At 30.4% G+C, this 144179-nt stretch overlaps 15 protein-coding genes and 1 non-coding gene across 22 annotated transcripts; 10 read left to right on the forward strand and 6 right to left on the reverse strand.

Annotated features, from left to right (window-relative positions):
• Positions 1–9344: 9344 nt before the first annotated feature.
• On the forward strand, positions 9345–12955 carry LOC107923210 (transcription factor MYB92). 2 transcript variants are annotated; one of them, XM_016853429.2, is made up of 4 exons: positions 9345–9519; positions 9602–9857; positions 11237–11797; positions 12491–12955. In XM_016853429.2, the coding sequence occupies exons 2-4, from the start codon at positions 9604–9606 to the stop codon at positions 12522–12524; spliced, it is 849 nt and encodes a 282-aa protein (XP_016708918.1). In that variant the 5' UTR covers positions 9345–9519; positions 9602–9603; the 3' UTR covers positions 12525–12955. The 2 variants fall into 2 exon arrangements, with proteins under 2 accessions (XP_016708918.1, XP_016708917.1); XM_016853428.2 differs by having other exon boundaries at positions 9357–9519; positions 12487–12955.
• Positions 12956–36507: 23552 nt separating this feature from the next.
• LOC107924178 (delta(12)-fatty-acid desaturase FAD2) lies at positions 36508–41028 on the forward strand. Its single transcript, XM_016854493.2, has 2 exons — positions 36508–36707; positions 39674–41028. Exon 2 carries the CDS (start codon positions 39685–39687, stop codon positions 40837–40839), a length of 1155 nt encoding a protein of 384 aa, XP_016709982.2. The 5' UTR covers positions 36508–36707; positions 39674–39684; the 3' UTR covers positions 40840–41028.
• Positions 41029–41883: 855 nt separating this feature from the next.
• Positions 41884–44950, reverse strand: LOC107922910 (nuclear intron maturase 1, mitochondrial). The gene is made up of 2 exons (XM_016853118.2): positions 42317–44950; positions 41884–42208 (listed from the first exon to the last, which is right to left on the reverse strand). Exon 1 carries the CDS (start codon positions 44812–44814, stop codon positions 42727–42729), a length of 2088 nt encoding a protein of 695 aa, XP_016708607.2. The 5' UTR covers positions 44815–44950; the 3' UTR covers positions 41884–42208; positions 42317–42726.
• A 2050-nt stretch (positions 44951–47000) lies between these two features.
• LOC107924237 (uncharacterized) lies at positions 47001–49059 on the forward strand. Of its 2 annotated transcripts, none has more exons than XM_016854586.2 (2): positions 47001–47259; positions 47570–49059. In XM_016854586.2, the coding sequence occupies exon 2, from the start codon at positions 47679–47681 to the stop codon at positions 48939–48941; it is 1263 nt and encodes a 420-aa protein (XP_016710075.2). In that variant the 5' UTR covers positions 47001–47259; positions 47570–47678; the 3' UTR covers positions 48942–49059. The 2 variants fall into 2 exon arrangements, with proteins under 2 accessions (XP_016710075.2, XP_016710076.2); XM_016854587.2 differs by having other exon boundaries at positions 47658–49059.
• A 1715-nt stretch (positions 49060–50774) lies between these two features.
• LOC107924171 (dirigent protein 22) lies at positions 50775–51673 on the forward strand. The gene has a single exon (XM_016854484.2). It carries the CDS (start codon positions 50854–50856, stop codon positions 51442–51444), a length of 591 nt encoding a protein of 196 aa, XP_016709973.1. The 5' UTR covers positions 50775–50853; the 3' UTR covers positions 51445–51673.
• Positions 51674–54567: 2894 nt separating this feature from the next.
• On the forward strand, positions 54568–55219 carry LOC107924170 (dirigent protein 19). Its single transcript, XM_016854483.2, has one exon. It carries the CDS (start codon positions 54608–54610, stop codon positions 55193–55195), a length of 588 nt encoding a protein of 195 aa, XP_016709972.1. The 5' UTR covers positions 54568–54607; the 3' UTR covers positions 55196–55219.
• A 1371-nt stretch (positions 55220–56590) lies between these two features.
• LOC107924168 (DEAD-box ATP-dependent RNA helicase 37) lies at positions 56591–61052 on the reverse strand. Of its 4 annotated transcripts, none has more exons than XM_016854480.2 (7): positions 60800–61052; positions 59807–60566; positions 59643–59726; positions 58422–58664; positions 58095–58262; positions 57828–57941; positions 56591–57179 (listed from the first exon to the last, which is right to left on the reverse strand). In XM_016854480.2, exons 2-7 carry the CDS (start codon positions 60551–60553, stop codon positions 56697–56699), a joined length of 1839 nt encoding a protein of 612 aa, XP_016709969.1. In that variant the 5' UTR covers positions 60554–60566; positions 60800–61052; the 3' UTR covers positions 56591–56696. The 4 variants fall into 4 exon arrangements, with proteins under 4 accessions (XP_016709969.1, XP_016709967.1, XP_016709968.1 ...); XM_016854478.2 differs by having other exon boundaries at positions 57828–57959; XM_016854479.2 differs by having other exon boundaries at positions 57828–57959; positions 59807–61045.
• Positions 61053–63011: 1959 nt separating this feature from the next.
• LOC107924169 (mediator of RNA polymerase II transcription subunit 7a) lies at positions 63012–70784 on the reverse strand. Of its 2 annotated transcripts, XM_041080270.1 has the most exons (8): positions 70502–70784; positions 69955–70106; positions 69798–69867; positions 68862–69028; positions 68707–68756; positions 63865–63888; positions 63457–63541; positions 63012–63296 (listed from the first exon to the last, which is right to left on the reverse strand). In XM_041080270.1, exons 2-8 carry the CDS (start codon positions 70087–70089, stop codon positions 63228–63230), a joined length of 600 nt encoding a protein of 199 aa, XP_040936204.1. In that variant the 5' UTR covers positions 70090–70106; positions 70502–70784; the 3' UTR covers positions 63012–63227. The 2 variants fall into 2 exon arrangements, with proteins under 2 accessions (XP_040936204.1, XP_040936205.1); XM_041080271.1 differs by lacking the exon at positions 63457–63541 and having other exon boundaries at positions 70502–70660.
• Positions 70785–72002: 1218 nt separating this feature from the next.
• LOC107924167 (probable E3 ubiquitin-protein ligase BAH1-like) lies at positions 72003–76020 on the reverse strand. Its single transcript, XM_016854477.2, has 6 exons — positions 75583–76020; positions 74310–74554; positions 73969–74220; positions 73741–73878; positions 73599–73657; positions 72003–72296 (listed from the first exon to the last, which is right to left on the reverse strand). The coding sequence occupies exons 1-6, from the start codon at positions 75800–75802 to the stop codon at positions 72191–72193; spliced, it is 1020 nt and encodes a 339-aa protein (XP_016709966.1). The 5' UTR covers positions 75803–76020; the 3' UTR covers positions 72003–72190.
• A 4500-nt stretch (positions 76021–80520) lies between these two features.
• LOC107923306 (pentatricopeptide repeat-containing protein At5g06540) lies at positions 80521–82647 on the forward strand. The gene has a single exon (XM_016853511.2). The coding sequence runs from the start codon at positions 80637–80639 to the stop codon at positions 82509–82511; it is 1875 nt and encodes a 624-aa protein (XP_016709000.2). The 5' UTR covers positions 80521–80636; the 3' UTR covers positions 82512–82647.
• Positions 82648–83831: 1184 nt separating this feature from the next.
• On the forward strand, positions 83832–86863 carry LOC107923772 (uncharacterized). The gene is made up of 2 exons (XM_016853933.2): positions 83832–84127; positions 86506–86863. The coding sequence occupies exons 1-2, from the start codon at positions 83995–83997 to the stop codon at positions 86757–86759; spliced, it is 387 nt and encodes a 128-aa protein (XP_016709422.1). The 5' UTR covers positions 83832–83994; the 3' UTR covers positions 86760–86863.
• A 2479-nt stretch (positions 86864–89342) lies between these two features.
• Positions 89343–93637, forward strand: LOC107922895 (putative pentatricopeptide repeat-containing protein At5g06400, mitochondrial). Its single transcript, XM_016853101.2, has one exon. It carries the CDS (start codon positions 89485–89487, stop codon positions 92782–92784), a length of 3300 nt encoding a protein of 1099 aa, XP_016708590.2. The 5' UTR covers positions 89343–89484; the 3' UTR covers positions 92785–93637.
• A 10203-nt stretch (positions 93638–103840) lies between these two features.
• Positions 103841–107274, forward strand: LOC107924224 (uncharacterized). Its single transcript, XM_016854568.2, has 4 exons — positions 103841–104581; positions 104973–105131; positions 105223–105891; positions 105976–107274. Exons 1-4 carry the CDS (start codon positions 104246–104248, stop codon positions 107074–107076), a joined length of 2265 nt encoding a protein of 754 aa, XP_016710057.1. The 5' UTR covers positions 103841–104245; the 3' UTR covers positions 107077–107274.
• A 21091-nt stretch (positions 107275–128365) lies between these two features.
• LOC107923217 (uncharacterized protein At3g28850) lies at positions 128366–129482 on the reverse strand. Its single transcript, XM_016853433.2, has one exon. It carries the CDS (start codon positions 129445–129447, stop codon positions 128503–128505), a length of 945 nt encoding a protein of 314 aa, XP_016708922.1. The 5' UTR covers positions 129448–129482; the 3' UTR covers positions 128366–128502.
• Positions 129483–137207: 7725 nt separating this feature from the next.
• Positions 137208–137314, forward strand: LOC121210753 (small nucleolar RNA R71). The gene has a single exon (XR_005905868.1). It is a non-coding gene; the product is annotated as a small nucleolar RNA R71 (small nucleolar RNA).
• A 4078-nt stretch (positions 137315–141392) lies between these two features.
• Positions 141393–142197, reverse strand: LOC107923696 (RING-H2 finger protein ATL70). Its single transcript, XM_041080273.1, has one exon. The coding sequence runs from the start codon at positions 142096–142098 to the stop codon at positions 141586–141588; it is 513 nt and encodes a 170-aa protein (XP_040936207.1). The 5' UTR covers positions 142099–142197; the 3' UTR covers positions 141393–141585.
• Positions 142198–144179: the final 1982 nt, after the last annotated feature.

A 144179-nucleotide genomic window follows, 5' to 3' on the forward strand; every position in this document is an offset into this window, starting at 1 on the left:
CTCTCACATTTCAAGCAAATATTCAGTTCAAGCCGAATGACACTCAAATGTAGAAGTATACATGTTGTCTAGAGCCAATGGTCCACAAAGGAAAAAAAACTTATGAAATGGTACGAGAGCCATAACCCCTTCCCATGCAAAATGGAGTTTCATAACTATGCATAGATCAAACTTAAAGTATTATACTAAATTCAAGAGTAATTTTGGTTTGGTTTTGTAAGATTTTCTCAAATTTTTTTATATTAAATTTTGATTTTAATTTTTTTTTACTTGAAGAAAGATCATCAAAAGAAAAGATTAAAAAACAAGAGACATTACAGAAAAAAGGATATAAAAAAAAGCAAAAAAAATTAAATATTATTGTGACAAAAACACTAACAATGTTCATGCTATCAACTTTATTCTGATCTTATGTTTCATTTGGTATTTAAATAACATGGATTCAAATTCTATCATCCTCTTGTAGTCTCCAAATGTAATAATAAAGAAAAAAAAAGTTTTTGCTATCTAAATATTATGGGTAAATGCATAATTAATCATCAAATTTCATTAAGTTTTCATTTTAGTCATTGCAATAAAAAAATTCTCACATATAGCACATTATTAGATAGTTTTCTCGTTTTAGTCTCTCAACTTTAGTAATTTTCATTTTGGTCACTCATTGTTAATTGGGCTAACGACAATGCTACTATACACCCATTTTTTAGTCACCCAATTTTAGTAAATTTATCATTGTGGTCACTCATTTTTTTAAAAAAAATTAATTTTATTTTTTCAAAAGAAAAGAAAAGAGTTTTTATAGTGAATTGAGAAAAATCTGTATTTTACTGAGAAAAGGGTTTAGGGTTTAGTAAGTCAGTGTGAAATAAAATCTATACCCATTTCAACTTTCAAAAACTCACTTTATAACCCAATGAAAGATGTTTTCGCTATCTCCAGTTTATGGATTTGGATCAAAATTAAGCATAATTAATATTAATATATTTTTTATTTTCTCAAACTCGTTAGACCCAAAATATGAGTCTAAAATTTTATGCAAGTTTATCCATATTTGTAAATTACTAACCTAAATTCATTTTAAATTCACTCATATATTTTTTATTTTTTAAAATCACATTTATATTATTTTTAATTTAATATATTTTTTTATATATTAAAATTTTATATATAAGCAACTTAATATTTCTTTTAATATGTTTAAATTATAGTATTAAATATTATTATATATTTATGCCTCATTTGATTACTATTGTAATAATACTAGGAAGCTGCTTATTTATAAAGTATGTATTATAATAGTTCGACATAAATAAAAATGTGTTCAATACAAATTTAAAATCGAAATTAGATAGATAGGTAATAACTCTTGTAAAAAATAAGACCGCTTAATATAAGTGGAAAATTTTCCTTCTCTGTGCTACAAGAAATCGTAGGAATGGGTAAATATTATCAATTGATTTAGTTTAATACAAACTCATATAATAAAATGTGTGAAAAATAATACTCCTACCAAATGTATTTATGTATTGTAAATTACATAATATAATATATTAGAAACTTAGAAAATGGATAGAGCCAGGCCTTTAATGCTTGAGCCTAAGCTCGCCTTGCATATTAAAGCGGGCCCATTTATTTTATCTATGACCATTTTCGAGCTTAATATCTTTACTCAAACCCTCTCAAATTTCAAATAAGTTTTTAGGCTTAGGTGGATAACTCAACCCTAGATTAAATGACCCTATAGTTACCAATGTAAAAGCTCTCTCATAAATTTTGTTCAAAAAAAAAAAAGCTCTCTCATAAAGCTCAAAGGTTTAGATTTGCCCCCACTTGGTTTTTTAAATTAATAAATAAAAGTTGTTCCTAAATACGGATTGTTTTGATCAAGTTCAAATATCAATCTTTTTTAATATAATTATTTTTCATAGAAGTTGTTCTAAACAAAAGTAGTTTGTCGTGATACTTTTCTTGAAAATAGTGTTTTAAACAACGACTAATCTTGAAAAACAATTGTTGTTCATAACAATACTTATTTAAAGCAATACTTGTTTTTAATTTTAGTTGTTCTCAAATAACAGTTATATTGAATTACAATTATTCTGAACCAGAGCCCTGTTCTAAACATAGTTGTTTCGAATGTAATTATTCCTGAAAAAAATATTTTAAATAATAACTATTTTAAACAAGATTGTAGTAGTTATTCTTTTGGACACGAGCGAACGGGGAGGCATGGGCCTTATCCCCTTCCTCAAATGGGAAATTGTAGCTCCAAGTCACTCAAATTTTATAAAATCTTAAAATAATATGTGATAAAATTATAATATAATCTCTAAAAATGTTAAATTTTCAATTTAATCATTTTAAAACCCAGCCAACTAAGAAATTGATGATTGGTCTATTCCATCTAGCCCACTTGTTGGAACCTTTATGTAAAATCAAATAAATCAAAATTTTAACTTCAATACCACTTCTAACAAGGGGTAAAGCGAGAAAACTTTTTTATTTCATTTTAATTTTTAAAGAGGGTAAAAATATAATTTTATTTTTATTAATTTAAAATTTAAAAAAAAAACTTAAATAAAAATTTTCCATTTTAGGGTCCCACCCCTAGATTCCCCTTATGCTTTTAACAAAACACAATTGAAACTTCGTATAATCACTTTCTTCCTCAATTAAAGAAGATGGGTGACTAGCTTTTTTTTTTTATATCTACCTCCTTTATTAGTATACCCAATTAATTAGAAGTATAATGTGAAATTAAAGGATTTTATTTTTTTATTTAATTTGGATTATATAAATAATAAAAAAATAAAAAATAATTTTACAATTTTATAGATAATTATTTAAATTATTGCTATACTCTTTAATACAAAAAAAATAATTATTGCTAAATTAAATTTAAATAATAAAATATTAGCATATAAAATGTATACATAATTACTGACTAAATTATAAAAATATAAAAACATAAGTATACTTTTCGCTAATCAAATTTCCCTTTCTTTAATTACAACACTTCACATCCACTAATTACTTATACGGATCTTTCTTTTCTTTTCTTCAATAAATAATTATTTATTCCAATGCCAAAAATATTCATAATTTATAATTACAACATTTCACTTTCTACTAACATATTTTTCTTTCTTATTAATAATTATGTTGATGATATTTTATTTTTATTAGATTATTACATATTCATTATATGGGTGAAAAATAAAATTATATATATATATAGAAAGATAAAAAAACATCATCAAAATAATATAATTTACTCAGTAAAGTATTAGTTATTACAGATTTAAGTAGTGGCAAAGCTGGGGGACTAGCAAGATCCCGTCCCGTCCTAAAATGAAAAATTTTCTATTTAGGCAGTTTATAATTTATAAAAATTTAAATTAAAAATTGTAAAATTTTATTTTGGCCCTCTAAAATGATAAAAAATTGATTTAATCCTTTAAAAATTATAAAGATATAAACTGCTAAAATGGTGAAATTATAGTAAAAATATTTAATTTAATTCCGTCGCCCCAAAAAGTTTTCTGGCTTCGCCACTAAATTTAAGTTGATGTTCGATTGACTCGTGATATCAACTTAATGAAGGACTCAATATATTATATAAATATAAATTTTAATAAAATTAATTATATAAATTTTAACATATTCGTATATTGATATTATATATATTATTTTTCATATCATATTTTCATGTTGTGCTTTAGTTAATAATTTGAATTATATAAAACATGAGATATATTTTAGTCTATTAAAAATAATTCTTCGTTAATAATTATTTATTATAACATCAATAAATAATAAATACTTTTAACCGGTTTACCCAATTTAATAATTTTAAAAGAAAACAGAAAAAAAAAAGGAAGAAGAAGAACAATTGCGGCACCTGCTTTTAGATAATTGCAATTTTAGCTCTTGACAATTATTAATTATCTAATTTAGTTTTTTTAACCTTTTAATTGATGAAAAATTACATTATGATGTCTTCAAAAAATAATAATTCAATTTAAGCATTTTATAAAAAAGAATTTAAATTTTTACCACTTGAAATTTTATAATTTTTGTGATAGCCCCTTTAAGAAAATTTTATAACTTTATCCCAAACCTATACAATGAGGAAATTATCACTTTAGTATATGAATATGAAGTCACATCATCAAATATCAACTATGAACTATGAAGTCATACTAAAAACAGTAATACATTAAAAAGAAAAAGAAAATTTAAAATATTTTCTAAAAACATCATAAACTTCTATAAAAATATTCTAAAAACATCAAATACGTGGGTTTGAGTGCACTGAAATGTATTATTTTCTCAATTTATTAATTATAAAAGAGTAGTGATTAAAATTTATAATAAGATTACATAAAAAATCGAGTAACTAAGGCCTTCTTTAATAGACCTTTGCAAGAACTAAAAATTAATAATTTTAATGATATAATGTTTTAAACATATTTATTAATATATAATAAAAATGATAGAAATATGGCTACCAAAATCTCTTTGCACCACAAAAGATCACAAAAGCCTTATCTTATCTAAGTATAGTCTAGAAGGTTCTGTAATATCTTTATTATGTTCAAATTTCTTACCAAATTATAGAGTTAGCCTTAGAGGTAATCATGGTCTTTGACTAAGGACTTCTACTTCTAACCTTGTTTTTAGAAGGTTTTTTTCCTTTACGCTTCTAGCAACAATTGTGTTTTCAACATCACTTCAATAGTCCTTATTTTATAATTAGCTGATAATTGGGGGATTAACGATGTAATTTACTTAAAATATATTTGAAGAATAATGACCTAACAGTTTAAGATGATGTAGTTTTCTAGTTAATAGAGTTATCAAATCATAATTTTTTGAAATTAAATAACAAAATTATAAATTTAATGATATTTGAATGACCATAAATGTAATTTACTTAATATTTACTTTCTTTTTTTTTTCTCCTTATCAATTGAAGCATGTATCGATAAGAAAGTTTTCTTTTTATCTCTTAAGATATGTACTGGAACGAGTTCAGTAATAAATCTTTCGCATTCTGTAGACTCATTAAGAGAGTAGATACTGGAAACAAGTTTTAAAGCTACTTCATACTCAGGATAAAGATCGAATGGTCGACTATTAGTTAAAGTAGGAGAGACCCTTGCCTCACTTGCCTTCCGTGATCTGAATTCGATTTTTAAATAAGAGAGAAATAATTGTTGTAATCTTTGCAACAGTTAATTTAGTGACAGGTGTAAAACTTAGTCTTAAATTATTGTAATTTAATTGCTGACGTGGATAATTTTTGAATAATTTAAAAAAAAGGCTGCCTTGTTTAATAAGGGATATTTTGTCAAATTAAAAGGAAAAACTTCTATTAGATGGGGTTGAACAGTGGGTAAGTACTATTCGCTATTGCTATTGTTTCAATTCTATAATAATAAATTTAATATATTTTTTTATTAATTTAATTTTTATTTTTAGTTAAATTTGATCTTCAATTTTTTAAAAAGAGTAAGATTTGACTATCATTTTTTTTTAAAAAAATTCGATTTTGACCATTAACATTTTAAAACGAGTAAAAAAACAAATTAAAACATTAAATTTTTAAACACAGTAGCTCACATAGTAATCCAAGTGTACTTCATGCTTTTTATTTTTTCAATTTTTTATGGACTTTCAATATTTTATATTTTATATTTTTTTAAATTTTAAATTTTTAATATTTTATAATTTTTAAAATATTTGTTAACATGACATTGTTAGCATGAAATGCATATGAACTACCACGTGAGTTAACATACAAACATTGTTAAAAATTAAAAATTGTATTTATATGGATTTTTGTTAATTTAAAGTATTGATTGAAATATCTAAAAATATAAATGAAAAAAGCATTTGATAAAGAGTTAAAATTTTATTTATTTATATGCTAAGCTAAATAAACGGACATAAATAAAATTTTAATACTTATTTATTAAAAAATTATATTTAGATTTTTAATTAAATTAATTTTGAATTGGATTTTTAGTTTGAATTTTTCTGCTCTTTATAAAAGTTGAAAAAATATATGAAGTCCAAAAAGATGAAGAGAGAAATAATTGTTGTAATCTTGCTGCGGTTGGTTTAATGACACGTGTAAGGCTTAATCTTAGATAGTTGTAATTTGGTTGCTGACATGTATAATTAGTAAATTGTTTTTTTGGATAATTGTGTATAAAATACATTGATAAATATAAAGGTGAAAAAAGGTTGCCTTGATCGATTGAGTTCTAATTCGGTTGATATTGATATTATTGTTAGTATAGGAGAATATAAGTTCGAGTGCGTTGAAGCGTATTATTCTCTTTATAAAAATTAAAACAACGATTCAATTATTGAAATCATAAATAAACACAATATTCGACCGATAATTTATGAACAATTCAATTTATGTTCATTCATGAATAATATTTTGAGGTTCGTTTATTAAACAAATTGAATAAGAATAAAACTTGTTTATGCTCGTGTAATGTTCATTTAATAATTTATTTAAAACTCGTTCATTATTCGATTAGTATATATATATATTAATGAAATTATTTATTTTTGTGTGCCTATTTTCTTTATTTATAGTATAATTATTAATATTTATATTTTATACTTTATATCTAAAATTAAGATATATATATATTTATTGTTTGTTAGTTTATTGTTTATGAACTGTTAGAATTAAGTGACCCAAATTCTTATTTAAATAAAATACGATGGAAAATAAAATAAAAGTAAAATCCATATAGAACTAGACTTCTTTTATTTTATTTTAGAATAAGGTTTTTTAAACCTTATTAAACTCCATCTATTTTATATTGATTAGGATAAGGTGTTTCAATCCTACTAGAATATGGCTTTATAAGCCTATAAATAGACATAGTCTATTCCTCTTGTATTGATTCAAATTTTCGACATAGTGAATTTTCTTCTCTTCTGCCCGTGGTTTTTTCCCGAAAGGGTTTCCACGTAAAATTTGTGTGTTCTTTATTTTATTTATTTTATTTTATTTTATTTTTCACATGAACATATTTATTTAACATAAAAGAATAAATATGTACACACGTAATTTTAAATAAATGAACACAAACACGACTTTGAGATTCTTAACAAACATGAATAAACTGAGCACAAACAACCTTAAAAATAAACAAATGGACATGAACAAAAGCTTATTTTCTCACATTCGATTCATTTACAACCCCAAAAATGTTACGAATATTAAAAATTAACCTTTAAATATATTAAACATCACATTTAAAACATAACTAATATGATTTCCACTCACGCTTCAAGTTGGGTTAAGTATTTATTTTATAGAGTAAAAATTTGAAAGTTACAATTTGTTCAAAGTTCTTGTACTCTTCGTATATTTGGAATTTAATCTACATATTGTTAAAATTCATTTGTTAAAGAAAAACTCACTTGGTATCAATGTAAGAAAATAATAACATTGTAACGAAGCTAAATTTAATAAAGAATTTTAACGGTGCTAACAATTCTTAAAAAATTCTCATCACTATTTTAATTAGAATAAAGTATTTAAACTAACTAATGGCATTATAAAAATTAAGATAAATTACATCAAAATTAAAATAAATAGATTAAATCTCAAATTTGAGTAAAATATAAAAATCAAATAGAAATTTAACCATTTTTATAATCTTAAAAAAAGTAGAGGGATTGGAATTGTAATTGACCCATCATATATTCTCTAAAAAAATGTGGAATACCTTAGGCTATTGATTAAGCTTTTAACTACATTTAAATTAAAAAAAACGAAGTTGGATTCCTTATTAAAACCATCACCTCTCTAGACAGAGATACAAGAGCGATACCATTTAATGAGCAATACTTCTCTTGAACCTTTTTCTCCTTCTTTTGTCCTAATTTAATTTCCTAAACTATACTTCACATGTTAAAAGTACTTTATAGCTAATATAGTATATAAGGGTTACACAACCTCTCTTAATACGAAATCCCACTTTTGAACATATGTCGATGTTAAAAAATAGATAAATAAACACATAAAAATTTACGTGAAAAACTCTCAAATCGAAGAAAAATCGTAATTATTGTGAAAGATAAAGAGAAATCACTATATGAAACCAAAACAAATATTTAACTATACCCGTCAAACACTCTAATTTTTTTTTTTGAAAAGACAAAATACAATGCTTAATACTTGACTTTATGCAATTTTAAACCAAATACTCGAGTTCGTTATATAATCTTGGAAACAAGATTAATAACAGGGGGCTAGCAAGAGCTCCGCCCCTAAATTAGAATTTTAAAATATGACCTCCCAAAGATATAAATTATTAAAATGGAAAAATTATATTTTAACTCTCATAAAACTATACAATTTAATTCTGAGTGGCGATAAATTTTTGTAACTTTTCTTATTTTCTTTCTTCCTACATTTTCAATCTAACCTCAAATGTATTGTGCTTCATTAATAATTAATTTTATTTAAGGCTAATAGACTTTAATGCAGTGTTATTCAAAATGAAGTGGCTACAAGTGATTCAATTAACAACAGTTAAGGTAGTGAGTAATTTTCTTAGTATCAGTCAAATTACCTGCATGCAATCAATGTGTGGTATCCAATCTTAAGCAATTTGGTGAACCATATAAAACTGAACTTCGCTACAACTTTTTTTAATGTCTACTTTAATCATGTCATGCAATCTAGTGACTAGCAAGTACATCATATGCCTTACTTGGTACCATGAAACACTGTTTACGTTTTACGATTTATAAAGATTATTGTCAAAGTTCCTCTAATCAATATCATTTTAGATATTTGAATTTGAATTCTCTCCATAGAACTTAAAAAGTGTAATTTAACTCATCATTATGATGAAAAGCAACGTTCCTGTAAAAAGATAAAATTTATCATAGGGACAAAATTACTTCTTTTTTTATTATTTATACATTTTCCTTATGTTTATAACATTTTTTTTACTAGAAAATTATAAAAGTTATTTAATTTTAAATTCATTTTGAATACTATCGAATTAGATTTTAAATTATATTCTATTTGTTAACAATAAACTAACTTTTTTTAAATAATAAATATAAATTTTATTTTATTGAGATAATTTTGAAATTTACCTTAAATTTCCGATGTAATGTAAGAGCACGTAGGTTCGAGTTCGTTGAAACATATTATCTTTCTATTTATATAGGTTGATAAGGAAATATGAGTAATTCTAGACATAAAAAAAATTAACTAGCAAAATACTTGATGAATCAACCCTCACATTCTTAGGGACGACATCACATAGAAATGAAACTAAAATCTCCTCATAAAAGAAATATCAAATACCTATAAAGATTATAACCATATTAACTATAAACACTAAAAGAACACACACACACACACATCCACTATATAAAGAAGCCAGAAGCCCCCCACTTTCTCACAATTCCAGCACTTGAACTACATCCCATCATTATTCTCTTCTCCCATAATCCAATTCAAAGGTTTGAAAAGCTTTCAACAAATGTAAATGAGCAACATTTTTTGTGATGATCATATCATATGATAGCTTTTTGTGTTTTGCAGAGATGAAGGGCAATGCTAAAAAAGGCCTGAAAAAAGGGCCATGGACACCTGAGGAAGACAGGATTCTTGTAGATTACATTCAGAAACATGGTCATAGCAAATGGAAATCAGTACCAGCTTTAGCTGGTTTAAACAGGTGTGGAAAAAGTTGCAGGCTTCGATGGACTAATTATTTGAGACCTAATATTAAGAGAGGCAATTTCTCTAGTGAAGAAGAGCAACTCATCATTGATCTTCATGCACTTATGGGCAACAAGTAACCTCTCTTTACTTATTACTTTTTTGGGTCTAATTTTACTACTAGTCTCGTATTTTATGTGAGTTGTGAGTTTAGTCCCTAAGCTCCAATTCGGTTTAGTCTTTGTATTTTTAAAATTTTGAATATTTAGTTCTTCCTCAAATGTTAGTTGTTGAATTCAGTAATTTATCGGCTACCATTTGGGTAACGATTGGAATTTTAAAATTAGAAAAACACAAGGACTAAAAATGATCATATTAGAATTTAAGGATAAAATTTAAAAACCACACATAGTATAAGAAGTTAAGAACTAATATAACCTTCCCTTTTTTTACACTTATCTATCCATTATCCCTGCATGCGTGTATAAAATGGTTAATTGCACTAAACATTCTTAAATTATCTCTAAATTTTAAATTGATCTCTAAACTTTAAAATATTCTAATTTAGTCCTTAAAATTTTAGTATTGTATCTAGGGGTAAATCTAGAAATTCTTTTAGGGGTCAAATTTTAATTATAAATTTTTGAGAAGTCAGAACATAATTTTATCATTTATTAAAGGACTAGTTTTTTTCATTATTTATGAGGGGACTAAATAGAGAATATTCCATTTAGGGGCTCTTGCCTTCCCCTTTTAATGTCACACCTAATTGTATATTTAAATCCTTACAGCTACACCTATCATGTGCCAGTCAATCCAGCCCAAAGACTCACCTGAAAAGTTAGAGGATTTGAGTAAAAAAATAAACTCTTTTTCTAAATAGGTCAGGCTTCGAGTAAATTTTCTTTGGCCCAGGCCTGACTCGACCCAAATTTGCAAAAAAAAAAAGCTGTTACTTTTTTCCGTTGTTTTGTCACTGTTTTGGTGTCGTTTTGCTATTATATTGTTATTATTTTGTTTTGGATGTTGTATAACTCTTGTTTTATTATTAATTTTGGTACTATTTTAGAAGTATCTGCTTGCTAAATTGCACCTATGTTAGTTTTATTTAAGTATAAATAATTTTTCTAATTTATTTTCAATTTATTAAAAAATATTTTTTTAATGTATTTGATGTATTATATTTTTTAAATTTATTTTTATATAAAAAATTCTAATATAAACGGGCCGAACCTAAAAAAACAAACCTAAAATATTTGAGGCTTGATCCGCCCCAACCCATCATCACCTTTATTTATAATTAGCGGTCAATTTAAACCTTAAATATTATTTCAGATCTAAAAATCACTAATCAAATTATAAACACATATATATACTTATTACATCATTTTCAAAACAGTTCATGCGTATATTTGAGTTGATGTTACGTCTGACGCAAAGATACAATTAATACGATATTCATATCTTAAATATGTTATTTCTAAATGCTATATATGATTTTTTTAACATTTAAAGGTGGTCTGCAATAGCAAGACATCTCCCTGGAAGAACAGATAACGAGGTTAAAAATCTATGGAACTCACGTTTGAAGAGGAAGCTTATACAAATGGGGATCGATCCAATAACTCACGAACCATTAACTGATCCCAGGTTACACCAGTTGCTTGCCGCTGCTAGCTTTAGTAACCTCATTAACAATCCATTAGACATCATCAATGCCCTCATGTTACAATCAGATGCTGTTGCAACACTTGCTAAATCACTCCATTTGTCTCATAACATGCTTCAAGCTCTAGCTAGTACCCCAACAACAATGGCTTCTCAAGACCCAACAAAAGCTTGTTCCACTAGCAATGAATATCAATTTGGTTCTTCTTCAGAGTCACTGCCTGTTAATGTTCCAAATTTGGATACTACTCCCCAGCCTATTCCTCCAATGGCTCCTAGACCCACTATTGTTGATGATCACCATGAAACCAACAACATCACTAACCCTTCTTCAACTACCTTTCAAGAATGGGATGATTTTATGGATGGTGGTGAAGCAAGTGAACCTTATTGGAGGGATATTATAGAGTATGTATATACCTCTTTTTTTTTTTTTTCTTTGTTCTGTTTTTTGGCTTTAATGCACACCGCTTACTTTTTCTTTCAAGTGAAGTGAAGTTTTGGAAGTATCCTTGCTAGTCTAGTAGGGTTTCAAGCCTTGACCTATAGTATGGGAGGTATAGTACGAGTTTAGATCAGATTTAAATATGATATTAATACACTTTATACTTATATGAGTATAAAATTTTACCCAAACCCACTCATATTTGTAAATGATTAACTCAAATATCGTCATGCGTCTACTAGGGTTCAAACCTCTTATTTATAGCATATAGGTCATTGTAGGCTAGGTTAGGTTTAAGCATGATATTAATACATTTTATGCTTAACTAAGCTCAACACGACATACTTACTCAAGCCTGACCTATATTTTAAAATGAGTATAATTTTTTGTTTAAGCACATTTTCTGAACCTAATGTTTTTGGCCAAACACCCTTAAATTTAATTTGAAACTTTAATTTTTAACGAATAATCTAACCCATAAATAAATCTACTATTAAATTAGGTACTTCCAAGACTTCCCATAAAATATTATTAAGAGTTTAACCTATGATAATTCAAAGACTCTCCCCAAAATAGAATACCCTCAACAAAAATACATTTTGTTGGTTTATTTATTTATGATCCATAACTTCTTTCTTTTCTTGAATTGCAGCCAGGCATCATCTCAGTCATGGCCTATCTCTTAGTTAAGTGGAGCTGTGGGATTGAATAAATACATACGTATATATAAATAAATAAATAAATTGTATGTATGTATACATACATATATATATCAAGAGTTTGGTCTAATAACTTGTCGAAAACCTAGCATCATCAGTTAAGAATTGGTATCTCATTAGATGTAAATTGGAGGAACATAGGTTTAAATTTTGATTTTCATCCACGTATTATACTCAACTTAAACATCTAATCTATATATTTTAATTTTTTATAATTTGATCCTTATGCTTTAGTCGAAATCACTAATACAATTAAAAAGTTCCTTAAATCAATTGATGTGATTTTTTTTTAAAATTCAAATTTTTGTATTTCATTTGAAAAATGGAATTATGATTATCAAATAAGTATTTATGTTAATATTTCATTTAAAATAATCATCCCAACCTCATGGTTTGGAGTTTTAAAATCACATCATCAATCATAGTGATTCGGACTAAAGCATAACAATAATATATAATAGAAAGATCAAATTATAAAAAATTAAAGTAGAGAGATTAAAACCTCAATTTGAGTATAATACAGAGATAAAAATTATAATAAGTTAGTTTGTGTAATATCAACTTGGATTTATATATATTAGATTGTGGGATACTTACATGTGAGTGTAGAATATTTTGATGTAAAATTTTATGTAAGAATCGAATAAAGTGGAAAAGCTTAAGGGTTAAAACTTATAGTATTTTAGATTCAAGCCATGCTACGTTTGGGTTTTTATTTATTTTAGAGTTAATTGTACCATACGTTTTTAAATTATGACACTTTTATTCTAAACCGGTCTTTAAGCTTTAAAATATTCTAAGTACATCCCTTGATTGAGCAGGTTTTTTAAGTAATGAAAGAATATTATTAATACAACCTTGATGGTTTGAAAAATGATTAAAATGCTTTAAAGCTTAAGGATTGTAGTGTAATTAGCTGTTTATATTATAAAGGAATATAAAATACTATTCTTAGGTCAATTTTCAACTTGATTGGACTTTTTGAGGTACTTCTTTCCTTCTATCCAATTAGAGATTTAGGGAATTTGCTTGATGACAGCTAACCTTAGCCATTAATTCTTATTGATGAGTTAATTAAGAGGGTCACGGGGTTTTTTTATTATTAAAAACTCAAAATATATAAATAAAGTGGAAAATTATAAAAATATCTAGTTTTGTTTATCTTATATTACATTTTAGTCACTTATGTTTGAAATGTTACGTTTTAGTCACCTACGTTATCATTTTGTTACGAAATAGCCACTCTGACGTTAAGCTTCATTACCTCCCTAAAGGCAATCTTATGCGACAATCAAAATGGGTTTTAGATTGCCAACTTGGATGTTCAATTGGGATGATAATAGTTTTTCAGTTAAAATGGAAAAGAAAAAGGAGACAAATGGTTTTTCTTTTCCAGTTCAATGTATAATTAATTTAAAATTTTCAATTAATTAAATTTATTTAATTAAAGACCTATTCTCGTCCCAATTGGACAATCAAATTGGCATTTAAAACTCATTTGGATTGTCACGTAGGATTGCCGTTAGGGAGGTAACGAAACTTAACGACAGGTAACCACTTCGTAACAAAACAATAACGTAAAATGTAACATTCCAAACATAAGTGACTAAAAAGTAATCTGAGTCAAACAAAAATGACTATTTTTATAGTTTACCCTAAATGCAAGAATAGAAAATGATAAGGAAAGTTATTTTTAATGTGATCTGAATTTGAGTGGTAATATGAAAAAAAATGATCTAACTTGAATAATATATTTAATATTTTAAAGATAATTTTTATTTTATTTTATTTTAAAATATAATTTACAATAGAGGAAATTACATTAACAGGATTTGAACTTTAATTGTTGAGTTGTCAACAAAAGATTTTAACCACTACTCTTTTATACTATTTTTTTTATTAATCTTGTTATAGGTTTTCATCACATCTGCTCTTTTTGACATAATATCTAGAATTTCCTATAGTACATCCTCGACCCATAAATAGGAGGATAATGCGTTTCAGCGCACTCAAACCTACATCCTCCTACATTGACAACAATGTTCATGCCAATCAAGTTAAGATTCAACCGATACTTTTATACTATTTATAAATAACTTTTTTCATATATATATATGAGATTCAAATATTTTAAGATACTGAAAGATATATAATCTCTTAACAATAAATAAAAAGCTAATGTGTCATTAAAATTGCTTTAAGAAATAAATATAGATTGTGCAGGGGTGAAGCTAGAACAATTTTTTAGGGGGCCGAATGAATTTTTAATTTTTTATAGTCTATATCTTTATAATTTTTAAATGATTAAATTAAATTTTTATAATTTTAAGTGGGGCCAAAATACAATTTTACATTTACTAATTTAAAATTTTAAAAAAAATTAAGGGCATAAATAGTATTTTTCTATGTTAAGGGGGCCAGGGCCCCTGCCAGCCCCTAGAATTGCCTAAAATTACGTTAAATGTTGTGTAATTTTTAATTATTTTCTTTAATCAAGATGAAAAAAAAAAGGGAAAACAAATGCTTTTTAAGATATGTTTTCTGTTATTTTTTTTTATTTTAAAACAATATATATTTATATTATAATTTTTATACAATATAATTCTAATATAGAGGATTATATATTTATAGTTTTTATTTTATCATATAGAAATTTTTTTACGCATTCATGTATGCGAAGCATGTTTTTGTTATTTTTTTTTTGTGTTTTATTATGTTTTGCATAGTTTATTTTTGTTAGTAATTTTTTAAATTAATGGACTAATATTAGTACGATTGTACTTAAGTTTATTATGATAAAAGTATCGTGGAAGTCTCTATAATAGGAGTCAGAGTATATTTTAATCCTTTACTAAAAAATAGGTAAATTAGTCTCTATAATAACTTTCTTGTATAAATGGTATGAGAGAATGTGTACATATTTTGCGTAAATATTAATAGAATGTATAAATGTTTATATATTTTGCATAAATATTGACAGAATGTATAAATAGTATGAGTTAAAGTTGTTGAATCAAGACTAAATTGATAAAATGTATAAACTTTTATAGCTAACTTTATTATTATACCAATAAAACACATCTACAATTGATGAAAAGCTCAAGGGGCAAATGCAGAATTTTTTTTCTAGAAGGGTTGAATTTGAATTAAAAACCTTTGAGAGAGCTAAAAATGTAAAATTTCACAATTTTTCAAGGGATTAAACTATGAAATTTTCATTTTTGAAGAGGTCATAAATTAAATTTAAAATTTTAAGAGGGGTCAAAATAGAATTTTACCTAGGCGCAAAGCCAAAAAAATTTTAGGGAGGGTTGAAATTAAATTATAATTTTTACGATAGTAAAAATGCAATATTACCATTTTAATAGCCTACATCTTTATAAATTTTAAAGGATTAAATCAACATTTTATCATTTTAAAAAGGGACCAAAATATAATTTTATCTTTATTAATATAAAATTTTAAAGCTTCCATTTAGGAGTCCAGAACCCCTACATACCCCCTAATTACACCCCTGATTTTATATTAAAATAATTTAAAACTTTGCAATTTCTGAAGAAACTAAGGAGTCGATTTTTCATTTTGACAGACCAAACCCTTGTTTGCCCCCCTCTAATCTCACCCCTAGTCGTTTGACTTCTGAAATTAACGAGAAGGACCAATATATTTAATCTCGAAATAGAAAGAGATTAAAAGGGGTATTTTAATCATAAAAACGCACACAATTGGGTTGCATAAAATATCGGTACATTCCAAGATATTGCCATGAAACCAGTGGCCATGAGCTTCATCTTTGTCTGTCTGAAAATGAATAAAAGTTATCCATATATAAATGGGGAAATTATTCATTACCATCCCTTTTCAAGTAAAAGAGTTGGCCACAAAAATAGACTAAAAATGTACTGGAAAAATATTTCAAGCTTATCGAAGATGACAAAATGAAAGCCTGTGAAAACATGTGATTCTACTACTAGGAAAATTTATGGCCAAAAAATAAATTACAGACAGGTGATGGGGATTGATCTTTGTCTCCCTTTTTTAAGTGGCTTGTGTTTCCTCAATAGTACAATTCAGTATTGTTCTCGGTTGAAGTTTTGTTTCTTTACTCCAATGAGAATATGAGTACTTAAAATTGTTTGAAGAAGTGAAGAGTTCAATAGGGTGAGAGTGTCCCATCGGAAACCCATTGGGGAGACCAATTTTCAATTAAAACTAAGAAATTTTATCCAATTAATTTAGTCCATTTCTGTTTGAATGGTTTGGTCAGTATTTTTTCGGTTATAAGTTGGTTTTGTTGGTTATTTAGGTTGGTTATCCGTTTTTTCTTTAAATTTTTAAGTTGACCGATTGAAAAAACAACATAATTTAATTTCTTAATTATTTAAAATGGATCTATAATTTATAATTCATAAAATAAATATAATTTATTTAAGTTCAATAGCCTAAGTCGATTAAGACCGAACTGATAGATCTAAAGTTGGTTCAGTTACGTCGATTTTTGAGATGTAATTCGACCGAGTTGATTTTTATAAATTATAATTTATTAAATCGGTTTAATAAGAAAACTAATTGAACCTGTCGGAAAATCGAATGGTTGCCCCTAGCGCAATACATCCTCAAACTATTACTCTCATTTCAAATTGATCCTTAAATTTCAAATGATTTTAATTACATCTCCACACCTTCAAGATTATATCTATTAGGTCATTCTATTGCTCAAATCGTTAATTTAATTGTTAAATGACATGCTAAATCTTATATAACATAATTTAAAATAAAAATTTTAAGAAAAATGATTATTGTAAAAATGGGTTTTTTTAAAATCTTAATTTTAAGGTTTTCGAAGTTTTTACAACAGTTTTATTGTTTTTTATCTTCTTCTTTTTTCCAGATTTGCTTTATTTGTAGTTTTTACTCTTAAAAGTTACGTGATAACATTCTTTTTTTTTAATTTTTAATTTAAAATTTGTTATATAAGATTTTGATGCATCTTTTAACAGTTAAATTAATGACTTTAATAATAAAAGAACTTGAACTTAAATTTAATCAGTATTAAATTTGAATAGCTCGATTCAATCTCGAGCCAAACTTGAACTTATAATTTAATATTCCATTAAATTCTCGAATTTTGAGCTGAGCTGTTGCGATTAGTCGTATTCAATTCGATTACACCCTTAACTTCTACCCAACATTTTCTTATCGCTTTAATTTCAGTATGTAGTATGGTTTAATAATGATGTTGGTCCCTCTAAAGTGTCAATTTTAAAGATTTTCTTTTGGCATTTTTTTTCTTTTTCTTTATAATATTTACAATAAGTTCAAATTGATAATATAGAAAACTAACTATCGATGATTAACCAATTTATATCTATAAGCAATGGCGGAGTCTGAAATTTTTTTAGGGGCGGAATTAAATTGTATAATTTTACTATAAAAAAATATAATTTCATCATTTTAATATCTTATATCTTTGTAATTTTTAAAGGGTTAAATCAATTTTTTATCATTTTAGGGGGGCAAAGTATAATTTTACAGTTACTAATTTAAAATTTTATAATTTATAAAGGGCCTAAATTAAAATTTTACCATTTTAGGGGTTATAAACTAATTGAACGTTTAAATCTATTCTCAAATAAATTTTATATCTATCACTTTGACTACAACGACTATATATGGTATCGATTTGGATGCACTCATGTAAAAATATATTAATTTGGAAATTTTAACATATTAAAAGGACTAAAATCACAATTAACCTATTCAAAATCTTGTGTTCGTGATTTAAGGGTATCATCGTTGAGTTTGATTTGTTAGAAAAATGTCGGTGTTTACATTTTTATTTTGTAGAATACAAATGAAAGGTGAATTTATATATTATAAACAAATAATTAAATTATTATTAATAAGATAATATGAATACGATATAAATATATGTGAAATTTAAATTTAATAAAATTGAATTATTAATATATTAATATTTATATAAATATAAAACCTTGAATTTTAATTGAGATGTGATAAAAATATATAAATATTGATATGGGTTATCGAATGGGAGGAGAAGATGGTGAAGAGGACTGTCAGTTCACCTGTAATAAGTGAAGAATCGGTGCTAAGAAAGAGGTGAAATAAGAGGAAAAGAAGGGAAGAGAGAAGAAGGATGCTCTAGGGTTGTTGTCTAAAAGTTGTTAGGGGGAGGAGTTGATCCCTGATCCCTTGTGCTCTCTAGCTCATATGATAGATCATTGTTTATGCTCTAGTGCTACGTGGTGATTCATATAGTGTAACTACACAAATATCTAGGTTGATCATGTATCAATGTCGTTACTAGTTGTCATCAATGTGTACTATCTGATGTATCTATTTTTGGAATCGTATGAGACAATTATGTCCAGTGACTCTAGCAAAAACTTCATAACAAATTGTTTTTTAAGTTAACTCACCAAGGATTAATGAAGGATTATCTACATGTTGTCCTTCACAAATGGTCTCAACTCAGACCCAACCTAAGGGTCATCTAGAGGTGTGACCGTCCAATGCCCAAGACTGAAAAGGGCTCAAAATATTGTTTTTCAAAATATTTTTTTAAAACTTTTAAAGGTCAAAAAAAAGTTTACCAACTTTTAAAGGACTAAAACAAATCTAACTTTTAAGGGCCCAAAATTTTTTTTAATGTCTTTCAAGGGACCTAAAAAAATATTTCGCCAACTTTTAAAGATCTTAAAACCTCTCTTTATTATTTTACCTAAAACCTCAAAAATATAAAAAACAGACCTATCTCAACTCATCAAGGATTTGCAAAACACCACACATATATAGTATCTGACAGCTTGCCACAACTCATATATTTGATAGGGGTGTAACAATTGTATAATGGTGCAACCATGGAAATTACCAAGATTAAGCCAACGACTAGAGATCAATCATTGAAGAATTTTGTCAAGATAAAATAATGATATCACGTACAAGATTAGACTTTAATATAAATAATAATAAAAACAAATCACACAAAAAATGTTTTAAATAAACATTAATCTTTAATGTAATGCGTTTCATTTTTTTTATAAAATATTTAATTTTACTGCTATTATTATTTTTACAATTACCATAAATAAACAAACCTCTATTCAACAAGATCTTAATTTTATAAGATTCGATGAAAATATTTACATAACAGCTTACGTGGAAATGAAAACAACACATTACAAATTGAAGAGAGGAAAAAAAAAAACCCCAAAAAGGTTGTTCATAAGCTGCCCATGATGAGTAATTGGGAAAAGTGGGTTTAAATAGTATGACAAGCTTTGACACGTATTTATCTAATACAATGATTGGCTGACGTGAGGACTAAGCAGCTGCAATCGTGGGGTTTCGGCGAGTTCATCGAGGCGACACAGTTTATTAGCATTAATTGTGGGTGGAAAAGTGGAAACATATTGGCTTCCAGATTTAAGTTAGAAATATATAAATTCAAAATTAATATTTTGTGCGAAGGTCTTTTACATTAAGAATATGAAATAAAAAAATACGGTTTTTATACGTAAATAATTTAAAAATAATAATTAATTACGAAAATAATATAAGGCATTTGCTACGGTGTTACTCTATATATTGATGGCACTAAATTGAAATGAAATAAATTAAAATATTTAAGACTTGATATTTGAAAAATAATTTACATATCAGGTCCATAGATAATATAAAATAATAATTAATTACAAAAATAATATGAGACATTTGCTACAATGTTTTGCCGGTGCTTTGATATATTGACGGCACTATATTGAAATGTGATAAACTAAAATATTCATGGACCTGATATTGATCATATTTAAACTATCAACGTTATATCAATAAAATCTTTTGTCACTTAGATCGTTAATTTAACTGTTAATTTGGTCAATTGATTATTTTAAATTTTAGATGTTTTTATTTTTATGTTAATTAATTAATGATTAAAAAGATAAAATTAATTAATTAAATAATATTTTATAAATTTCGTAATGACTTTTATTTTTAATTATTCAAACAAATCAAATCGAATTTAATTTAAATTCAAATCCTTTTTAGACACTTCAACAAGCAATAAATATCTTCCTATCATTTATGTAATTCATAATTGTCTTTCCACTTCAAGTGGTTGTTTAGGAGAAAAAAATAAAAATCTTTGCTTCCTAGATTGAAAATGTTGTGGATGAATTTGGGTTGTTTATGAAAATGTGGTTGAAAATTGGTTAATTTTTTCTATTTATTTTAAGGTGATGAGATAAAAAAATATAAATTTAAAGATTAAAAAAGATGAAAAATTAAATCGAGAGTTAAAATGACTTTTTATTATTATATAAAATTGGCAGACAAAATATGTCATTATGCCTTATTGTTATTATTAGTTCGGATATTGTTAAAAATATTTATTTTTTGATTTATGATATTTCTAGATTTAACACAGACTTTATTAATATAATAATTCAAAATTAGTATTTGTTAAATTTAGTTCAACACTTAACTTTTCATTTTATCAAACAACATATTGTGTTGTTAGTAACTATGAAATAATTATATATATATATATATATATAATGTTCACCGTCTCAAGTGTGACTTGGGTTAAAGTCGCGTTAGTCGTGTTTATTGTTCAAAATTTATCCTATTGTTGTAATTCACCATATATATATATATGTTCAGAGGAAATTCTGAAACAAAAATATTTCATCTATAGATTTTTCTTTGAGTTGAATAAAAATAATACAAACATATATATTGTGTAAAATGATGAGCGATTAATTTTACATATTTTTTTATAATTTTTTATTTGATTTAAATTTTAATAATTCAACCGTTTAATTTATCGATATAATTGTGTTGAATATGCATGTAAATTTTTAAACTGAAATTTGACCTAAAATATTATTTATATTAATATATATTACATAAAAAAATTAAGTAAAAACATTGTTATTATAATAAACAATTCAATAAATCCAATGTTCACATATTTGGAAAATAATTGAAGAGAAGTCCCTTTTTTCTGTTTTCTTGTGGGAAGAGAATTTCTTCATTAGTAGATAAATAAAAGGTCCCTTTAGCTTAGGGAAAAAGGAAAATTAAATTAAATTAAGTTTGGTAAGACATGTAATACTCATTAAACACAGTTCTCTTATGAAGAATGTGAGAAACAATTTAATAATATATACAATTTAATCACAAATTTTGCAAGTTTTAATGCATTCTTATTTTAGTTTCTGACTTTTTTTTTTAAATTTTGTCACTTTTATTAAATTAATTGTCATTTTTAGTCGCCCTCCTATTAAAATGCATTGGCCATTGAATAAGATGTTGATGTGGTAGTCTTTTGATTGGAATAATAACAAATTTAGCCCTTAACACTTTACACATCCTATCAAGTTGGTTCTATTTCTAAAAAAATTCAACAAATTTTACCCGTAATGCATATTTTTTCAATTCAGTCCAAACTCAAAAATATATATTTTTTATTATAAAAGACATTAATATCTATATATAATTACCTGGTTTGGATTTGATTGGAGATGAAATAGTTTCTTCTTTTCTTTGGCTAATGCAAACTTGGTTTATAGTAATGAGGAAGATGCTCATTGATCAAAACAATTTCATAAAAGCAGTTGTGGATACTGTGTTTCCTGGTATACGACATTGTTTCTGTATGTGTTGGAAAAACTTTTCAAGCATCTTGTATATTTTTATATCTATTTTTAATATTTTATATTTTTATGTCATTTTTATAATAAATTATATATATTTTAAAGTTTTTAAAATTATAATTTTTTTTTGAATTTTGACTAAATTGACAAAATGTACAAACATTGAAGGCTAAATTTATTGAATTTTTTTAGAATTAGGACCAACTTAATAGAATGTGAAAAATGTTAAGGGCTAAAATTTATTATTATACCAATTAAAAGACAATTACATCAACATTTTGTTCAATGATCAAGGTATTTTTTATAGTGGAGTGATTAAAAAATGACAATTCATCTAACGGAACTGACTGAATTAACAAAAAAAATTCGGTAACCACAATAGGAACACATTAAAACTTAGATGACTGTCTGAGTAGATTACCTTTTAAATTATTTAGAATTATTATTAAGAAATATCTTATAAGTATCAAATTGATATTTTAGTTATAATTTAGGGGCTAAATTGATTATTAACCTTTTATATTAACATGCCACACGATCCTCTTTATGGAACTGAACAAAAATAGACATAATTTTTTTGGCCAGAAAGACATAAATAAATAATTGGTATTATAAATATTATTACATTTGTTTGATCTAGCTTTCACGTGAGCTCTGATAATTGTTTGTGAAGTCGTTTTTATTAGAAAATATATTGTGATCCCAAAATAAGAATATATAAAAATATTAGGGTAAATTTTATCTAGGGTCATTAAACTATTAGTAAGTTTATGTGTTGGTCACTTAATTTTAAAAAAATTCAAAATAATCACTAAACTGTACGAAAATTTCATTTCAATTATTGGGTTGTTAAAATCACTATCGTATGACATTCTTTGTTCGCAAATCAAAAACTCTCTTCCTCTTGTCTTTTACAATTCAATTTTTTTTTTGTAAAATAGCTTTGAACGTCATGAATCTGTCAACTAGAATCCAAACATTTTTTTTTCGGTTCTCCGGTCTGATATTGACCATCAAATCGACTTAGATTTAATATATGTTCTATTCGTCAATGGGTATTGGTCCACCGTACTAATCATCGAAGTATCGCTTGAAGCTCGCTATCCAAACTTTTTTAAAAACAAAACTTAACAACCAACTGAATCAAATAAAAACTTTCGAATAGTTCAATAACTTAAATAAAAACTTTAGAGCAATTCAATGACCATTTTATAAATTTTTGAAGTTGAGTGACCAAAACGTAAACTAACTAATAGTTTAATAGCTATAGATGTAATTTATTCAAAATATTAATATGTTCCAATATAACTTTTTATATTATTAATATTTTAGTAATAAAAAAGAATTTTGGGTTCAGATATTTTAGGGTCATATATAAAGAGGTTTGATTTTTACTGGTTTTGAATCTCAATGTTTATTTTCTAAAACTTTTATTATAATTTTTTTTGTTAAAATTTAAAATATTTTTAAGTTAAAATATGTTATTTATAAAAAGAAAATATTTGAGGTTTGAATTCAAATTTAAGTCAAAAGAGAGAAGGCGAAAGCCATAAATTTTATAAATAACATATTTTAACATAAAAATAATATTTAAAATTTAGAAAATAAATAATCAAACTTACAAAGTCCAACAAAAGCTAAGAAAAATCAAACCCATTAAGTACATGCCTAAAATCGATCCTAAACCCATCAAAATAAATTTTGTAATTAAAAGTTAGATAAAAAATTAATTAAATTGGTCAAATGCCGGCATTGTAACCCTATTTTATAAAATACTTTTAATATATATATTTATGGGTGGTCAATTGGGTCTTAGTTCGATTGGCATGAATATTATTATCAATGCATAAGGACGTGGGGTTGAGTACGCTGAAACGTATTATCCTCCTATTTATGGATTAAGGAAGGGTTACGGGTAATTTTAAGCATTGTTTTGAAAAAAAAAATGATAAGAACTTATAATAAGAGTGTTCAAAAAACAAACTTACGGATGATGAGCGTATTTATTATTTATTTTAAAGAAAACGTTTTATAAATGATCTTATATACCTAATATGATATTTTAAAAAATAAAAATAAAAATAATATTTATCTATACTTATTTTAAGTGTTTTATTGAGTTGATGTCATAGATCAACCGGATACCGACTCAAGTATAAAACTACTAAAATACCCTCTTAGATGCAAATTAAATTATATTTTTATGAGGTTTTTTATATAATAAATCAATAAAAATTTAATTAGAATGAGATTTAAACTTAGAACATCATGCATGATAAACAATTAATTTTGTTATTGTAACCAAAAACATAATAATTTTTTATGAGAAATTTCAATTAGTATATTGCCTTAATATATTATTTGCTACCCGATTTTACCATTTTTGTCAATCTGATACTCGTATTTGAAAAAAAAAATTATATATTTTAGTACTCAAAGATAACAATATTATTGCTTTTTGTATTTAATTTAGGTCTGAAGATTGATTTGATGAAAGTTAATTGTTAATATTATTAATTAATTATAAATTTTCATTAAATTAACTTTAAAATCCGAATTAAATTCTAGGTAGTTAACACCATTACCTTAAAGTACTAAAATGTATAAATTTTATCAAATACATGTAACAGACTAGATAAAAAATAACATAAATATCATATTAAAAAAATATTAAACTTAAAGGACTAAATTATGTATTGAACCTAATATACATAATTATTTTTCATTTATATCAGTATTCAAAATCAATGTTACAGTAAAGTGCCAAAATTATGTAAGACAACGATGGACAAAATAATATTCCATGCACTGTAAATTAAAAATAAAAACATCGATGAACATGTGCGAAGCCGACCATATGAACGGCAGTTAAACACGTAAATTAGAAAATGACGTGAACCAAATTTAATTTAAAATTTCAATTAGTGCTCTTTGAAAAAAAATTAACGTAATTTATATTTAAAAAAATCTTAATTAATAATTCAATTATGATTAATTACGATATGAATAAAAATAAGTTTATAAAAAGTTGATATAAAAATTTAAAATGTTATTGGTTGAAGGAGTAAAAATTATAATGATTTGTATTCAAATTATGGTGGTTGGTATTATATCAATACCGATTGTATCGGTCGATACATACCATTCCAGTCTTCAATCGATACTAAATAGTTCATGTATTATTCCAGTTAAGATTTTGGTGCATTTCGACTTGTTTCAGCCAATACTAACTTGTATTGGTGTGTACCAGTCCGTATTGGTTGGTACTAAATTTATGGTAGACACACAATGTGGTGAAAAAAATTTGATGTTTTGGTGATTAATAGTAAAGTTAATTGTTCATCATGTATAATGTTTTATGTTCAAATCTCATTATAATAAAATTTATTGATTTATTATATAATGAAAAGACAAAAACACCCTTGTAAAAACATAACTTAATTTGTATGTAAAAAAGTATTTTAATAATTTTATAACTAAGTTTGTGTCTGATTGACTATTGGTACAAACTCAATAAAACACTTAAAAGTATTTTATTGATGTTTTGATTAGAAAAATTGAAGTAATTTATATTAAAGAAAAATATTAATTTTGAAGTTTCGATTTAAAAATATGGAGGAGATTTTGATAATTTCGAGGTTTTATATTCAAATTTAATCATACGTGGGTTTGGTTTAAATTTAAAATTGAAAGTATCTGATAGGTTTCTCTATTATTAAATCGATCAATTATTCAATTTAGTATTGCATTATTAAAAAGAGCAAATAATACATATATTATCATTTTATTTTTGCTAGACGTGAGTTCGAGTAGGTTGAAGTATATTATCCTCCTATTTATGGGTTGAAGAGAGGCTATGAATAGTTCTAACCATTTTATCAAAAAGAACAGATATGATCAAAACCTATAATAAGATTATTAAAAAAAATTAAACACGTATTTTTTCTATGATATTAATTATTAAATATAAAATCAAACATTTAACTTTTTTTAGAGCAAATTTAATAATTAATTAAACGTTGAATACAATTTTATAATATTAATTATTCAACATCCAATTTTAATTAGTCAATAGTGATGCGTATGTCAAAGCTTGTGGTTTTCATGGTAAGGCAGCGGAAAGAAAAAAAGTTTGACAAATTTCAACTTTGGTACAATGGGATTAATACGTTTGAGAATCTAAGGTGAACATGAATTAGGTAAAGAAGGATGAAATGTACCACTAATAATATTTAATTATTTTTTTTTCTAAAAAAGCCTTGTTTGGATTTTTTTATTTGAAGTAAAATAAAAATAAAACTACCAACAAAGTCAATCAATAATAATTGCGTTGAGATATTTTAAAATTTACAAAATAAGGTATTATCTCCATTCTCAAATTGTACATAATATCAACATCGAGTGTTGGCTTTGAGGTGTTTATATAGTGACATTGTACTTTTAATCCTTAAATATTTTAAAAATAATTGAAAATTATATAAAATAATACAATAATAAAATTATAATTTAGTCATCATAAAAATATATAATTTAATTTTACTCTGCCCTTAAAAAAAATTTCTAGCATCAACCTGTTTGTGAATCGATTATAAATATACCCCAAAATTATATAGGAAAAATGTGATATTGAAACTTGAATCCAAAATCTAATGACATGGAATCCTAAATCTTAAATCCTGAGTCCTAAACTTTGAATCTTAAACCTAAACCATGAATCTTAAACTTAAACCTCGAATTTGAATATTGAACTCAAGATTGGAGTAAAAAAATTACCAAAATTATGTATAAATGACATGGAAAATTTGTTGAAATGTCGTTAAAAATTGGAAATGGGCCATGGATAATGTGGTGGGAAAGGTCGGATTTTGGTAACTTTTTTATAATGAACCCTGAATCTCAAACCCTGAATCTTAGAGAAATTATTTTATAAATCCTTCCCGCCACATCATCCATGGTCCCTTTCCAATTATTTAATGACATTTTAACAATTTTTTTCAATGTCATTTATATATAATTTTGGTAATTTTTTTATCATGAACTCGAATGTTGAACCCTGAATCCTAAACTCTGAGCCTTGAACCCTGAATTTTAAATCCAAATCATGAACCTTAAACCTAAACCTTAAATTTAGATCTAAACTAGGGTTTGGGGTTTGAGATAAAAAAAATTACCAAAATTATATATCAATGACATGAAAAAAATTATTGAAATAACATTAACTAATTAAAAATGGACTATGAATGGTCTAATAGGATGGGTTATAAAGTAATTTCTTTATAATAATCACTAGTTGATGTACATTGTATGTTTTTGGAATTATTATTTTACCATAAATTTTTATATTTTTTAACACTTTCATATGATTTTCTTTAAAGAAAAAGATAAAATTGTGGTCGTGGAAAGGATAGTTGCGGATTAATTACAAAAATGATATTTTTTTGGGGTGGAGCCTTTCTCATAGGCGCCACCACCTTTTTTTATTATATTTTTAAAAAAATATTATTTTATTAGTAGTGTCTTTCTCATAGGCGGGCACCGCTTGTATTGTTTTTTCGGGTACAATACACAACTCGTGTATATATACGAGTGTGGTATGGGATAGGTGGTGCCTATCTGATAGGCGCCATTGGTGACTCCATCCTTATAGACAATATCGGTGCTTAATTTTTCACCCATTTATACTCACCAGAAAATCAAATGAGCAAGAGATATCCAAAAAATTTAGCAGAATAGAAGTGAGAAGATAAGGAGAATAAAGAAAGAAAGGAAAACAAAAAGAAGTATAAGGTATTTTAGTTTATTTCTTTTTAAATAGAATGGAGAGTTTTGTTAGTAATTTTGTTATTTAAAAGTTATTTTATTAAGTTATTAATTTTGTTAGCTTCTAAATGAAAAATTTTACATTAAAAATTTTATGTAAGTAACTTTTTTACTATTCGAAACTGTTTTGAGAATTTTGAATTTTTTTTAATAAATCTAGTATCGAATATGGAGAATCAATTTTTCGTATGCGTTTATTTCGATGGAGAAATTTTGACAACAACCGTGCGATTTATATTTGAAAGTCGCCAACAAGTAGCAATGAGATTTAATAGAAATATCTTGTTTGATGATATGAAAGAAATGAATAGTGCAAAAATTGATAGACATTGTGGAAGAAGGATCTCGAAACTTTCCTACAAGTTACTAGTTTCGACGGATCCCATAAAATTCACCGAAATGAAACTTGTAGACGATGAAGACGTGGAGACAATGGTCGCTCTTTATTGGGACTCGAAGCAACCAAAATGCACCGATTCAGTTATTTGCTAAGTTAACTGGTGTGGAGCCAATTGAATAGCCCACTCTATTAGGTAAAGAACATGGAGCTCAAACACTATATATGGTGGTTTCGATAACATATGTTGATAGTCAATCGACTATACATGGAATTGACATCGATCTTAATGGTGCACCCAAGATTAGTGTGGTTGGTGATGATGTATACCATAGTAGTGATCATTCTGATCACGAAGTCGATAGTGATAGTGATCTCGACGTGGACGGGGTCCCAGATGGTATTGACGACGAATGTGTGAATAATAAAGAAAATGTTAAAGCGTCTTCAGTCGGGAACCAAATTGTCGCATTGTGGTATACAATAATCCTGGGGCACACATGTTGTGGATAGACCCTGATGCAGCGCACGTGGCCGAGTTTCCGTAGTACCTTAAAATACTACTTGCTCATCGGCTGGTCGTAAATTCTGATCATGAAGAGTTGTTCGTGGGCCAAAGATTCGAAAGTAAGGAATAGTGGATATTTGCCATTAAACGGTATAACATGAATATATCAGTGGACAACAAAGTCACCATGTCTAAACCGACATTATATATTGGGGAAGCTACAATTGGTGGATACGAGTTACATTTATCTAGAAGTCACAGATGTGGGAGATACAAAAACTTGTTAGGCCTCACAGATGCAATTCAACACATGTGAAAGAAGATCATCGAAAACTTGATTCCCAAACTATTTGTACGTGCATCATGCCAATGGTGAAAGACATGTCGACCATTATAGTTTTGATAATGATTACCGAAATGGAGGCACGATTCTAATATCAAGTATCATACTGGAAGGTATGGATAGCTAAGTAGATGGCAATTGAGCAATTGTAAGAAAATTTTGATGTGTCGTACAATGAGTTACAGGGATGGATAGTCGCTAGCGGGAGTACGTGCTGGGGACTATCATTGAGTTGTAGACATGATCTTATTACGGCCTGGATAACCAACTACAACCGGGAAAAAAATCCCAATGGATGTTCTGAATGTTTGATCTATATGTGCATGCATTTCCCCACTGCAAGTCATTTGTGCAAGTAGATGGGACATGGCTATACGGTAAATATACATATATCTTACTTCTTGTGTTTGCTTAAGACGGGAACAAGAACGTAGGAGAACATGGAGTCGTGGGAATTCTTCCTTATAAACCTGCGGAGGTATGTTATTAGTAACAATAATATTTGTATCATCTCTGATAGAGGGAAATGATTAATTGCCACCATTATACATTTCAGTATGCAATGAACATCCATTTATTGCACCCGGTACATCGTGGCTAACTTCCACCGAGATTATAAGAATGTAAATTAGCAGAAATAAGTTGTGACAATAGGTAAAAAATAACCTTATCCTTTCAATATATAACCTAATGTTTTAAGACAAGACTGTAAATTATATTTTCTTAATATATACACAGCGCACAAGCTAGAGCCTCACATTTTTCGACAAAGGATGACTCAGCTTGAGAGTGACATAGAGGGTCACACAAACACATCTTTTCGACAATGGTTGGGTACAATGGAGCTGTGGCAATGGGCTCAAAGTTTCAACGAGGGCTTTCGCTATAGTCATATGACCACTAATTTGGCGAAAGGGGTTAACTCCGTGTTGTTAAAAATACATATTCTGATTTCATCTATCTTCTTGGCTACATTCTACAGGTTGATTACCTTGATGCCAAGAATAGGATAGCACCAAGTCAACTAAATGGAGGCGAGACACGTGTTTGTCAAATATGTCAAGAATGTAATGGTTGTAAACAGGCAGATGGCGAGGTCTATGAATGTAAAAGTACATCCACGACGTAATGAACTTTTTCAAGTTACAAAGACCATCGGTAATCAACTCGATATACCACTTAGGTCCTACGAAGTCGATCTCTGAAATAGACGGTGCAATTGAAGGAGGTTTCAGACACTCTATTATCTATGTGTACATGTCGTAGCAGCTTATGCTAAAGTCTCGCTCAATGTTGAACAATTTATTAACGATGTGTTCACCCTCGAGAGCACATTGCTTGTATGGGAGAACGAGTTCCTCGTGCTTCCTGATCTATCTACATAGGAGGTGTCTCCGACGAATTTTGAGCTTGTCCCAAATAAAAGGTTGCTTAGGAATCTTAAAGGTTGTCCGCAATCATCTAGAATCCATAACGAAAAGGACATTAGAGAGAAATCTGAAGGAAAGTTGTGCGGCGTATGCAAATTACCCGGTCATAATCGGGGTAAATGACCACTCTGAAACTATCATTTTGGACAATCATCGCGGTCGGGTAGAAATTGAGATGTTGTTCAAGCCCTATTAATTACATTGACTACATGTAGATATGATTGAATCTAAAATTTATCTAAAATTTGTTGCAATTAATCTAATTTGAATTACAAAGTTAGTCTAAAGCTTGTTGCGTTTATATTTTTGTCGAATTAAATAACGTTCTTACGTAAATAATATTGTATTTATTATTTAAATTATAAAAAACCCTAAAATTAATAACTAAAATGGCAAAAAAGTCATTACATAAATATAAAGTTATTTAAATTATAAATCCCCTTAAAATTGATGGTTTAATGGTGTAGTCTTAGGGATATATTTTTATGGAGCTCGACGTTTACGTTGTGAGTGATTATGACGATCAACGTTCTCTTCACCCGTATATGGGGTATGCGAAACATAGACGAAAAATCATATTTCTCAAATACCATCGATGAACCTAAGCTGAGAGGAGTGGAGTACGGCGGTGGATACAGGCCGGGAGTAGTGGAGTACGATGGTGGATACGAGTCGAAATGAGTGGAGTGCTGAGGTGGATATGAGCCTGGATAACTGGAGTATTAAGGTGGTAGTAGGCTGAAGATATCAAACTCTAAATAATATCCGTGGCCTAACGAACCCAAGAAAAATTTATTGCCCTCTAAATTTGGATAATAAAAATTATCCCTAGAGTGTAGCTCTGGCTCTGCCTTCGACTCTAACTTTGGCTCAGGTGCATAATGCGAATTTGGAAGGAGTTGCCCAAGTCGTGTCATATACAGAGGGACTACCATCAATGGCCCACCAAACAAAAATGGTTTCCCTATCTTTGAATACCACTGTATATACTCTAACGATGGCTGCAGATCCAAAGCACGATTCATCTGAGGTACCTTCCCCAACCGGTTGTTCCATATTGTAATATGTTCTTCATGCACTTTTGCCGAATCATTTCCATTTTCCCCTCTTGCTAATCCCGTAGATCTCCCCCAATCATACTGGCAGTGTCGGGATATACTGTATGCAACCGGATTGTCGGAGTACTCAATCACTATTATACCACTTCATTGTCTAAAAATTGATAACGAGTGCGCTAATGCACTATATGTTTGAGTGAACATGGGTAGACGCGGGAATAACCTGCATAATTTCTGGAAGAGAATACGACATCCAAATAAACTGCACACATGGTTATATTAACGTGGGTCGAGTGAGATAAAATAATAAAATTAAGTTGATATTGGAAAAACTTACCCCCTCTCCAGCATGATTCTCGATTATTAAACGATATATTGAAACCGTGTATGACCTTCCGATACCTGGATTAGTGCTCTATATACGAAAACAAATTGTGAGAATAATATAATCCGAAAAAAGTCAACTAATTGTTATAATGAGTAAATATTTATCACCTATTAACAAGTGGAAATACATATAATTTGTGACTAATGGATGTCAAGAATGACATCTGGTAAAATGCCCACAACTGCAACAATATGAAGCATCCGCCTATGTCTATCGCAGAAGGATCTGTTGTTCGACAAAGTTCGCGATACAACATGGCTAACATTGTGGACCCCCAACTGTACGAACGACTGTTATGCAAATTAGATAATAAGGGTAAGTACATCAAGTGGACTTTATTGTCGTTTGCATCTGGCATGAGTAAGGTGCATAATATAAGCTCGAACGACATGCATTACCTCTTATTCACTGGCAGTACTAGGCAAATGCTCGAAATTGACCTTTACCCATGAATAGTTTAAACCAATAAATTTTCTCTCATTTGGCAAGCGTCCAAGTAAGTCATAGAAAAGAGTAGCCGGCCTAGAGATCGAACTTATGCTTGTGACCATATTCTTGTCGATAGGGAGCCCGAGCTGCAATGCAACATCCTCTAAAGTGATGGTGTACTTCTCGCACGACAAATGAAATGTGTGGGTTTCCGGACGTCATCGCTCGGCTAAAGAGGAAATCAAGTTGTATCGCATATCAAAGGTCCGGATCAATGCCGCTAATCCGAACCTGGCTAACTCTAAGTATGAAATTAGGCGTTCATCTGGTAGAAACATTACACTATTAACACGGCCTCTGAATATGCGGTATGGGCCTTGACATTATGAAATTAGCAAAATAGTTAATACAATATAATTTAATTTTGCAAATAACATGAGTATCGAATAAAAATTTCATTACCATATCATTAATAGTACTTGATATATGATTATTATTAATCAAAGAACCAATTTATTGCAAATCCGCAATTAAAAAAATGAATTCATTTAATTTGTTGCAAAAAATCCAATAAATAATTTCGAATTTCATAAATAGAAAAACACGGTAAATATCTCATAATTTCCCATAATTTACCTACAATAAAATTTTTTTTATATTAGTTTACAATAATAATATAATTAAAATAAATATAAACTATCTAAATATAAAAAAATACGAATTAAAAAAATAAAAAAATAGAAACATACCTGATTAGTTTCTTTCAAACAACCTATAAAATTATATAACAACAAATTTAATCAACATTTTAATAAATCAATAAAAACTGTCAAATAAATAAAAATCAAATAAAATTACATTATATAAAATTTATATTAAAAAATCACAAAACACTAAACTAAACACTAACAACTTATATAACTTAATCTTAAATTACTAACAAAATAGTTATAAAATTATTTAAAAAAATTATATTACTAAAAAATCACAAAACCCTAAACTAAACACTAACAATTTATAACCTAATCCCATAAATTACTAACAAAATAAATAACTTATAACATTTTTTAAAAACGAAATTACATTACTAAAAAATAACAAAACACAAAACACTAACAATTTATAACCTAATCATAAACTACTAACAAAATAACTATAAAATTATTTTTTTAAAAATTTACATTACTAAAAACTCACAAAAAATAACAATTTATAATAACTTACTAACAAAATATTTAACAAACTAATTTTACATTAATAAAAAATCACCAAAAATTAAACTAAACACGACAATTTATAACATAATCTTAAATTACTAACAAATTAATTTTAAAATAATTATAAAAAATAAAAAAAATTACATTCATAAATAATATTAAACCAAAACCGTAAACACTAAACATAAACAATTTATAAATAATAATTAATAACAAAAAAAATTCACAACATCTTAATTGAACTCTTTAAATTAAAAACAAAATTATTTACTAAAATAATACATTGCCTTTTTTTTTATTCTTTCTTTCTTTTTTCTTTTTTTCTTCTCCTTTCTCTCTCTCTTTTCTTTCCTACACACTGATGCTTCATCTTAGGGGACCATGCTTATAAGAACCCCCCTTTCAAAAATGTTTTTCTTTTTTGAAGAGACTAAACATTGCCTTGGCAGTTTGTTGTGTGCAGGAGGCAAGATAATGTTGAGATGCTGGGCGAACGGTGTGTAAGGGTGAGGGGATTGGTCATTCTAGTGCCGCCTCCCTGGTAGGCGCGACTTGTAGGCGTGACTGGTGCTACCAATCCAGTGGCGTCACACGCGCAAATATTTTTAACCATTATTTTGACCCGTTGACTGTATTTTGACCTTGTATATATATATGTATATATAAAAATATTTTTTTAGTAAACAAATTTATTATAAAAAAATGTGGTGGCGCCTATGAGAAAGGCTCCACCCAAAAAATATACTAGTTTGATAAATAATCCTGCTAATAACGTATTTTCGTATTTAACTTTTTTATATTATATAGGTAAATTAATTGATAGTTGTACTTTTTTTTCTTGAAAGGTACTTTAATTTAGTAATTAATAAGTTTTCTATAAAAAGTTGTTAGATTAAAATTCAACAAATTACTAGTAAAAGATTGGTGCAAATTTAATTTATGGGTCCAAAAGGAAAATATTGGTACAAGTTATTGAATTTCTTAATGGTGGAATTAATCTACTTTGAAATTTTATTTGTTAATTTTGAATTAAAATCGAAAACGTAAATCAATTAATTATAACAAAATTAATGATTTTAAATTGTTCAACCCTAAACTCGAAATGATTTGAACTCAAAGTAACTCAAACACAAAATCAAATGAACAAATAGTTAAAAATGATTTGAACTAGAAATTATCAAATACAATAATTATTAAAATCCGTAAAGACTTACTGGGAAAAAACTCGAGCCTTCAACTTTAATGATTAAAATCACAAATGGCTCGAACTCAAAATCGACTAAACTTAAAATAATTCAAAATTTATCCCTAACCGCAAATTGAATTGATCCGAAACCGGTCCAACCCATCCACCTGGCATATTTATACGTAGATATTAAGTATAAATTATTTTGAATTTTATATATTTATATATTTAAAAGGTTTAAAACCGTAAATTTTAAAGCTCTAGTTTGAATTTTTAAAAGAAAGCAGATGTTAAAAAGAGTTTTTCTTTTTTCTTGTTTTTTTCTTTGTTGGGCATGATTAGACTCGAATTTGGATCTTAAACCCAACAAATTCCCAATCATTTATAAAAAAAAAGTTAAAATTCTTTATAAATTATGCATTAAACAAACAAATTATTTTAAAAATATTTATAAATATATAAATTTATTTGGATTCTTGATAAATGCGGGGTGACTGTGATCTCTAGGTTTTAAAGTATTTAGGGTTCAGTCACAACATAAGTAATTATCATGTGTTCATCTAATGTGATATGTGAATTTTATTTGAATTTTGTTCGATTCTTCGATCATTTGTGCACTTGTTTAAGAATTATTCTATAATTTTTTTTGGATTTAAAATATATTTTTTTAAATTTCAAAAATTCAGGTGACCACCTCTTAATGGTGTTAAAAAAGAAGGTTAAAATATGTTATAAATTTATATATTTTTTATAAATTTGAAATTTAGTCTATATAATTTTATTTTTTAAAATTTAATCTCTTTACCTTTTAGATTTCAAAATTCAAACCCATATGTTAATATTATTAAAATTATTTTATTAATTTCAAGTTCATTACAACGTCACATTTTTAGCTACATTGCTATTGTATGAGTATTCTTTTTTATTATTATTTCAAAATGTGAGACCAACCAATTTAATAAAAAAATTAACAGTTTTAACAATTAGATCCGAATTTTAAAATCTGAAAAATAAATGGACTAAAATTTAAATTTATGAAGAATATAGAGACCTATGACATATTTTAATAAAAGAAGAATTAAACTGTCTGACAGAAATCAAAATTCTAAGATAGAGACCAAATTGAAAAAAAATACAAATTTAGGATGCTTTTTTTCAATTGAATTTGTTACTGTTATTTTTAAAATTGTCCAAAAAAGAAAAGCCAGCATCCAAAAATGATATTATTATATTTTATAATAAAAAACACAAAACTCCAAATTTATTTATTTATTATTTACATTAAAAAAAAAAAACCTAAGCGCTTGGCGATTAAAGCGGCTCGTTTCCACAAAGACATGAGGGGTATTTCAGTCAAAATGGCAGAATCATAATTAACCATTAAAAAAATAAAAACAAAAGGTATTGATTTAGATATTTTTTAGACCAAAGGCTTATCTACGTAATCTCCACCGTATACGGCTCTCAACGAATCCTTACTAGATAAAACCAACCAGATCACGGCACGTGGATGAGAGAGAAAATGAGAAACAAGTGGTGGAGTAAAATGACGAAAATAGGTCCCTATTCCAAGGAGGGAAAGCTTAAAACAAAAAAGCTTAAATACAGGCGCCCCCCTTGAACACAGAAAGCACGGCCACCATAAAATAAGAAAATTAAGAGGCCGGATTTCAAAACCCTTTCTCTTTAAAATATAGAGAAAAGAGGGACCAAAGTGAAAATCGAAATATAGATTTGATTTTCAATCTGCATTTTCAGGTATTTTTTTCTTCATTTTTTCGGTTTTTTTTCCTGGTTGATTTAGTTGTTTTTTTTCGTACTTTTCATTGTTAGATTTAGTTTGAAATAGATTGAATCTATTTTAAATTTTTTGTAAAGAAAATCAAAATATGCCTTTGATTTTCAATCTGCATTTTCTGTTACTTTTTTTTTAATTTTTTTCTTTTGATTTCGTTTTTTGTTGCTTACTTTTCATTTTGTTTTTTATTGTTAGATTAAGTTGAAACAGAATGATTTAAAATTTTCTTTTTTAAGATCTCTTGCGTTTCGAAGCTCAGATTTGGATTTCTTTTGTTACAATCTAGTTGTGTTTTCTCTGATTTTGTTTTCCGACGATTATATTATCTCTTTTAGTTTGGATCTGAAGTGATGAACGATGAACTTCTCATTTGCCGGATCTTAATCTGCTTTTTGTTATCTGTAGCTATCAATTGCTGGTACTTTAACCGTAGATCTTTTGTTTTTCGTTTCCTTCCCTCTATTTCTTTTTTATTTGATTAGAGATTTTAAGATATTTTTATTACAATAATGAGTAAAGAATCATGTCGGCTTATTCTTATTATTTTATTCTTTACTTAAAATAAAGAATCAATACTATTAGGAACAGTTTCAACTTGTTGACAGCTTTAAGTCTACAAGTTTTTAAGAAGCCAGTCTTTTTGTTCTAGGTTTGTGCTTTTTAGCAGCCTTGATGGAAATTATCATTTGTTTACTTTCTTTTATATTTTAATATTAAAATTTTCACTGAAAATCGGTATCGTAAAAAGTAAAAATTAAGCAACAAAATAATTGCTTTGATTTGTAAAATCCTTAAATTAGTAAAATTAAAGCTTAATTTAAGGGGAAAATAATAATAGTTACTCAAATTATAGGTATGAAAATGAAAGCGGTTTGTGACAGTTTAAATAAATGGAAAGGTTCGATTGATTGTCTACTACCACGTGATGACCACTTGATTTCAAAAGGTTCTTTTTTTCCTTCATTTGGTGTCGTAATCATCTTGATTCTCATATTTAGTCAGTTATCACGTTATATATATTTTTTATTTCCAGCCTGTTTGTACTGATTTGTTTGGACAGTTTTATTTATTAGTTGAATCATTCAAAAAATAAAAATTAAAGGTTTGATTTGATTTTTGTATTTTAATATTAATTTTGATGACTAATAAAGTGTTTTTTAATATTTAAAAGATTAAATTAATTTATTTAATAGTAAATGTATTAATTTTGATTCGATTTTTATAATAGAATGATTTACTAAATATGGTCATTATTTTATCGATTGAAGCCTTATTATCAGTACAAGTGTTGGAGCGTATTATTTTATAAATTGTATTGAAATTTAAATAGAAAGATTGTACTTTTAAATATGAGATTAGGTAGGAATGCTGTTCTTTAACTTTTATTTGGTAGTAATCATTAAAATATTCAAATTGGCCATGAACGTGCACAACAAGTGGAATCTGTGTAACACAAGTACACTCCTGTTTCTTAATATCTTATATTCTCTTAATTATAATTTTTAATAATTAGTTTATTCTTTTTCTAGTGTAGAATTAACGTCTGTTTTTCTATTTGTAGATATTTATAATATTATGTAATTAAATTTTTTTAATTTAAATGCACCCAATCTTATGATTAGTGATGTTACTATAGATGGTTGGTATTACCATAAATAGCAGCAAAGGTCTTTAATACATTTCTTAACAAACTCTTTGATTAAAATCCTCTTTTTAAGGTGAAAACAGAGTATATAACTAATGAATCATTTCTTTTTATAATTTGATAAAAATTTGAAGTTTTGATTAATATAATCAAACATAGATATTCTTTTTCTTGTATGGTTAGATTTGAAAGTTGGTGTGGGCGAATATCTTATTTTTTTAGCTTTGTGTCACTTTTTAATGGAGTTTTAAGTCATACACTTCATATGAACGCATATATAAATGTTTAGCGTTGTGTATGAATGGGAGAAAAAACATAAAAAGCAATAAAGTTAAATTATGTTGATTGAATGGTAGAGGTTATCTTTTCAATTCATTGGTTACATATACCATACTTTTCGTGGTGACATACATGACCTCGGGTGCTTGCTTTTTTGTAGTTGTCCCTTATAAATATCTTCATTGCATCTTTCGGTAGTGGCCATTTATTTTCCACTATAGTTATATTCCATGTTTAAAAGTTTACCACTCATCTTGTCTGCCGGCATGTTTCAATCTTTTCTTCTTCTTTTTTTCATTAAATTTGATGTGCTTGCCCTTCTACCTATTTATGATTGACTTTTAAGGGTTAAAAGTATATGAGAATAAGTCTAAATTGAAATAAAGTCAGTGTTTACCGTATAAAAAATGTCTTAAATTTATTTTATTAAAGAGTAAATGTTAACTATATTCTAATTTAATTATAGTACTTAGATTAAATTGATCTATTTAATAATAGTGAGATTAATTTGTATCATTTCTCTATAATAAAGGATCTCTAATTTACATTCATCGAGTTTTAAGTTGTAGTCCTTGTATTGCAAGTTGACTAATCTTCAAGTGTATCCTTATTGCTTTCATATTAGTTAGTTGAGATTGAATTATATAAACTTTCAGATGTCAATTTGCAATTTTTACCAATATTTTACCCAAATAGTTTGTTTTTTTCAAAAATGACTGCTGTTGACCCCTTAGATGTAAATTAGCTGTCACCATATAGCATTGAGTTTATCTCATTTCAAATAGGAAGATGGGTCATTTGTGTTCATCTTATTGTATTTATATGTTACTTCCATTTGGACGTGAGTATTAAATATTATTATATATCTGACACGAATATAATTAAAATATTTCATATTTCTCGTATTATTTATAAAAAATCATATCTCTACATTCGTGTATGATAATGAGTATCGGACCCGAGTACCACTTTAACCAATTTGCCATTTTTTATCCTGTGCAGGGTGTGGAACAATGGGTGCAGGTGGCAGAATGTCGGTTCCTCCAAGTCAAAGGAAACAAGAATCGGGCTCAATGAAAAGAGTCCCTATATCTAAACCACCATTTACTCTCAGTGAAATAAAAAAAGCCATCCCACCACACTGTTTCCAACGCTCACTTATCCGTTCATTTTCCTATCTCGTTTACGACTTCATTTTAGTCTCTATCTTTTACTACGTAGCCACCACTTACTTCCACAACCTCCCTCAGCCACTATCTTTCGTCGCCTGGCCAATTTATTGGACTCTTCAAGGTTCAGTCCTCACTGGCGTTTGGGTTATCGCCCATGAATGCGGTCACCATGCTTTTAGCGATTACCAATGGATTGATGACACTGTCGGTCTCATCCTCCATTCATCCCTTCTTGTCCCGTACTTTTCGTGGAAATATAGTCACCGACGTCACCATTCCAACACTGGTTCCCTTGAACGCGACGAAGTATTTGTTCCGAAGAAACGGAGCAGCATTAGATGGTGGGCTAAATACCTCAACAATCCACCAGGTCGTTTCGTCACAGTCACCATTCAGCTCACTCTCGGATGGCCTCTTTACTTAGCATTCAATGTAGCAGGTAGACCTTACGAAGGACTCGCTTGTCACTACAACCCATACGGTCCTATCTACAACGACCGTGAACGACTTCAAATCTACATATCCGACGTCGGTGTCCTTGCTGTCACCTATGGGCTGTACCGTCTCGTGTTAGCCAAAGGTCTAGCTTGGGTCATTTGCGTTTACGGTGTCCCATTGCTCATCGTTAATGCATTCCTCGTCATGATCACATACTTGCAACACACTCACCCCGCATTACCACACTACGACTCATCCGAATGGGACTGGTTACGTGGAGCCCTCGCGACGGTCGACCGAGATTATGGGATATTAAACAAGGTTTTCCATAACATAACTGATACTCATGTCGCTCATCATTTGTTTTCGACGATGCCGCATTACCACGCAATGGAAGCAACTAAGGCAATAAAACCAATATTGGGAGAGTATTATTCATTTGATGGTACACCAGTTTATAAAGCGATATTTAGAGAGGCAAAGGAGTGTATTTACGTTGAACCAGACGAAGGTGAGCAGAGCAGCAAAGGTGTATTTTGGTTTAGAAATAAGATCTAACTTTGCCGATAGCGTTGCGGTTGCCGATGGTGATGCCTTTAGGAATGTGTTAAATTTGTTACATTATTGTTAAGGATTTGGGGTTTTGGCGTTTGGGTTACATCAATTTCAGATGCTTTCGAATTTGGACTTTGTATGGTTCTCATCGACTTTGTTGATCCCTGCAAAATTGGTTCGAGCTTTCAACTATCAAGTAGTTTTTTTTTTAATCAAATTTATTATTGGTGCCGAGTTATAAAAAATTTGAGTTTAATTTTAGCGTTTAGATTGAGATAAATATTGGAATATCTCAATTTGTTTGGTTTGATCACTCATTTGTTTCGTCATGTTTGATTGCATACCCAATTTTATCTTACGCATTAAAATTCTTGAATTTTTACTTGAGTTGTTTGATTTTGATTTTTATCTATCGATTAAGATTATTATATTTGGCTAGATTCACAAACCATTTAGCGCTAATTTAACATTACTTTTAAGAAGTATTTTTGGAATAAAAAATATTTTTAAGATAAAAACATTGCTAAATAATATGTTTTTAAGTTTTTTAAAAGTAATTTTTTTAGCTAAAAGTAGAGCTAAAATTTTCTTACTTTTGCTCAATTGTTTTTTTTGCCCAAAAATATTTTTAAGAAGTAGCACTAAGCTAAATCTTAAATCAAGTGCTTAAGTTTAAACTTAATGGATTTAGATCATTTTATTATTAATGAAAAATAAATTACTCCCTCAAGAACAACCCAATGTAAGCATTAAGATTCTTAAATGTCCTATTTTGCTTCCTCTGATATTTTTCAACATTAAGTTAATAAATCACTCAATTTAAGCATAAAGTTTCTTACGTGACTCAAAATTCTCAAGTTTGAATTTGATTCTACCATTTGAGATTATGACAATAAAAAAGTTTGAAATTATTAATAGTTAACAATAAAATGTTCAATTAGGCTCGCAAACTATTAAATTAAGATTAGAGTTCTTGACAATATAATTAAATTCGAGTTCGAGTTTGCTGAACTTAAGTAGCTTACGAGTACATACGTAAACCAACCGTTGGCTACACTTATAGTATTTTATTGCCTCGCATATCCGTTGTTTAATTTCTATACAAGCAAAATTCATCTAAACCATCAAAGCAGCATTCCGCTCTTCAAGCAGTCTAGGATTCTATATTCAACCTTCATTTGTTTGAATACCATTCCGACTCTTCATTTTTCTTGAAATTCATGTGTACTACATCTATATTTTACATATATTTGGGTATAAGTATCGGATTATGACCCTCTAAAAAACATTAAAAATAAAAAGACTTATACATACTCGTGTCAGACACGTACTTATATCCTGATACTCATGTTCAACAAATAAACAAACCCACCTGCAAACAGAAACAGAGCAAATTTCCCAATTATGAGGAAGGCGTGAAACTTTAAACAATGAAAGGCATACGATCTTAATCACTTAATTTAAACAAAAGCACGATTACCTTAAAAAGGCCGCCTTCATCGATGGTGACTACAGCATTTCCAGTAACGTCAAATTGGAGGATTTTTTTTTCTTTAATGAATAAACAGTTAGGGAAATGCGAAAAAATGAATACATGAATAAGAATGAATCATCGAAGAAACATGTTAAAAGATTTAGAGCCAAGTTGGTAAATTGAGAAATGATTTAAACATCTTATCCTCATAGCATAGACGGATTTTTCTCGCATGCGAAGAGAATCCGATATTGTTTCTATCAATGGACTTAGCAGCAAAGGCTAACTTCCCACAATTCTGGAAACGTTCATCTCTAATGAAATCAGGGTGCAACATACTTGGCGGATTCCTCTTGATCTTCTTTGTCCAATGATGAACTTTCCCACTTCCATAACTATTACATTCATCCTACATTTCATTCGGAACCCTCTTTCGTTTCTTTGCCACTATTAGATCGATATCTCCAAATTCCCAGAGTCTTATAATCCCACACAATATCGGATATCTCATCTTGAGGCAAACTTAGGCCTTCGCGTTTTATAGCTTTATGCAAGTTGCAGAAGAATTTGGGATCTTGTAGTTTAATATACTCATGCAAAAGCTGCTCGTGGTCCGGTATCCAATTCCTAGGAAATGGGGTGTAATCACAAGATGGAATCAACGACATGTGTGAGAACTGAACACCTTCAATTGCATCAACAAGTCCCATCCTCAAAAGGTCTGAGTATTCAGGTGCAGAATTGTTGCTACTCTCCCTCAATGGACGACTAAGATCACGTGACGCTATCTTATACACCTTGGCACGTGATTTTAGCCTATACCTTGCAGCGTACAGTTTAGCTAATGAGCTACGAATCACATAAGCACAAAAACCAACAACTTTCTTTCGATTATCAGCATATCTGTACCAATCAGCCATAGTTTCAAGAAACTTATTCATCTGGGAATTTGTATGAGCTTGACTTGAGTAAAGCATTGGGTTACAAGGCAGAGGTTCGGGATCCTTATCACCCTTAACAAACTGAAGCCGCCGAAACTGTCGAATGCATTGCTGTAAGCTAGCGGTAACCGAAAGCAAAGTCCCTACACCTTTTTGACTCACAATATTCCCTCCACTAGACGTATAACGAAGAGTCGGGTGTATCACTCTTCTGCAGATTATATGATCCAAGAATTGAATCCCTCTACTAATGTGCTCAATATCCAGTTTAGAATTATCCAACCTTAACCCGAATTTGCTCTCGTAAAACTCGATTATTTCCTTCCTAATTTGCACTGCTTCCTCTCTTGGTCCTCGAATGCCAATCAAGAAATGACCTCCATATCTTAAATAATCCATTTTCCTAGTTTTCTCTCTACCACTAGAAGGAACAAATTCAGGCCAAGAAGGGTTATGACATCCATCATCGATCGTATCTTTCCATATCGAATCGTGCTTAGACGGTCTAAAAAACGTAACTATCCTCTCTTCCATTGCTTGATCCAATTCATTAAGACAAACATTAGCGAGTAAAGGACTTAAAATTCCACAATAACCGTAAGAAGGTACCTTAGCAGCTTCCTCAGGAGCAAAATCAAAGAAAGTTCTTAACCAAAATGGGTCCGGTTTCGGCTCGTTTTTACTCAAAATCCTCTTCTTTGTAGCCTTTCTCTTTTTCCTTCTCTTGCTCTTCAAATCTCCACCACCATCACCATCATTATCACGCTTTAATCTCCTCTTAACGCGCACATTAAGCCCAGATTTAAGCAAATTCAATATTTTCTTATCTTTTACGACTTTTTGAACATAACCCATCATTAAATCAACATCCACATTATCAAATAACTCAGTTAAATCACCTTTTAAGAACCAAAGGTACCCAGCAAAATTACTTCGAATAGTACGGATAACTGTATGAGCATTCCTACCAGGCCTAAAAGCATGAGACTTACCTGAAAACCGGGCTTCAAAAACCGGTTCCAAGACCATCAAAAGAACCTCTTGGACAACCCGGTCTTGGAAACAAGGATCAGGGGATTCAAGCAAGGCTTGAAGCTTCCTCTTTGATGTCACAGTCGTCGACGGCTTGTCGTTCGGGCTACGGACCAGCTGATTGGTTTTGTTGTTCCACTTGAACCGGCCACCGTGAACGACGGCGTTACGGAGGGAAAGAAGGGAATGAAGGGTCTGGGAATGAATGGCGTTGCGTGGAGGGAACGCGCCAGTGAAATGAGCACAAGACCGTTGGTAGGCTAAAACCCAAAGGTCGAATTTCGAAAGGAAGCCGGTTAAGTTCGGGAAAGTGGTGTTTGGTGGTGAAGAAAATGATTTGACCCATATTGAAAGACAGACATCAATCGGGTCCTGCTTCAAAAGACTATATGGATCTGATTCGGATGCTGAGTCGTGAACTGAGAGAACCGGAAGGGAAGAAGAAGAAAAGCGACGGGAATAGGAAACGAAAGGGGAAGCTTTTCGAATTGAAATGCAGGGAAGGTGTTTGATGAATTGCCTCAAAGACATTTTTTTTCCTCTTGTAGACGACGGTTTTCTTCTTCCCAGTTTTTTTAATCATCTATTTGATGGCGCCATTGTTTTCTTGTTTAGATACTTATTTATTAAGGGATAATGTAAATTTAGCCCATCAACTTAGGAATTAAGTTCATTTTGGTATTTATATTTTATTTTGTCTGTATTTGAAATTGAAAACTAGGTCAATTTTGGTCCTTGAAATTGAAAAATATAAAAATTTAGTGATATGATACTCTAAGACATTTTAAAATTTAAAAAATATATATAAATTTTCAAGTGATATTGTGGTACAATCTCTAAGTGTTACATTCAGTATTTTAATAACTGTATCAATAATTAAACAGGTGTCAGACCGTCAATTCTCGATTCAACCAGTATGGTCAATTCGATTGCTAGACCAACAACAACTAATTAATTAAAACTTCATAAAAAACTATAAAAAATGAAAATTTTATTAAACTGGTCTAACTTGGTCAAATGTCGGTTTGCTCCCTATTATTATTTTTTTACCAATTTCAATTAATTTTCGAATCAAATCGATTTAACCCATTTATTTGGATCATTATATCGATTAGTTATTAATCCGTCCGATCCGGTCTTATTCTAGTAACACATATCACATCATCAAATCTTAACAAAATTCAAATTTATTGATCAAAATGAATTTGGTTGCCAAAATAGAAGTCTAAAGTGGATCGAAAAAGTATAGGTACAAAAGTAAACATAATTATCAAATCTAGAGACCAAAAATTATATAATCCCATTTATTTATTATCCACCAATTATTGTTATTTATTACAATATTTATATTTTATATAAGACAATTTTTTGGTATATTTTAAATATCATTATAATTTTTCAATCATTGAAAATAAATCTTATTACTTTTTAATTTGATTTGTACCAAAAATAAATCTTATTTCTTTGATTGGCTAATAATTATTAGTTTCTTTTTTTCATGTTACAAAATATTGAAATGAATTTACTCCCATTTCTAGGTTATTTATGGGTATATCTTTATATATATATATATAATTTAAGAAATTAGGCTCTCTTTTTTTATATTTATCAATATAGGCCATTGTTGAAGGGAGAAAGTGAAAACGTGTCTTATAGGACGCGTTTTCATTGTGGTGCCACTGAAAATAAACAATTCAACTCTTTTGGTTAGATGGTTAAATATTAATGTTTTTGTCCTTAAGTTTTGGTTATTTTTAATAAAAACGCGCCTTATTGATGAGATTGAAAATGCCCTGCAATACACATTTTTACTTTCTTTTAAAAAAAGTCCTATACTAATAAATATAAAAAAAACCACCTAATTTTTTAAATTTTATAAAAAAACAACATATACCCATAAATTAACCCCATTTCTACTTATTATTGTATAAAAAAATGTCGATGTTAATAAGACCTTGGCTTATTATTTAAGATCGAGGTCTAGAGTCATTAGGTATTCAGATTTTTGTTTCATTACGAGCATATGTCATGCATATGATTTGTTCAATTATTTTTGGTTTGATTCGATTCGTAATTCTTTATACTTTATATTCATCAACTATATATTATATTTATATCGAAACTTTTAAAAAAAAGTTTTTAGTTTATTTAAAAGCATAATGTATATTGTAATAATATATAAGTTGATGAATTTCTTTGTGTGCAAAAAATTCTATTGATAAATTCAAAATAACATTGAAATAAAATTTAATTTAAATCTAAAATATTCAAAATTTTTATGAGGAATTAAAATTTTCAATTTTTTTTGTATAAATTCGTATTAATCTATATAGGTTTAAATAATATTTTTATATTTTATCAAAAATACTTTATCAGTATTTTATATTAATATAAAATTTAAATCCCAACGCACATCCCATTCCCATAAAAGTCAAATTTAAGTATAAAAAAGAAGTCTTTAAAAAATCTTATCCTTAACTTTTAAAATTTTAAGAATTTATGCATAAATGTTTATTTATTTAAATTGTAAAAAAAATTGAGAAAAATATATTATTTAAAATTTAATCAAGATATTTGACAGCTTCTTTATAGTCTCCACATGACCCCACCTAGAAATTCGCCACGCCATCATCAAATCCACACTCTAATAATAACAACCGTTGATCAAGACCCAATCATAGATTAATAAAATGAGCACAAATACAGAGAATTGTCCCTCCTCCTTTCTCTCTCTTCTCCTTAGGCTTTGCTTGAATTCTCTAAAAAAAAATTTCCCCCAAATTTATTTTCTTTCTAATTTTTATTTTTATTTTCCCCCATTTTCTCTCTAAAACAAGATGAAAGATCGCTGACCCCAAGAAGCTAGCAATCCATGGCGAGTCAAGTCGCACTCAGAAACCATCCAACTCAGTGACTCTGAGTACTTAAAAAAAGCTCCGAGTTTGCTGGTCAAGTTCGTCGGCTGTTAAAGGCCAGGTCTTCCTTTTTTCTTCAAATAGTTTTTTTTTGTTATGAATTTCCCATATTTGTTTGTTGTTTGATTTAAAGTCTTCAACTTGATGACCGAAAGCTAGGGTTTGGGAGGTTGCTAATTTGGGTTTTAGATCTGGGGTTCATTATATTTGCGATGAAATTAGGGTTTTAATTTTGGGGTTTGATGAAATTGTAATCAAGAAAAGGGATTCTGGGTTTGGGTTTTATTTGATTGTTAGGCTAAAAATTAGGGTTTTGATGAATTTTGTTTAGTTTTATGAATTTTTTATGATATGGGTTTCTTTAATTTTAGGGTAAATTTAAGGTTTTTATCTACGGGTACCTTAAATTTGTGAAGATAATAAAGAGGATTCATTTGTGATTTAAAAAAAAAAATTAAGGGTTTCTTGGAGCCATTTGTGATGGATGCGGAAACATCTGATACAATGAACCTTGATTTGAATCTGGGTCCGGCGCCTGAGACCGGGTCCGGGTCATTGTTGAATGAAGGTGTGAATTTGAATGATTTAGTCGAGAACCCGTTCGATAGGATCCGGGATGCGGTTAGGCGTAGGAGATGGAGATGGCATCAGGTTCAACTTCCTGCTGCAACTCAGAGCTTATCGGTTGAATTTGATCAATTTACGGGGAATTCTGACGGTCTGAATACATTACAAGCAGGTGAGGGTAGCGTTACGGCTGAGGAAAGAACGAGTGATGTGCCGAAAGTGTGTGAAACCACCAATGGGTTTTTGGAAGATGAGGTTCTAGAAGATAAAAAGGATGTTATTGAGAAGGGTGTTAGCAATGATGGGAGTTTTTTCGATTGTAATATATGCTTAGATTTGGCTCGGGAACCTGTTGTAACTTGTTGCGGTCACTTGTTTTGTTGGTCGTGTCTTTACCGATGGTTGCATATGCATTCGGATGCAAATGAATGCCCAGTTTGTAAAGGAGAAGTGACGGTTAAAACGTTGACACCGATATATGGTCGTGGGAAGGTTATCTATGAGCCAGAAGAGGATTCGGGTTTTAAAATCCCTCCTCGTCCGACTGCAGGGCGAGTGGATAGTTGGAGGCAAACCATTCAACGGACTCCTTTAAATCTTCCTGTTGAAGAGATGATTCGTCGTATTGGAAGCAGATTTGATTTGGTACGTGACTTGACTCCACCACGTGAAGCCAGTGGTTCTCGGGAAACCGCAGAACGTACTAATTCCGTGCTTAATAGGATTTTGACATCTCGTGGATTACGTGGAGAGCAAAACACAGTCGTGCCGCTCGATGATGTTGACTTGACACCCAGTAGTACAACAAGTACCGATGTGGTGTCCTCCCGGATTCACTCTTTGTACCTTCAACGACAATCACACTTACGAAGAGCAAGACTGACTTCTCTATCATCGGCACTCAATTCAGCAGAAAGGATGGTCGAGGCAATATTCCGAGGCAACCCGGTGGGAAGAAATCAGGAGCAAGCGCCACCAGCAGTTGTCGATGATCGGGACTCGTTCTCAAGCATTGCTGCTGTAATAAACTCGGAGAGTCAAATGGACACCGCCGTCGAGATAGATTCTGTGGTTTCACTTTCGGCTTCGTCTTCTAGAAGAAGAAACGATGTATTGAGGGTCTCGGATGTCGACAGCGGTGACTCTCGGGCGCATAGGAGGAGACGATTGAACTAGGGAACTAGAAAAATGATTTCACAATGTCATGGACCTGCTTCATAAATAGTTCTTTTAAATTGCATTCCATTTATATTGCTTTTTATTTTATATATAAAGAATTTTCAGCTTTCAAATATATTATTCTCAAACATAATATGGATTGAAATGTTATCTTCCTTTTTCCTATGAATCAGTCCATTTTTCTTTGCCTTTAAATCTTTATTTGTTGATTTGTTGAATCGGTAATTGAATAGATTATTAAATAAATTAGAGAAATATTAATAAAAAAAAGTTGTTCATCGATTCGATCTGATGGTTCAATTGGTTCAACTTATTTTAGATTGTTACTCGGCTTATTTTTGGTTCAATCGGTCTGATCAGTTGGTTTCGACTAATTTATATTTTGCAGATTTCGAACTTGAGACATTAGTACTTATAAGCAATTTGAGTTTCGAGTCGAGCTCAAACTATTGCTTAAAACCAATTCAAGTACATAAATACTCAGAGTTGAAAAATTCACGAGCTTAATTCAATTTTTAATTTTAATATATTTTTTACATTATAAAATTATACTTTTACCTTTATTATATAAAAAAATATAATTATGAACAAACTTAAATATAAAACTTAATAAATGACATTAATCTAATTCGAACTTGAATAACTCTATTGTCTCTAAACCCGAACTTGAGTTTAAAACTCTAACATTGAATTTACCTCATACCAAATAAAGCTTGGGTTACACCCGCAAAATTTATTTTTAAAAAATTTAACTATAAGATTCATCCGAACCTAAAATTCATTTGATCCTAAACCAATAAACAAATTTTGTAATTAAAAAATAAAAATAAAGTCAAAGGAAAATTTTAAATAAAAAAAACTTCAAATAAAAACCGAATTACAATGCCACGTGTAATCTTAGAGGTAATTAACCTAATTTACTGAAATCAAGACCTAATTTTCTCCTTGTATGTAATAATAATATATATATATACATATATCATTAGTTCATTTTTTATAATCAATCCACTTGATATAGAAAAAATTTCTGACCAAGTCCCTATGTATTATTCTAAAGCGGTTGGTTAATTAGGCACAATCAACATTTTCAAGTCAAAATATAAATGGTCTAATTTTGGTTTAGTCCCTATATTATACTAAAATTTAAATTTCAATCTTTCTATTTTAATTTGATATAATTTAATCCTCTATTTATTATTAGTAAATCTAAATTAATAACACTGTTGTTAAAATGATGATGTCTAATTTTGATTGATAACTTTATTACAACAAAAATAGTTTGGATAAATTTTTATAATAAAAATTTGTGTCATCAATTTCATGACAAATGTTTAGAATGTTATCGATTTTAAGGTATTATTAACATCATAAAAATAGAGACCAAATTATTTTAAATTAAAATAAGGACGTAATCGAGCCGAGTCAAGCTCAAATATTATCAAGTTCAAGCTTAACTCAAAATTCGGAACTTGATATTTGGCTCAAGCTTGATCAAACATCTGTTTTTGAGCTCAAATTTGGCTTGAGATATAATCAAATTACTCGTTTACTAATTTTTGTACTTAGGCTCGATTGGCTCGTTAATTAAGCTTAGAGTTAATAATATATATTAAGGAATAACATAATTTAATAATACAAAAATATGAAAATCTTGATAAGGTTTGCGAGCCATTAGAGTTAAGTGTTACTAAAATCGAATTTGACTCAATAATTTTTTGAATTGAGTTCTTATTTCTTTGGAGTCGAACTCGAGTAGCTTGCGAGTACTAATGTCTCATTTGCTCCTAAACTAAAGCAGCGAGATTAAATATCAATATTTAACATAATAGAGGGAATAAAACTAGAATTAGACTTAAGTATAAACAGTGAGTTGCTTTATTAACTTGGAAAGCTTTTCACCGCCTCAACCATGGCGGAGAACCACTCAAAACACCCCTCCGCCACCTCCTTCCTCCTCATAGTTCTCTCATTAATTTCAACCCTCGCCGCTGTAGAATCAAACCCATTCTCTCTAAACCTCTCGCCGTCATCGTTGGGGCTGAAAAAGCCAGAGAAACTAAGCCACCTCCATTTCTACTTCCACGGCGTCGTCACCGGCAAAAACGTGACCGCTGTACGCGTAGCCCAAGCACCAACGACGACCAATTCTTCGCCTTTCAGAGCAGTGGTGGTGATCGACGACCTTTTGACGGTGAGCCCCGATATCGGGTCGAAGCTGGACGGAAAAGCGCAAGGGATTTATGCTTTGACATCGCTGACGGAAGCTAGCTTGTTAATGGCGTATAACTTTGCCTTCATAGAAGGGAAATATAATGGTAGCAACCTTAGCGTTTTGGGGCGGAACCCGGTGTTTTCTGCCGTGAGAGAGATGCCGGTGATCGATGGGAGTGGCGTTTTCAGGTTTGCTCGTGGATATGCTGAAGCAAAGACTCATACATTTGACCTAAAGACAGGGAATGGTGTTACTGAATATAATGTTTATGTTTTCCATTATGAATGAGATAAATGATTCAATTTCTTCCCGACTTTCCATTATTTTGTTACAAAGAGCTTAACTCGAGTATATTTATTAATATATTCAGTGGTATCTTTCTTAATGGGTTAAGTGCTCCTACTTTGAATCTCCCCAAAAGTAAATGCTGGGTTAGGTGCTCCTACTTTGAGAATCCATCAACAGCTATAAATTTGAGTATAAGTAGTTTGAGCATATTATCACCACTGTTGAAGAATTTGAAGACTCTTGATGAATGTTAAACTTATTGATGCAGAGCAAAGGATATCTTTTATAGTTGGATTTTAGTATGTTAAAAACAAGAATGTTTGAATCCGACTGGCCTGTTGAATCGGGATCGAATGGTTTTAAATTAAGTGGATTAAAAATCGATATAGATTGGTTGAATGAGTTAGAAAAACTGATTGAATCAAAATATAAATATAAATATATTTTAAATTTTAAATATGTTATTTTATAATTTGTATCATGAATTAATTCGATATCCATATATGTACGAATAAAACTGTCTATTTATACAAAATGGTAAATGGGCCCTCTATGATCATCGATCATATAAAAAATAGAAAAAGGAAAGCGATAATTTAATCTTTACCAACTTGATCTTTGTTGCCTCCAGCAACAAACATGCATGAACCATTTCACGAAATATGTATCCTGATAGTCCAAAGTCTCGATAGTTAGCTCTCGGTCTTTAGGTCGAAAAGCAACGTCGATGAAGACGTGTGGGTACGCTATTTCGTGGTGAGGATTGTAACTTTCTATGAATTTTCTATTTTTCACTCAACGACGGAATTTTACTTATTTCTTTTTTTGAGGATCGACGAATCAAATGATATTTTTGTTCCAATTTTTGCCTCTTCTTCTCCCTGTGAATCAAACTTTTCTTTGCCATAATGGTTCAGTTCTTATTATTATCAATGATAGAAGTCAGAATCCTAGATGTAGAAATAGAAGGGGGCATACCCCCCTTCTCCATCGAAATAGATGATATTATCGCAGATACAACACATAACATAAGGAATTAACCAAATTTGCCCAATGTAAAGGCAATCAAGAAAGCTGAATAAGGAAATTACTAAAATATCATTACTTTAAAATATTTTCGTTTACATACTCACATCGTGAATACAATATGTTTTTTTATAAATAACATAATTTAATTTTAAAAATATTTAAATTTAAAAAAAAAAGAATTATGGAGCCCATTAAAATTATAATCAATTAACAAATTTTGTAATTAAAAAATTATAAAAATTAATTAAAAAAGTCAAAGGGCTACCCTTTGTTTATATGTATAAATCGTGAGCGTGACCTCACCAATCAGTCAAAACCTGTCCAACAAATCTTATAAAGAATATTAAAAAATTTTATATGATGAAATTCTTTAACATATTTGAAGAGTTAATTAATAATTAAATTTTACTAAAATAAATCAACTTATAAAAATAATATTATTTAAAATATAGTATATAAATATTAAAATTATATATGAATTTTGGTTTAATATAATATATGGTACATAAATTTTGATTTTTGTCCAAGTATATATATATGAAATTTTAATTTAGTTCAATTTTTATGAAACATTAAACTATTTATCGACGTAATATTACATTTACAAATAATCATATTCATTTAAGGTGAAAATAAATAAATGCATTTATTTATTTTTAAAATATGAATGTTGTATCAATATATGAGAAATGTTACATCTAGAGGTGTTCATAGGTCAGGCTTAAGAATGATATTAACATACTTTATGTTTGTTCAAGCTCGGTCTGACTTGAAATATGAGTTTAAAATTTTGTTTAAACCCGTCTATATTTGTAGATGACTAACCTAAATCTATTTTAAACCCGCCCATATTATTTTTTAGTTTTTTTTAATATTTACATATTTTTAGTTCAATATTTAATATAATTTATTCATATATTAAAATTATATATATGAACATATTAACATTTTTTTAATATTTGGATTATATTTTAATTTGATCATTTTTAGTCAGCTCTATTGAACCTAATACCAAGGTTCTTTGAATCGGGTTAGACTAGCCAATCGGACCTGGTGGATTGAAAACTGACTGTGGTATCGATCTGGAGAAAACAATTAAATCAATTGAACTAAAAATCAATACAAATCGATGAAACTGAAAAAAAAATCCTATTAAACTGAATTTTTAATATACATTTTTAATAATTTATTTAATCAAACCGGTTTAAGATTTATCTCCCGCACTAAAAACCTTACCTAATGCATGTGAGATTTATCCCATGACCTAAATCGTTGAAATTGAGACCAATTTTCACCTCCTATGTATAATAAAATAATTAAATAGTTAAATTATATCTTTAAGTCATTAAACTATTAATAAATTTATATTTTGATCATTCAACTTTAAAAAATTACAAAATAATTATTAAATTATTCAAAAATTTTCATTTAAGTCACTAGGTTGTTAAAATTGTTATTTTTTGGCTTTCTCCATTCGCACTACCTATACCACTCAAAAGCTCTTCTTCCTCCCTTCTCTTCTACAATTCAATTTTTTTTCATGGAACACCTTTGAAAGTTATGAATCTGCAAATTAAAATCCAAATAGCTTTCTTCTCAAATCTCCAGTATTAACCATCAGATCAACTTGTATCGAGAACATATTTTTTTCTACTCATTGATGGGTATTGATCCACAATACCAATCCTTGAATCGTCACTTGGAATTAACTAGCCAAATTTTTTTTGTTTTAAAAAAAATCTTAATAACCCGGTGACTTAATAGTTCAGTGCTGTTAACTAGTTGAATAGTTCAACGAGACGATAATTATTTTATAATATTTTAAAATTGAGTGACTAAAACGTAAACTTACAACTAATTTAATGAGTATGAGTATAGTATAACCTAAAATTCATTCTTTTAACTAAACCAATTCAACTAAAAACAAACAACCTAAATCAATTGAAAATGACAAAAAAAAAAGTCTTACCAAATTTCTATGTCGTGATTTATTAGGCACAACTAACTAATCAACAACTCAAAGTGTAAACAGTAGAAAAATAATATAATTATATATAATTTACTTAAAATTTCATATACACTACTTAAAAACTATTTATATTTCAACTTCACTAGCTTTTCACCACCACAAACCATGGCGGAGAACCACCCAAAACTCCCCTACACCGCGGCCTTCCTCCTTACACTCTTCTCATTAATTTCATCCTTCGCCGCCGTAGAACCAAACACTTTCTCTCGCCACCTCTCGCCGTCATCATTGGGGTTGAAAAAAAAAGAGAAACTAAGCCACCTCCATTTCTACTTCCACGACATCGTCACCGGTGAAAACGCAACCGCCGTCCGCGTAGCCAAAGCAAAGACGACGACGGAGACTTCACCGTTCGGAGCGGTGGTGGTGATCGACGACCCTTTGACGGTGACCCCCTATATTGGGTCGAAGATGGTGGGAAAAGCACAAGGGATTTATGCTTTGACGTCGAAAACGGAAGCTAGCTTGTTAATGGCGTATAACTTTGCTTTTATGGAAGGGAAATATAATGGGAGTTGTCTTAGTGTTATGGGGCGGAATCCAGTGTTTTCAGCCGTGAGAGAGATGCCGGTGATCGGTGGTAGTGGGGCTTTTAGGTTTGCTCGTGGATATGCTGAAGTAAGGACTCATGCATTTGATTTAAAGACTGGGAATGCTGTTGTTGAATATAATGTTTATGTTTTTCATTATTAATGAAATTAATGAGTTAATTTGTTTGCTTTTTATTTTTTTTAAAAATTATCTCCGAATTTTACCCCATATATATACTAATTTGATAGTTGAAATCATGTTAGTAGGAATTGGACCGGACTTATTACTTGGATTGAAAATCGATCGATATATCGATTTGAATAAAGAGATTGATCCGGTTTAAGAGTGAACTATTTTGAACTAGTTGAATTGACAATTGTATTGGCTTTATAATTTTTTTTAAATATTTTATTTTAAAATTTTTATGAATTTTAACCGATTAACCGTCGGAATAACCAAACAATTATACGTGGCGTGTTATGTATACATACCTTATTCTTGCATATGGGAATCAATTTTTAACAATAGAATTGAATAAAAATTTTAACAAAACTGATTTATTCATTGATCTAATGTACATGGATTAATTTGTCTAATTTTTTAATAGAGAGTCTGACTATTAGCACAAAGACCTCCATAGCACTTTGTCCTACAAAATATCATTTTTCCTTAACTAAAAAAACCCTTAATAACTCATATTTTTTCATGACTTGGTAAATTTTTTTTAAAAAGTTTATTTTATAAATATAGTGGTAATTTTTATTTTTATAAAAAATTAATGTCATTTTAAAGTTTATTTTACGTGCATGCATAATCATATTTTAAATATCAAATATGATTATACGTCATCTTTTTCTATAACGAAAATTTAAACCAATTAATTTGATCATTTTTTCTAACAAATTTTAGTATAAAATATGATTAAGTATAATATTATAAAAAAAATTACTTATAAAGCAATTTTTTTTTTGTGAATTCAAACATTTAAATTATGTAAAAATGATACAGAAAACATAAGAATAAAAGAAATTATGTATTACCTATCTAAATAAAAAAAATAAAATACAGAAAAAAATATAAATCTAATATGAACCAAGTTTAGGTTAAAATTTTTGTACTCTTTAAAATATTCATGATTTCAAAATTTAAGTTGAACTATTAATATTGTTAAAAAAAATTTCTATTAAATTCAGATTAATTACAATTTTTTTTTCCATAGAACATGAAGACGAATTCATTAATCAAATATAAACAAATGAAAGTAATGCAATATGCCATCTGTTACATAATCACCCTAGATTGGTTGCAAATATGTTTTTCCATGCAACTTTTGCATCCTAGGATCCTAGCTATGTACATTTCATCGAACCGAGCACGCAAACACGCCAATGCCAATGCGCCCCAAGCCTAAAACAGGTTAGTTTCGTATGTTACCCTCTCCCCCCATCGGGACAACGACAAACTTGTGTTATGGAGGTCGGGTAAATGGTTAGTTCCCTAGGGTCACCTTCCCAATTCACAAGCCAACATCAATCGTAGAACCCTTGCGAACGGAAATAGTGAAAACAGAGAAAATAATCTTTGAAAACTGATGGAAAATATATATACACATATATACATACTCGAGAAAAATGAAAGAAGTGATCCAAAGCAAGGGGGCTTGCTAATCCCATGCACTAGTCACACCTGGTGCGTATCCTCCACCGATATCAACCAGACCTCCGTATGCATTACCACTATTTCCTCCGCTGTAGTAATCTAGATTTTTACCAATTGATTCCTCTCGCCTGAAATCACACCCACCGAAACGCCCACCGGATCGTCGGTTCTTGTTACCACCATAAGGAGCTCGGGATGCATAATGGGTAAGCCATGCAGGTACTTCTTGATTTGCTTCTTGCATTAGCTCAGCTAGTGCTCTTGCTAGTGATAAATTGCTTTCATTAAAGAAAGCGGTGGCTAACCCAGTTTTACCAGCACGTCCGGTCCTTCCAATTCGATGGACATAATCGTCGATGTCATTGGGAAGATCGAAGTTGACAACATGAGCTACATGGGGTATATCAAGACCACGAGCAGCCACATCAGTTGCTACTAGAATCGGGGTCTTTCCACTCTTGAAAGATCTCAATGCTAGTTCCCTTTCCTGCATATACAAACAAACCCGTGGCCTTCATGTAAAGATATGTTCCAGCCAAACGAAGGTAAAGCAACACATTGGGAACAGATTTCAACTAAAAAAAAGTGGATGCAATAAATTTTTTTTTTGTAAACCAAACTAAATCGAACAAAGAAAGAAGCCCCCTCTAGATGATAGTATCTTAAGTCGGCAGCAAGGAAAAGCAAAATACGTGTGTGAACTCTCTCATAGCTCAGGCTGCTCAAGCTATATTGCTCCGATTCTCTATTCTTCTTTAAGTAACCGTATGGGAAACCCATGTTCGATGTGAATCCGGACAAGGGTATGCAGATACAACCCTCTTAAGGATCTTCTGCATACATGAAAAACTTAAAAGGAGTTGATCAAACCCATGGTTGGTACATACTCGTATCCAACACTCAAACCCGAGTCCAAATAACTGGAAGCAATGCTCAATTGAGAAAATAAGACTTGCATGTAACATAGGGGAAAAAAAAGGAAAATTATGACGAGTCTATCATATCAATCAAGAAGAACAAAAACGTTATCACATCAAGCAACACAGTACTTAAAATAACAAGAATAGCATTCCATCTAACTACAAAGACCTTATTCTTTCGATTTTATTTAGTATATTTTTTTCTAAACAACTACCTGTTGAGTCCTATCACCATGGATGGTCGTTGATGGGAATCCATTCATGCAGAGCCAGTGTTCCAATGAGTCAGCTCCTTTTTTAGTCTCCACGAAAACTAATGTCAAAGCTTGCTGCAAAGTCAAAGATACCTGAATTAGCACCCGAGACAGTAAATATTAATCGAAACAAATATATCAAGGAAGCAGTAACTATCTTCAATCCAAAGATGTATGGATAAAAGGAACTTTCAATAAGGCAGTCAGTATAGAATAGTCTTGAATTACCTTTCCATGATTTCCATTTTCCCTCTGTGCATGTAGAAGATCCATGAGATGGCTTCTTTTATCAGACTCAAGAACAAATTCAACCCTTTGAACAATCAAATCGGTACTTGAGCCGACCCTCCCAACAGCCAAGAATATGTGGTTCGAAAGAAAATCGGAAGCAAGTCTCTGCACAGTAACCAATTTGCAAAAGAATTATGTGATTTAAAGCAAGACGAAAGAACATTTTCCAATTATAAGTGTTAAACACACAAGTGGAATATATCGAAAAATACAGCTTGGATACTCAAAACAACTGATAAAACGGGAATCAACAAAGAAACCAACCTGTATCTCTCTTGGAAAAGTGGCACTGAACAACATTGTCTGTCTCACACCCCGATTAGGCATATTCATTTGTTCAACTATCTTCCTAATTTGTGGCTCAAAACCCATATCAAGCATGCGATCTGCCTCGTCGAGGGCCAAGTACCTAATTGCTTGCAATGACACTCGGGCCCTCTCTAGCAAATCAACCAATCGTCCTGGCGTTGCCACAAGTATATCAACTCCTCTCTCTAGCTCCCGCAACTAAGTATGGAAAAAAACATTAGTGAACAAACAAAATAATAAGGAAACAATTAAAAGTCAGGAAGGTACTGGTTTGTGAGGAGACCACAACAAGCCGAAAGTCACCAGAGATATAACAAAAATCCCATTAAAACATAAGTTAAGAAGGCCGAGAACATGACTAGATATAAGACATAAATCAAGTTTCCTTTGTGTAAGACCTATGTTACTCTGGCTCTTCATTTTTCTTTTAAGCACCCAATTCCAACACTCATGTCCGACGTATATTTGGACATTGGCATGTACAGTGTATATCTAGACATCGGTTTGCAAGGGACCAACAAGGCAAAAGTCACCGGAGATATAAAAAATTCCCATTAAAACAAAAAGTTAAGAATACCGAGAACATGACTACATATAAGACATAAATCAAGTTTCCTTCGTGTAAGACCTATGTTGCACCGACTCTTCATTTTTCTTTTAAGTACTCAATTCCAACACTCATGTCTGATGTATATTTGGACATTGGCATGTTGTCCAGTGTATATCCATACATTGTTATGTGGATATAACCCTCCAAATACATGTAAAAGCTTTAAAAAGAATTTGAACATACCGGTGTCGGACACATATTGTAAAACAATTCCATTACCATGATAAATGCCAGATATAACAGATCAAATTTGTAGTACAAATAGATATAACAAAGAAAAATGGATCGGTTTAGCATGAGACATGGTTAATAGAACTACATGCATCACGTAATATAGAGTAGGAAGGATTTGCAAAACTTAAATCACATCCTCCGAGGAGAATATATTGTAGAACAATTCCATTACCATGATAAATGCCAAATATAACGGATCAAATTCATAGTACAAATAGATATAACAAATAAAAATGGATCGGTTTAGCATGAGACATGGTTAATAGAACTAAATGCATCACATAATATAGAGTAAGAAGGATTTGCAAAACTTAAATCAATGTAATGAGAACCTGTTGGTTAATCGGTGCTCCTCCATAAGCAACAACCACCTTGACGCCAGTTTGATACGAGAATTTTTTGGCCTCATCGTGTATCTGAAAATGTAGTATTATTATCAGAACAAAAACATATTAAACCATTCAAAGAATTACGTGTTCTTAACAATCTCACACACCTGACAAGAAAGTTCCCTCGTAGGAGACAAAATAAGACCAAGAGGGTAAACAGTTCGTCCTACACGCGTTCTTTGTGCATACGGCTCTCGCATAATTCCACTAATAATAGGAAAACAAAATGCAGCCGTCTTCCCTGACCCAGTTTGAGCACAAGCCATTAAATCTTTACCTGCTAATGCTATAGGGATAGCGTGACGTTGTACCGGAGTCGGTTTCACATACTTGCACCTCCTAATGTTTTGATTCAAAATTTCACCTAAATCTATCTCGGCAAATGTATTTACAGGCGGTGGCACATTTTCACCACTAACTTCCACTGGAATATCTTCGTATGCATCGAAATTGATACCGGAATTCTCTTGTTCACTAAAATTTTGTTTTATATCATCAATTTTATCATCATTACCAAATGGATTTACTTCCCTTTCTCTCCTATCCCAACCTCCACTTCTATTATTCCGAACACCACCACCACCACCACCACCAGCGTTATCTCGTCCCGCTGTAGCATAACTATTCCCCTGTCCTTGACGCCTGAGTTCAGGCTTTGTCCCTCCACCATCACTGCCGATCCAACGGGACCCACCATTGGTCCCGCTAACCGGACCTGACAGGTCGGAAATTGAACCGCTACGAAGGTGGGGAGGGACATAAGTGGAACGAGTAGGACGAGGTAATGAATTTTTGTCCGAAATTGCAATTTCAGCTGCAGAATTTGACACAGAATCCGCCCATGAAGTTCTCATAGTTTCCCAAACCCTAAAAAAAACCCAAAAAACTCCTATAAAAACCCTAATCAAACAAAAACAAAAACCCAAAATTTCAAATCCTTTAAAATGCCATCTTATCCTCTCCTTTTTTTATAGATAAAATCTAATCAAACACAATTTAAACAATGTTAACAAAGAACATAAATAACCAAGACTCGACAAACATAAAAAAATCAAGAAAACACAAATTTAAAGAGAATGAATGAGAGAAACAGCAGAAACCTTGTTCGAATTTCCTTTGGGAAAAATGGGGTGAGTATTTTTTTTTCTTTTTTGTGGGGGATGGTGCTACTTTATGGTGCTCGAAAAAAAAACAAACAAAATCGAATCAAAAGGCTAATGTTTTCTTTCTTGGTTTTTTCTTTTCTTTTCTTTTCTTTGGATATTCTCTTGCGTATTTTTTATGTTGCGTACAGATTTTGTAAGGAGAGTGTGAGAAAAAATCTACGGAAGATAGTTTGGTGACCGTAGAATTTGGTGGCTTGAGTTATAATTATATAAAAAAAAAATTCACCCTCCATAACGGGCTGTTGCCCGTTGGAGACTTAAATAAATTAACTTCTATTTTATTTTAGTCCTTTTATTTTGCTGAAATTCAAAATTTAATCCTTTAACATGAAATAATTAAATTTTCTATGATATTAAATATATTCATGGGTTGGGTTACCCCAAGCCCGAAGGCTCAATCAAAATTTGAGAGAGTTTGAGTGAAAGTATTAAGTCCAAAAAATAAGCTTCAACAAAAAAAATTAAGCCTGTTTAAAATACGGGCTGAGCTTGAACTTGAATATTCAATACCTGAGTCTGACATGTTTTTAAGTTCATGATAATTTATTTTATGTAATTTAGAACATATTAAAAAAATAAACCTATACTAAATATATAATACTACTCTAACGTAAACATTAAAATAATATTAAGATAACTATATAAAAAAATTTAATTAATAAAAAATGTATACATTTATTAAAGATTAAAATAATATAATATAAATATATTTTTTAAAAAGAAAATAGACATGCCTAAAATGGGTTTGGGTTAATCTTTTGTGAGTTTGGATAAAATTTTAAATTTATATTTCGAGTCAAGCCGAACTTAAACAAACATAAAGTATATTAATATCATATTTAGCCTCGACCCAACCATAAGCACATCAAGATAATATGTAAACTCAACATAATTGTAATTATATACATAAACAAATAACAGTAAAAGATATGTATGTCATTGCCTTAAGGGAAACATCTGTTTTTGTATCAATTAACTACTTAAAAAATATTATAAAAGTAGATTGTTCCAATGTGGAATTCTAAAATTTTAACGAAAGGAGAATAAAGTTAATGATACGTTCGTACAGTTAACAAAAATTAAGATTTTGGATTTTGAGTGTTTAATTTCGAGTGTCACATTATGTAAATTATGTGTAGATATTATTCAGATTTATTCTGACTTAAATCTTGTAACATTAAATTTTGATATACATTGGTCTCATTCAAAGTTATTCTAATTTAGGCAAATTATGTCCAATTCATGTTTTGCAATGTTTAATTTTACCTGTAATGATTTCGTATGTCAATCAATATGATCGTAATTTAAATTCTTAAAAGAAAAAAATAAGGGACTAAAATTAGAATTAGATGATAAATAATAAAATTATTAGGCAGTAGTATTACTGAATTAGAAGGGTATTTTTATTATTTAATTTTGACTTTAATAGAAACAGATAATTAATTCCAACGAATTTTCGTTGATATTTTGTTTTCGCTATAATTTTTGTTTGGAAAGGCTTTCCTTTCTTTTAAATGTGTTTCACTAATCTTTTAAATTATTTTGTTCACCCTTTCTACAAAAGAATGTTGGTTTGTTTCCTAATCTTTCGAATTAGTTCAATCTATTAGTCCACTTTTAATTAAATAAATTCATAGATTTTCACAGAAATTATAAAAAAATAAAATCAATTCAATTCAATCAAATTTTTAACTCAATTTAATCAGCTCCGAGTGATTCTCTCAAAAGTCAGTTCAAAACGTTCAAAACCAGTTCAACTCTTTGTTCGGATTGACATACCAATCATTTGTTCTTAATCCGATTGATCCAATCAATCATTCCAGTCTTGGTTCCAACAACTAATAATGTTGCTTTCTATAAATCTCATCCGAAGATCCAAACTCGATCCCTTCTTCGCAGTGGGTACTAAGTTTATGTATTTTGTATTATGATATTAGTATGTATGGATACCAATATGTTAATAAAAAATTATTAAGATAATATTAAAATCTAGTTTAAAATACTAAAATCTTGACTAAAACGAATCAGAACACACCTAAATTTTGACCAAAATAAAACACAATACTTGGTATTGGCTTAGGGTCGAAACAGTGAGCTACTGGTACGGTACCGACAATCATGTACTAAACTGATCAAGGAAATGTTATGAGAATACCAGATATTTTGTCTGCAAGTGATTTCAATATAAACAGATACAAATTTCACATCAATACAAAAACTATACTAACTCAAGTTGGGAGAATATGAAGCTTTTTAACTACAAACACTGGATCTATTTCAAACTAGTAGGATTCATGAGAAATGTTAGTTCGGTTTACGGAATCGACCTTATAAGGAAGTGATTTGAAATTTGAGCTCAAAATCAAAGTGCTACTGTCCATCTAAGGTCCCGAGCGATTCCTTGAGTAGTCTTCGTGCTTCTTCTCGCCTCCTGGACAAACAACCAAACAAAGTTGAAGAACTATGCAAGTAAATTCCGTCATTTTGCTAACTGTATCTGTAGATGTAAGAAATAGTGAACTTGCACGGGATGGCCATTAACACAAGAACCAGTTGAAATTTAAGGACATTTAGGCAGTGACATTGAAAACCTTATGAAAATTCTGAGAGGAATGTTCTTTGTCTCCAGTGAAAGGGCCATGCACTCTTCTACATTCTCGGGAGTAAAATTTCCCCCTAGTGAGCAAGTGAAAAGGGAAAAAAAGACACACGAGAAGATTCGATTTCATCCTAGGCCATTAATCATTATCTCTAATACATGCATGACATCAGAGAATTTCAGTGGGAATGTGATAAATAACATGATAAACTGGCCCTAGTGAACGAGGAAGGGGATAAAAATGAGAAGATTCAATTTCATCCTAAGCCATTAACCAATATCTTTGGCATAAATGATCATATTTCATATAATTCTTCAAAGCATGCTCAAAGAACAAATCATTCTCTTTCGGCAGAAAAATTAGTTGGGAGCAGCATCTCCAATATTTTTAGGAACATACCTCTTAATATCCTCCAGAGCTTCTGATACGGGGTTGCGCGCGGACCAAGATCGAGTTGCCAAGTCACGGGAAACTCCTACGAAAACCCTAAACAATTAGATCTGAAACGAAACAGAAAATTAAAAGATTAGATTTTTGAATTTTCAGATCTGAAATAAAATCCCCAAATCAGCAAAGAATCAAATTGAGAATAGAAATAAGTGTTAGGGTTCTTGAAACCCTCAAGGAGATTGTGATTCTGCCCAATTGAACACCAAGATAGTTTTCCCCAAATTTCGACAATCTAATTTCACCCAAAAAGAGTATGGAAAAACCCTAGAATTTGGGAATTTTTGGGCTGATTCCTTAAGATAGAAAAAGGCTGAAAACACAATAAGAACAGAAAATAGATTAGATAATGATTCAGCACAAGTAGAAATAAAGAAAGAATTGACAGTAAGAAATTAAAAGATAAGTCCTAAGAAGCCTTGAAATCCCGAAAGATCTCACAACTCCCTTCAAACGGCTCTAATCTCCCCTCCAAAGAATATCAATGGCAAGAAGAAGGTTGAAGATGGCTCCCACAATCAAAAAGATTGTTAAAACAACTTCTAAAGAAAACTCAAGAGAAAATCCTTGAAGAACTCAAAGAGAATTTTCACTCAAATCAAATCTGAAATTTTCAATGTAATTGTAATGTAATGTAGGGTGGTTGGCCAAGCCATATAAATAGGCCTTTCAAATGTTTTCCTAATTTAATTAGAACACTAAAACTAAAACTAAAAAAAAAACTCCTAATTATTTTAATATGGAAATTCGGTCAAAGGTCATTTTATCTGGGACTCTTGGACCGAATATTGACATAAAAATTTAAACTAAGTAAATAAATAAATAAAAATAAAAATAAAACTTTACAACTTGGGCCACTTTGACAATTTGGCCTGATTTTCAACTAAGTATGGATGGATTTCTTGATTGGGCTGGGAATTTGCTTATTGGGCCTCGCCTTCAAGAATTTGGGCTTTTGTGACTCGTATCATTCCCCCCTTCCTCAAAAAGATTCGTCCTCGAATCTGAAAAATCAAATGAACTCGACTTTCCTCTATCGAACGGGACTAATGGCAATTGAGTCCACTGAAAAGAATAGCCATGAGATAGTAAATAGCAACGGAAACAAGCTTGTAGTCCAATCATAAGCATAACAGAACAGGTATAACGTATGTGAATGGACAGATTCAGATTACCATGCAAACAATCTAATTTACTCACCACTGCCTCGTCAAATATTTGAAACAAAGATGGACATGTTTTAAGGCATTCAGTCGTCTCACATTGTTCCCACAAACCATGAATAAATTGCGAGTAATAAATCAAATGGTAAACATAATCGTCACAAGTAGGTATTTGAAAAGATTCACATGGTTCACAGAGTTGCATAATCATACCATGCATTAATCGACGGTCTATAGATTCACTCACACATGCATTATCAAAAACAAGAATCTTTTTATCAACCATCAAAACAGATAGATCATCAATAAATAAAATAGGACAGTCAAGCACGTTTCGATCTAAGTGTTCATCAACACGATCTTTATCACTATCCGAGGAGTACAAAAGTGTTTCAAAGGTTTCAAGCATTTTACCTCGATAAGCAGAAGAATAAGGGTCTATTTTACCTTTTTCATTTAAAACAAACATTCGCTCATCGGGGGCATAGTGTAGTCGAATCTCCGTTGTTGAGTTAACCTTTGTCAAATGGAACTCAAACTTCATGTACAACCACATAAACTGTTTAAGGCACGAATATAAATTGAAAACAAATTTGGAAAATTTCGTTACCTTATTCTCCAAAACAGATTTGGACAAATTCGAGGATTTTACACAAGGTAAATCAAGAGAATAACAAATCACGCTTCTTTTCGTAATGACTTTATCAACCACAATCGAAGAGTAACAATTAATCGGATCAAAATGAGGGGATCTTTTAAGAACTAAGTCACCAAAAGTTTTATCAATAATTTTCAAATCTGCACTGGACTCGGTTTCTAAAATTTCCTTACCTCGCTTACCTTCGGGATCATGTAGTGTGATTTCATCTTTGCCTAAGTTGATCGTATGAAAGCGTCTTTCATTTGAGAGGTATTGAAGTTGAAAGTTATCTTTCGATCTTTCAGGAACCTGAAAAGTAGCAACACAAGAAAAATTCATATCTTGGTTAGTGGAAACATTCCTCACTAGCCTTTCCTCGTCTTTTTCTTTTGTTTCTTTTTCTAACTCATTTTCTCTTCTTTCTTCAACTTCTTTTTCAAATTTCTTTTCTGTTTCACATTCCTTTTCACTCTCAATCTCTTTTTGCTCTTTTTCATTCTTTTTTTCTTTTTCCTCACTTGTTTTAACAGAATTTCTCAGTTTGATTTGGTCCTCATGGACTTGTTCCGGAGTGAGCGGCACTAAGGTAAGTTTCTTTCCTTGATGCTTGAAGGAATACCTATTGGTACGACCATCGTGAGTGACTTTTCGATCCAGTTGCCATGGTTCTCCTAGCAATAAATGGCAGGCTTGAATAGGTACTACGTCGCACACGACTTCGTCTTGATATTTACCGATAGAAAAGGCGATGCGCACTTGTTGAGTGACCTTAAATTGGCTTTCGTTGCTAAGCCCTTGTAGTTGATAAGGTCGTGGATGCTTGGTAGTAGTTAAGCAAAGCTTTTCCACCATCGTCGTGCTGGCTACGTTCGAGCAACTTTCACCATCAATAATAACTCTACAAAGCTTACCTTGTACATGGCAGCGAGTATGAAAGAGATGTTCTCGTTGCTGCTCGCTCTTTGGTTTTGCCAAAGAGGGTTGTCCACGATCATGAAGATCATAATCAGTTCTAGGGACACGCCGAGGAGCGCGCCTATGAGCAGGAGGCTGGTTATCCACATCGTCTTTAATTTGATCTCGATATTGAGGCTCTTGATTCAACCGCACCTCATTGATAGTAGCAGTCAACGCTCGAAGTGCAACAGCCTGTTCGTCCAACTGTTGTTGGAATTTTTTAAATATGTCACTAGTATTATCACCTGTAGACATTTTTTTTAAAACCTGCAAAACACTCAACATTCAAAAATAAAAGTTATCAAACCTCACCGTTAATTACTCAAAAAGAAAAAATCAAATTCTCAATGAGGTCGAATTCAATCTTGTGAGTTCTTTATCAGAGTTTATATCAACCAATTAGAGAGTGTGAACCAAACTACCAAAGAATCCTAATTTGCACTAGGATGCCAAAAACTGACGAGACACCAATTGATTCGTGTTGCACCGAGGAAGAAGTTGTGCACACGTTTAAATCCTACTAACACAAGAAACAAGAAGGTGTTAGATAACGTAAAGGAAGAATAAAGGGAAACAAATGAAAACCTACAGCTAAGAATCAATAAAAATTGCTGAAAACAGAAAACCCGAAAAACTGCGGAGTAACTTGACAACTTCGTTCGAGGTGTTCCCGATCTCCAAAAATTACGAAATTAAATCTGGAGTGTCCTTATATATTGAATTTTTTATCTGGAAATTTTGGGCACCAAATTCAACCCGCTAAATCTTTTTTTAAATTTTTATTGAATTTCGTATTTTTTGATTTTTTTGACTTTTTTGACTGATTTTTTTGCGGGAATAATTTTTTTATATTCAATCACAGTGCCAAAAACATGTATGTAAATTTTCAGATCAATCGGACAACGTTTACCCACTCAAATGAATTTTTTTTGAACAATTTTTCTGGGTAAAACTGCCGTTTATGCTTTAAAAAATAGAGATCAGTTTAGAAATCAACCAAGAACACCCAAAACGCCCAAAATCTGATACCAAATGATACGGGGTTGCGCGCGGACCAAGATCGAGTTGCCAAGTCACGGGAAACTCCTACGAAAACCCTAAACAATTAGATCTGAAACGAAACAGAAAATTAAAAGATTAGATTTTTGAATTTTCAGATCTGAAATAAAATCCCCAAATCAGCAAAGAATCAAATTGAGAATAGAAATAAGTGTTAGGGTTCTTGAAACCCTCAAGGAGATTGTGATTCTGCCCAATTGAACACCAAGATAGTTTTCCCCAAATTTCGACAATCTAATTTCACCCAAAAAGAGTATGGAAAAACCCTAGAATTTGGGAATTTTTGGGCTGATTCCTTAAGATAGAAAAAGGCTGAAAACACAATAAGAACAGAAAATAGATTAGATAATGATTCAGCACAAGTAGAAATAAAGAAAGAATTGACAGTAAGAAATTAAAAGATAAGTCCTAAGAAGCCTTGAAATCCCGAAAGATCTCACAACTCCCTTCAAACGGCTCTAATCTCCCCTCCAAAGAATATCAATGGCAAGAAGAAGGTTGAAGATGGCTCCCACAATCAAAAAGATTGTTAAAACAACTTCTAAAGAAAACTCAAGAGAAAATCCTTGAAGAACTCAAAGAGAATTTTCACTCAAATCAAATCTGAAATTTTCAATGTAATTGTAATGTAATGTAGGGTGGTTGGCCAAGCCATATAAATAGGCCTTTCAAATGTTTTCCTAATTTAATTAGAACACTAAAACTAAAACTAAAAAAAAAACTCCTAATTATTTTAATATGGAAATTCGGTCAAAGGTCATTTTATCTGGGACTCTTGGACCGAATATTGACATAAAAATTTAAACTAAGTAAATAAATAAATAAAAATAAAAATAAAACTTTACAACTTGGGCCACTTTGACAATTTGGCCTGATTTTCAACTAAGTATGGATGGATTTCTTGATTGGGCTGGGAATTTGCTTATTGGGCCTCGCCTTCAAGAATTTGGGCTTTTGTGACTCGTATCAGCTTCTTTACGCCGTTGTATCTGAAGTTCTAGAATGTGAATTAGTGTTGCTCTAGCCTGCATAAACAAAAAACAAAAAACAAACATAGAACCGAATGGATTCAAAAGCATTTACCAAGAAGAACAAAAGAAGTCGAGATAATGCGAAATTTTTTCTTTTACCTGATGGGGGCGCAATGAATTCAGCAAGTGGTGCAAGTTCTTGAATATGAGAGATATCTCCTCCACTTGTCTAGCGTATTGTGATGGTCTCTCGACGAGAACATCTGCAAGCTCCAAAATATGTAGTTGCAATTCTCTGTTAAGCGACCTCAATTCCTTCTTGAAATCTAAAAGTGGTCAAAATGTTCTTCAGTAAGTATATCAGCAAAATGAAAATTTTATCGGAGAATTCAATTATGCAACCGTTCTATAACCACGTGAACCCATGGCAAAGACATATTAAGCATAAACTGAACTAAAAATTCACTAAAAAAATATCTCCTAATTTCCACTCCATGAAATTAGATTACACTCAAACATATTCTCATCACTAATTTATACTGTTTGAATACCCAAAAGACTCCTTTCAAAAACTAATAGTGAAAATATTAATTTACTCCTTTCAAAAACTAATAGTGAAAATATTAATTTAGCCCAATTAAGCTTAAAAAATCACCTACAATGGTAAAAATACCATTGAGGTCCTTACACTAAGAGTAGGATTGCATTTTGCCGCCCCCCAACTCAAAAAATGAGCAAATTAATCTCTACATTAGATCAAAGAGCAAACTGATCCTTTAGTTAAAAATTTCATCAATTTCTATTCTTAAAAATTGGTCCCTATATACACCTAGTATAACTTTCTAGTTATTATATCAACCACATCAGTTTTTAACTGTAGAAATAGATGAAAATTTCAACAGAAAGGACAATATACAGGGACTAATTTATACATTTTTTCGAGTAAAAGGGGGCAAAATGCAATCTGACTCCTAATACTAAGACATTCATGGTACTTTTACCCACCTACAACGAGAAAGCAACCATGAACGAAGCATGCTAAAACGAATTCCATTTTACAATTCATAAAATCGATAAGCAAGATATAGAAATTACCAATATTAGGTCCTTTGGGGTAGAGTTGGCGAACCCCTTGATCTTCCAAACTCGGAAGCACATCATCAGTCTACTTCCAAAAGAAACAACATAAATAATTTACTAATGGTAATAAGTAATTTACAAATAAAAAAGGAGAAAAAAAAAAGAAACTGACGGTATAGTTGCCACCAAAGCAAACGTAAGTGCCTTCAATAGGCGGCGGAGGCTCCGGTGCTGATTTAGGGTTTTGTAAGTAATCTTTGTAGAGCCTGTAAAACGGTGGCGGTGGTGGATATGTAGCTGTTGCCATCTCTAGTCAGCCTAACACTTAAAACAAATGTCTGAAAGATTCAATATAAATTGCAGAGAGAACACAAGAAGATGAAGATGAAACACGACGACAAGCTCTAAATCGAACAAATGGCCCAAAAGCAAACCACACCAAAGAACAATAAGCCTAAAATTAGCCATAATCAGAATTTGAATCTAGTGCTCCCATAGTACAATTTAGGAAAAATGTCCAAATTTATTAAAATTAACATTGAGGAAAGCTTTTTTTCATTATTTTCAGTTAAATTGTTAACAATAAACAAAGAAATATGTCTATAAAATTTTGTTTTCTAACACAATTCGAAAACCTAAACAAAAAAGAAGCAGAAGGCAAAAAAAAGGCCGCCGTCAACGGCTGAAGCACAGGTTTTAACCGGAGAAATAAGAGTTACCTGGATTTCAACGGTGAAAAAGCGTCTCGCCGGCGAGGTTATTTATCTGAGCTTTAAGTCGGAAAATGGAAGGCTGTGAAGTCTTGGCTTGGATCTTTGCAAGTACTAGTAGAAACAGTAATTATATTAATAGGAAAATAAGTTGGACCTGCTCTTATAAATTTAAATCTTATTGGGATGATTTAGCAATTTTTGAAAAATTTAGTTCGACTTTGTTGACCTCATCGCCGCTTATCCATCCAAGCTCGAAATCCAATTTACTTTTTTCTGGAAGGACTTAGACAAAAATTTTACACTTGAGAATTAGTTTAAATAAAAAAATTTATGTTTTTTTTTTAAAATATAAGTCCAACTTGGGCTCAAGAGAACTCATTTTTAATATTATAATATATTATTTTATTAGTTAAACGCTATCAATGCCACTAAATTATTAATAAATTTATATTTTAATCTTTTAACTTCAAAATGTTACAAATTGGTCACTGAAATATTAAAAAAATTTTATTTAAGGCTTCGTTTGGATGGGCGATCAATCACGGTGCAGTGCGTTTAACTTACTTTTTGTCTCACTCTACAGTACCGCTACAGTATCTAATCTCACCGCCACCGCTGTTTTTACACTAACCGCAGCTAAACGCACCGCCCATCCAAACTCACCCTAAATCACTAAACTATTTAAAAGTTTTTTATTTAAGTCACTTGATTGTTAAGATTTTTTTTTTAAAAGTTTGGCTCGTGAGCTCTAAGTCACATTTCAATGATTAGTATGAAAGATCCATACTCATTAACCAAAAAGTAAATTTACTAATAGTTTAGTGACCAAAACATAAATTATATCTGTAATAGCATATATTACTATAATGTAAGCATTAAAATAATATATTGTATAAGTATAAATGTTTAATAAAAGAAAAAATATATAAAATTATTAAATATTCGATTTAAAAAGAGTAGAGTCTAAATTCTAATTTTAAAAAGAGTCCAAAGACTTATGACATTTTAATTTTATTATTTCCGTTTCTCGGGCTTTAACTTATAAACGAATTCCGAATTTCTTAACTTTTACTTATTCCCAATAAAATCTTTTAGAGAAGTCGAGACTGTGGTAAATTGAATTAGACTAAAAGGAGGAAAATCGTATTATTTTATGTCATGGTACTGAATGAAAAAAATTTAGTTGCTTGTATAAATTACTTGAAAGATGAAGAAGATGTCGATTTAAAACGAAACGAAGAATCAAAGTTCAATGGAACTCTTTGTTTTTGCTGATGTCGATGAGGGTAACATTGATTGCAAACTGTCGATTCAATTAATTTTAATTTGATTTAATTAATTTATACCGATTCACAAATCAACCGATTTGATATTTTTTTTAGATTAATATTAAAAATCAATTCTTAATCTAACCGATAATTCATGTATCTCGCATTTAGTTTCGAGTCTACAGATTATTGGTTGTTTATTTTAATGAAAACATTTTGTCACTACACCACAAGCTGACTTACCCTTAACCCGCAATCTTCATTCAATAATTAATCTTGTTCATAAAAAAAATTAATAATTCGAATAAAATTATTTAAAAGCTCAAATACGTCTAAAGCTAAGCTAAGCCTAACACTGTTTTCCATAGCTTAATGGAAAGCTAAACATATTCATCATTGGCTTCATTTTTAAAAATAGAAATGCTAGTTAATAGCCCACCACATATTTGGTTTGAGATTCCCAGTACTCCTTAGATTGTTTCACCATCTCTGCACGTTCTGCAATCGCCCTTTTTTTCCAATAATCTTTGTGCCTGTAAACACCACAACATATATATACATAAATATCGAGTTTACACTTGTTGATCTTTGATTGGAGTCGAGGTGGCCGAAGTGGGCCGGAGGAAGAAAACGAAAAGGGATTGAAAAGCGTCAAATGAATCTCAGAGCAAGGGCGAAGCCAAAAATTTTGTTTAAGTAGACCAAGATAAAATTATAAAATCTCAGAGGCCAAAGCTAACAATCTTGTATTAAAATGCTAAAATTATATTTTTTTTTTCATTATCAAAGGTTAAAAAGGATTGAATTGAATTTTTTAATTTTGGGAAGAGCTATAAAGCAATTTTCCCATTTAGCCAAGGGGGCTAAGGCCTCTGCCTGCCCCCTTCAGCTATGCCCCTGCCTCCGAGACACATTCCGATACATGCACTAAACTCGAATTAGTATGAGATATGAGTACGTCTTTAATAAGGTATGCTTAATTTTTTTTATAAATATATTTAGGAGATTATACTCCTTCAGAACTCGGTTCGATCAACCCAAACTCAACTCTAATTGATATGATCATAAAAAGGCAACAATCTCAACCCAAGTTAAACCAAACCGAAACCCAAAATTGACTCGAACCCGAAACTATATGAACATGTAACCTGAAATGACCTAAATCTAATTGACCAACCTAAACAGGATTCAAACACATAACGGCTTGGCCCAAAAAACCCGAACATCAAATCTGAATGAAACGAATAAATAATCTAAACCCAAAATGGCTCGAACCAAAATCGATTTGAAATCACTTAAAAAGTGAAATTAACTTTGAACTAAAATGACTTAAAATTTTTAAAATTCAAATTGACTCAACCCAACCAATCCAATTGTATCTTTTTCTATGCAATGATTTTATAATTTCGCAAGTACTATTATTTTTCCTAAAAAATGAATTAAGTTTTGGTTAAAATATGCCATCAATCCCTATACTCTTCCCAATTTGGGACTACGGTCCCTATACTTATTATTCTAGAAATTCAATCGTTCTATTTTTCAAATTTTAAAATTTAAGTCCAACTATTAATACTATTAAAATTATTTTTTAAATTCAAGTTCATTACATTGATATTCTTTAAGTTACATGACTACTAGTATTTTTTTATTATTTTAAAATGTCACACCAAAAAAATTAATGGTGGTAACAATTGGACCTGAATTTTGAAATCTGAAAAAGTAAAGGGACTAAATTCTTAAAAATAAAAGTACGGACTAAATTAAAAATTTTGGGAATAGTACATGGACTTATGGCATACTTTAACCTTAGATTTTTTCAGTTTTGGCTCACCCACCTTTTCTTAATCAGAAGATCCAGCTCTAGCATGTGCACCGCATTAGCATAAACTCCAGCCTGCATATGACAGAAGAAACAAAAGATTATGACATAAAATACATACGTACATATATGTGTGTATATCGAAGCAAAACCCGGACCTCTCGACAGATGGGACACTTTGAATCCGGGCTCGAGGCTTTAAGTCCTTGAAAGATCATCACAGAAGCGGCTGAGCAAGCACATGATTTGCAGAAAAGATGACCACAACTCAAAGCATATGGATTGAAAACAATTTCCTAATAGATAAAGGACCAAAAAAAAATTTATATTAACAAATTGCATTGGAAAAATGGGAAATTTACTTTGAATTTTATGAGCTTATTTACCAAGCAAATAGCACACTTTAAGTTGTATTCCAGCTTTATTGAATGCGGAAGTATCAACGTCATCACTGGTTCCATTTCATCAAGGTTGCACGAAAACGAGCCGGAAAACTGAATGAACGCTTCACCATCATCTGATCCTTCGAAATTCAACGAAAGAGCTCCTAATTCTATCAGCCATGGTGATTGCAAAAGCTCCAAATGTTCGGCCCTCAGTTTGGACTTGAAGTTCTTCCCATTAGCAGAGCTATGTACCTAAAAACAGATCAAAATCAATTAAATCATCTTTGGATCTTTATTTTGATGTGGAAAGTGATTGAAAAAACGGATTAATGGTTGCATACTTTATCATACTTCTTGAGGATTTTACGGATGGCGATTGCATTCATCGTGATATACTCGATTAACATCAGCCCTTCTTCCACTAAAGCTTGTTGGTCGTTTTTGAAACATTGGCGTAACCGCAAAACATACCGCTGCATCCCTCTGGGGACGTGAAGATGGAGGAGATGTCGGACTCGGGAACTAAAGCATCCAGCTATATCTGTTGCTTCCCTCATTAGTTCAGTGAAGAACATTTGATCACACACTGTAAGATGTAAACAATTTCATTAAAAGATTCTCCAAAAAAACCATGAAAGCCTACTGGCCATTATTTTGCGAAGAAAATTTATGAATTGATATCAAAGTCAAAATCCCGAACTTAGCTCAGTTGGTTCATATAATCATGCTTACAATATGACCTTTGGATTATTTGGGTTCAAAGCTTATAAGCTATATTTTTAGACAAAGGAAGAGCCAAAGTTCTCAAAACTAAAACCCCGAGTTTAACTCAGTTGGTTCAAAGCATGTGAGCTATACCCTGGGTTCAACTCGGTATGTGAGCTATATTTTCAAACAAAAGAAGAACCAAAGTTCTCAAAATCAGAATCCCGAACTTAGCTTAGATGGTTCATATAGTCATGCTTATGATATGACTTGGCATGTTTGGGTTTTAAGCTTATAAGCTATACTTTCAGACAAAGGAAGAACCAAACCCAAGTTTAACTCATTTAGTTCAAAGCATGGGAGCTATACCCCAAGTTTAACTCGGTATGTGAGATATATTTTCAAACAAAGGGAGAACCAATGTTCTCAAAGTTGAAACCCAACTTAGCTCAATTGGTTCATATAATCATGCTTACGATTTGGGATAAAGGAAGAGCCAGAGTTCTCAAAATCGGAATCCCGAACTTAACTTGACTGGTTCATATAGCTATCCTTTGGAGATGATATTAAGAACCAAAGCTCTCAAATTTTAAAAAACCCAAGCTTAATTCAATTAGTTCGACTGATTCAGGTTTAGAACCATTCCCCTATATTGTTCGGACTCTTCATTTTTCTTGAACTACCTATGTCCAAAACTCCAGTCAGGCAAATACGGAGATACAGCTTCAAAGATCCTCTACATACATGAAAAAACCTAAAAAAGTCTAACCATACTCGTGTTAGATACATATCTATATCTGATACTGACACCCGACTAGATTTTGGAATCTATATATATTAATAAACAAATACCATCATATATCCATTATTCCATCGTACCAATGAAATTGATAAAAAAATTAACCTCACCTGGGCAAGATTGGCATTGACAAAATCGAGAAAATGTGGGATTTTGTTGTTGTTCACCATCTGTTTGATCTATTGTGCTATTACCCTCATGTAACGCTTTACACCTTCTGCAACTTTTCAATACTTTTTTAAGCCTTTTGTATTCAACATGAGATACTTTATCTAAAAACCATTCTTGATCACCATGTAAATATTCCTTAAAAGTCTCACCAAATTTCATCTTAATATTATCAATCAAACGAAGAAAAACCCAGAAATCCAAATGAAAATTTTGGGGGGGAGATGGTTAAAAATCTTATGATCTGATAAAATGAAAAGGAGCCCAATGCTTGAGTGGGAATTTTAAAGCGTTGTTGGGCACCAACCAAAAGAAAACAAGGTGCTAGTGATAAGAGAGAATCGAAGTTTTTTAAAATTGTTTTTGTTGTTTATTTTAATGAAGGAAAGGTGGTGGGTTGTTGAAGATGAAAAAGGTTGTATATTTTTGGTTAAAATCTTCCACAAGTCCTTATACTTTCTGAAAATTTATAATTTAGCCCTTACACTTTTATTTTTAAGAATTTAGTTCTCTACTTTTCAAATTTCAAATTTTAGGATCAATTGTTAATACTATTATTTGTTTTTTTAGTCCGATGTTTTGAAATAAATAAAATGCTTACTTAATAGCCATGTAATTAAAAAATAACGTTATAATAAACTTGAATTTAATAAAAAAGTTTAACTGTTTTAATAGTTAGAGGGACTAAATTCCAAATTTTCAAATAGTAGAGAGACTTTTACTGTATTTTAAGCTATATATATTTATGTATTGATGTAAATTAGAGTTCGTATTTGTACTTAAGTTGAGTATTTTATTGATATACTCTAATTTAGATATTCTCAGAGGTGATCATGGGTTGGGCCGGATTGTAACAAAATTTTAAGCTTGTTTGGTAGACTCAACCTGCTCATATTAAAATTTTTTATATAAAAAAATTAAAAAATATAAAACATCAAATACACTAAAAAATTAAAATAAATGTTTCTCAACAAATTGAAAATAATATACTGAAATAATATATTAAGATAAGTGTAACTTAACAAGCAAATATTTCTAAAATAGTAGCAAAATTAACAATAAAACAAAAGTTAAACAACATTCATATAATAACAATAAAATAGTAGCAAAATAGTAAAGAAATAGTGGCAAAACAACAACATTTTTTTTTGTAAATTCAGATCGAATCAAACCTAGGCAAAAAAACCTTACTCAAGACTCGACCCACTTTTTAAACAGGCTTTATATTTTTGCCCAGACTCTTCTACTTTTTGGGCGAATTTTCAAGCCAAGCTACCATGATCAAGCCTAGTCAGGGTGTGTTTGGCAATGCTTTTGAAAAGTGCTTTTAAAAAGTGCTGTGGAAAAGTGCTTTTGAAAATTTTAGGTGTTTGGTATTGCTGTTAAAAAGTGTTTTGGGGGAATAAAATGTCCATTTTAGACATGGTATTATAAAGTAGTAAATATGTATTTAAATAATGTTTAAATTAGTCAATATTATGATATTTTAGCAATAATATAAAATAATTTATTATAAATTATTGTTAAAAAATTAATATATAATATTAATTTTAAATATTTCTAAGTAATTAATATTAATTATTTATTAAATTTAATTAGAATATATAAACTATATTAAAATATTAAAATGGTAAAATATTAGAGTATATTTCATAATTATTTCATAAAATCAAATAATCAGAAAATAAAAACTAAAGCATAATGAAAAATTAGAAAAAGAAGAGAAGAAAAAGATAGAGTACTAGTGGAGAAGAGAAGATAGAGAGAACAATTTCAGACAAAGAATTGGGAAAGTTCTACCGTGAAGGAGATAGGTTAAAACGGTAAAATACCAACCCAAATGAACTTCAGGCTTGGAAAAGCTAAAATAAATGGCTTTTTCATCTGTAAAAAAGACCTTAAATTAAGTTAAAAAAGTTGTCAAACTGATGGTTGTTCTTCATTGCTTTTTAGATAAAAGCACTTTTTTGGTAAAAATGTTCATTCCAAAAGCAATGAAGAACAAGGCCTCAATCTTAGTATCTATATTTTTTAAATTTTAAAATATTAGTCCTCAACAAATGATAATTATTAGATTTATTAAGTTCAGTTATGTTTATTTTCTAAAATCTGATGCTATAAACATCTTATTATATGTAAAATGTAATGTAAATTTATCATTTTTCACCTATTATACATTAAAAATCTAGCTAATGGGTCAAATACTATTATTTTAATCAACCACTACTAGCGGTTAATTTGAGGAGTGAATGCAGGGGCCTCCCCAAATGGAAAATTAACATTTTAGTCCGCTATAAATAATGAAATTATAAATTAATATATGGTAAATTTATACTTTAACCTTAAAAAATATTTTAGTCCTTTTAAAAATAATGAGATTGTAAATTAATAAATAATAGAATTATAGTTTAATCTCTCAAAAATTTATAATTCAGTTCTAGCCTTAGTAAAAAGAAATTCCCTAATTTGCCTTTGACTAATGTTGTCTAAGTTGATATTAAATTTTCAAAATTTGAAAAGTAAAAAGACTAATACCAACTAATTTGGAAAATACAAAAATTAAAATTGATCAATTAAAGTACAAACATGAGCGTATCCAAAATTTAATTATAATTTTTTCATAGATCAAAATATAGATTTATTATGTATTAATTTATAATATTATCATTTTAAGGGACTAAAATACAAATTTACTATATTTAATTTATATTTTCCTTATTTATAAAAGGATTGAATAGAAAACTTTCATTCAGAGAGAGTCAAAGAGAGAGTCAATGTGCAACTTCACTATATAGAAATTTATAATTTCTCTATTTATAAAAGTACTAAATTAAAAAAAAATTATTTTTGGGCCGTCCCTCATATTTACCTCTGCGTATAAAGATTAAATACACTAATTTTATAAAGTATAGGGACTAATAACGGAATTAAAGCTATGATTGTGAAAAGGTTGAAAAAGGGTAGAAAGTGTTCGTTTTCGTGAAGAAAGATGGGAAGGCTCAAAAAACACAACAACGACCGGTCGCCTTGTCACTTCGGGATTAACAACGTTAGCAGTGGCCGACATTTGGCACCTGATGCACTTTCCTACTTTATAATGATATATTAATAAAGCATTTTGTTGTCGGCGAGTGTGCCACCATCCTACACAACTTGCCCTACATTTGATTTTGTTCTTTGCGATATTTAATAGATATTTTATTATATTTTTTATGATTTGGAATATTATAGATTTTTTTATGCCTCATCATGAGTTGGATGGAATCAAGTTGATGTAGAATTTTATATTTTTTCTAAGTTCGATTAAAATATGAAGTTAAAATTTTATTTAAGCTTAAATTAAATTAAAAATGTTAAATCTAACTCGGCCCGCTTATAATAATCTTTTTTAAATTATGTTTATAAAAATAAATTTTAAAAATATAATAATTAAATACACAAATATATTAAAATAAAAATTTCTCAACAAGTTAAAAATACATTAAAAAAATATAGTCATGTGATTCGGGTTAGGCTCTAGTCTAAATCAAAAAAATTCTACTCGAGGCCTAGCCTATTTAGAAAATGAATATTATTTTTCTAAACCTATTTTTCAAGTTTATATTTTTATTCAAACTCTTCCAATGCCAATGATCTAACCCAATCATGGGTCTAGTTCCATTTTATTCTTCAATCACCAATTGTTGTTTCTGATATGAAGAGGCTCAGTTCGGAATAATAATGTCATGACTTTTAATTAGGCCTTTTTCTTTTCCTATTGGATAAAGACGAATCCAAGACACTCGGACGAATCCAAGAGAGTAGGACGAATCCAGGAGAGTAGGAAAGGGCCATGGCGCTCAAAAAAGAAAAAAATTCAATTAAATCCTCTTATAAATAGATAAATTATAAATTAATATATAATAAAATTATATTTTAATCCTCTAAAATATTTATTTTTTAATTCGATCTTTAAGTGAGTAAGTTATGAATTAATATAGAATAAAATTGCACTTTAATTCCCTAAATGAAAATAAAATAAAACTGTTAAATCCATTAAAAATATAAAATTACAAATTAATATATAATAAACTTATATTTTAATTTATGAAAAAATTATAATTAAATTATAAGGTGTAAAAAAATATTTATAGATTCACCTTGACTGCTGGAGGCTTTTCTCAAATGGTGTTGACTGCTTCGCTCCGACGACTTTTTCACTCTTTTGTTTTATTTGGGTTGTGTTCCATGCTTGAGGGTGAAGACGATGGCTCCTTCAATGGAGTCCGTGATGACTCTTTTTTTTTTCTTGAGATTTTTCAAAAATTTCACGTCACTTTAAAACAAGATAAATCAGTATTCTTTTTAACAGTTCATTTATGGTTTTAATTATTTACTTTCAATTTTGATGTATAAAGATTAAATCCTCCTAATAAAGGGGCTAATTGCATTTACACCTCAAATACAAGACTCATCAAGTAATTTAACCATTAATTGTAAATTCCACAATTGGCCACCCAACTTGCATAAATTTTCATTTTGAGTACCAAAAAAATTGCAAAATGGGCATTGTTGTTAACAATCATTTTCATTTCAGTCACCTGTAGTTAACTCAATGTTATTTTACACTTATTTTAGTCACCAAACTTTAATAACTTTTCAATTGGTCACTCATTTTATCTTTTTAATAATTAAATTTTGTTTTTAAAAAGTAAAATAAAAATTTTAAAAAGTAAATGAATGACAAAATGAAAATTTATTAGAGTTGGGTGATTAAACGAGTGCACAACAAAATTGAATTAACAGGGTGACCAAAATGAAAATTTATTAAAGTTGAGTGACCAAATATGTAATTTAATCTTCATTATATCATGTCTGTATATGGCTCCAGAATTTTTTTTTTTTAAAGCCTGCTTTTGTTCTTCAGTCTTGTTTTTAAATAATATAATGCATCGAAAAACATCCTTAAAAATTCATGGGTTTTGTCTGAAATAAACAAATTTGTAATAACCAGACGATGAATAGCAGCATCAATATCAGCAACAAAGTGTTGAACACATTAAGGTTAAAGAACCCAAAGCTTTTATTACTCGAATCCTGCAACAATTTATCTCAATTGAAGATCATCCATGGTTATATGATAAGAACCCATATCATTTTCGACATTTTCGCAGCTAGTCGATTGATTTCCCTTTGTATAAACAACCCTTCATTCGGGCCATTTTCATTAAATTATGCTCACAATATTTTTTCCCAAATCGAAACCCCAAATCTTTTTATGTACAATGCTTTGATCAAAGGGTTTTCTGGTGAAAACCCAATTAAGGGTTTCGAGTTTTACGTTCGAATGTTGAGGGCTAACATTGTTCCCGATAATCTTAGTTTTCCATTTTTGGTAAGGGCTTGTGCACAGTTGGAAGGCATTGATATGGGGATTCAAGCTCATGGTCAAATTGTAAAACATGGGTTTGAAAATGATGTTTATGTGCAGAATTCATTAGTTTATATGTATTCAATGTGTGGAGATATAAAGGCTGCTAACGAAGTGTTTAGTCGAATGTTGTCGCCGAATGTGGTTTCATGGACGTCGATCATAACTGGGTTTAATAAAATTGGAGATGTTGAAATGGCACGTGAATTGTTCGATAAAATGCCTGAGAGGAACTTGGTTACTTGGAGTACAATGATTAATGGGTACGCTAAGAACAATTGCTTTGAAAAAGCTGTTGAATTGTTTCAGGTACTAAAAGATAAAGGGATTAAAGCTAATGAAACTGTTATGGTTAGTGTAATTTCTTCTTATGCTCATTTGGGTGCAATTGAATTAGGTGAAAAAGCTCATGATTATGTTGTTAAGAACAATTTGAGTTTGAATGTGATTCTTGGGACGGCTTTAGTAGATATGTATGCAAGATGTGGGAGTATTGAGAAAGCTATTAAAGTGTTTGATCAAATGCCTGAAAGAGATGTTCTTAGTTGGACTGCTCTTATTGCTGGATTCGCAATGCATGGTTATGCAGAGAAGGCAATTTGGTTCTTTTCAAAAATGGTGAATTCCGGGTTAAAACCGAGAGATATTACGTTTACGTCTTTGTTATCTGCTTGCAGCCATGGCGGATTAGTTGAAAAAGGTTTAGAGTTGTTCGAGAGCATGAAAAGAAATTACGGGATTGAGCCAAGGTTGGAACATTACGGTTGTGTTGTGGATTTGCTTGGCCGAGCAGGGAAGTTAGCCGAAGCGGAGAAGTTTGTGCTTGAAATGCCGGTAAAACCGAATGTACCTATTTGGGGTGCACTTCTCGGAGCTTGTAGGATTCATAGAAACGCAGAAATTGCAGAAAGAGTGGGGAATATATTGATCCCTTTGTTGCCGGAACACAGCGGCTATTATGTGTTGCTTTCGAACATTTATGCACGTACAAACAGGTGGGAAAATGTTGAAACTATGAGGCAGATGATGAAGGAAAAAGGTGTTAAAAAGCCGCCAGGTTATAGCTTGATCGAGGTTGATGGGAAAGTACATAACTTTAAAATGGGTGATAAATTACACCCGGAAATCGAAATGATAGAACGAAAATGGGACGAGATTCTTCAGAAAATAAGATTGGCAGGTTATACGGGGAATACATCCGATGCATTGTTTGATATCGATGAGGAAGAAAAAGAAAATGCTCTACATAGACATAGTGAGAAGCTTGCTATTGCTTACGGGGTTATGAGAACTGAGGCTCCGGCGCCAATCCGAATAGTGAAGAACTTGCGAGTTTGCGAAGATTGTCATACTGCGACGAAGCTGATTTCAAAGGTTTTCGGGCGTGAGTTGATCGTGAGAGACCGGAACCGGTTCCATCATTTTAGAGAAGGTTCTTGTTCTTGTATGGATTACTGGTGATAACTTATGATTAGGGTCAGTGAAATAACTCACGTCTGGTTCGACTCGACCCCATAGGAATGATTTTTTTATGAAAATCGGGTTCAAGGGCGAAGCCGGTTGTATTTTTTTATTAAAGTTTCCAGGGAAAGGTATCGAGATATCTACTAAAATCGGCGAGCTTTTCTCATACTGTCAATTGAAAGCTTAACTCTGTAAAACTTTTTCCAGTCAACGGTCTTGTTTTTCAAATATGAGAAGGAAGAGGCAGATCATCAAACAAATTATGTGCATTTTGTTGCTTATATAGTCGAGCCAGATACTCCGGCAGGTTAAATTAAATAAATCACTGAAAAAATTAAAAATTCAATTCAACCGGTTTGATTGAACAGCAGAACTATGGTTCAAGTTTTAAATTGAACTCTACAACATTATAATTGAATCTTCAAAGTATAATATTGTATAAATTAAACATGCTTATATGAACATCGGATCCAGCTAAGATTTAATATCAAATATGACAACTAAAATATGCCGTAGATCATTATATTCTTCACAAATTTAAAATTTAATTTTTGAACTTTTATTTTTAAGAATTTAATTTATTTACTTTTCAAATTTTAAAATTTAAATCCAATTGTAAGTATTATATTTTTGTAAAATTAAATTAATTGGTTTAACATTTTAAAATAAAAAAAATTACTCACTTAGCTGCCAAGTAACTAAAAAAATGACATAGCAATGAACGTAAATTGAACAGTGTTAACAGTTGGACATGAATTTTGAAAATTAAAAAGTAAAGAGACTAAATTCCTATAAATAAAACCATAAGAACTAAATTTTAAATTTACAAAGAGCACAAGGACTTATGACATATTTTAACAGCTAAATTAATACAATATTGATACATTAAGGATTCAATTATAACGTTTTGAAGTTTAGAGACAAATTTAACATTTATGCCATGATTTAAGGATGTCTCGTGCAATTAACCCTTTGAATTACATATCATTGGTCCTATTTAAGCAACACCAAATCAGAAAATGGAAATTAATTATGAGCCTTAAATTTATTATTTAATGATTATCTAAAAATAACTAAAAAAACAGATTTAATTGGATTTCACAAATTTAATGATTATCTAAAAATAACCAAAGCACATTTAAGTGGATTTAATTTCAATGGTAAGTCAAAATTAAGTAAAACACAAATAAGGAAAAACAATTAATGTGCATTAATGGATAAATTATCATTACACTCCCTCTTTTTCTTTTCCCACTCATATAAAAGCCAATCCCCCATCATCACCGACTCAATCATTCTCTTCATTATCGTTTTCTTTTCTTCTTTTTTCTCTCTAAAATCTTCTTCTCTTTCATTATGTGCAACGAAAGATCCCTTCTATTTCCCCATTATTTATAAGATCCCTTCTATTTCCCCATTATTTATTCTTTCATTCATTTTTTTAATTAACACAATTATTTAAAAAGAAAAGGGGGGGGGAATGGAAAGTGGGTCATTAAGGTTAGGGTTAATGGCAGTGGTTGCAGTTTCAGGAAGTGTAGTCTTCATTGCAAATGAACTTCATAAACGTCTCCTCTCTGATTTCATGAAGAAGATTGAATTTGAATTGGCTGGTAATTCATATATATATATATCATTGAAACTATTTATGATTTCTTGATGTTTTTCTTAAGGGTTTTTAAAGTATTAGATGGATAAATTTCTGGGTTTTCTTCTTCATTCTCAAATCGTATAAAATGTCCTTCTACTGTGCATTTTTTGTAGGTTTAGTGTTTGGAATTAAATTTCAATCGATAAAAATAACTTTTAAGATATTTTTTATACAGTAATATTAATTTATTACAATTCAAGTAAATTTTTAAAATACGTATTTTTAATTAGTGAGTATTAATTGTGAATTGGCCCTTGAATTATACCTAAATTCCTTCGCGGATCCCTTTTTTTTGTTTAAAGTGGTATTGAATTATCAATTTTTTTTAGTGTAGCCCCAAAACAATATCATCTAATAAGAATGTGCCACATGTCACATTCGTATTGGATAATATTATTACTTTTACATAAGAAAAAAATTATAGTTTAAGTTTTTTTTAGCAAAAAAAAAGAGAGTTTAAAATCCAATTGTCGAAATCTTTTAAAAAGTTGAAGACTAAGAAATGACTAAAATCAAGTTTAACGGTTAACATTGTTTTAATTTATAATATTATTTTTTTATTATATTGTTATTAAGTGAGTATTTTTTTATTTTAAAATGTCACAACAAATAATTTAACAAAAAAAATTAATATTAATAATTAGACAATTTTTTAAATTTAAAAAATAAAATAATGACTAAATTCTAATCTATAAAAAATGGCATATTTTAACCACCAAATTATAGTAGAGGAAACAAATTTGTCAAAAAAAAATAGGTGAATCTACCTTAGAGGTCCCCCTATTATACATTTTCATATTTTTTTAAAGATTAGACAAATATTACACATTTCTTTTAGATGATATACCAAAGAGTTAGACTCATCATTAAAAATATACATTTCCAAGAGACTTTTTTTAGTGAATTAGTCCTTGAACTATACCTAAATTTCTAGATTGATATTATTATTATTAATATTATCTAAAATGGTACTGAACTATCAATTTTTGTCTTGGTTTACCCCCAAAAACATTATCATCTAACAAGGACGTGCCAAATGTCACGTTCGCATTCGATGATATTATTTTTTGGGGGTACATGAGAAAAAAATGATAGTTTAGTTACAATTTTTTTACAAAAAACCAATCTTTAAAACACAATTTGAGATATAGTTGAAGAGTTAATTTATTGATAAAGCCCTTCAAAGAGTATAAGACTAGAAATGGCTAAAATCAAGTCTAATTGCTAACATTGTTAAAATTATTTTATTAAAGTTAATTTTATTATATTTATAGAGTCATTTTTTTAATTATATTGTTAGCTAGTGAGTATTTTTGTTTATTTCAAAACGTTACACCCACCAATTTAACAAAAAAAAAAGAAAAGAAAATCAGAGTTATCAATTGGACCTAGATTTTTAAATCTGAAAAGTAGAGACTAAATTCTTAAAGAAAATAGTGTAATGACTAAATTCCAAATCTATAAAAAGTATAGGGATTTATGACATAATTTAACCACCAAATTATAGTAGAGTAACTAAATTTGTCAAAAATAGGTGAGTGTACCTTAGAAGTCCCTCTAGTATACATTTTGATATTATTTTGTTTTGGTTAGACAAATATTACATATTTCTTTTAGATGATATGCTAGAGAGTTAGCTTCACCATTAAAAATGTTTTATTAGTGAATTGGTCCTTGAACTATACCTAAATTTGTAGATCAGTGTCTTTTTTTGTTTAAAGTGGTATTGAACTATCAATTGTCTTAGTGTAGCCCCAAAAACAATATCATTTAACAACAACGTGCCAAATGTCACGTTTGTATTGGATGATATTGTTTTTGGGTACATGAGAAAAAATTGATAGTTTAGGTACCTTTTTTAGCAAAAAGAAAAACTTTAAAACCCAATTTTAGAATTTAGATATAGTTGAAGGGTTAATTTATTGATAAAGCCTTTCAATGGGTAAAAGACTAGAAATGACTACAATCAAGTCCAACTGTTAAGATTCTTAAAACTATTTTATTAAATTTAAGTTCATTATACTTATAGCATCATTTTTTAATTATTTTGTTACTCAGTAAATATTTTTGTTTATTTTAAAATCTCGCACCAATAATTTAAAAAAAATTAATATAATTTAAAATAATTTCACTGCTTCGCCCCTATTAGGTTCCATTTTTTAACCAAAAAAACCAATTTAAGAATTTAGATATAGTTTAGGGGTAAATCTACTAATAAAGCCATTCAATGAAAAGAAGACTAGAAATGGTCAAATTATAGTAAAGGAACTAAACCCATAAAAAAATGTATTTAGTATAGGGACCTTTTAAACAATTTAACCCTTTTTTTCTTTTAATTAGGAAATGGGAAATGTCAAGCGAAAAAAAAGGTTCGTTTTGCTGATAATGTAAGGGAACCATCATCAAATAACAAAGAATATAGGAAGAGAAATCATAGTATCGCCATTGTTAAGCAAGCTAAAGGTCGTGGTGAAGAATATTATGGTCAACGACGACGACGACAACGACAGCTTCTTAAAATACCAAATAATGATAATTCAATGCCTCTCAATAGGCAAATTTTATATAAAGGGATTCTTCAATGTAAAAAATAATTCTCTTATACATTCAATTTTGTATATATTATATGATGAATATATATATATATTTAAAATGGGTATTCACCGCCCTAAGTATGACTTGAATTTTAAGTGTTAATTATATTTGTTATTCGGGTTTTGTCATTTTTTACCAAAAAAAAAGGATATATGTATAATATTATTTTGTAAATAAACAATTTTTTTTTCTATTTATTGTGATGGGGTTGATGTATAATTTGTATTTGTATATTTTTTCCTAATATATGAAATGTTTTTTTTAAATTGGGGACTTGATATTAAATTTTGTCATTTTATTTGCGGTGTAGTGGATAGGATTGTTTTGGGTTTTTTAAGGGTAAATTATACCTAAAGTTATTAAATTATTAATAATTTTACATTTTAGTCATTTAGTTTTAAAAAGATACAAAATGGTCATTTTACAGCTTCTCTCGCCACCTTTGGAGTCGTTCTCTCTTTCAATAGTTCTCTACAGTTGCTAACATTTCCATCATCCCTGATATCTCTTCTCTTACAATTTTTTCCCCTTTTATTTACCCTTGTTTCACCTCTTTCAAATTCAATATTTCATTCACTCTCGACAATTGACGATAACCTTTCAACTCTTACTTCGATTTTATTCTCCTTCACTTGCTCGTTGAAGAAAAGTCAATAAAAGTAGGAAATTTTGATTTAAGAGATGGCGATGATGGAGAAGTTGAAGATATTCATAGCGCAAGAGCCAATTGTCACCGTTTCTTGCATCATCGATGGTTTCGATTTGGTCTTTTTTATTTAATAATCAGCGGCTTCATTATCAATTGTATTTCACAAAATTTTTACCTTTTTAAATTTTTTTTTTGTCATTGCTAACTAATCCCTAGTTGTATGAGTGTAGGAATCATTCAATGTTTGTTCAAAAAAAAAAAAAAGGAATCAGTCAATGTATGATTTATACGTGTTTGTCATGATGCAAAGGATTTTAAATCTGAAATGATGCATAAAGTAGGTGCATTTACCTTTTTCTCGCTTGAAGCTCTTGTATAGCCCTTAATTTTTCCTGTTCTTTCAATATCACTGTAATCTTTAGACTTTTAACATTTATTTCTATCTCTTGGGCATTTCATTCGAAAATGAGAGGACTTTGAGTTATACCTTAAGTCTATGAAGCCTTGTTAGCTTCTGCCTTCAATATTTTAGTTAAAATGCATAGATTAAAGTTTGTTTGTGTTTTTTATGGAAGTTGCAGGCTTCTCTTGGGGTTAGATAGAATAACAATGCAGGTTGTACCATCTCGAATATTCATAGGAGATCAAGGAGTCAAATTTTGAACATTTTGCTTCCGAAACTCAAGCTCAAATATTTCAGTCTCAACTCCACTCATCCCACAAGTTAGTCTTGTTTAAGGAGTCATTTTCTTTTATGCAGTTTCATATAGGTTCTTTATGTTTATATTGTGTTTAATATAATTTTGGATCTTTTTCTGTTTCCCTCACTTTTGGCAACTAGCATTTGCACATCTATTTTGTTATATACATGTATTGGATCTTCTCCTCTGTATATACTGAAAAAATAGGAATTATATATATGTTATGTTAGTGCAATGTTGCTTATCAATCTTGCAATTTCACCCTTTTAGCCAAATGGTCTAGAAGTTGGATTATCATGAATTTCGTGTTTGACATATATGATCATATTCATACATTTTAATTAGAAAGTGTTATGCAAAACTCAAGATTGTAAGACACCAAGAAAGATACGGGTATTACATCAAATTGTTGTTTTGGCCAATACTATGGGCAACCAATTGGTGTAGAAGGTGCAAGTATCTTGTGTAATTTGTTGCTTATTTGTCTTAGACATTTTGATTAAATTTTAGCAGAGACATTTTTGTAAAAAAAATTAAAATTATAATAAAGTTTGAATTATATATATAATGAGGACAATGAGATTGTTTTGGCATGCTAGCCAACTTAATTAAAAATCTATATCCACTTTACAAACATATATTCCAAGCACACATATATATATAAATGACTTCATTTATATATTGCAATAATCATAATAAATAATTCTACAATAATAATTAAGTCAGTTAATTGAGTTTAAATAAAAATAAATATTTTATTTTAAATTAGTTTTCAAAATTAATTAATGAATTCCATTATGAAATATTTATGTTGTATTTGTTTTATTTAAAATAATTTTCAAAAAATGAGTTCAAGAAAATTTATCAACCTGCGGAAAATGTTTTACCTAATATTATTCAAACACTACTATTTTAGAAATTGTTTATCTGAAAATGTTTTTTTTGGTGAATTAAACAGACCCCAAATCTCAAATTTGAGGAAATTGAAATTTGACCATTTTTATATAACTAAAAAGTAGAGGGGACAGAATTGAAATTTAACTATTATTGTTAATGATGTAAGAAATGTGTAAACTACGTTAAGACAGTCACTCAACTATGATTTTTTTTTGTCACTCAATTATGTTTTTTTTTCTTTTTAGTCATCTAATTATTAAAAATTACAAAATAATCACTCATCTTTTTATAGTTAAGTGATTATTTTTTAAACTTTTCGTACTGGAGTGATTATCAAACTTGTTTACCCAAAAAAAAAAACAAACAAATATTTGAAGCTCAGTAGGACTATAACTTCACTCAACAAACTTCCATTAATAAGAAGCTGTGATTTATGCGCAACAAAAAGCTGAGATGATCAAAAAAATTGCTTGAAATATGAGGTACTTAGTCAAATTCCAGCACTTTCATTCACAATTAGTGATTCGCCTCCATTTCTCGAGACTTAAGCTTCGTCCTCTTCGATTTTCAACACTCTCCAAATCATCCAAACCAACGAAGAAAGCCCCACAAGCTAACTTGAAGAACCAAGCTGAAACTTGTAGCATCCCATCACTCTTCCAAGAAATAACGGACATTTTAGGTGCTGTTAATGTAACCGCAGATGAAACCGAATCTGGGTTTTCGATAACCCCTCGAACCAATGCCAAGGAGCTTGAGCTTATAGAACAATCTTTGGCTAGAAGGCCAGGTGTTTGTCAAAATGCCGAGGAGAAGAGTGAGTTGGTGGAAAAGGAGGGGAATGAAATAACTGACATTTCGAGAGCTGTTAATATAACCTCAGATGAAACCCCGACAACACCATGGGTCAATGACGGGGAGGCTGAGTTTAAAGAAAAATCGTTGTATAGAAGGCTAGCTGTTTGTCAAAATGCCCAGGAGGAGAATGTAATGGTTTTGGATGATACCCAGATGGGGAATTCAGTTGAATTTGATGTTAGTCCAGTGGTTCATGAGATAACTAAGATAGTTAGAGCTGAAAATGCATTGATTTCCATGGAGGAGCAGTTGGAAAAATCAGGGCTTTCGTTTGAACCAGAGATTGTTGAGAAAGTGTTGAAAAGGTGCTTTAAAGTGCCTCATTTAGCTTTTAGATTCTTCAACTGGGTGAAGCTTAGAGAAGGGTTTTGTTATACAACTGAGATTTTTAATACCATGCTGTATATAGGTGGTGAGGCTAATGAACATGGGTGGGTTGAGAAGCTATTGGAGGAAATGGAGGAGAAATCTTGTAAGAAAGATATCAAGACTTGGACAATCCTTATCTCGCAATATGGGAAGTCAAAGTTGATTGGCAAAGCGCTGGAAGTTTTTGAAAACATGAAGAAATGTGGTTTTGAAACTGACACGACGACTTATTCGATGGTGATCCGTGTTCTTTGTAATGCTGATAAAGGCGACTTAGCTATGGAATTTTACAAGGAGATGGTTGAGAAGGAAATGAGCCTTGATTTGAATTTGTACAAGATGCTACTGAATTGTGTAGCTAAATCGGGAGACAACAATGCAGTTCACTTGGTTGCTGATAACATGACGAGGGTGTCTGAGATTCCAGAACAAGAAGTTTATGGTTATGTATTGAAGAGTTTATGTATTTCTGGAAGAATTAAGGAAGCTTTAGAATTGATTCGGGACCTTAAGAAGAAAGAGTTGTCTTTGGACCCCCGTTATTTTGAGATTCTGATCAAAGGACTGTGCAGGGCCAATAGGATTGCTGATGCCTTGGAAATCCTCGATATTATGAAGAGAAGACGACTGGTTAGTGAGAAGGTTTATGAGATTATCATCAATGGGCACTTAAGAAGAAATGACCTTTCCAAGGCACTTGATCTTTTCCAAAGCATGAAGGAATCCGGGTACTTACCAACGGCTTCTACTTACACTGATCTAATGCAACGCCTCTTTAGATTGAAAGAGTATAAAAAAGGCTGTGATTTATACAATGAGATGATGGAGAAAGGTGTTGAGCTTGATACTGTTGCTATTATGGCCATGGTTGCAGGTCATGTTGGCCAAAACCATATATCCGAAGCATGGAAAGTATTCAATTCGATGGAGGAGAGGGGCATCCGACCTACTTGGAAAGCATATTTAATATTCATTAAGGAGCTTGGAAAAGTTGGAAGGACAGATGAAATTTTTCGGGTTTTATGCGAAATGAAGGAGGCAAAGATAGGTATTCGAGATGAGATATTTCGTTTGGTTGTATCTTGCATGGAGAGGAGCAGAGAGACGGATAATGTTGAAAAAGTAAAGCAAATGCGGAGAATTAGTGAACTTTGTTCACTAACTGAAGAGGTAAGCGATAGCGGATTCAAAGGACAGGAGCTCCTCCTGGATTTGGGCGATAAACATTTAGAGTATGAGAGGACAGATTGTCAGCAAGTGCACTCTCTTTCAAATGCATTCAACAAGCAGGACATGGAAGAAGTGCATAGAATATTATCATCCTCGAAGGATTGGACGATCATTGAAGAAGGTTTGAAGAGATGCAACATTAAGTTTACACTGGAGCTTGTTTTGGAAATACTGCGAAAGAGCAGTTTGCATGGTAAAAATGCTCTGAATTTCTTTTCATGGGTAGGAAAGCAAGCCGGCTATCAGCACACTTCAGAAACATACAACATGGCTATCAAAATCTCCGGATGTGGGAAAGATTTCATGAACATGAGAAGGCTCTTCTATGAAATGAAAAGGAGGGGTTGTTTAGTATCGGATGCATGGACGATCATGATAATGCAATATGGTCGAACAGGTCTAACCGAAATTGCATTGAGGACTTTTACTGAGATGAAAACCAATGGTTTTAATCCGACTGCAAGTACCTACAAGTATTTGATCATATCGCTCTGCGGGAGAAAAGGTAGGAAGGTAGATGAAGCCGTTAAAATCTTCCAAGAAATGATCCGTTCTGGATACACCCCCGACAAAGAGTTACTTGAAATGTATCTTGGTTGTTTATGTGAAGTTGGCAAGCTATTGGAAGCTAGAAACTGCACAGAATCTCTCAGCAAGATTGGATTCTCAGCTCCACTAAGTTATTCGCTGTATATTAGGGCACTTTGTCGAGCTGAGAGACTCAAAGAAGCATTGGAAGTATTAGATGATGTCAGGACAGAACAATCCTCATTGGATCAGCATGTTTATGGAAGCCTTGTCCATGCACTACTACGAAAGGGACTATTTGAACAAGCATTGGCTAAGGTGGATTCCATGAAGCAAGCCAGCATTCATCCGACTGTCCATGTTTATACATCCTTAATAGTTCATTTCTTCAAGGAGAGGCAAATCAGGAGCGCTTTAGGGATTTTTGCGAAAATGGAGAAGGAAGGTTGTCAGCCGACTACCATTACTTATTCCGCAATGATCCATGGATACATGAACATGGGAAAGGTTGCTGATGCTTGGAACTTCTTTCATCATATGAAGATTAATGGACCGGAGCCCGATTTTAAGACTTACTCGATGTTCATTAACTGTCTTTGTAAAGCAAGTAAGTCCGAGGAAGCAATGAAGCTTTTATCCGAAATGCGAAACTCAGGGATTGTTCCTAGTACCGTCAATTTCCGAACAGTTTTTCATGGTCTGAATAGAGAAGGTAAGCGATGTTTAGCTCAAACTGTATTGACACAAAAATCTGCTCTAAAAAGTGAACGCAAGTGTTCCACCTTGATTTAAAAATTTTCATTTATCTTCCATTTCATTGTTTCAAATTCATATGAAAAAAAGTATTTAGATAGAAATTGCATTTTGCTCCCTTTATTAAAAAATATGTAAATTAATCATTGTGTGTTAGACCAAAATGTAAATTGGCGTTTTCTATTAAAAATTTCATCCATTTGTATTATTAAAAATTGGCCTGGCTAATCGAATAAGCAAACAGTGACATGTGTTCTGCTACGTGTATATCATGCTAATGTATAGAGACTAGTTTTTAATAGTAGAAAAGGATGAAATTTTAGAGAATGATTAATTTGCTCTTTGATCTAATGTATATAGATTATTTTGTCTATTTTTAATTAAAGGGGCAAAGGGCAATACGAATCCTAATACAAGAGCTTCCATGATACTTTTACCGATTCATATTTTGCTGAAAACCATTCAACTGACTCGAATTCGAAAAATCCAAACCAACCAAAGTCAAGATAATCTTTGCTTTGCTTTTAAGATGGTAAATGGTGGAAATTTGACAAGGCAAAGGTGAAGGTTAACTTCAAGGTCTTTGGGAGGGACACCATTTTTTCTGGGATTTCCCTGCATAATCTTAACCTCACTAATGGCTGCCTCTTGATATGTGGCCAGTGGCCCTCATAAGTCTTTCCCACTGTCGCCCTTAATGGCTGCCTATTCATCATAATGGCCTGCCATTGGAAAAAAGAAAGAAACACAAAACCCATTATTCCTTCTACAATTAAAACACCTTTAAAATATGGTTTCTGTATGTATATGTATATATAATGTTTGATCATATGGGGCCACTTGAAAACATGTTTAGTGTAATGATGGATCAATAAATTTTTGTAGATTCTCATTTTTCGGCGTTAACCTTTTTGTCAATGTTCGTGGTAGAAAGTATCATCTTTATTAGGAGTACTTGATCTTGTATTGTTTTTATGTTGGAAAAGAGTAAAAATTAAGATAAAAACTTTTATATTAAGAATTATATTTATTTTTGTTTATTTAACTTTAAAAATGGGTAAATTAATTTTTATAAATTTTTTTTATCTATTTATACAGTTAAAAATTGACGTGGCTAATAAAATTATTAAATGGTGATATATATTGTGTCACAGTGTATTATACTGATATACAAATATCAACTTTTAATAATAAAAATAGAGAAAATTTTTAATAGAATGACTAATTTACTTTTTTATTTTTGAAAAGCTATGGTGATACTAATCTTAGGCATGACTTCAAAATTGGTAAAGCTGCAGAGATAGTTTTGAGAATAACTTAAAATTGGTAAAGCTGCAGAGATAGTTTTGAGAATAACTTCTATTGGGAAAGTTATAGATGCAATGTTGGGAACAACTTCCACATTGAGGAAGTTGTGGAGGTCACATTGAGGAAGTTGTGGAGGTGATCTTAGGAATAGCTTCCATATTGGGGAAGCCATGGAGGCAACTTTTGAAACATCTTCTATGTTAGAAAAGCTGTTGAAGAAAGTGGTGGAGCTAGCCTGCGAAACGATTCTCCATGTTGAGAATGTTGTGGAGTTAACTTTGATAATAAATTTTCAGTCAAATGAATCAAATAAAATAATATAACATATATATATATATATGATAATATGTTAAATAATCTTACGTTCTAATGATTTATACACCAAACATCTCTTAAGTATACTTACAATCCTGTATATTTCCATTAAATATTCTGTTCAGGTTTCCTTTAGATGTTGATTAGTAAGGGTAAGTAATAAAAATTGAAAAATCGAAAATCAATCAAAATCAAAGTGTGCTGTTTATAGAATATTTTACTTGAAATTAAATCTGATTTTTTATGATTAAAAATAAATATTTTATATTTAAAATACTGAAAATAATCTAAAAAGTTCTTGATATTTTATTTTTTAGAAATATTTATAAAAAAGACCTTGAAATTTTGTTAAATAATATTAAAAAACCAAAAAACAAATCTAATTTTTATCAAAAAAAAAAAATCATGGGCTAAATTAAACTAAACTGAATTATGATTCTAAAATGCCCAACTAAATCGAATTAATATCACCCTATGGTGAGACGTGCCACCGACTAATTACGGCATGCATCGCAAACAAACAAGTGTTGTAACAAAACGATAATACATCTTAGTATTAACATATAATGGAAAATTTAATGAAAATATTTTATTGAAATGACACTAATAATTTAAAAATTAAATTAAAATGTTTTAAATAAAAAAAAAAAAACTTAAGAGCGATAAATTTAAGTGGCATGATACAGCATTGTGCATCAACTTTCCATTTTTCAACTGATTTGATGATGCAATTTTGCAGCAAATGCAACAACAGCATGCTTCATCTTATCTTTTAGGTTAGGTAATTTGAAATTTACACCTCAATTAAAATTTCATTAATTCAAAATAAATAATAATAATAATACAAACATAATATTTTTATTAGATTAATATGTCAATTAAATTACAAGAGATATTAATTGATTCATGGTTGATGAAAAGTTTAATATTTTGTAAGTGACATTAGAAAGGTTTGATTATCGGATTCATCGGTCAAATTAGTTGAATCGAGATTAATAGTTTATTTAAAAATTGTTTTAACTAGATTTAAGTTAAATTTTAATTTTGTTGTTATAATTTATAAAATTCGAATCTTTAGATTTTTGTTAATTTTTTGAATTTTTTATTTTATAATAATTGAACAGATGATTCAATAGGTGGTCTAATAAGTCCAATTCTTACGACATTCTAGAAAGATGGTATATAAATATTCTTTTAAGATATTAAAAATAAAATAATAAGATATTTAATAATTTTTAAATTTATTCATAAAATTAGAAATGAAAAATGAAAAGCATACTATCAATGTATTAAAAAAAGTTAAAATTTGTCATAAGTCCTTATACTTATAAAAAATTTGAAATTTAATTTTTTTTACTTTTTAGATTTCAAAATTCAACTTTAATTATTAATACTGTTAATTTTTTGGTTAAATTTATTGGTGTGACATTTTGAGAAAAAATGGCTTTGTAATGAACTTGACTTTAACAAAAACATTAATAATATCAATAGTTAGACCTAAATTTTGAAACTTGAAAGTATAAGGATTAAATTATAAATTTTGAAAAGTATAAGGACTTATGACATATTTTAAAAAATTTTGTTTTAATGATGAGATGAACTTTATACTGTGAGTGAATATGTGGCTTTTCGTAAAAGGGCGGCGATAATCTACGGCTTAATTTAATCACATTTGATTAGTCAAAGTTGATGATGATTAGCTAATCAACCCTATCGTAATTACGACACGTGGCAATAACCCACGCCACAAATGGACAAAAAGCATATACTCCTAGTGAAGAATTGGAGCAAATGGATTCTTGTTATTATTTTTATAAAATAAAATAAAATAAATTCAACTTTTTTTAATGAAATAATAGTCTTTTTGGCTTTTACTTTGTAAATATTATTATTATTATTAATTAAAAATTTTTATTCAAAGTCTTAATCACACTTTTTTGACAAAAAGATACAAAATATTCTTGGATGATAGGCACTTTCTTTTCTTTTCTATTATTATTATTATTATTTATTATTTATTTTATTTTTATGTAAAGCTAAGCATAAGGACAAATGGCATGACAATATAAACAAGTATATTAAAATAAAAATCATTGTACATGTATGTGGATATATTTTTGCATGTTTATCTCATTTTAGTTATATCTATAATCATAATAATATATATTTAAATAATTATTATTATGCATGGTAAAACTTAAATAAAAAATAAAATTAATATAATGATAAATTTAACTCTTAATGTTTACATATATTTTAAATTTAATTATTATTCTTTTTTAGTTAAATTTAATTATTAATATTTTAAAAAGAGTTAAATCTCTTTTTTTTAAAGTACACGCATATTGTCATGTCTAAAAAATTAAAGTTTTAGTTAGTATTTTCGTTAAAAAATAACAAATTGACTCTTTTTCAAAAGTTGATGGTCGAATTTAATTCTTTTTAAGGAGTTGAATGCCAAATTTAATTGAAAAATAGTCAAATTGATAAAAATGTAAATTATAAAAGTTAAATTTATTATTATGTTAATGAAATTTGAACTAACAACCTTCATTTAGTTTTTAATTAAATGATTAATTTGAATTTATTTATGGGTTAAAATATTATGGTTTAATTTTTTTTATTCAAATTTCTTTTTGGTTTGATTTAATCTATCTCAATATTTGAATAATTATTTATTTTAATATATATTTTATAATTAAATTTAAATAAATATGTTTTAATTGTTAAATAATAAATTGAGCTAAGTAAGACTAATTAAAAAAAAGAAGAAGAAGAAGAAGAAGAAGAAAGAATCCACATCATGGATAGATAAATAACCCATTTTTAATAGGTCTATTTGGGATAGGAAGGAACTTGTTCTACAACTTAAACAATCTTTAAAAAAATTAGGTGAAATTAACTATACGAAGAATCAAATTGTATTTTATTCTCTTTACTTAAAAATAGATAAATTAATTTATGTATTTTTTAACAATCTCATTCTGATTATATTTATTTTTTTATACAATATTTAAAATTACTCATAATCTTTCCCCACCCCATAAAATAGAAGGATAATATGTTTTAGCGCATTCGTAATCACGTCATCCTACATTAATAACAATATCTATATCAATTGAGTTAAGATTCAATCGACTTAATTTCTGTATTATTAGACTATCTCAACTAATAATATATTTATTTAGATAATTTTAATAAATATAGTATTAATTTTTTTTATGAAAGGATAAAATTATTTAAAATGTCGAAATATCTTTTATGTATCAAAATAAGTTTCATGCCCCGTCACGAATAACGGCTATTTCCCCCCTACAGTGCGGTCATAGGCAAGCAATTACCACCCATCCAATGAAATCTTGTTACCAAACACGTGGCGTTTTCCTATTTGTTTACATTAAAAAGTTGGGTGTTATCTGTCATGTAGGCCCACTTTGCTACTTTTTCTACATTTGCCTTTCAACGATCATTTTTATTTTATTTTTTAATAAAAACGTTTCCTATCATTTTGGATGTAGCAAATGTCGTATGTATGTATGTATGTATGTATGTATGCATGCTTCATAGTTTTGTTTTAGTCTCAATGTTATTTTGTCCTCTATTATTTGTTTACTTTTGTGAAAGTCTTTATTCTGTAAACAAAGAAAAATCATTGTAATCTTTAATAAATATTGGGCAATTGATTTGGTTTATTCATTTAGATTCTACTTTATTCATACTTTCTTTTCTTAAAATTTTGATCGGTAAAAAGAAATTTTATCTATCTCCCAATTCTGATATTAAGTAAATTGGTTTTCTTAAAAAAATATCGGAATAATTTAATTTTTATCAATTTCGAAAGCGAGAAATTAATCACGAATTAATATTTTTCATCAATTGTACATAATTTTAATTAATATATAATAATAAATTTAGTCCCCAAACTTTACACATTCTATCATTATTTTACAAATTTAGTCTGCAACATTTGTACGCTAAATTTGTTGAATATTTTTTAAGAATCAAGACCAAATTGAAAAAACATATAAACATCGAGGGCTAATTTGTAGTTACACTAATCAAAATTATGTATGATTAACGTAAAACATTAATAATGTGATTAATTATCCTTAGTATTAATTGCTCATTTTCAAAATTGACAGAGATTAAATTGTTCAGACTTTTTTTCGAGATAATCCAATTGGAGAGATCTTTTTACAGATCTAGTACTATCTAAAAATTTGATTAAAATATCAATATAATTTTTTTTTAATACTAGAATGATTTGTGAAGTATAAATATGTTAGTTATATTACTATTATTTTGCTTTTTGATAATTACAACCATTAGTTAGAGTTTCTTGATAGAAAATGATTTATACTTATATAAAAATGAAACGTGCATACTAATATGGATTATGAGTTAGATATATAATTGGTGTTTAACACCAAATCTCTAGCTTAATAAATGAGCATACATCATTACAGTTATTACAAAATAATAAAATTAATTTAATATAAAAAGTCGATTTTTTTTAACAATCTCATTATAAGTTATAATTATATATGTTTTTTTTTACATACCTATAATTTATTCCCAACTCATAAATAGGAGGATAATGTATTTCAGTATACTCGAATTCATATCTTCCTCCATTGATAATCGAAATAAAAGTCAATCGGGTCAATATAATAATTATTTAATACCCAAAGAGATAAACAAACAAAAGAATTGATGCTTTTGGTAATAAAATAATAAATGATGAGTTAGCTCCCAATAAAAATTGGATGAGGATCGTTTCAAACAATGTAACATGACAACCTCGACCCTTGAAAATTAAGTTACCATATTATTTTATTTTAATTTAATGTTCTCCCTATCTGTATGTATTTTTTTGGAAAAAGATTTATCTATTAGAGTCATTTTCCATGATAGTTACTTGGTGTATTATATATATATATTGGCCTTAGTTTTCATCATAATAAACAATATTACTTTCATCCTTTTTGGTATCATAAATTGACAATTAAAGAATATTTCTTAATGTAGAAAAGTAAGTTGCGTAATTTGAATTAAAAATCGATAATTAAATTGATAAAAATATATTTAAAGAATTAAGGAAAAAATCATTGTTTTATTTTCTTATAAACAATATTTTAAGGGATAGTTGGGGTTAATATAGATGGAAGGACATTAATTTAATTTCAAGCTTGCAAAAGCCTATTGCTAGAGTCATTGTAGAGCATCTGGACCATAATAAAAGGACCAAGTGACATTTTTTAATGGTATGTTATTTATGGGTAAATCTCATCTAAGTTCATTAAATTATTTAAAAGTTTTTATTTTAGTTACTGAACTATTTGAAAGTTTTTATTTAAGTTATTGGTCTGTCAAGTATTTTTTTAAAAGTTCAACTACAAAGCTCTAAGTGATGATTCGACGATCGGAATGGTGGATAAGAATCCTCAATAAGTAGAAAAACATATCTTAGATCCAAGTCAATGTAACGACCAATGTCGGAAATCAAAGATGAAAATTATTTGAACTTTGGTTCACAGATTTGTGATGTTCAAAACTGTTTCACAAAAAAAAAACTGAACTGAAGAAGAGAAGGGAATAGTTCAATGTCCATTTTGTAACTTTTTAAAATTGAGTGACAAAAACGTAAACTTAACAATAATTTAATAGCCTTAAGTGTAGCTTACTTTTTTTTTTAACTTAATGATATATTCAAATAATAGATTTTAATACATACATTAAGAATATAAATAAAATAAATATATAATATTTTAAGGGATAAATTGGTAATTTTAAAAGGTAAGATGACGTAGAATGAAATAAGCAATTATCAAAATTTCTCACCACCAATTTTCTAAAAAGAAATAATCTTTTTTCATTCAGAAACGATCAGTGTTATATTTGAATCTCAATCAAAACTATCTATTACATTGATTTTGTTTTTATAATTATATATCAATTTACGATTAAACTCGTTTTTCAAGAAGTATAAAGATATAGAAACCCCACATGTACTAAGCATGACCCTAATTTTTTATCATCAAAATTGGCCAACAAAACAATCATTTGAAGACAATTTTGAGGTTAAGAAATGTTTGAAAGCAATGCAAGTTGATGAGTTGCCCCAACTTCTAAGGCTCTAAGAACTCCAAGCAATTTTCCAAAAGGCCAAGCTGTAAAGCCAATGGGGAATTGTCCCACACACCATGATTGATGGGTGAAAGGAAAATATACTTCTAAAACTTATTAGTGTGAGAGAGAGTCTCTTCTTTAATTTTATGGAATTGAGAACCTCTCAATTCCTTTCTTTCATAATGGACTTTTGAAAGTGATGAATTTTAATGTCTTTTTTTTTATATTTTTTTTATGTTCAGGATTAGTGGTTAGGGCAAAGTTAAAATTTTTTTTTTGAGGGGTGAAATTAAATTATGTATTTTTATAAGAGTTAAAATATAATTTCACCATTGTATTAATTAATATATTTATAATTTTTAAAAGATTAAATTAAAATTTTATCATTTTTTGAGGGGGCAAAGTGCAATTTGCCATATACTAACCTATAATTTTATACATTTTAAAGAGTAAAAATTATAATTTTCTTATTTTAAGGGGCACCAAGGCTCTTGCCTGCACCCTTTGGTATTGTCACTATTCATGGTTATCCTTCTTAATTATGAGTCTTACTATTACACTCAACCACTTGTTGGTATTACAATTATTATTCATAAAATTAAGTTTTTTAAATTTAATATTATTATGCTATTTTTTGTAGCAATTTGATTAATAAATAAAATCTAGACTAATAATCAAAATATATCTTAAATGAGTTCACATGTGGTGAAATTTAAATCAAAATAAAATTTGAAACAACAATCACATATACGTAAATATACATAATAATCAAGGGCAAAGCTAAAAAATTTTTTTAGGAGAGCCGGATTTAATTTGTATATTTTTATGATAGTAAAAATGTGATTTCACCATTTCAATATCTTATATATTTATAATTTTTAAATGATTAAATTAATTTTTTATTATTTTAGAGGATCAAAGTATAATTTTATATTTACTAATTTAAAATTTTATAAAATTTAAAAGGATTTAAATAAAAAAATCATTTTAAAAGGAGTCGAGTCGCTGCTAATCTCGGACTCTGCTCTGATAATAGCACTCGAACTTGAGGGATCAAAATCCGAAAAATTAAGCATACTTTAAATAACTTATTTACTATTATTTTATTGTTTTCTAACGTAACTATTGATTAAAAAAATATATAGAGTACTTAACATCATTCTAAAAATATTTTATATTTAAAAAATATTATTTGGTATTTTTAAAAAAATTACAAGTGAGATTAAAAAATCATTATATATCTTAATTATTTTTTTATTTTTAAAATATCAAACCTTAAATCAAATAATAATAAATATAGAGAATTCAACTTAAATATGAAATCATAAATAATCTAAAAGTTTACCCATACCATAAAATGCCACTTTAATTCAACAAAATAACATTTTTTTCCTTTGAGAAAATGGAGAAGGATGAAATTATGCCAACCCACCCTATGAAGCAAAATAAATAAATAAATAAATAAATAAATAAATAAATAAATAAACCTCATAGTGCCAATGAAAGTCAAAGGATGAAATTAAAAAAAATATTAATTTAATTAGTATTTTGTGGTGTGAAAGAGGCAAAAATTGGGTGCATCCACTTCAAACGTTGACTTATAATTAAATAATACAAATATGCATTTACTAAATACTATATGATCTTTTTGAATAATAGAGATATTTAGCCAATAGCTAACCAACCTCACAAATTTAAATACTTATTGTTTATGCAATGTGATATATTTTCAAAGTTAGAAATATTTAAATTCAATTAAAATATTAATTAAAATTTATTTCATCCATAATTAAGTATTAGTTCGATTGGCATAAGTATCGTTACTAATATAAGAAGACATGGGTTTGAGTGTATTAAAGCGCATTATCCTTTTATTTATGAGTTGGGGTGAGACTATGGGTAATTGATCAGAATCTATAATGAGATTCTAATTTATTTTTTAAATCAAGGAATACCTTTAATGATTGAAATATGACAATATGATGAAAATATTATGTAAAGTGCATGAACATTACATTAAGAAAATATAAAAAAATGGTATAGATAATATATAAATATAATTTATCCATAAATTAAATTGATTAGACAATGATGCAATACCATCCATGTTCACATTTAGGATCAAAACGTCCTCTTCAATAGATTTATATTATACTATATGCATATAATTTTATAATATTAGGTATATATATGTAACAAACAATATTAGGTATATCTTGCCTTTTTATTATTATAAAAAAATATATGTATAATTCAAAAAAAGTATATATATACTGATTGAGTATTAACTCGTTTAGTATTGACATTGTTGTCAGGTGTAAGAGGACGTGAGTTTGAGCATGTTGAAACGTATTTATTCTCTTATTTAAGGGTTGAGAGAAATTATGCGTAATCTATGATTTTTACTCGTTAAAACCATTGATTCTAGAATTAAGGTAAAGATATTTTGTATTTCAAGCTCTTTCAAGAAAATTTAAAATAATAATTTTTTTATTTAATAAATTATTTTCATGAAATTTACATCAACATAAAGTGTAAATTAGTTTAAAATTTTAAAATATTTTATACAGCTTTCGTGAGTCAAAATAATAGGTTAGGGGCTTTAACTAAAAAAATTGTAAGGACTTATTTAAATAAAGTATAATAGTTTAAGGGCTTTTTTAATATATTAACTTAAAAAATATTATTTTAAATACAAAATATTTTAAAAAATATAATTAAATGATAATTAATAAATGCTTATAAACACTAAATAAGCAATTAACTTAACCCAGAAGCAAACGAGGAAAAAAAAAGATTAGGACTAAACAAAAATAAAGTGAATTTACTTGCTTGGTCAAATAAGTTTAATTGAAATTTTGGATAAAAAAAATATTATCCAATGACTCGATTTATGACTACTTCTAATAATCAAATCATAAGTACGATATATTATATATATTTTAATAATTTTTATAAAAAAATTAGATTAATTAGAAACTGTCATGTTCTATTGGTTGATTGGTTTGTATCAGTTAACGTGATCAATGATGGAAAATATTAACGAAAGGCTTAATTGATTATTTTAGTTAACAACAAAGGCTTATGTGTGAATTTAATATGGAGGCTTAATTGATTTTTTTTGCATTTTTAAGGAATTTTTTAACAAATTAATTTTAACAGCGATTACAATTCAATTTAAATTTTAAAATTTGATCGAAAAGTAAGAGGAGTTAATTCCTAAAAATAAAAATATAGAACTAAATTTCAAAATTATGAAATATACGTGGACTTAGAACAAATTTTAACCCATAATAAAAATATTAAAATTTATATAAAATCTAGTGAAACTCTCTCTTTCTTTGGATTATTTTCCCTTCCCCTTTTGTTTAACACCGCCCTTGTAGTAGTTGTTAACCATTTAACCCCTATGGTCCCTTCTCTCTTTTTATTCTTCCATTTTTGTTCATCTTTCCAACGTTCACTCTGTTTTCTTCTTTCTCTCTCCCCTTATTATATATAAACATCCGTTCTTTTCTCTTTCACCAACTGGTTTTTCTTTAGCTCTTCAAAAATCAAATCAATTCCCTTCCTAACTGTTAAAAGAAATCTCCAATTTTGATCCTTTTTTAAACTACCCTCTTTGATTCAATATTCCCAAGATTGTTTTTTTGTTTATATTAAAGAAAACCCGGAGAGAACACAAATTCAATTTCTGGGTTGGTTTGTTTTTTTGTAATCAATTCGAAAATTTTAAGTTTTTTTTTAAATGGTGGTGAAGATGATGAGGTGGCGACCATGGCCGCCTCTATTATCAAAAAAATACGAGGTGAAGTTAATTGTAAGGAGGCTAGAAGGGTGGGATCCGGTGAGGGAAAGTACAGATAAGCCGGAGAAATTAACGGTGGAGATTCGATGGAAAGGTCCAAAGGCTTCCCTTAGTTCTTTAAGACGAACGGTCAAGAGGAATTTCACGAAAGAAGCCGACGCCGGTGACCAAAACGGCGTCGTTCTATGGGATGAAGAGTTCCAAACTCTTTGTAGCTTATCGGCTTATAAAGAAAACGTTTTTCATCCATGGGAGATCACTTTCTCTGTCTTGAATGTAAGTCCCAAAATTTAATCTTTAAGAATTCTTGGTTATTTTTTGGCATTTTCTTATGTTTCTTTGATTGGTCTGAAAATTTGGGATGAAGATTCTTTTTGTTCTGTAAGAATTTCATCAGATTGGGTTTACTTTTAGATTTTAGAATCATTTTGTACTGTTAAAACTGGTTGAATTGAATGAATCTTTTTTCAAGCTAATTAGATTGGTTTGTTGGAATTATTGCTAATTTTATTACATGTTTGTTGGACTAATTGTGTTAAGTCTTAGCTTTACATAAACATGATTATGTGTAGAAACTGGGGTTCATTAACTGATCATTTGAGGGATTAGGGATTTGGACATGGATGAAGCTTTTTCGAGCTAATAGGAACTGGTTTTCATGGTGCAGGGCTTGAATCAGGGAGCTAAGAACAAGTTTCCTTTGATCATTGGGACAGCATCGATGAATCTCGGTGAATATGCTTCTTCTTCGGAACAGAAAGAGTTCGAGTTAAATGTCCCACTCACAGTCTCCGCTGGTGCTACCAAGCCTGGTCTGCAACTTTGTGTATGTGTCTTTTGTGTAGAACTATGATTGATTCATCGTTCTTTTGGTTTTTATGTTTTGTTCTAATTTTAGGGTCTTGTTGATTGTTTAGATATCGCTTAGTTTGTTGGAATTACGAGCTGCTCAAGAAACTGTTGAGCCGGTACAAAGAGCATTAGTACCCATTGTTGCATCGCCTCTTCCGGTCTCAATGGAAAAGGATGAGGTTTCGGCGATTAAAGCTGGTCTTAGGAAAGTGAAAATTTTTACGGAGTATGTTTCTACAAGGACAGCAAAAAAGGCTTGTCGTGAAGATGAGGGAAGTGAAGGAAGGTGTTCTGCTAGGAGTGATGATGGTGAGTATCCGTTGGACACAGATTCACTTGATGAATTCGACGAAGGAGAATCAGATGAGGGAAAGGATGATTCGGTTGTTCGAAAGTCATTTAGTTACGGTACTTTGGCGTATGCAAATTTTGCTGGAGGATCGTTTTACTCCAGTTTGAAGATCGAGGAAGGTGAGGATTGGGTTTACTACAGCAATTGTAAATCTGATGTTGGCTGCTCAAATGTCGAGGATTCTGCTACATCAGTGTCGGAGCCTTCATTGCTGCAGAGTTCGAAACGCAGCATTTTGCCTTGGAGAAAAAGGAAACTGAGTTTCAGATCCCCGAAAGCCAAAGGGGAACCATTGTTGAAGAAATCCTATGGAGAAGAAGGTGGAGATGACATTGATTTTGACCGCCGACAACTTAGCTCGGATGAATCTCTTGCACTCGGGGTAAGAATCATTTTTCGATGTTTTTCTTGTAAAGTTTAAATTGCATGTGTTTATGTATCTGATTTGGGATTTTGATATTGGCAGTGGCACAAAGATGAAGATTCATCTGCTAATCGTTCTTCGGTTTCTGAATTCGGGGATGATAATTTTGCTGTCGGGACTTGGGAACAAAAAGAAGTGGTAAGCCGTGATGGACACATGAAGCTTCAAGCGCAAGTCTTCTTTGCTTCTATTGATCAACGAAACGAGCGAGCGGCCGGTGAAAGTGCATGTACGGCCCTTGTTGCTGTTATTGCCGATTGGTTTCAGAACAATCGTGATCTGATGCCAATTAAGTCTCAACTTGATAGTTTGATCAGAGACGGCTCGCTGGAATGGAGGAATCTCTGTGAAAATGAGACCTATCGGGAGCGGTTCCCCGACAAGCACTTTGATCTTGAAACTGTTCTCCAAGCAAAAATACGTCCCCTTACTGTAGTTCCAAGAAAGTCCTTTATTGGGTTTTTCCATCCGGAGGGAATGGATGAGGAAAAGTTTGATTTTTTGCATGGTGCAATGTCTTTTGATAACATTTGGGACGAGATCAATCGTGCCGGTGAAGAATGTCTAAAAAGTGGTGAATCGCATGTTTACATCGTTAGTTGGAACGACCATTTTTTTATCCTTAAGGTCGAACCGGAAGCTTACTACATCATCGACACATTGGGAGAGCGGCTTTACGAAGGATGCAATCAAGCTTACATTTTGAAATTCGACAACAATACCGTAATTCACAAGCTACCAAATGCAACTCAATCATCAGACGAGAAACCAACCGGTGATCAGCAGGTAGCACCAGCTACGACCGAACCGAAAATTTCACAGGCTGAACAAGTCAACGGTAAGGAAGAGGGTTCTGTTTCAGGATCCGTAGTAACCAAGCCCGCGGAACCTGAGGAGGTTGTTTGTCAAGGAAAAGAGTCTTGCAAGGAATACATAAAGAGCTTCTTAGCTGCTATACCTATTAGGGAAATGCAAGCTGATATTAAGAAGGGTTTAATGGCATCGACACCGTTACATCACCGATTACAAATCGAATTCCACTATACCGAGTTCTGGCAACCAAAACCCGAGACTTCTGCAACTCCGATGACAACAACAAAACTGCTGTTGGTTGAAGTTCCGTTAACCGAAGTTGCTGCATAGAGAAAACTTACTGTAAATTCTAGGAGAGTGTTATTTACCCTAACTTCTTTTAACAAAAGAGGAGCTCGTTGTTATGTTATTTGAACTCGGGTGTATGTTTAAACAGGGATTATGTTTTAATCTTTGTCAAATAATTCTTGTGTAGTAAAAAGGTAAACTACACTAGTAGTTATTCAACTATTAGTAGTTTTTTTGTCACTTAATTATGAAAAGTTACAAAAGTATTACATGATTATTCAATCTTTTAAAATTGATATAATAATAACTTTAACCTTTAACATTTAGATATTATGTCAATTTAGTCTTAATTCTAGAAATCTAACTTTTAACATTTACATATTGTGTAATTTAATTTTTTTTGTAATTTTATTTTTATTTGTGATCTTTTTACTTAAACCCCCAAAAAAATCTCATAAATTTGATTGAAAATATGTAAAAATATGGAAACGCTTAATATTCTTTTAAAAGGTAAAATTAAAAAAAAAATTACAATGTGTTAATATTTGAGAGTTAAATTTTTTTAAAAGTAGATTAAATTGACATAATTTATAAACGTTTGAGAGTTAAATTACTATTTTAAAAGCTACTATAAAATTAAATAATTAAATGATAAAAAAAAAACCAATAATTGGGTTACAACCACAAAGATAGTTTACCCATAAATAAAATCTAGAAACAGTTACTATGATATAATGGATTCCAATTTCCCATATGATTTGCTGATGACTATTATGATTTTCTGACTAAAAACCCACATTTTCTTTTCTTTTTCTCTGTATCCTGCAGAAGGTAAAGCTGAACTTTTCCATGGTTGGTGTTTGGATGCCGAGAAAAAAGAAGATTCTTTGGAACACATGGTCCATTTTATTTTTCAAGGGAAAAAAAAAGGAAACTTTCTTGTAAAGTTGCTTATTTTTTATTCTTTCAATCACTTTCTTATCTGCCAAAACCTCGTGAACAAGTTGAATTATTATACCAAACACGCTGTGGCTATAGCTTCTGAATTATTCCTTTACTGTTATTCAAACATTCATTTTCTGGTTGCCCTGCCGTTGGGACTTTGTTCACGAAAGAATATAAAAGAATTGGATTAATTTCACTAGACATCCTCAAATTAGGTTTTAAAATTGTTAGTTGATTTTCAAGTTTCAAAATGTTTTAATTGAGTATTTAAGTATTGATATTGTATCAATTAGGTCTTTTTGTCAACTTTGTTGTTGGTTTGAGTGTTAAATGTCAAACTTTTTAACATGCTAGATCCAAGCTTGAATACAAGATGTGAGCTTGAATACAAGCTAGCTTAATCAAGCTTGAGCTTAGAAATTCATGTTGGATTGAGTTAACTCTAGCTCAAGCATGCTATTACTCAAGTTCGACTCAATTAGATTACACCCCCAATTTGAATTACCCATTTAGCAACCAAATTGAACACTAGGTTACCTTATTCTTGGGCTTGTTACAAAAGAATAAAAAAGAATAGATTAATTTCCCTAGACATTCTCATTTAGGTTTCAAATTTTAAGTTGGTTTCCTTGTGCCACATCGTAAAGTTCATTTTAGTCCTTCTACTATTAGAAGGAACATTTTAGTCTTTGTACATTAAAAAATTTGGCATTTTAGTCCCCACACATTAGCTTTGCTGTTAATAAAATGACATGGCTTTATAGTTGCTGACAAAACATTAAATCAAATATTAAATAAAATTAAAATAGAAAAAAATATTTTTGAAGAATGATTAGAGGTAAGAAACTAATGTTGCTTTTACCTTTAAATTGTTTTCAAATCAATTTGTTTTTTTGTGCATAATTGTTGTGTTTAAATCATTTGTAGTTTGGTGCATGTAAACAGCCCTTACCCGTATTCAACGCTAGAATAAGGTATAAGGCACTGCCAGACTTGTTCACAAGCAAACATTCAAAACCGAAATAATAATTTCCATTCAAATTTAAAACTTGCCAAAAACATACATATGATCACTATTACGAGCTTTCAAGGTTCAAAACATACATTGAAAATGATCTAGGACTAAATCGAGAATTTCGAAAACTTTTTTACCAAACTTAGAAAAATTTTCATATAAAAGGGGTCACACGCCCGTGTGACATGAGACACGCCCATGTGGTGTGGCCGTGTAGCCCACATGGCTATGTTTCTGGGGCGTGTAACTCTCTGACTTGCATCCATGAAGAAACTTAAGTCACACGGCCTGAGCACACATCCGTGTTGCTAGGCCATGTGGTAATTAAAATTTCACATTCTAGGTGCAGACTTCACACGGCCGTATCACACGGCCATGTTGGAGTTCGTGTATGTCACACGGCCAAGCTATATTCCCATGTGCTAGGCCGTGTGTTGAATCCTGGACATTCTGTCTCTCATTTTAAAGATGCAGGACACACGGCTTAGACACATGCCCGTGTGTCTGCCCGTGTGGACGAAAATAGGCCATTTAAGACCACTTTTCTCACATTCTTACCATTTTCCTGCACAAAATACATTTATACAGTCATGATGCCCAGCCAATCAACCATTTCAAATTTAAACATGTATATTTCATTATCTAACACAACCTTTACATCCAAATTACTTAACATACTTAATCATTCATACTACTACATTAACATTTCAACCCCCTATACATGCCATATAAATAAAAAAATTACTTAACAAAATCTACAGGAGTAAATCTGGATAGTGTGTTCCTCGATGTAGATCCGATCCTCCGAATGTATATATGTCAAACTACAAGAACAAATAAACGTACACAAGTAAGCTTATAGAAGCTTAGTAATCTCATAGGCATAGAAAATAATTCTTACCGAACATTTTACAACAATCATATAAGATACAATTTCACTAATTCCTCCTGTCAATCACAAAATCAGTGATAAGTTCACTTGATTGAATTCAATGTCACTTAATAACAATTTTTAGATCTCTTGGGCCCATTTCTCCTTTACTTTCATAGTCAAATTAGGGAAAAATTATGGATTGAGTGCTTCATTTACACATTGCCATAGTAATACTATGGACTTGTACATAGTCACATATCACACACCGAAGCCATAGCCCAACCATGGTCTTACACGGATCACATATCACACTGATGCCATATCCCTAATATGGTCTTACACAGAAGTACATAATCACATCTCACCGATGCCATAGCCCTGTTATGGTCTTATATGGGAGCACTTATCACATCACACCGATGCCATAGCCCTGCTATGGTCTTATACGGAAGCACATATCACATGTTGCCATGGTCTAACCATGGTTTTTTCTGTCAATTCGTCTTGGTCACAGAATAAAAGCACTCAAATCTATTGTTCCGACTAATTTATACTTTTACTTATATATTATTTCATAATTATTACAATTTGATAATATTCATTTACAATAATATACCATAGTATTCATGAAATTTTCATAACAAAACCTTGAATTTTGCCATATGAACTTACCTGGGCTGATTTGCAAAAGTTTTAAAAATTTTAGGGACTATTCTTACAATTTTTCCTTTCCATGAATCACCTCTACTTCTTGATCTATAATTATAAAATCATTCCCTCATTAGCATTTATTTCAATTTTATTCTACTTCACAATTTATGCCCCTTTAATTTTTAAAATTACACTTTTACCTTAAGGTTTTTAGCTTTTACAATTTAGTCCTTGTTCAATTTATTTATTAATTGAACTAATTCCACTCAAATAAAACTTTACCTAAACATTATAAACTACTTCACACCTTTGACATTCAAAATTTCAACACAAAACCCTAATTACAACAACTTTCACAATTAGATCCTATAAATCAATTCCTACTAAAATCTCTTCATAAAATCATCATATAATAAAATTAAAACTTCAATTCCATGCTAAATCATCATAAAATTTCAGCTCTTAATCATGACAACTTTCAAAATTACCCATGAAATAAAAAACTAATGAATTAAACAAGTGGACCTAGTTGTAAAAGTCTCAAAAACACAAAAATTACAAGAAATAATCAAGAGTTGAACTTACATGATGTAGAATATAAAACCAGATTCTTAAAAGCTCTCTAATTGTGTTTTTAGTTGATGAAGATGAAGAAAAATGATGGATGCTCTAGAATTACCAATTACATCATATTTTACAATTAAAATTTACCCTATTTCCAATTTTGCCCTTTGTTCACACTTTATTTTTTATATTTCCTGCATACTCATGCCGTCCAACCCACCTAATTTGGGTCTATTTACCTTTTAACTCCTTCCTTAATAATCTCTTAAGCTATTTAATCATATTTTATAGTTTTGCACTTTATTCAATTTAGTTTTTTTCTTTAATTAACTACCAAAATGTTAAAATTTCCTAACGAAATTTTAATACTATCTTATTAACACTCCATAAATATTTATAAAAATATTTATGGTTCGATTTATAATTCTGAGGTCTCGATACCTCTATTTTATCTTAATTTACCTAATAATTTCCTTTAATTCACAAAATTCACTAATTCAAAAATATTCCTAAAATCACACCTAACTTTCACTTATTAATTTATTAATTACTAAACTCACATTTCGGATTTAGTGATTTTGAATCACTATTTCGACACTACTGAAATTTGGGCCATTACAGTGCATGTTAGCCACTGATCTACCATAATTTGACTTGTTTATTTGTTGTTCCTTTGCACACATTTTAGCATGTTTTAAGTAGAATCGAGTCATTTTAGGGTCAATTTATGTTTTTATGTGTTTAAGTAGTAAAAGTGTGATTTTAAGCAATTTCTATGTTATTTTATGCTTTTGATATCTAAATAAGGTTATATGGTTATATAGGACCAATTGGGAACTAAAGAAGCACTTTGAGGAAGGAACTGTAGCCTAGGTTGCGGCTACAAGTCAAGGAAGTCATGACATTGAGGACAAACACATTGGGACCAAAATAGATACCTCGTCGGGATGTGGAAACACTTGACATTGTGACGTTGCAACCTAATGTCGTGACGAGTAGTCGATGTCACAGTGTTTACAAAGGATGCTGACTTGCATTTTTAGTGGCATTTTACAATCATTCTTTAATTAAAATCCCTAAATATTGTAAAAACATTAAGGGCATTTTAGTCTTTTAATTGTGTCCTAATAAACCAAAATTTATTCTCATTTTAGTAGATGGCTAGATGAGTAGGGTAGTGTAGAATTAGGTTAGACATTAGACAAGTTTTTATTCTTTTCTTTTCTTCTCATTTTTAGAGTGACTTTTTTCTTCTCTTTTCTTTTTAGAATATATTTTATTTTTTTGTTTTATTTCTTATTTTTTATTAAAAATTTTGTAAATGGAGATGGATCAATCTTTTGGGCTCCATGGGTTCCACATCTAAATAAGCATTTCTTACCTTTACTTTTATATTTTGCATACCAATTGTTCGATGAAATATTTATTTGGTTGTTGAGCTTTATCATGTGCTAAATTGTTTTGTTGGTTGATTGATGAGTTGGTTACTTAACTAAGTTATTATCTATGTTTTAATTATTTGTTTATTCAATTATATTGAATTGCATATTACACTAGAATTGAGGCCTTTAGTGGAAGATTTAGATAGCTGAGACCGAGAGGAGACTCTATCGTGTAAGATTTTGATACTTTTATGCTGAATTGTGAGACCAAGAGGAGGCTTATATGCCTAAGTGAGACTGAGAGGAGAGCTTAGGTGGTATATTTTAGTTTAGTATGAGACCGATAGGAGATTCCTGGTTAAGAGTGGCAAACAATATAATCAACATAGATTTATTAGTTTAGTTAGTGATTAACAAATCATTTGACCATCGGTTAAATCCATTTTGATCATTTTTAGTAAAAAGGATGATAATTAGTTAGTGTTCTTATTTGTTGATTTAGAATCAGTTTTAATACAATTTTCCATTTGGTTTGCACTGATAATTTCTAATTCGATTAGGCTAGTAATTGCTTAACTTGTAATTAACTTGAAGATCTTATTTATCAATTGACAATCCCTTAGGTTCGATCCTTGGAATACTTCGTGTTCTATTGTAACACATATAAATATTACAACTGACCTGTCACACTTGCAGTAAAAGCCGCTTCTAATTCTTTATATTTTGTGCTAATTCTCTACTCAATGTTCGTACACTGGTGTGCAGTCAAGTTGTTGGTGTCATTACAGGTATTGTAATAGTGTAAATGTGTTAGTTAAGTTAGTTGTTTGTGAGACAATATTAATCGAAAGATGAGGGAATTATATAGATTCTTATTTTCTTTTTATTAATTTCCTTTTTTTTTGCCTTGTTGTAAACTATGTTTAATCATGTCTAACAATTGTTATAGGTGGACGAGTGACCAATTTGGATATGACGATTGGTCAAGTTCAACGAATTGAGATTCGATGGCCAATTGGAGCTATGATGGCAATTGTAGAGGCTAACGGTATTAGGATACCTATGCGTATGATTTGTATGGATATGTGAATGAGATGCATATATTAAAATTTTGAGTTCATCGAGTTGATAAATCCTATTTTATCATCCTAACTCGATTTAAAATTTTCTCGAATTGAGTTGAGTGAGATGAAATTCGAATTGAATCGAATCAAATATATTTGTTTGAGTTAAATTTTAAAAAATTACTTTGGAGTTGTTTATTTTTACATAAAATTTTTTAAAAATATTTTTTTTATGGAGATGGTGAGGGATTTGACTAACCTAAGAAAGCTCGATGAATTGATGATGTAGAGGAAGAATGGAGGTAGGGATTTTGATTTGGGGGTAGGGGTTGAATGACCCGATGAGGAAGAAGAAGAATGGAGACTTTAATTTAGGAATTTTTAAAGAAGAAGAATGGATTTGGGGGTTTGAATGGATGGAGGGTTTGATTTGGGGGAAATTGGGAAAATGGTGGGGTTGGCCGGTTAGGGGTAGAAAGGCTTTGGGGGAAAACTGGGATAAAGTAAAAAGGTTTGGGCTTTGGAATAATATAAATTTAAAATTTAAAATAATATAGTTTGATATTTAGTTTATTCGAATTATTCAAATGATTCGAATTCAAAAACACAACTCGATTAGAACCCGAAATTAAAAAAAAAGATTCGAGTTGATTCAAAACTCGATTTGAATAATTCAAAATTTTGATTTTTTTTTCAATTTTTTTGAGCCGAATAGAATTTTGCTCACCTCTACTTGTATGTGACAAACTATGTTAGATCTTAATATCATGGTAACTTTTTGGTTTAGAGAAACAATCTTTCTCAATCCATAATGATCTAGCTAGAGTCTTGATTAATTAACCATAGTTAAGATTGAGTGAGATATGTCTCCAATATCACTTGAAGTGGTGGGTTCTCTTTGGATTACTCATTCATTTTTTTTGTTAACAATAATAATACATGATTTAATTTATTAACGTGTATTAATTTATATAGACAATACATCATATACAAACTTGGTGGGTCATTGTATTATAAGTTGTTGAACAATTAATCCCATTGTTATATAAGTGAACAATTTAATTTTGAAGAAAAGAGTTGAAACTAATAAACTACGATACCCATTAACATTGAAAAATACTAACTTGTCATCAGGGGAAAATTCTTATTTTTGTAAGGGGGTTGAAATTGTATTATAAATTTTTTCTAATGTTAAAGTGTAATTGTATTTTGTATTCACTTATGATTTCATCACTTTGAAAGGACTATATAGAAATCTTTTTATTTTGAGGGGCCAAAGTACAAATTTACCACACAATAACTTTTAATTCTGTCATTTATTAGGGAACTAAAAAACAAATTTTCCATTTGAGGGGGACAAAGCCTTTTCCTACCCCTCTGAGTTCGCCCTTGCCTCCCATCCCCATATCATTCCCAAAGGCACCAAATATACTACTGTTTCTGATACTACTCACATGAGGCAATCCAATTTTAATTGCACCACCACCAAAAGGATTAGTACCCATAGTTGTTGCCCCATATTAGTGGTGGTTCCTCCTAAATCTCTATATAATGGCACCCTTGTGTCGAATTTCCACCAACTGTATGTCCTGGCAGTAACCTTAGGTTGTCTTGAGCCACAATATCACCAAAAGTATGTTCATTATTGTTAATCATATTGGTAAACCATTGAACCAACATCAATGGCTTGTGTCCGCTCTCAACTGTTTGAGCTGTCAGGTCTCCATGAGGGAGTAAATGAAAGAACTCAATACGTTTCCGCATCTCTTCCATCTTCTCCTCCACCAACCATATTAGCCCATGAAGTTCACCATTGTCGAGCTCATCAATCCCTTTCCCTTGTTTAATTTGATGCATCAAATGGCCCATTTCATCTTATTTGTTCCACTTTTGTAACTTCCTTAGCTGCTTGATCTACCGTAATTTGATATGTCAAATTAGGATCTTTAGTACACTTGAGGAGCTTATTCATAAGTAATTTACATGTCTTTTCACATGTTTTTCTTGATTTTTAGTTCTAAGCATTAATAAAAATTTTTGTTTACTTTTAACACCATTTTGAGACCCAATTGGCCAATCGTACCATGGAAAACCTAACAATGTGATTGAGTGGTGTAAGGAGTTGAGGATGACCTGAAATTGAAGAAATCACCTCTAGGAAAAGGGGTATCACGACACTTAGGCCATAGAAGTCGTGATACCCCTGAAAGTGTTGAAATGAAGAGAATTCAGGCCAACTACAATGATATGGGGATGCCTAGTAATGGTTATTGTGATACTGACACCCTAAGATTCCCAATCTCAAGACTTTTGTGGGTATTGTGAAACCCAAGCCTGGGTAATGGTTATAAAAGAGAATTCAAGCCAACTACAATGATACAGGGATATCTAGTAATGGTTATCGTGATACCGACACCCCAAATTCCTAATCTCAAGACTTTTGTGGGTACTGTGACACTCAAGCCTGAGTATCACGATATCGTTGCTTGATGGGTGAAAAACCTGTATAGGCAATTTTATATCCAACAAGCTTAAGTCTATTTTTCACTTCAGGGCAAAATGATTAATGTTAGGTTAAATGTTAGTAGGCTATAAATATAACTTTATAAGACTATCATTTTAGAATTTTTTGGCTGATAGTTTCCTTTAGAAAATTAGATTTTCTCTTTTCTTTTTAGAATAAATTTTATTTTTGTTATTTCCTTTCTCCTTTCTTGTTATAGACTTTTGTAAATGAAGATGGATCAAGCTTTTGGGCTCTCCGATTTGATTAGATTAATAATTTTTTAACTTGTAATTAACTTGATAAACACATCTACCGACAATTCTTTGGGTTCTATCCTTGGAATGCTCTAATGTTCTACTGACAATACAAATATTACAATTGGCACTATCCACTTGTAGTTAAAACCACACCTTTAAATTGTTTGTTTTTCTATGCATGTGAGCATGCAGTCACTACTCTTTGGCTTTGGTGATCCTTTCTTTGAGGTAGGTTTCCCGATTTACCATTTTCTTCAACTGATCTAACTCGGGTGTCTTTTAGTACTCGTCGGGTTGTCCTTGCAACTCGGTGTGTGACGGCCACACCATCAGCTCACTTTTATCAGGGCTATAGATTACAAGATAAGTACTATCAACACAAGGAATGGTCAAGTCATCATATTTTTCATTAGCCCGAACCTCCTTTTCTTGAGACTACCTCTTCTCACACTATCATTTGATATCATGCAAGTGTGATCTTTTTTTCTTCTCATTGTTTTAAGATTAGAGAAAAACCCTAATTTCAATAAAAAATATATGGAAGAAGATAATTTTAGGGTTTGCTTTTGAATAGAGTGGCTGATGAGTTGTTTAAATAGCCAAGGAAATGAATGTTTTGGAGGGAATTTTTTGGGTTAATTTTTATAAACATCTTACGTATTAAGAAAGTCTACCTGTCAAGATTTTTTTGAAATAAATGAGGGGATTATGGTTGGCAAGATTTTACAAAGGGCGACACGTAAGAGAATCCATGCCTTTCAAAATTTTATCTAGGAATCTCAAAAATTTTGAAAATTCTAATTAATGTTTAAAAAAATTGAAAAGTTTTATTAAACCCTCTAAAATTACACTCATAAATTTTCTTAAAATTTTAATTAGATGCTCAAAATTTTTGAAAAATTTAATTAGACCCTTTAAAACTTAATGCCAAGTTTTGCCACTACAATGGTAAAAAAAGTACCATGCTTGAAAGGCTTAGATAAACATGTAAATCATGTTTAATAGATTGAAAAATTAAGTCGCAAAATATGTTTGGCATATTACTTAAAATTAAGTACAATATAAAATTCAATTGCTTGATACATGTGAATTTTAAAATATACAAATTATTTTATATATTTATTCTTATTCTTTTTAGAAAATTTCACCTTATTTAAAAAAAATCAAGATTTAAACGTAAACTATTTTAAGGACAATATAATATTCAAAGAAATAAATAAACTATAATAAATTAAAAAATATTAATGATCTTCTTATATTTCACTATTTTCTTTATAAAAAAAAATCAAGTAGTTTTTGTTATGAATTATGATCAAACATGTTTAAAATCATTGTGATACTTAAATTGTGATTAATCTTTTTGTGGAATAAAGTCCTCAATGTCCAATACGATAGAGCAATTATTGGAAGTTGTATGACACCAAGCCGAGATGAAAGCTCCAGTTAATGAGTTAGTCGAGGATGATGTTCCCAAACCCGAGGAGTAGGTCCATTTTCGTTGTTAAAAATGATGAGTTGAACATGGATGTTCAACAAGACTGTCAAATCCCATAATTGATGTTAAAAGGATCAAGGTTTGTAGAATGAATTTGTGGGTGCGATTGGACTTTTAAGTTTGTTTTATGTTCTAGAGATAAAATGAGCCTCCTTGGTTCATCGGTGAGGAGTGAGGTTGTCCTATGGTTTAGGTCTCACACGGCTGTGTCTTTCTTGCTTATTATTGTGTAATTTTGACACACAAGCACAGAGAGTTACACGGTCTGCCCACACGACCATGTACCTCATTCATATGGTAGTGTCTCAGTCACACGGCCGTGTACCCCAGTTACACGGTCTGAACCTTCCCACACAGCCTGGCCACACGGTCATGTGGTCTTGTCTTTGCAGTTTTTACTCCTTTTTTTCAAATTGATTCATTTTAGTCTATGAATGATCACTTGCATGTTTAAGCCTTTGTAGGAGTGATTGGGACATTATTACAGTTGGTAGAATATTTTTTATAATTGTATTCATAAGAATTGACTTTGTTGTTCGCATTGGTTGTTTATATGACTTTGTATAAAAACATGGTATATGTAAATGTTTGGACTTTTGTTAAACATGTGAAAAAGTGGTTTTTGAAAAGAAATTAAGAAATTTGAACGGTGTTTTATTTTGGGCCATTCCGGTGGCAAACGTGACCTCCAAATTTGGTCAAAACTTCTGGGTTGGGTTTTGGGGTGTTATATTTAGTGGCTAAATATTTTTCTCAAGCAATTTACGTGTTTTCATGATTTTTAGTTCTAAGCATTAATAAACATTTTTTTTTAGTTTTAACACCATTTTGAGACCCAAATTGGCGAATCGTACCATGGGAAACCTAACAATGTGATTGAGTGGTGTAGGGAATTGAAGATGACCTGAAATTGAAGATATCACCTCTAGGAAAAGGGGTATCATGACACTGATGCCATAGAAGTCGTGATACCCCTGAAAGTGTTGAAAATGAAGAGAATTCAGACCAGCTACAATGATATGGGGTTACCTACTAATGGTTATCGTGATATCGACACCCCAAGATTCCCAATCTCAAGACTTTGGTGGGTATTGTGAAACCCAAACTTGGGTATTGGTTATAGAAGAGAATTCAAGCCAACTACAATGATATGGGGATACCTAGTAATGGTTATCGTGATACCAACACCCCAAGATTCCCAATCTCAAGACTTTTGTGGGTACCGTGACACCCAAGCCTGAGTATAGCAATATCGTTGCCTGACGGGTGAAAAACCTGCATGGGCAATTTTATATCCAACAAGCTTAAGTCCATTTTTCACTTCAGGGCAAAATGATCAATGTTAGGTTAAATGTTAGTAGGCTATAAATACAACTTTATAAACCTATCATTTTAGATTTTTTTGGCTGATAGTTTCCTTTAGTTTTCCATTGTTTTAGGGTTGAGTTTTTTTTTCATTTTTAGATTAGATTTTCCCTTTTCTTTTTAGAGTAAATTTTATTTTTGTTATTTCCTTTCTCCTTTCTTGTTAAAGACTTTGTAAATAAAGATGGATCAAGCTTTTGGGTTTTATGATTTGATTAGATTAGTAATTTCTTAATTTGTAATTAACTTGATAAACACATTTATCGGCAATCCTTTGGGTTCGATCCTTGGAATGCTCTAATGTTCCACTGACACTACAAATATTACAATTGGCACATTCACTTGCAATTAAAACTGCACCTTTCAGTTGTTTGTTTTTCTACGCATGTGCACATACGATCATTGCTTTTTGGCTTTGGTGATCCTTTCTTTGAGGTAGGTTTCCTGATTTAACATTTTCTTCAACTGATCTAACTCGGGTGTCTTCTAGTACTCGTCGGGTTGTCCTTGCACCTCGGTGTGTGACGGCCACACCATCAGCTCACTTTTATCAGGGCTATAGATTACAAGATAAGTGCTATCAACACAAGGAATGGTCAAGTCATCATATTTTTCATTAGCTCGAACCTCCTTTTCTTGAGACTACCTCTTCTCACACTATCATTTGATATCATGCAAGTGTGATCTTTTTTTCTTCTCATTGTTTTAAGATTAGAGAAAAACCCTAATTTCAATAAAAAATATATGGAAGAAGATAATTTTAGGGTTTGCTTTTGAATAGAGTGGCTGATGAGTTGTTTAAATAGCCAAGGAAATGAATGTTTTGGAGGGAATTTTTTGGGTTAATTTTTTAGAAACATCTTACATATTAAGAAAGTCAGACCTATCAAGATTTTTTTTGAAATAAACGAGGGGATTATGGTTGGCAAGATTTTACAATGGGTGACACGTAAGAAAATCCATGCCTTTCAAAATTTTATTTAGGCCTCCCAAAACTTTTGAAAATTCTAATTAATGTTTAAAAAAATTGAAAATTTTAATTAAACCCTCTAAAATTACACCCATAAAATTTTTTAAAATTTTAATTAGAAGTTCAAAATTTTTGAAATATTTAATTAGACCCCTCAAAACTTAATGCCAAGTTTCGACACTACAATGGTAAAAAAAAAATTACCATGCTTGAAAGGCTTAGATAAACATGTAAATCATGTTTAATAGATTGAAAAATTAAGTCACAAAATAAGTTTGGCATATTACTTAAAATTATGTACAATATAAAATTAAATTGCTTGATACATGTAAATTTTAAAATATACAAATTATTTTATATTTATTCTTATTCTTTTTAGAAAATTTCACCTTATTTAAAAAAAAATCAAGATTTAAACGTAAATTATTTTAAGGAGAATATAATATTCAAAGAAATAAATAAACTACAACAAACTAAAAAATATTAATGATCTTATATTTCACTGTTTTCTTTATAAAAAAATTATCAAGTAGTTTTTGTTATGAATTATGATCAAACATGTTTAAAATCATTGTGATACTTAAATTGTGATTAATCTTTTAGTGGAACAAAGTCCTCAATGTCCAATATGATGGAGAAATTATTGGAAGTTGTGTGATATCAAGCCGAGGAGAAATTATTGGAAGTTGTGTGATATCAAGCCGAGATGAAAGCTCCAGTTAATGAGTTAGTCGAGGATGATGTTTCCGGACCCGAGGAGTAGGTCCATTTTTCGTTGTTAAAAATGATGAGTTGAATATGGATGTTCAACAAGAGTGTCACACTTCAAAATTGGGGTTAGAAGTATCAAGGTTTGTAGGATGAATCTGTGAGTGTGATTGGACTTTTAAGTTTGTTTTTATGTTCTAGAGACAAAATGAGCCTCCTGATTCATCGGTGAGGAGTGAGCTTGTCCTATGGTTCAGGTTTCACACGGCCGTGTCTCCCCTACTTCTTATTGTGTAATTTTGACACATAGGCACAGAGAGTTACAAGGTCAGCCCACATGGCAGTGTACCATAGTCACATGGCAGTGTCTCTCAGCCACACGTCCGTGTACCCTTGTCACACGATCTGAACCTTCCCACACGGCCGTGTGGTCCTGTCTTTGCAGTTTTTACTCCTTTTTCTCAAATTGATTCATTTTAGTCCTTGAGTGACCACTTACATGTTTAAGCCTCTGTAGGAGTGATTGGGACATTATTACAGTTGGTAATTTTTTTTTATAATGTTATTCATAAGAGTTGACTTTGTTGTCCGCATTGGTTGCTTATATGACTTTGTATAAAAACATGGTATATGTAAATGTCTAGATTTTTGTTAAACATTTGAAAAAGTGGTTTTTGAAAAGAAATTAAGAAATCTGAACGGTGTTTTATTTTGGGCCATTCTGGTAGAAAATGCAACTTCCAAAATCTGGTCAAAACTTCTAAGTTTTGGAGTGTTACATTTAGTGGCTAAATATTTCTCAAGCAATTTACGTGTCTTTTACATGTTTTTTTTTTTAAACTTGGCTCTAGGTTTGTTAGTTTTTTAACTTAGTGAACTAGGTAGCTCTACTTTAGGAATACTTAAGTTATCTAAACATCAATTTTAAGTTGAATTTGAGATAAGTCTTGTACAAATTATTCAAGCTTCTTATTTTATGAAAATATCCTCCGTAATTAACATAATTTATATTTTTTGAGGGTATCTTAGTTTTTTTAATTTAACATAGTTTTTTTAATTTTTAGTAAAAATATGCATATGGTGGGATTTGAACCCATGCAATTGCATTAATAAAATTTTAGATTTACAATTTACTAAATCTTTATTTTACATATTTTATTACCTCCATCAATTGTGTGTATATATATATTATTTAAGCCCTTGATTAAGTTTGTGTCACCGGTCAAACGGGCACTAACTCGGTTAGGAAAATTACAAAAATACCGTTTTGTATTTAAAATATATACTATTATTTAAGCCCCTGACTGAGTTTGTGTCACGAGTCAACTGAACCCCAGCTTGATTGGAGAAATTACAAAAATATCCTTTCATATTTAAAATAAATTATATTATTTAGGAGTACTTTAGTCTTTTTATTTAAAAAATAATATAAAATATGCGTAATGTGGGATTTAAACCCACATCAATTACACTTATAAAACCTTAAGTTCACCTCTCAATCAAAATTTTATATTAATTTTTATATGTTTTAATTTTATTATGCACAAATTATTACTGTAAGCACTAAATTTTTGTCCGACTAGAATTTGTGTTTAATTTTCAAAATTTCAAAAAAAAAAAATTAAAAATAAAAAATTGTATTTTGACCCCTAAACTTTTCCTAAATTTCATTTTGACCCTTAAACTTTCTTTAAATTTCACTTAGACCCTTAAACTTTCATTAAATTTCATTTTAATCCTAAATTTTCTAAAAATTACATTTAGCCCCAGAAGTTTTGCTGCATTTGTGATTTGGTCCTTCAGACAGGTTACGTGATTTGGGGCACCCACTTCCCAGATTTTCAGGCCACAAACATGGGTGGCTGCTCCTTCCCCACTTGCTACCTGCAAAAAAGAAGCAAAACCAACTATAAAAGGAGTTTAAACTCCAAAAATCAAAGGACCCCCACGAATCAAAAAAAAAAAGAGAAAAAGAAAGTTTCAAAAAATTTTTTAGCAGCAAAAAGAAAGAGGAGAAAGAGAAAGAGGAAAGAAAGGAAGAGAGGGGAGGAGCGACGGCGGTGCAACCAAGGCGTAAAGAAGAAGAAGAAGAAGAAGAAGGAAGAAGAAAGAAGAAGGAAGAAAAAAGAAAAAGAGAAAAAAAAGAAAAAGAAAAAAGAAAAATAATAAAATAGTCGAGTTGAACCGACCCGACCCGTCCGGCTCAAAACCCGACCCGAGCAGAAGACCCGACCCAGTGAGCCCATTAGTCAAGCCCAAAGCAGCCCAAAAAAAATAAAGAAAAAACAAAGCAAAAAAAAATAAGCAGCAAAAAAAAAGGGGGCAGGCCAACAGCAGGCCCAATTCCAGCAGCCCAACAGCAGGCCCTAGCCCAACAGCCAGCCTGTCCAGCAGCAGCCCAGCAGTGCAGCGGCCTAAACCAGCGCAGCCCAACAGCAACCCACAGCAAGCAGCCCAGCAGAAAAAGAAAAGAAAAAAGAAAAAAAAGAAAAAAAAAGAAAAAAGAAGAGAAAAAGAAAAGAAAAATTCAATTTGTGCAACCCGTTCGGTGAAGCTCGCATTTTAGATTTTTCGGTAATTTCGTTTATTTCACTTTTAATTTAATGCTCGTATTTTTATGTTATTTCATTTTAATATTATTAGCATTTTATGCATTTTTATATTTTTATATTTTTGTATTTATATTTTCAATTTAATTCAATTTTAATTTTATTTTATTTTAAATAATTTTAAAAAATAAGGCAACGAATCGATTTAACATAAAATCGTTGATTTCATCGCTATGTTGGGTGAATATCACCGGTTTGTGTTAAACTCGATACGCCCTTTTAAAAATAAAAAAAATATTCAAAAAATTGTATTTTCAAAAAAAATCCTCGGGTTTCGAAATTTTCGTGTCTTCAAAAAAAATTTCTCGTGTTTTTTCAAAAATAAGGTAACAAATCGATTTGACACTAATTCGTTTACTTCATTGCTATGTTGAGTGAATATCATCAATTAGTGTTAAATACGATACGTGCTTAATAAAAATCGGAAAATTTTTCGTGTTTTCAAAAATTCCCGTGTTGCAAAAATTTTCATGTTTTTCAAAAATTCTCGTGTTTTCAAAAAAATTCCAATTTTCAAAATTTTTCGTGTTTTCTAAAAAACTTCTGTGTTTCAAAAATTTTCGTGTTTCTAAAATTTTCGTATTTCAAAAATTTTCTTGTTTTCAAATTTTTCGTATTTAAAAAATCCTCGTGTTTTCAAAATTCCAGTGTTTCAAAATTTTTCGTGTTTCAAAAAAAAATTCCCGTTTTCCAAAAACTTTCGCGTTTTAAGAAATTGACCGTGTTTCATAAATTTTCGTGTTTCAAAGAAATCTCGTGTTTCAAAATTTTCGTGTTTTTTTAAAAATTTGTGTTTCTAAAATTCTTGTATTTTAAAAAATTCGTGTTTAAAAAAAGGAAAAAGTTGTTGTGCTTTAAAATTATCGTGTTTTAATCGGATCACGACTAATATTAAATTGAACTCGTATTTTTGAAAATGAAGACAACGCGCGTTTAACAAGATACCAATTTTGGGCGTCGCGAGGGTGCTAATACCTTCCTCGCGCGTAACCGACTCCCGAACTCGAATTTTCTCTAGATTCTTACGTAGACCTAAAATTACCTCTTTTTTAGTAAATTTAAAAATAAAATTTTCTTCTAAAAAGAGAATTTATTAGGTGTCCGATCACACCTAGAAAAAAAAGATCGGTGGCGACTCCTTTTTCAAATAAGATCGAGATTCTGTTTTCAAATTTTCAATATTTATTTCGATTAGCGCCCGTGCTAAAATTTTTAGGTCGCTACAATTACCTCCATAATTATTTATTATGTATTATTTCTAAAAAGACATATGTTCTAAATATGTGATTTTCACATGCATATTTCACGGGGCTAGATCTTTCGTCTCGCGATCCGTGCAGCCTTAGGCAATCCGTTCGCTCCAAACTTGCTTAAGTCAGTCTTTACTCCCAAAAGTGAGGATTCCTTTAGAATTCCTCCAAGGCACCAATTTGTATAGCGGAACCAATTGTGCCAAAAGAAACTACAAAAGCACAACAGAAAGCCACAGAAAGAACGCAAACAAAGCGTTTGAGTAAATGCTCAAAGAATTCTATTACTCTTAAGAATTCAACTTTTGATGGATGAGATACAAATGAAGGGGAGGCTTTCTATTTATAGTTGAGCTCCCCCAACACCGACGGTTAAGATCAAATTACATTGACGGACGAGATTAGCCTATCCCTTAATTTTAGGAATTTACAAGATTACATCATATCAAATCAAATATACAAGATATGATTCTCATATTTATTAAAAATAGCCTATGTTTCCATATCTTCATTATCGGGTCAACCGGGTTTCAATCTGACAGGCTTTTACAACAATTCTTGGAATCAGGTCAGTTCTCATGGGCTAAATGATCCCCATCTAATCGATAGACCTCCATGGGGCGCATCCTGTGCCATGGTCACAGGCTTTACACTTTAGCCTGTGACACATACGCGTGCTATAAAATAATATTTTTTTGAAATAATTCTTGTATGAATTATATTTGTTTATGCAAGAAATTTTTTTAAAGAAAAGGATAAAAGTATTTAGGGATGGAAATCAAAACCTTACGTTACAAATTTTGACTAGACATTTCAATTTATATAAAAATCGATGCTATTAGATTGAATTGAATAAATGAAAATTATATCATACTCTTATTATTACCGTAATCTGATTTCTCAGAATGTTGATAATTAAGTTTCTTGTCGACCCAAAGGTGGATGAAGGGAGTGAAGTAATTGGGATTTGAGCAAAAAATGGATTGAGTTTAGGCTAAAACAGGTGGTTGCCCTTAAATGCTAAAAGCCAAAGCTAAATTACTCAAAATGTGTGAGAATCATTGGCCAATGGCCCCTACGTGGGGGTTGCAATGCTTTGCCAAAAGCAAGCTACAATTGAAAAATGCTACTATCGTCCTTAATTAGATGACATAAAATTCTACAAAAGATTCCAAATTAATTTGTTTTTATCAATAACCCTGAATTTTAAGTTGGTAGTGTTGGTTTTCGATCGGATTAATTCGAGTTTTAAAAATTTTGAATTATTTTTTGTTCAAATTATTTCTAGTTTGAATTGTTTTGGGTTTGGGGTCATTTAGGGTTTTGTCATTTGGGATTACTTGTTCAAGTTATTTCATGTTTGGGTCAAATTCCAAGTTTGGATTATTTTATGTTTTGATCATTTTGGGTTTGAGTTATTTGTAATTTCAGGTTGTTGACTTTTTTTTTTATGAAATTAGATTGGGTTAAGTATAAATTTAAGTTAATCGAATTGGATTTTGGATTTGTATCAGAATTGATAGGTCTAATTTTAAGAGATTGTTAATCATGTCAGGTTTTGGTCATAATCCAAATTTGAGTTCCGATAATTTTATGTTATGAGTCATTTGCGGTTTTAAGTTGTTGACTTTTTTATGATAAAATTGGATCTTATTAAATTTGGTTCAAAATAATCAAATTAGATTTAAAGTTTGCATCAAAACTGATAAGTTTAATTTTAAGAGATTGATAACCTTTCTTCGGTTTGGATTTTTTTAATCTTCGGTCCGGTTTACTTCAAATTTTGTTCGAATAAGCATTTTGGGTTTGGGTTTATTTTCCTATTTTTAATAAGGATCATTTATTTTGTAAGAGGTTATGAAATTGTTTTCAGAGTAAAATTTGCATGCCTTGATAGCCTTGAGACTTTGTATTTGGAATATAATTTTTTTACAAACAAACTTTAAAAGTTCAAGTTCATTTTCTCATGAACATTGGTGTTAAGAGATTGAGAAACTACTTTAAATCTAGTTGCTATCTATTTATTGAGTCTTAACTTGATTGGTATGTGCATTGTTGTTAATGCAGAAGGACGTAGGTTCGAGTTTATGGGTTGAAGAGGGACTATGAATAATTCTAGGCATTCTGTCAAAAAAACACTTAAATATGATCAAAACCTATAATAAAAATATTCAAAAAAAATAGTTGTTATCTCAACAACTTAAGCACTATTAATTTTAAATTCGAATTAATTCAAATCTAAACCAGAAATCATAAAAAAGTCCATCAAACTTATGTCATAAAATACCCAATTTCATAAATTGAAATTCAATCAATCATTCAAGCAATTACTCTTAAAATACCATTCAATAAGTCTGAAATTCAAATAAAATTGTTGGAGAAAATTATTTTTAAGATGACACAATTTTCCTTGCTTTTTTAATTTTTTTTAAATTCCTCTCAATGACTTTATCTAAATCTTAAGGAAAGAGCCCATGTGCTTGCCTCCTTTTTCACTACAAATAATGACTTCAATCTCATCTCTAGACCATGACATAACAGTCAATTTGTCAACCTCCAACTTTTAACATAATCTTTTCCATGCTTCTCCAAATTGGTGTATTTCACATTACCAACCATTCATAAAATGTTTGTTTTTTCTTATATTTAGGTCTTAAATTAATTAGGCTTCATTTGATAAATAATTTTTTTTATCTAAAAAATTCCTTGACACAATGCTTAAAATTAGACATAATCCCTCCTCAATCTACATTAACAACAATATTTATGCTAATTGAACTAAAATTCAATTGACTTTAACTTAAAATCTTAAATTAGATAAATTGAATAAACTAATTAAATTAAGCTTTGGGTTTATGTTATTTTATTTTGGTTTTTGTTTTTGAGAGTGAAAAAGTGAATGGAATTGATTGGTAGTGCTCTTTTTTATTGTTTGACTCTTCTAGAAAGTGAAAAAAAAGTTGGGTGTTAACCCTGTTGATTGATATCAACTTTTTTAAAGCTTTACATCCTAAATTTGAGGAGAAGCTTTAATTAATTTTTTGCTTTAGTTGTTGATAAGCATTAACAGAAATTAAAAGATGCAAAAAAAGGTAAAAGTAAAAAAAAGAGAGAGTAAAAAGTCATAAACAAACTTAAAATCTAATTAAAGTGAGAATAAGAATCAAACATATTAACTTGACTATAACACATAAACAAAAAAAGAGATTTCCATCAAAAAGAATTATTGAAAACCCCAAAATTTTGAATTGAATTAATTATTTTATTAAACAATTTAATTTAGTATTTATAATGATTAATTTATATAAATATATCATAACACCCCAAAAAATAATTTCATAAAATAAAAAGAGAAATAAAAAAACCCAAAATCCAAAAAACACACACAATGTTCAACAAAGTTATGTTTTAAGTATTTCCAATCACAATTATACAAGTTTCAAAGTCATAGGACATGAATTTAAATATGAAAATATTCATGATGGATGTATAAATATTGGGATATAATTTTAAAGGATCATTTAAATACATGAAAAATTTTAAGAAATACAGACCCAAATTTAGATTTAAATATATATCTAACACTTATGTCTAATTTCGAATAATATAAATTGGAAAAAGAAATTCTTCAAGTAACAATTCGAATAACATAAATTGGAAAAAGAAATTCTTCAAGTAACAAAGAAAAAGCATAATTTAGACTATTGTTAATATTAGTAGAAAAGAAATTAGATAATAAAAAACAGAGTTCATCACTTTGTTCATCCACAAAACACTAAATCAGGACCCTTCTAAATGGGACTTAGATTTCTTTCAGCAGCAAAATGGGCATTTGACCAATCCATTTTCATTACAATCATTGCATTTCTTAATGCAAAACTCATTATCTTTCTTATGATGATGATGATCATCATCTTTTTCTTCATAAACCTTGCGGCTGCCATTGCAACTAGTGCAAATCAAGAACCTCAAATTGGCACAAGAATTGCACACATTATTGACGATGCCACCGTTCGATGGTACCTCTTCCAATAGCATCTTTAGCTCGCCTCGTTCGTGTAGTCCGATGATTTCGTTGGCTCCACCGATGTACCGGCCTTTAACGAACACTTTCGGAGGTATAACTCGACCACCCAAGATTTCCCATAGCTCTTCCCTGTACCCCATATCCATTGAAACATCTCGTTCTTGGATTGTTATTTTGAAACTATTTAAAAGAAACCTTACGTTGCTACAATCTTCAAATGTTTTACGTATACCTCTTAAGCTTGTTGTGTAGAAAATGACTGAATTTTCACCTCCTGGTGGACATTTCTCTTCGAAATCCGATAAAGATGGATGTTCTTCCGGGTCGAGGATGTCGGTTTCGGGTTCTTTGTGTTTTCGATCTTTAACGTACGGTGATTCCGGGACATTAAGGTGAAAGACTAAGCCTTTGATCTTTGTATTTGTAGGGTTGAATTTGAGTTTTTTTAGAAACCTTCTTCCTTGTTGCATGGCTTTCATTGCTTTGAAGGAGAGAAATGATAAGAGAGGTGATTGGGAAGAGAGAAGGTGAGGGAAAGTGAGATGGAAAATTTTAGGGTGTGATGAGATAAAGTGGTGAAGGAACTGGGAAAGAAGGGGAAATGTGTTGGGATTGCTTTTAAAAGTTGTGTTGATTGAATCACTGAAACCAGTGGGGTATGGTTTCACCATTGGAATCCACTGACCTATGACCAACATTTTTGGTGCCTCATCATGGCATTCATGCATCATTCAGTCCCTAACCTGGCAATATGCATATTTTGTACTTTGTATTTCAGCCATTGATAATGTACAAGTTTATACATTGTCAGTACTATTTAAAGGAAAAGATAAAGCAACGTTTAGTTTTCAATGACAATTTCTCAACTTTGTCGTTGAACTTTTCCTTCATCTATATTAATCTTAAAATTTGATAATTTTTCTTAATTTTAATTTATGTGATGACGTGAAACTCTAATATTGTACCACAATTACTTCAAAAATTATAATATTTTATAAATTTTATTTATAAAAATAATTACTTTTTCAAGTTAGAGTGTCGTGCCATCACATGAACTAAAACTAAGAAAACTAGTTAAAGTTCATGGATTAATAATGTTGTTTGAACCGGATTGGACCAAGAACCGACCAAGGTGTAGTCCGAAAGGTGGCTTTGAATTGATTAGATCAAGAATTGGTATGGACTAGTTGAAACCGTTAAAAAAAGGGTTGACCAATTTGTTTTAATTTTTTAAATTCTTAATATTTTTTAATGAGACTGGTTGAATTGGTCAAATTGACGAATCGGTGGCCTAGCCAATTCAATTTAAAAAACATTGGGGATTAATGTAGATAAATTTGGAGACCAAATTTTTAAAAAAAAAGCTAAGTTTAGAGCCTAAAAATTACATTTATCCCTATTAAAAAACACTATCGATAAATTAATGAATAATATATTTATTAGATTTTTTTAATAGGTGGCATCTCACAGTTCACAATATATAAACTTATACACGGTTAGTATAATAAATATAAATCAAAGGATAATTATATGATCAAATTATTATTTTAGCCCCTCTAATAAAATCAAAATTGAGATTTAATTTTTATATTTTAGTTTGATTAATTTGGTTCATATTTAATAGTATCGATTATTTGTGTTGAATGCTGATGTAATTTTTTTTTAAATGTTCATTCCAAAGGATGTTCTTAAGAAAAATCCATTTCACATTTTAATGAGACTAGTTTATAATATTTATTGTTTTGGACTAATTAGTGGTACTATAAAAGTAAAGAATTAAATCCTAAATTTTAACATAATCCAAACACCAAAATTGTAATTTTACCTAACGAAATCTAAACTTTAGAAATAAAAATTGATGTTTTAATAATTATCTGGTACGAAAATGACAAACTTAAGGACAACAGTGTCCCTACTTCTATTAATATAATTACAGTACCCCTTGATATATGGGATGCATGCTATTCTATTAAGCTTTATTAAAAAGAAAAAGTTAGAGGTATACATAAATCTAAGTAAGAATGTTTTTCGAGAGTTTTTCAATTTTTTTCCTAAAATCCTATTAAAACCGATTTATAAACCAAGACTATTATAACAAAAATAATTATCATTAGTAATTTAACTCTCAGATAAGTTTAGATGGAATTAATATCTGTATTACAAATTATTATTGAATCGATTGTTTAATTGATTAAATCGAAATCTTTTAATTTAATCGGTTGAATAATTAATTTTTTTAAAAATAATATTGATAGATGTTGCTCAAGCTAAGGCATAGCTAGTGGGACAGGCATTGCATTGGCAATGGCTCCTTAGCTAAGTGATAAAATATCAACCTTAGTCCTTTTCAGTTATAAAGTATTTAATTTAAGTCCCTTTTAAACAATTTTTTTATCGTCAACCCCCAAACTTTTAATATTTTACTTTTATTCTCCAATACTGAATTCCTTCATTGATAACAAGATGCTAAAATATTGAATTAGTGCCAATAAATCACTGATTGAAGATAGAATCGAGTCCTAGAAAGGAAATGAAAGATAGAATCAAGTCCCAGAAAGGAAATGAACTTTGTTCCTCTTTTTTGCATGATAGTGAAACTTGATGGTCCAATATTTATTGACATATCACATGGTGGTATGGGAGCCAATGAATGGAGATGATAGGTTTGAAAATTTGAGACTTGGCCAACTAATAAAAGAGGTGATTATGTTGTAAATGGTCATATGATATGTAGCAAGCGTGCAATGGTTGCATGCTTTTACTCTTTTATTTCTAGCCACCAACTTGAAACCCCATTTAATTGGATAGGTGTCACCCTCTATCACCATTCATATTTAATTTAATTTTATATTAAAGATGAAAAAATTCTATCCGTCATATGAATTTCACATCAATTATTAATTATATAAGAGGATTAGGGGGTAAATGCCCCTTATAGAGTATAACAAAAAAAGTAAATTTATAAATAAATGCGACATTTGTCACTCTCAATCGCTCGTAGAGCTTAAAAATACTCTAAAAGTTGTTGACGTGATGTCTCGTGATAAGTTTTACATTTATGATTGATCGTACTTGAAACTAACTATTATCACGATGAAGGCAAGTGCACCTATCGAACAGTAGTATAGTTTATAGCAAGACCAGAATGTCAAACCCATAGGAACTAAAAGTACTAGTATTAACTTTCTTTTTATCTAAACTTATTAACTAACTAAGAATGCACAAGAAGGAAATTGGGGAAATACTTTTGGAAAAACTGATTGATTTAGACAATACCTAAGGAAGAATCTACCTAGACTTCGCTTATTATTTGACTCTGAATTAGATGATTTATTCACTTGACTCAATCCGTAGAAATCCCTAATTTATATTATTATCTCTCTCGAGACTAACAACGTCTAACCTTAGGTTGATTAATTGAAATCTCTTTCTAACTAAAACCCCTAGTGTTGCATTAACTCGATCTATGGATTCCCTTATTAGGTTTGACCCTAATCCGGCAGATTTATGTAACCCTATGTCTAAGGGTGAAATCAATTCTGCTTAATTATGCTAGATCTACTCTTAGACAGGGACTTTTGCTCCTCTGAATAAGCACATCAATACTTGAATCAATATCCTAGAATATTAAAGTAAGAATTAAGAACACTTAATTAAGAACAAATCAAGTATTTATCATATAATTTAGAAAATAATAACAAGATCCGTCTTAGGTTTCATCACCCTTAGGTATTTAGGGGATTTAGTTCATATGTGTAAAAGAAAACATCTCAGAAGAATAATAATAACAAAACATAAAGAATCCCAAGAACACCTGAAGGAAATTGAATGGAGATCTTCAGTCTTGAAGGAGAATCCGGCTTCTGAGATGGATCAATCGGCTTTCTTTGAGTAATTCCTTGCCTCCTACTCCATGTGTCCTTTCTAGGTACCTCCTAGGGTGTTTACATAGGCTTTAGAATGCTTCCAAACCATCAAGAGTGGCCTTTTCCGAATAAGACTAGATTTAGGCTCGACAGGGACACGCTCGTGTGACACGCCCGTGTGAGGTGGCTTAGGCCGTGTTGCAATCTGTTAAATAGACACGGGCGTGTGAACTACCCATGTGAGGAAGTCCAGGCCGTGTTGATTTCCCATGTTGACCCATTTTCTCCATTTTTGGCCCGTTTCTCGCTCTTTTTACTCTTCTATGCTCACCTAAGTATAAAACATGAAATTAAAGGATTAGGAGCATCGAATTCCAGAAATATGATGATAATTCATCCAAAAATATGCTAAGCATGGGATAAAAATATGTATAAATTACGACTTATCAAATACCCCCACACTTAAGCGTTTGCTTGTCCTCAAGTAAAATCCTCAACTCACAATCAAAATAAATTCTTCTCAACTTATAATTCTTATCAATAGTATCTCAAAATAATCGATAAGTAATCATACATTGAAAATTTAACTTGAAGAACATCAAAGTTTCAAACATTCCAAGTTGAGTATTTTATCACAAAAACATAGGTGTCTCCCCTCATCTAAGTAATCACGTTTGATTCAAAAGATCATAGAGTTTCACATCCTCACTAAAGATTCACTCAAATCACTTGGACAAGAAATTTAGCACTCAACAGTCAATATGAAAAGTTATTACCATAGGCTTGCGTGAAAGTTAAATCTCCACCACTATATATTGAGATGATACATTAATCAAAAGGTCTTTAGAGGGTTGTAACGTGGCTTTGGTTAGGGGTGTGGTCGCAAGCTGAAAGAAAAGGTCAAAATCGAGACTGAATCAAAAAATTACCTAACTAGAAAAATACTAAAACTAACAAATTACATTCCTAAATAGAAGATCCTAGAATTGAGCTTTTTTTCATGGAATATGAAATTAAATAGTTAAGCTCAAAAACAAAGAATTACTACTAATATGTATGTATGTATTTTTTTTAAGAACAAATCAAAATAACATAGAACCTTGCTAACTATCAAAAATAAAACAAGCTAAGCAATTTATTCGAATTAAATCTCGATAAAAATAAGGATCAAATGAGGGGATTTCAACAATAATGGGTTATGGGTTAATATTGAGGGTGAATCAATGAATGGCTTGTTAGGCTCAAGGGGGTTCACTGAGGGTTAATTATGAGGGTAGACTTTTATGGAGTGAGTGGGTTAAACCTAAGTGCCTTTATCATCTTGACATATCAAATCAATGGTTTGGTCTTAACATGCATAATCGAAGCAAGTTCTAGAATAACAAATCAATATTGACGCACTCATAGCAACAATAAAAGTGAGCATGAAAGAAATAATATATGCTCTAAAGGCTCAAGATCTCACAAAAATTATGGCTTTTTTATGTTAAACCTATGAATTTCAACTCAAGATAGTACTTAAACTTTGGGGAAACAACCTAAAATTTTTTTATTCTCAAAAATCAACTTATCATGCTTGATTCTTTACTTCCTTAAAGTTTAAACAATCAATGCACATTTACTTATGATTTAATTCAAAACATATCGATAAAAATCATGGGTCAATCAAAATTTATTCTAATAATGATATGAGAAAATTATTTGAGACAAGATAAAGATTCAGGGGTTTTCTGGTAATGGTATAAATAACCCTCCCACATTTAAGATGTACATTGTCCTCAATGTACAAAGATATATAATAGTGATATAAAGATAATATCAAAAGAGAGGGAGAGAAATGAAACTACCTTGAAATTACGGATGAAATCCCTGGATTAGTGAGAGCGAGAATTGAAGATAAAGCTGAAGGAAAGCCATGATTCTAAGGGATAAATGAGAAGACACCACTGTGAAAGAGAATTAAGGGAATAATTCGATAATAATCATAAACATAAGCAGAGTTTAAAAATATAAACATGAGTTTTCAAAAATAAATAGAAATAAAAGTAAAAATAAAAATAATATGAGTTTAAAAAGAAGCATGGCCGTGTCACATGCCCGTGTGGCTTGCGTTCAGCCCGTGTTTATCATGAAACGAGAAATCGTCACAGGGCCTGAGGACACGCCCGTGTGTCTAAGCCATGTGGTCACATGGTCATATCACACGACTGTGTGCGATGTGGTTCGCTTCTCCAACGCTCGTGTAAATATGTGCACGCTAGTGTTCTTTTAACAGTTTCGACCACGGTTTGTGGGCACGGGCGTGTCGCACGCCCATGTTGATTTGGAACAATTGCCCACGGCCATGTCGCATGGCCGTGGCAACGTATTAAATCCCGTGTTTTAGGAAAAAATTACTCTGTTTTCACACAGCCGTATCGCACGGCCGTGTCTCCGTCCATGGTATGAGCACGGCTTAAAGCACGCTCGTGTGCTTGGCCGCGTGGATTTGGACCATCTGTGTTCAAAGATTCAGTTAATGATTTAGATATTAAAAACTAAAATTTTAAAGGAATCAACACTGTTAGTGCTCGGGTTACTTCCCGAGAAGCGCTTATTTATAGTCTAAGCTCGACTTACCTCAATTTCGCGTGATTACGGTGGATTTAGGAGTTGAAACTCCTCACCTCTGCTATCAATTTTATCAAAATAAGGTCTGAGTCGAGTATTATTTACCTTAAAAGTTTTGAATACAGTATGTGTTACCTTGACTGTACCATGTGGAAAGATATTCATTATCGTGAAAGGAGTCACTTTGTCCGTATTGTGCTCTAAAGTAGCAATTCAGGGGTTATTTTCATCTAATAATACTTTGTCCCCAACTTTAATTTGCTTTGTTTCATCCCTATGTTCATTGTGGTGTCGCTTCGATTTTTCGTGTGGTTTTGGTTTCTCCTTGACAGGTGTTCGCCATTCATCTAGTTCATTTACCTGAAGTCTTCGTTATTCATAGATGGGTCCTTTGTTGTTATTTGAACATGGCTCATGTATGCTCCTCGAACGTGTTTCCTGTAAAGAAGGTTGCACCACATGATTAGTATTAGTAGCATGATTTATACAACCACCCTTAATATTCGATGTGTTATTCAAATTACGAGCTTGCAGAGTGATTGTTTCATCACCAACGCGAAGTGTGAGTTCACTTGTACCAACATCAACAATGGTTCTAGTAGTTTCTAAAAAGGGTCGTCCTAAAATCAAAGGTATGTTACTATCCTCTTCTATATCTAGAACAACAAAGTCTACTGGGTATATAAATTTATTGATTTTATCAAGAACATCTTCAATGATACCCCTAGGAAATCTAATGGTTTATCAGCCAATTGAATGCTCATCCTAGTTTGTTTGGGTTTCCCAAGACCTAGCTGTTTAAACATTTTATAAGGAATAACATTAATGATCGCCCCTAAATCAGCCAATGCATTATTTACATTCAAACTACCAATTAAACAAGGAATCGTAAAACTCCCTGGATATTTCAACTTGTTGGGTAGCTTATTCTGTAGAACGGCTAAGCAAACTGCGTTTAATTCTACATGTGATGCCTCATCCAACTTCCGTTTATTTGCTAAAAGCTCCTTTAAAAATTTAACTATGTTTGGCATCTACGAAAGAGCTTCAATAAACGGTAAGTTAATGTGTAATTTCTTTAATAGTTTAAGGAATTTACCAAATTGTTCGTCCGTATGGTCTTTCCTTGTCGCACTGAGGTATGACACACGAGGTTTGTACTCTCTACTTACCGATTTTTGCTCATTGTGGTCCAGCTCACCTTTACCTTTGCTTACCACAATTCCTTGCCTCGGTTCTGGTTCAGGTTCAACTAACCCTTCCTTATCTTAAACGGTAATCGCAATGAGTTGTTCCCTTAGGTTCGATTCAGTATTACTCGGCAAGCTACCTTGTGGTCGTTCAAAAATCAGTTTGGCAAGTTGGCCTATCTGGGTTTCGAGCCCTTGAATCGATGCTTGTTGATTCTTAAGTGCCGTCTCAGTATTTTGAAAATGAGTTTCTGACACCGAGATGAATTTTGTTAGCATCTCCTCAGGGTTCGGCTTCTTTTCTTACTGGTAAGGTGGTTGCTGAAAACCTAGGGGATGTTGTGGCCTTTGATTTCCCTGGCCACCCCATGAGAAGTTGGGATGGTTCCTCCAACCTGCATTATAAGTGTTACTATATGGGTTATTTTGAGATCTATAATTATTATTACCCAAATATTGAACTTGTTCCTCCTCAGTGCTAGGGTTGAAAAATTGATATTCTATGTGCACTCTTCCTCCATTTGAACCGCACCTCATCACTGGATGTACCTGTGTAGAACCATATAAATCGTCAATCTTTTTATTTAACATTTCTACTTGGTTAGATAGCATAGTAACCGGTTGAGGTTGAAAACACCGGCTGCTTTTGTTGGCTTTGTTCTCATGACTTGCCACTAATAGTTATTCAGTGACATCTCTTCAATAAATTTATAAGCCCCTTCAGGTGTTTTGTTGTTTAAAGTTCCACCGGTGGCTGCGTCAATGAGTTGTCTTGTTGAGGGGTTCACACCGTTATAAAAAGTCTGAACCTGTAACCATAAAGGTAACCCATGGTGAGGGCACCTTCTTAATAAGTCCTTGTATCTCTCCCATGCATCATAAAGAGTTTCTAGATCCATCTGCATAAAAGAAGAGATATTATTCCTCAATTTAGCCGTTTTAGCAGGCGAAAAATATTTAAGTAAAAATTTTTCGGTCATTTGTTCCCAAGTAGTGATTGACCCTTGTGGTAACGAGTTCAACCACTGTTTAGCTTTGTTCCTTAACGAAAAGGGAAACAACTGAAGGTGAATGACATCATCAGAAATGCCATTGATCTTAAAAGTGTTGCAAAACTCCAGAAAATTCGCCTATTGAGCCTTTGGATCCCTGTCCTGCAAACTATCAAACTAAACGAACTGTTGTATCATTTGAATTGTGTTAGGTTTCAGTTCAAAATTATTTGTAGCAATATCAGGTCTAACTATACTCGATTCGGCTCTTGTTAAAGTAGGTTTAGCATAATCATACATAGTACGAGGAGTAGGATTCTAATTTATTGGATCTGCAACAACCACATGAGGAAGCTGATTATTCTGATTTTCAGCCATCTCCTTGGTTGTGGTATGGATATCTTCCTCTTGCCCTTCCTCTATGTATTGTAGACTTTGCCTTATCTCTCTTCGGTTTTTGTGAGCTGTGCTTTCGATCTCTTTATCAAAAAGTAGAGGTCCTGACGAGTTTCTTCTAGTCATAAACTATAAAAACCTGCCAGAAGTAAATAAAAGAAAATTTAGTGATATAAACAAAAATTAAAATAAAAAATTAAATTGTAATAAAACAAATGGCTAAAGTAATAAAAATTAGGCGTTTTTAATATCTTAGTTTCCCGGCAACGGCGCCAAAAACTGGATGTGATGTCTTATGATAAGTTTTATATTTATGATTGATCGTACTTGAAAACTAACTATTATCACGATGAAGGCAAGCGCACCTTTCGAACAGTAGTATTGTTTATAGCAAGACCGAAATGTCGAACCCACAGGAACTAAAAGTACTAGTATTAACTTTCTTTTTATTATCTAGCCTAAAAATAAGGGGATTTGTTTTATCTAAACTAATTAACTAACTAAGAATGCACAAGAAAGAAATTGGGGAAATACTTTTGGAAAAACTGATTAGACAATACCCAAGGAAGAATCCACTTAGACTTCACCTGTTATTTGACTCTGAATTAGACGATTTATTCACTTGACTCGATCCGTAGAAATCCCTAATTTATATTATTACCTCTCTCGAGACTAACAACGTCTAACCCTAGGTTGATTAATTGAAATCTCTTTCTAATTAAAACCCCTAGTGTTGCATTAACTTGATCTATGGATTCCCTTATTAGGTTTGACCCTAATCCGGCAGATTTATGTCACCCTATGTCTAGGGGTGCAATCAACTCCACTTAATTATGCTAGATCTACTCTTAGACAGGGACTTTTGCTCCTCTGAATAAGCACATAATACTTGAATCAATATCCTAGAATATTAAAGTAAGAATTAAGAACACATAATTAAGAACAAATCAAGTATTTATCATATAATTGAGAAAATAATAACAAGATCCGTCTTAGGTTTCATCCCCCTTAGGTATTTAGGGGATTTAGTTCATATGTGTAAAAGAAAACATTTTAGAAGAATAATGATAACAAAACATAAAGAATTCCAAGAACCCCTAAAGGAAATTGAAGGGAGATCTTCAGTCTTAAAGGAGAATCCGGCTTCTGAGATGGATCAATTTACTTTCTTTGAGTAATTACTTGCCTCCTACACCGTGTGTCCTTTCTAGGTACCTCCTGGGGTGTTTATATAGGCTTTAGAATGCTTCCAAACCCTCAAGAGTGGCCTTTTCCGAATAGGACTAGATTTGGGCTCGACAGGGACACGCTCGTGTGACACGCCCGTGTGAGGTGGCTTAGGCCGTGTTGCAATCTGTTAAATAGACACGGGCGTGTGAACTACCCGTGTGAGGAAGTCTAGGCTGTGTTGATTTCCCGTGTTGACCCATTTTCTTCGTTTTTGGCCCGTTTCTCACTCTTTTTACTCTCCTATGCTCACCTAAGTATAAAACATGAAATTAAAGGATTAGGAGCATCGAATTCCAGAAATCTGATGATAATTCATCCAAAAATATGCTAAGCATGGGATAAAAATATGTATAAATTGCGACTTATCAGTTGTTGATCAAATAATTACTCTTAAATGTATATGCTAAAACCATATAAATAATTATTTGATACGTTGACTGTAAAAAATTTAACTTCCTAACCCCCAAAGTGGGGAGTTAAAAATTTTCATCATTTGTGTATGAAATAGTTACCCAAAATTACATTTTGATCTCTCAAAAATTTGATAATTCAGTTCCAGTTTGCTAAATTTTTTTTTGGTATCGCCCCTGTTAGTAACTGCCATTTAGTTAGGACTGGAATTTTAAAATTCAAAGAAGTATAAGGACTAAAATTGACTAAATTAAAGTACAAAAATTAAATCCACAATTTACACATAGTACATAGACTAAAAACATAATTTAACCTTTAAACAACCATCATAACGTGCAATTGGAATTATTACTTTACAAATTTAATTCTTTTCCATCTTCGATATTTATCGAAATTGATCATAATAGAATGAAGCATGCACAAAGGTAAAAAATTGACAAACACATAGCTCAAAACAAATAAAAAATTAAGGTAATATTTCCTTATTGTGGAGTGAAATTCTTTCAGTACATCACACCTAAAACAATCCCAGTTGACCTCATTGCTCATCAATCAAACAAATAAAAGCAAGCTTGAGACTTCACAACAAAAAGTCATTCAACGAAAAAGAAATTAAAGCAAATGCATGTGAAGATGATGGAGGATCAGTTTGCAATTGGCACCAATATTTATGAGGCTGGTCCCTTTGTTATTAAAAAAAAAGAGTTCGAGGGCAGAATATTTTTTTTATCAAAATACCCGTTTTACAATTTTTATATAGTTTAATTAAATTTTTAATTTTTATAAAGATTTTATAATAAGAATTTTGTTTAATTTTATAAAAATTAATATAATACTCAATCTGATCATGTTGGAATCGGGGAGTTTTCAAACGTTAAATTTTAAATAATATCAAGATCATGGTGCACAGAGTTGAGATAAGAGACATAAAAGTTAAATCGACGTTGATATGAGAAAAAAACCATCTCGTTTCATTGCCATTCTTATCCTCAATAAGTTATATTACTTAAATTTAATGTGAGTGTCCAATATAATTATATGTTTGATATATATATTCAACTTTTTTTTTCTTTTTTGTGTATTTGAATATATCTTAATTCCATATTACCCACAAATTTTATTTTAGAGTAATTTGTGAAAATGAGAAGTTTCATAAATTTTCTTCAATTGTATTCTTGTGGGGTAGGAAGAAAATCAAGTTGGATCTAACTGATAATCTAATCAAATACTACAGCCCAACTCATATGCCCATTTGTATATGATTCTCATATGTACCATTAAAAAAGGTTGTCCCCAAGCCTTTTCTGTTTTTTGTTTTTCCTCGTCTAAGATCCTTTCATACTCTGAAGTCACGTTAAGTTTCAATTAAATTTGGAGTCAAATCAGGTCATATTCTTAAATAAGAAATAAAATTCTTTCAATACTATTTTCTCTATTCATAATACTTGAACTTGAAACTTTATTTAAGGAGCATAAGCTCTTTACTACTCAACCCAACAAAAATTAGAGATTTTTTCTTGCAATTTGTTCAAATATATATATGGTTTCTAAAATATCTAAACTTATGGAGAAACTAGAAAGTTTCTAAATGGTTTCAGTTTCTGCTAATTGAATAGTTCCATTGCTATGAAACTCATAAACTTATTAACAATTCAATTTAAAGTAATCTAAGTAGCACAATGACTTTTCAATTGGGCTGGTTGGGTTGATTTGAATTTGGACTGGATTTAGTCAATTTAGATTTTAAAATTTTGGGTTATTTTGATTATTTAATTTTGAGTTCGGATCATTTAAAGTTATATTAATTTTCGGTTTGAATCATTCAAATTTGAGGATCAAGTTTTCATTTTGAACCATTACAGAATTTAACCACTTTGAGTTCATGTTAATCTAAGCTCAGATTAGATAGATTTTGAAATTTTATGATTAAATCAAGTTGGAACGGATTTAGATTTAAATTTATCAAATTAAATTTATTAAATTCGAGTCAAAATAGACAGATTTATTTCTCATAAAAACGTTTGCTCTGTGTGTGTGACAATCCAAAATTCAGATGTGTAAGAGAACGGGAAATAACTTTTTTACCATCCTCATGTTAACAGCAATTTTACACTTCATGAATGGCAATGAGAATTGAGGGGAAAAAAGTTAACAAAATAACACTATTCTTCATGTCAATCACCGGGCCTGCTCGGCAATGGAGCAACGTGATCATCGGCAGGTGGCATCGACAACGGTGTTGGGATTGGAGACGTCCGACAAACGGGACACGTCGATTGCAACCGCAACCAATGGTCGACACACTCAAGATGAAATAAATGTCCACAATTAGGCAACATCCTAAGACTATCACTGCCCTTATAATCATTCAAGCATATAGAACAACACGTATCTGTAGAACCTACCTTCAATAGCTTAGCCTCGGAGTACATCAATTTCGGGTAGCTTTTAATTGTTTCCTCATCAAGACCACCACCGTCATCAACGAAAAAGCTCTCGGGATCGATCATGTCGCTACTAAACGGCGGGGCTTGCGGTGATTGAAGAGCCTTGCCACAAACGTAGGAAGCCAATGCGATGACGATCATAATCAAGAGGATTATGGCGGAAACTCCAATCGCATACCCGAATCTGGTCACCTCTTTGGAGTCAACGAATCCCGAGTCGGAATCCAATGAAGCGCTCATTTTTCATGGAATAGTGAAAGGAGAAGAAGGGAGGGGATTAATGGGGGATCAAAAGAGTGGTTTGGTGAGCCATGGAAGTGGTTTCATGTTGTAAGGAAGCTAAAAGAAAACATTGAGAATAGAAGGGTAAAATCGACAATTCATTAGAATTAATTTATGTTTTGGATTATGGTTTATTAATTTGTCTGAAAGTTTTTGTAAGTCAAAGGTTCTGGTTTTAATTTTAAATTACATACATCAATTCATATATATTTATATTTTACCGTTTATATGCAAGATTCGTGATTATTCCTTTCACGAAATCTGTCTTATCAGTATACCCAATACTGATTGATTAATATTTAATTTTTTAATGATATATAATTGTATGATCCATTGATAATATATAAAAATATATATTATCAGTATATTAAATGTAAACCCTCAATTTTATATGTTATTATTAAAAAATATATATTATTTTTTTAATGCTAAGATTGTTTAATAGAAGACTTTGGATAAGGAAACTAAAATTTAATCGAAAAAGTGGTTAGCAGTTAGTTTTCAACTACCGTTCATATTCTATAAATTTATTTAATTATGGAAATGATATTATTCAATTGATGAAATCGCATCTAATTATTTGTTCTTGAATTGATGAATTTTGAATATCATAAACACAAATAATATGAGTTAAGTTGCAAAGCTAAAATTGATAGGTTGATCAAAATTATGTTTTCAAGTGATTCAAAAATTTCAATCTTGGCTGCAGGAAACTCGACAATTCTTCTTCATATAATTTCTTTACCAAAGTCGAATATGATTCTAAGTTAGTATAAAAGTAAATTTACATTTTTACTCTCCAAAATTTATTCTTTAATTTTGGTCCTTCAAGAAAATTTTATGGTTACGCCCTCGTGACAAGCTATATTGGATTTTGATACTCATGATAACTTTTTAGTTTGGACAAACTAATCTTTTTCAATCCGTAATGATCTAGCTAGGGTCTCGATTAATTTCCCATAGTTAAGATCAAGTGAGATATGTCTCCAATATCACTTGAACTGGTGAATTCTCTTTAGATTGCTCATTTTTCTTGTTCAACAATAAGAATACATGATTTAATTTATTGACGTGTATTAATTTATATAGACAATACATCATATACAAACTTGGTGGGTCATTGTATTATAAGTTGTTGAACAATTAATCCCATTGTTATATAAGTGAACAATTTAATTTTGAAGGTAGGAGAGTACTGCAGCTTGTTGGACAATATAGAAATGGGCTGGTTTTTGAAGGTAGGAGAGTAAAAATGAAAAATTAGTTTTTCAAACTAAGATGAGGGCATTGTTGTGGATTAGATCAGCTCATAATGAACTTATGATACAGGAGAAGTTTTGGTGGTTTGCTCCACAAAGATGTCGAGTGGTGTCCCACAAACTCAATTCAATTGTTTCCTTTTGGAGACCCCCTCCATATGGATGGTTAAAATTCAATGTATGTGGTATAGTTAAAGAGGATAAAGCCAGCTGTAGAGGAATTTTGAGAGATTTGGAGGGGATGGAAAGAGGGATATTCTCAGGTGCTGCAGGTACAAATGTTGCCGAGGAAGCTGAGATTGAAGCGGTGAAAATTGCTCTCGAAGTGTTTGAATCGACAAGCTGGAAGTGTTCTAATTCACTGGTAATTGAAGTAGGTTCTATGGTGGTGTTTTCTTGGTGTATCAACAAGGGGCTGAGACCTTGGTCGCTTCAGGCAATTTTCTCAGAAATTGAATTGACTAAGCGCAAGGCTAGATCTATTGTCTTCTCTTTGGTCGATAGGAATGGAAACGACCTGGCGTTCTCATTGGCTTTGGCTGGGGTAAATCAGACTCAAGTGCTTAAAGCTTGGTGGTGATTTTTGCTTTGTTTAGTATTTTATTGTTGCTGGAACTATGCTTTAATTTTTGCTATAATTTTCTTATTTGGATACTACTCTGTTTTGTTCCTATCAACAGGGTAGTGTGAATGTAGCGAAAAAAATTTAATTTTGAAGAAAAGAGTTGAAATTGATAAACTCTGATACCCATTAACATTGAAAAATACTAATTTGTCATG

Source organism: Gossypium hirsutum, chromosome A11 (genome assembly GCF_007990345.1).
Source record: "Gossypium hirsutum isolate 1008001.06 chromosome A11, Gossypium_hirsutum_v2.1, whole genome shotgun sequence".
Classification (NCBI taxonomy): Eukaryota; Viridiplantae; Streptophyta; class Magnoliopsida; order Malvales; family Malvaceae; genus Gossypium; species Gossypium hirsutum.

Coding starts and splice junctions, on each gene's coding strand:
- LOC107924237 (XM_016854586.2), top strand. CDS start 47,679: ATGGATGCGGAAACATCTGATACAATGAACCTTGATTTGAATCTGGGT.
- LOC107923217 (XM_016853433.2), bottom strand. CDS start 129,447: ATGATGCATGAATGCCATGATGAGGCACCAAAAATGTTGGTCATAGGT.
- LOC107922895 (XM_016853101.2), top strand. CDS start 89,485: ATGAGGTACTTAGTCAAATTCCAGCACTTTCATTCACAATTAGTGATT.
- LOC107923306 (XM_016853511.2), top strand. CDS start 80,637: ATGAATAGCAGCATCAATATCAGCAACAAAGTGTTGAACACATTAAGG.
- LOC107923210 (XM_016853429.2), top strand. CDS start 9,604: ATGAAGGGCAATGCTAAAAAAGGCCTGAAAAAAGGGCCATGGACACCT. Junction 9,858..11,236: donor CATGCACTTATGGGCAACAA/GTAACCTCTCTT, acceptor TAACATTTAAAG/GTGGTCTGCAATAGCAAGAC. Junction 11,798..12,490: donor TATTGGAGGGATATTATAGA/GTATGTATATAC, acceptor AATTGCAGCCAG/GCATCATCTCAGTCATGGCC.
- LOC107924168 (XM_016854478.2), bottom strand. CDS start 60,553: ATGAGAACTTCATGGGCGGATTCTGTGTCAAATTCTGCAGCTGAAATT. Junction 58,263..58,421: donor CTTTTCCAAGAGAGATACAG/GTTGGTTTCTTT, acceptor GTTACTGTGCAG/AGACTTGCTTCCGATTTTCT. Junction 57,960..58,094: donor AAAATGGAAATCATGGAAAG/GTAATTCAAGAC, acceptor GTGCTAATTCAG/GTATCTTTGACTTTGCAGCA.
- LOC107924167 (XM_016854477.2), bottom strand. CDS start 75,802: ATGAAATTTGGTGAGACTTTTAAGGAATATTTACATGGTGATCAAGAA. Junction 74,555..75,582: donor TCAATGCCAATCTTGCCCAG/GTGAGGTTAATT, acceptor TACATCTTACAG/TGTGTGATCAAATGTTCTTC. Junction 74,221..74,309: donor TCCTCAAGAAGTATGATAAA/GTATGCAACCAT, acceptor ATCTGTTTTTAG/GTACATAGCTCTGCTAATGG.
- LOC107924224 (XM_016854568.2), top strand. CDS start 104,246: ATGGTGGTGAAGATGATGAGGTGGCGACCATGGCCGCCTCTATTATCA. Junction 104,582..104,972: donor TCACTTTCTCTGTCTTGAAT/GTAAGTCCCAAA, acceptor TTCATGGTGCAG/GGCTTGAATCAGGGAGCTAA. Junction 105,892..105,975: donor ATGAATCTCTTGCACTCGGG/GTAAGAATCATT, acceptor TGATATTGGCAG/TGGCACAAAGATGAAGATTC.
- LOC107922910 (XM_016853118.2), bottom strand. CDS start 44,814: ATGTCTTTGAGGCAATTCATCAAACACCTTCCCTGCATTTCAATTCGA.
- LOC107924169 (XM_041080270.1), bottom strand. CDS start 70,089: ATGGCAACAGCTACATATCCACCACCGCCACCGTTTTACAGGCTCTAC. Junction 63,542..63,864: donor GCTCTGGAGGATATTAAGAG/GTATGTTCCTAA, acceptor CTTGCTCACTAG/GGGGAAATTTTACTCCCGAG. Junction 63,297..63,456: donor CCTCTCAGAATTTTCATAAG/GTTTTCAATGTC, acceptor TTGTTTGTCCAG/GAGGCGAGAAGAAGCACGAA.
- LOC107924178 (XM_016854493.2), top strand. CDS start 39,685: ATGGGTGCAGGTGGCAGAATGTCGGTTCCTCCAAGTCAAAGGAAACAA.
- LOC107924171 (XM_016854484.2), top strand. CDS start 50,854: ATGGCGGAGAACCACTCAAAACACCCCTCCGCCACCTCCTTCCTCCTC.
- LOC107924170 (XM_016854483.2), top strand. CDS start 54,608: ATGGCGGAGAACCACCCAAAACTCCCCTACACCGCGGCCTTCCTCCTT.
- LOC107923772 (XM_016853933.2), top strand. CDS start 83,995: ATGGAAAGTGGGTCATTAAGGTTAGGGTTAATGGCAGTGGTTGCAGTT. Junction 84,128..86,505: donor GATTGAATTTGAATTGGCTG/GTAATTCATATA, acceptor TCTTTTAATTAG/GAAATGGGAAATGTCAAGCG.
- LOC107923696 (XM_041080273.1), bottom strand. CDS start 142,098: ATGAGCGCTTCATTGGATTCCGACTCGGGATTCGTTGACTCCAAAGAG.